General features: G+C 42.7%; 2 protein-coding genes and 1 pseudogene across 5 annotated transcripts; 2 read left to right on the forward strand and 1 right to left on the reverse strand.

Moving 5' to 3' along the window:
- Window positions 1–21,437: 21,437 nt before the first annotated feature.
- Window positions 21,438–85,505, reverse strand: RNF182 (ring finger protein 182). 4 transcript variants are annotated; one of them, XM_053904890.1, is made up of 3 exons: window positions 85,412–85,505; window positions 57,835–57,986; window positions 21,438–24,513 (listed from the first exon to the last, which is right to left on the reverse strand). In XM_053904890.1, exon 3 carries the CDS (start codon window positions 24,440–24,442, stop codon window positions 23,699–23,701), a length of 744 nt encoding a protein of 247 aa, XP_053760865.1. In that variant the 5' UTR covers window positions 24,443–24,513; window positions 57,835–57,986; window positions 85,412–85,505; the 3' UTR covers window positions 21,438–23,698. The 4 variants fall into 4 exon arrangements, with proteins under 4 accessions (XP_053760865.1, XP_053760861.1, XP_053760863.1 ...); XM_053904886.1 differs by having other exon boundaries at window positions 21,438–24,654; XM_053904888.1 differs by lacking the exon at window positions 57,835–57,986 and having other exon boundaries at window positions 21,438–24,654; window positions 85,412–85,477.
- Window positions 26,736–34,945, forward strand: LOC128777786 (uncharacterized). Its single transcript, XM_053905326.1, has 4 exons — window positions 26,736–26,832; window positions 26,894–26,974; window positions 28,956–29,277; window positions 34,695–34,945. Exons 1-4 carry the CDS (start codon window positions 26,736–26,738, stop codon window positions 34,840–34,842), a joined length of 648 nt encoding a protein of 215 aa, XP_053761301.1. The 3' UTR covers window positions 34,843–34,945.
- On the forward strand, window positions 35,379–41,836 carry LOC109249545 (rRNA-processing protein FCF1 homolog; annotated as a pseudogene).
- Window positions 85,506–143,497: the final 57,992 nt, after the last annotated feature.

A 143,497-nucleotide genomic window follows, 5' to 3' on the forward strand; every position in this document is an offset into this window, starting at 1 on the left:
AGCAGCCGCATTACCCCTAACAAGAGAGTCAGCCTGTGCTTTGAAGCCGGGCATTGACTTTTCCTCTCCAGGTATGAAAATCCCACGTGGCATCTTCTTCCAGTAGGCGGCTGCTTCATCTACATTAAAAATCTGTTGTTCCGTGTGGCCACCATCATCAGCTACCTTAGCCAGATCTTCTGGAGAACTTGCAGCTTCTACATCGGTGCTTCTTTGTTATGGAGATAACTTCATCTTGTGCTTCTTTGTTACGGAGATAAGATGGCTTCTTTCCTTAAACCTCATGTTCACTGGCTTCAAACTTTCCCGCAGTAGCTTCCTCACCTCTCTCAGCTTTCACAGAACTGAACAGAGTTAGGGCCTTACTCTGGAGTAAGGCTTTGGCTTAAGGGAACGTTGTGGCTGGTTCGATCTTCTGTCCAGACCACTAAAACCATCTCCATATCAACCATGAGGCTGTTTTTGCTTTCTTATCGTCTATGTGTTCACTGGAGTAGCACTTTTAATTTCCTTCATAGAACTTCCCCCCTTCGTGCACAACTTGACTAACTGGGCCAAAGAGGCCCGGCTTTCAGCCTATCCCAGTTTTCAATATGGCTTCCTCACTGAGCTTAATCATTTCTAGCTTTTGACTTAAAGTAAGAAACTTGCCACACTTCCTTTCACTTGAATACTTAGAGGCTATTGTAGGGTTATTAACTGGCCTCAGTTCAAGACTGTTGTGTCTCAGGGACTAGGGAAGCCCAAGGAGGGAGACAGAGGGAGGAAACAGTGAAGCAGTCTGAACACACACAACATTGATCAGTTACGTTTGCTGTCTCATATGGGTCCGTTTTGTGGTGCCCCGGAACACAATAGCAACACCAAGGATTATTGATCACAGATCATCATGACAAATATAATAACTTGAAATACTGCGAGATGAAACAATTTGAAACATTGCAAGAATTACCAAAAGGTGACACAGAGATGTGAAGTGAGCAAATGCCAATAGATTCACTCCATGCAGTGTTGGCACAAACTTTCAATTCATAAAAAAAACACAGTATCTGGGGCACCTGGGTGGTTCAACTGGTTAAGCCTCTGACTCTTGGTTCCGGCTCAGGTCATGATTTCACAGTTTGTGGGATCGAGCCCCTCCTCAGGCTCCGCACGGACAGTGAGAAGCCTGCTTGGGATTCTCTTTCTCCCTCTCTTTCTGCTCTTCCCCTGTTCATGCTCTCTCTCTCTCTCTCTCTCTCTCTCTCTCTCTCTCTCTCTCTCAAAATAAATAAATAAACTTAAACAGTATTTGAAAGCACAATAGAGCAGAGGGCAATAGAATGACGTATGCCTGTAACTTGACCTGGGGCGTGGCCTGGTGTTAAGAGCATTTAAAGCTTCTAGGTGATTCTAAGTGCAGCCAACGTGGAGAACAACTGCCTTAGGAGAAATGGTAGGAAGAGCTCAGGTTTTAGAATCTGTGAGGAAGAACCACAGATCCCCCACTGCTTTGTAATCTTGGGCAATTTCACTATCAAGCTCTCCATTGGAACAACAGTGATAATAACACTTATTTGGGGGCGGGGATTGTGAGAAGAATTAAAAAAAAGAATGATGGTTATACATTACCCAGTACAGTATCCAATATATGGTAGCAATAAGTAGTTTTTCTCCTTAAGATTGATGAATAAAATTCTGACGTATTTTAAGGAAGTGAAAACCGTTACCGTCCTGGATGATCTCACAAGAAATGAACACCAAGCAGATTACTCAGATCCTGGGACTGGGCTGAGCATCTTAACATCATTCTCCATCCTGTGCCCTCGTCCTTCCTCCTTCTCTCCTCCTCCATCCCACCGACTACACTGTGAAGCAGCCTATAACCCTGCTGTTCTCTCAGCCTATCTTATCCAAGTGTGCTTGGAATTTTGAAAAGTCTCAGTCGCACGTTTACACCCAAAATATAGCCCTTCAGCCAACAAGGAGGTCTGCTGGATTCTCAATATTTCTTCTTAACTGGTATCATTATCTCAATGCGTCAAACAACACCATCAAAGTGATAAATCGAAAATGCTTTTGCCTTCCTTCTTTTTTTTTTTTTTAAAGTCTTTTATAATAGTGGGTAAGATGCCATATTGCAAAGCCATAATCTTTTAAACTACCTTGCTCATGGATGAGACTTCTCTTGACTTAAGAAGACTGGTCTCTATTTTCAAGGCCTACGGTGACTCATTCTGCACATCATGTATTACGAAAACAATATTATATATTCATCATTTTCAAAACTACTTACTTTCGCAAATCCCTTCTTTTATGAATGTGAGAGGAGAGAAACAAGGAGTCTAGATATCTGAGCAATAAGGAACTGTACAGACGTAGCCTATCAGGTGATGCTGCTGACCAGACCACATTCCGTGACCCGAGCAAACGTTTAATGTGTCTACCATTTACTAGACGTGTTGGAGGTAAAGCAATGCGTAACACATAGCCTGTATTCACAAGACACTTGTAAGATATTTTTGAATATAGGCTTAAAAAGATAACTCATAATACCAGACACTGTAGCAATTGAACAATTAACAATTTAAAGTTAACCACCTGGAAAGACAATACATGTGAGAATTCTGTGGAAAAAGATATGAAGCTGCATGGGTTAGTGAGGAGATCATTTGGGGCAGGGAAGAGTGCCTGATCTGGACATTGAAGGATGGATGGTCTGGCAGCCCAGAGGTTTGCCTCCAAAGTCATTCTCCCCTTCCTCATTGCCTCTAGATCCCTGATTCTGTTTGGACAGCAACGTGCCCATTCTGAAAGAGAAGTCATGTCTTACAGGAATCCTGCTGTCTTTGCAGCTGGTGGATCTAGGGATGGGTTGAGGGTACAGTTTTGCTCAAATTCTGGGAAATATTATCTTGCTATTTGCCCCACTCCCTTTCTTGCTTGCTTGGATTGCTGTTCTATGAAGATATGATTCTGGAAGCTGAATCAGCCCTCTAAGGAACATTATGAGTGGCATCACCAAGACAATGAAAGTAGTAGAATACAGGGATGAACGAGTCTGAGTCACTGGTGATACTGCAGAGTCATTCTGTCAACTCTAGGACCCCTCACCTCCAAATTTTGTTATGTGAAGTAACTATGCCTTTACTATTGAAAATACTTTAGTTGGCCATTCCATTACCAACACAGGTGGCTCAGGCATTCCAACGGGAACAGCAAGAGCTATTAGCACGTTTGGGGGATGATGAACAGACAAATTTGACCAGGTAAACTAGAAGGCTTGATAAAAGCAATAACAACTGAAATCTAGCGAGAAAAAGCATGAGATTCAGAACCAGATAGACCTGGGATCCAATCCTGGCTTAGGCATTTATTATCTATGTGACCATAGCAATTTCTTCTACTTTTCTACAGCTAGAGTTCACATCTGTAAAACGGACATACATATATATACCTTGCAGTGAGTGTTTCTGTGTTAAACACTTATAAATAGCAGGTACTCTATACATAATAACATCATTATTATTAGAAGAAAAAGTGAAAAAGTTAGGTTGAAGACAAAACATGGAAGCCTTTGCCTGCCAGGCTAAAGGAAGCCCTTTACTGATAATAGGAAATCTTTGCAGGTTGGCATTTTGCAGCTTTTATACAGAAATTTATAAACTCCATATTTATTTCAACTCTTAATGTTAGCCATGTTAACATATCCTCACAGCAAAGGTCTATCTCCTTCAGCTCCTAGTACACAATACAAAATGTCCAGCTTTCAACAAAACTGCCAAAAGTTACATGCAGAGAAATAGATATTTGAATGACTATATATAGTAAAGAAATCTAATCAATAATGAATAACCTTCCAAAAAAAAGCAAGCACCAGGCTCATAGGGTTTTCTGGTTATTCTACCAAACATTTTAAAAAGAAATTATAGTGGGGCGCCTGGATGGCTCAGTCAGTTTAAGTGTCCGACTCTTGATTTCAGCTCAGGTCATGATCTCACAGTTCGTGAGACTGAGCCTCACGTTGGGCTCTATGCTGGCAGTGTGGAGTCTGCTTGGGATTCCCTCTCTCTCTCTTCCTCTCTGCCCTTCCCCCAACTCATGCTCCCTCCCCCCCCAAAATAAATAAATAAATAAATAGTCAAAAAAGAAATTATACCAAATTTCCACAGTCCCTTCCAGAAAATAGAAGCAGAAAGCATACTTCTTCACTCATTCTATGAGGCCAGGATTGGTCTAATATTAAAACCAGATAAAAGATATGACAAAAAAGAAAAACTACACACCAATATCTCTCATGGCATAGATGCAAAAACACTCAAGAAAAAATTAGTAAATCAAATCCAATGATGTATAAAAATTATATACCACAAGTAAATGGGATTTATTTTAAGCATGCAAGGTTGGTTCAACATTTGAAAAACCAATCAATGTAACCCACCATGACAATGAACTAAAAGAAAAAACGTACGATCATATCAATTGATTCTGAAAATGCATTTGACAAAGTCCAACACTCATTCATGATGAAAGCTCAGCAAAGTAAGGATAGAGGAAAATTACCTCAAGTTCAAGGAGAGCATCTACAAAACCCTAGATAGCAGCAGCATATCTAATGTTGAAAGACAGAATACCTTCTCCCAGAGATGGAGAACCACAAATATAGTCATCCCATCTTTGACAAAGGAGCAAAGGCATTTCAGTGGAGAACGTCTTCAATAAGTGGCTCTGGAGTAATTAAATGTCCACCTCGAAAACAAAAACAAAAACAAACAAACCTACCTAGAGACCTTAGATCTTTCACAAAAATTAACTTAAAAATGGATCATAGGCCTCAATGTAAACCACAAAAACTGTAAAATTTCTTGAAGATGGGGCACTTGGGTGGCTCAGTCAGTTAAGCATCTGACTTCGGCTCAGGTCATGATCTCATTGTTCGTGAGTTTGAGCCCCACATCAGAGCCTGCTTCAGATTCTGTGTCTCCCTCTCTCTCTGCCCCTCTCCCACTCATGCTCTGCCTTTTTCTCAAAAATAAATATTTTAAAAGTTTTAATAAAAAATAAATAAAATAACATTTCTTGAAGAAAACAAAGAAGAAAATCTAGGTGGTCATGGATTGGGTGGTAAATTTTTAGATCCAACACCAAAACCACAATCCATGGAAGAAACCATTGATAAACTTTAACTTTATTAAAATTAAAAACTTCTGCTCTGGAAAAGACATTGTCAAGGCAGTAAAGAGACAAGCCACAATCTGGAAGAAAATATTTGCAAAACACAGATCTGATAAAAGGCACGTGTCAAAAATATACAAGGCAGTTCAAGCCTGTGAAGCTCAAATCTATGTTGTTCAAGGGTCAACTGTGATATTATTGTATTATAAATATCTGAAACAGCCTCCCTGAAGAAAGTGGCGGGAAAGGTGGTGGCATAAGTCACTTCGGAAACAGAGTCAGTAAGAATAAAGTAAAAGGAACTGTGCAAACTCATGGTACATGGTAAACTGATAAAGTTGTACCCCATGGGGGTATGGCTAACAATTCTGATACTGATACACATGAATACTGGAACTGAACAATGATGTACAATGATGAACAATGACGGTGGGTGATGGCGGCCAGATTTCTAACCTTTGGGGTGGGATTTTACAGTTAAGCAAAGGGAGAAGGTTAGAATGACCCACACAGTAATGGGTTGGCATTGGAGAAAGTAGTATGAATTTTTAACTTAATTTACAGATGGTTACACATAGAATATTTACAGATTTGTGTATGTACAAAGGTTAGTATACTCACATATATTTCCTTGCTGTGTCAGCTGAGGGGGCCTAGAAACTAATGACACCCCAGTCACAATAGCATAGTTAGTGCCTGTAGCTTGGTTGCTAGTATTGGTCTCCAGTAAAAAGAACCAGGGTTCTCTGGAGAATGGCTGATTTTAGAACTGGGACAGGAAATATACAAGATGAGCCCGGAACATCCTGTAGTGCCAGGAAGTAAGGAAGTGCTCAAAAGTCAAACTAACCAACCAAAAATCAACATGAAGGGGCCAGGTCAAAGGGAAAGGAGCCAACTGAGAGAATGCCCAATGGCCCAAAATGGGGCATTTAGAAAAACTAAATAAAGTAGCACTCGATTATAACCCAAATTATAAAATACATAAATTTTAAAATTTAAAATACACTAAAATAAATAAGTGATTAAATAAATAAATGAAGGAGAAGAGACAAATCTCCCATAAAGAAAAATCTCAAATCATTGATGTAGACACTCCACCCTCAAGGTGATAGAGCATAATTCCTGCTCCTTAAGTATGGGCTACCCAGAGTAACCTCCTTCCAAACAGGATAATATGGAAAAAAGGAAAAAGAGTGACTTCACAGCTGAGAAATCTGACACAGAAATCTCAGGCATGGAATCAATGTCAATATCATCCATGATAAGCCATGTTGACATCATGAAAATGGCACTTATCTCTTCCATCTAAATGCCCATAACCCCAAGTCTAATCATGAGGAAAATGTCAGACAAATCCCAGTTGAGGGACATTGTACAAAATAGCTAAAACTCTTAAAACAGTCAAGGTCTCCTTAACACTACCATTGACCCTTGAACAAAGCGGGGGGTTAGGAATATCAATCCCCTGCACCAACAAAAATCTGCATATAGCTTTATAGCTTTGACTCCCACAAAGGCTTAACTACTAATAGCCCACTGTCGACCAGAAGCCCTACCAATAATATAAACAATTAACTACACATATTTTGTATGCTATATGTACTACATGCTATATTCTTACAATAAAATAACCTGGAGAAAAGAAAATGCTATTAAGAAAACCATAAGGAAGAGGGGCACCTGGCTGGAACAGGCGGGAGAGCATGAGACTCTTGATCTTGGGGTCATGAGTTCAAGCCCCATGTTGGTCTTGGAGCTTACTTAAAAAAAAAAAAAAAGGAGGAAAGAAGGGGGGGAGGGAGGGAGACAGAGAGAGAGAGAGAAAGAAAGAAAGAAAGAAAGAAAGAAAGAAAGAAAGAAAAAGAAAGAAGAAAGAAAAAAGAGAAAGAGAGAAAGAGAGGAGAAGGGAGGGAAGAAGAAAGAAAAGAAAACCATAAGGAAGAGAAAATACATGTAGAGGACAGTCCCATATTTCTCTAAAAAATAAAATCCATAGATAAGTGGATCTGCACAGTTCAAACCTGAATGACTTATTTGTTTAAGGGTCAACTACACTTGTCAATCTCCTTCAAATTGCCAAGGTCATCAAAAACAAAGAAATTCTGAGAGACTGCCATGGCCAACAGGCACCCACAGAAACATGACAACTGAATGTGCTAACTTGGATGGGATCCCAGAAGAGGAAAATGACATTGGGGCAAAAGTGAAAAAATCTGAACAAAGCATGGACTTTAGTTAATAATAATATATTTATGTTGGCTCGTTAATTGTAACAAGTCTACCATATTAATATTAGATACTAAGAGGGGAAACTGAGCATAGGGTATATGGGAATTCTCTCTACTGGAGAGAGATTCGGTGAAAGGGACTGTGAGTTAAATACTTCCCCTCTCAGAGAAGGGAATCAAGTACCATGTAAGGGTGATACTTAAAAAAAATTGTGTTTTTTTTTTTATTTTTAATGGTTATTTATTACTCTGAAAGAAGGCAGAGACAGAGCACAAGTCAGGGAGGGGCAGAGAGAGAGGAAGACACAGACTCCGAAGCAGGCTCCCGGCTCCGAGCTGTCAGCACAGAGCCCGACACGGGGCTCGAACCCACAAACCCCGAGATCATGACATCAGCCACAGTCGGACGCTTAACCGAATGAGCCACCCAGGTGCCGCCCCCCCCCCCCCAAATTTGTTTTCATAGTTAAAAGCGAATACTTATAGAGAGTAGAGCTGAGTTCGGGAAAAGAAAACGTTTGTTTTTCACATAGTAGCTGCCGCAGTTACCCGCCAGATGAGGATAACAGGGTTGCTGTGACAGCTGGCCGAAAGAACGCGCTTAAGGCCATTCGCCCAGACTGTGGCAAGTAGTAAGTGCTCAGTAAATCCCACACGGGATCATTACAGGGCTTCCAGAAATGTATCCTACAGGAGGAGGGAACAGGGCCTCAGATTCCACAGGGGCCTCAATTCATAAGCACGAGGTAGCTGAAAAAGCGCAGGAAACAACTTTATTGCTGGACAGAGCACATCTCTGCACTTTAAGAGCTGCGTAATGTATAGCATGCTATCCGCCTCCAGCCCGATGTGAGGCAATGACTGGCTGATGTCAGTGTCAATGTCAGATACTTTCGCAGGCAACAGACTCCAGTCTCACATTTACCTGCATACTTGAAAAGCAAATGATGCCTGACAAATGCTTAATTATTTCTGAATTTTCTGTTAGGACGATGTCAGCGTCACGCAAAATAGATCTTGACGAAGAACTTGGCCACGGTGAACCTTTTAAAAGAAAAATGCTGGCTTTGATGATCTGAGATTCTCAGATTATGAGGTCGTTCATCACTGCAAGTGTTAGGTCTCATTTCTGCTAGGGTTGTTTTACTAGGCCCCTTAGGGCCGTAGTATGTTTATTAGGCTGAAGTTAAAAAAGAAAATGATTTCTGTTCATAGCTATTCAGATTTTATTAAAAACAATTTCTAAACCAGGAATCATTTTTCCTTCTCTCCATTAAACATGGGGAATTGGGTGGCTCAGTCAGTTGAGCGTCCGACTTCGGCTCAGGTCATGATGTCACGGTTTGTGAGTTTGAGCCCCGCATCAGGCTCTGTGCTGACAGCTCGGGGCCTGGAGCCTGCTTCAGATTCTGTGTCTCCCTCTCTCTCTGCTCCTCCCCTGCTCACACTCTGTCTCTCTCTCAAAAATAAATAAAGATTTTTAAAAAATTAAAAAAAAAACATAGGAAAGAGTAGGCTTTAAAAAAAAAAAAGCAAACAGGGGCACCTGGGAGGCTCAGTTGGTTAAGTGTCAGATTTCAGCTCAGGTCACGATCTCACGGTTCGTGAGTTTGAGCCCCGCATGGGGCTCTGTGTTAACAGCTCAGAGCCTGGAGCCTGCTTCAGATTTTCTCTCTCTCCCTCTCTCTCTCTCTCTCTCTCTCTCTCTCTCTCTCTGCCCCTCCCCCACTTGTGCTCTCTCTCTCTCTCTCTCTCTCTCTCCCTCTCTCTCTCTCTCAAAAGTAAATAAACATTAAAAAGAAATTAAAACAAACAGCCAGGCCGTCCTGCCCATTTCCCACATTCTAACATAGAGACAGTAACACCCACTGATAAAGAATCTTTCTCTTTGACGAGATGGCTGGTGACCATGTGTGTCTCTTGCCATTCTGAATCCCATACGAGCCCACCCATGCTTCGGGGGGGGGAATCGGCACAGGGCACTGCGTGTGTTTTTGAAATTGTTTAACCCTCACTGTGTTGCGTATACACTTCAACCGCACAATAGGAGAAAGTTCTAAAATTTCTAGAACCCATGAAACTCATCTGGAATCACCTCAGCTAATAGATAGAGCGAGCATACACTTACCGAAAGATGCCCTTAAGCCTGCAGCAGGACCAAGTGGCAAAAGTGGCAAGGAGAAGGAATGGCAAAGAGAAGCAAGTTGATTCATTTAACAGAAGCTTGGGAAAGCTCGAGAATTGGAAGTACCAGCTGTTTCTGGAGATGGGGGTACAGAGTGGTGGAGAGTTGGCGCAGAGGGGATTAGTCTCGGGATTCTCTTGTCTCTCCCTCCGGCCCACCGAGGGCCAGAGGCTTACTTTCTAGAGGGGTTACGTCCACCAGAGAGGGCCTGTCCCCAGAGACAACCAGAGGATGTGTGGGCAGAGCTGGGGCGTCTACCGGACACAGAGGTATTAAATGACAGGTTCTATATTGGAAAGGGAGTCTGACATCCTCTCCCCATCGTTCAGCTTCCAAATCACGGGCAGCCACGATAGTCCTCTGGGAAGGGACTCATTAACATAAAAGACCCACAGAGAGTAAGAAGTGAACATTGGCCAGTAAAGCAGGAGGACCTTCCCCCGGGCCAGGTGACAAGCCCCAGCCACGCGTACAATTTCCAACTGGCCTGTCAAGCTCCTCACTAAACCAAAAAGGCAGATGGGGATCACATAGTTGAGGGGTGGTTCTCCATGAAAGACAGAGGCCAGAAAAAAACGACCAAATTAACTCGAAGGAAACAGACAATGCAGGGAGCAAAGGAATACACAGAAGCTCTAGAATGAAGATTCTCACTAAGAGAAGATCCTGTGTTCATGACGGGAGAAGAGAATATCATTTGAAAAACTAAAAACAAAACACTTTCAGAGAACAAGGAAGCACTCTAAGAAATTAAAAATGATGGCAGACACCATAACATTAAAGAGAAAGGTTGACAGAGAAGATTGAGGACAATTCTGGGGAATTAGATCAAAAATGAAAGAGATGAGAAATAGGAGGGAAAGAATAAGAAAATCGGAAGATCAACCAAGAAGGTTCAACTGGAGTTTCAGAAACCAGAAGAGAAACAAATGAAGGGGAAGATATTTCATTAAAAATTGGGGCACCTGGTGGCTCAGTTGGTTAAGCGTCCGACTGCGGCTCAGGTCATGATCTCACGGTTTGTGAGTTCGAGCCCCGCGTCGGGCTCTGTGCTGATGGCTCAGAGCCTGGAGCCTGCTTTGGATTCTGTGTCTCCCTCTCTCTCTGCCCCTTCTCTCCGCTCTCTCTCTCTCTCTCCCAAAAATAAACAGACATTAAAAAATAATTCAGGAGCATCTCTAGAACCAGAGGAATGAATTTCCACACTGAAATGGCCTGCTGAACACCTAGCACAATAAATGGAAAGAAACCGTATAACAGTTTTTCACTGTGAAATTTCAGAACAAAATGGGCAAAAAAGACCCTAACAGTTTACACAATGGAAAAAATAAAGATCACGGGCAAAGACTCGAAGATCAGAATGCTATAGAACTTCTCCACAGCAAGCTGGGGGTTGCAAGCCAAAGAGGCAATGAGAAAGAATGATCTCTAAACCAGTGGGGAATCAAGCCTAAGGCTAGAAGTAAGATGTTTTCAAACACACAAGGTCTGAAGATTTTTACTTCTTATGCCTCTTTTTTTTTTTTCCTCCTGCAAGCTGCTGGAGAATGTGCTCCACAAAAAAAATAAATAAATAAATAAATAAACCAAGAAAAAGATGGCATGCAATTCAGAAAGAGAGGATTCCCAGGATGAAAGGAAGTCCCTATAGGACAGCTGGGCGGAAAACAACGCATACACATCTCATCAAGGCAATGAAGGGCTCCAGGAGGGCAAACTGGCAGATTATCTATCATGTTTGATGTGAAGGAAGGGCTTTTTCCTGAGTCAGAGACTCTCGGGATGATTCAGTTGTAAGTACAGAGAAATCAAAGTAAGTTCTTAGATGAGGTAATTAATTCTAGGGAAAATGAACACTGTATAAGAAAGAAAATGGGGGTGGTTGGCCGGGGCTGAGGGGGGAGGGAAATAGGGAGTTGGTATCAGCATGAAGTTCCCGTTATGCAGGATGAATTAGCACTGGAGACCCGCTGTACAATATAGGGCCCATAGCTAACGGTTCGGTATTATTATGAGTAGATCTCACATTAAGTATGGAGGTGACAGATACGTTTATTACCTGGAGCACGGGGATGGTTTCACAGGTATACACACGTCGCCAAACTCATCAAATTGCATACATTAAGTAGGTCCAATTTTTTTGTAGATCAGTTATGCTTCAAGAAAAGCTGTTAAAAGAAGAAAATGTACTCACAATACACTATGACCGCAGCTACGAACAACACTCTATAGTCATTAACAGTCTAAGCACTCAATCTCTAACTTGCGCTGGAACTACATTGAGCTGTAAAGAGTGGAAGTGTGTGTGTGTGTGTGTGTGTGTGTGTGTGTGTGTGTGTGTGTTGGAAGGCAGACGGCAAGACACTAAATCCTCACGTTCCACAACAGAAAATAAATAATGACTAAAATTGGGGAAAAAAATAAGGAATTCTTTAAGCACAGTTTTCAGAAATATGGAAGTAAAGAGTTAAAAGGATTTTAGCGTAGAAGGTGTTTGCCCTTCGGGGACCAGAAAGAATAGGTCAGGGCACCTGCGTTTTATTACATGACCTTATACATTTAGCATTCATACATTCAGCTTTTGACACCATGAACATGTTTAACTGTGATAAAAATAGAATTTACTTTTTTTTTAAGTTACCAGTCCTTTTGAGAAAACAGTCTCATTACAGTTGTCGTGGTAAAAGCCAAACCTGCGTAATTCAACGTGAGCAAGAGGATGTGGGGGGTGGGGAGGGGGAACAGAACATGGGAGTTGAGATCCAGGCACTGCAGGACCAGGGCATTAGAGGAGCACCTCCCTGGATGTGAGGATGATTCCAGCTGCCGAGGACGTCAGAGCGCAGGGTATCCCCATACGCCCTGCAGGAAACTTGCCTCAAAGACTATTGCAACTATGCAGGTAAGGGTGTAAATGAGGATGATGCATATTCACAAAGACTGCCTCTCCACGGCCCATCTTTAACCTCTGAGCCCTCTGCTCAAATCTGCCCCACTTGGGCTTTCCTCTCTGTCTTTGCAGAATCCATTTTGAACAAGAAAATTCACCTACCCTTGGTGTCTGACCAGCCTTCGTATCTTCTCACTCTGGCCTCCTCTTACTAATTTTCTGTCTGCTGACCCCCCATCCTGCGCTATGGATATAAATCCCCATTGTCCTTGCTGGAACCAGAGTTGAATCCAGTGTCTGTCTCCAACTGTAAGACCCCATGAGAGCCTACCGATCCTGATGATTTGTCACGCATTTCCTGACCTCTTACCACAATACCCTCTTCCTTTGCCTAATGACTACAGCTGTCTGCTTGTGTGTGCTAAAGCTCTTAGTGTTTGTTTTCTGGATGAGTTGCTAGTACTCACTCAAATGTTTAATCTTATTTCTCCAGAACAAAGAAGGATGTTAAATAATTCCGATGACCATCTCGTGTCTTCATTACACATTTTTGCAGCTAGACACAACCTCGATGAATAAAACAATCTCATCCAGCTGCATATTTCATGGTCCACAATTTGATAATCTGTGTGGGAAAAAATAAGTTGACCGCTATGACTAAGCAGCAGGGAAGCGTGGGGTAAAAAGCAAACCTGGACCTCAAACACCTTGGTCGGAACTCGGCTCTGGCACTTGTCGTGTTGACTCCTTTGATCACTTCTCAGAGCACAGGTTTTACTTTCTGTACAATGAGGCCATGGGACCGTGCTCTCTAAAATCTTTCCAGCCCCAACATTCAAGGATCAAACATTTAAATCTGGTACCTGTTTTTCAAAATTTGGAACACTGGGTTCCGTCCTTTGCGAGTTAACTCTGCAAGTTTTGTAGGCTCAAAAAAAAAAAAAAAATAGCCACCAGTTCATTATTCTGCCAGGGACCTCCTTCTGCCTATATTTAGATATTTCCCCACGTGTAACATAATGACTGATGCCGACAGAGGGCTTAGAGCCATAGTTCCTGTGTCTCATTCCAATGAAAACCTCTGATCAGAAGAGAAATCGCTTAACTTGGAAACAAGTGGTATTGTCAACATTTTACTACCCCTGCTGCTGGAAAGCTGTTCCCTTCCTCCTGTGCATTTTGGCACTCTGCTTGCACCTACTGCCAAATTATGACTTTCTTCTCGACTGTCTTTTTAATTCACACCCTGGTTCCGTGATTTACATCTGCCGTCAGATTCCACACGACTGTTTTATCAATTCGGTAGCGAAAATGTCATCAAATGTGCCCCCACAGAACACTAATTCCACTAAATATTCATAGATGTTTTGAGAAAAACTTTCGTGGCTTCTTAAGTTTGAGAAAACACTGGATTAAATCACGAAACGGGTTTAACGGACTGTCTTCCCAGGCACTTTACCGTGTGGACACTCAGTGAGGATCTTTAAGGGGAAGATACAGCCTGCATAGCTACTTGGCCACACGGCCACAAAGCCCTCTCTTCTTGAGCCATCTCTTTGGACACATTCCACGTCACGTGGTTTGGAACAACTGCTTTAATGTGAGGCCCTTTTCAAACACTGTGATTGTCTTTCAATTCTTTCACCGCAGCAGGACATGCATGGATATCATGTCAAAGAGTCAAGGAATATTTGCCTAATACACGGCCAATGATATGGCCGAAATAATTAATCTAAATGTCTGATCCACAACCGGACAAGGTTTCCACTTGGGATATAAAGCTATAGATAAGGAAGAAGACTACGTAATCTACAGTGTGGTCTTCCTCCTTGGCTCCAAGAACAAAAGTTCGTGTTCTTGGCCTTCTGGTACCACTCCACTCTGCCCTCCACTCCAACAGCAGAAAAATGCCACAAAATTACAGTACGTCTTGCTCTCTTTCGACTGGGGGTTGGAGTTGGTCAAATGATAGGCTGGAAATAGCTCTATAACTTTAAAAACTCTAACCAAAGATAAAACCTGTAATGACAACAAACTTAACCATAGAAATACATAGCTCCAGCTGGAATATCGTGAAAAAAATTACATCCAAAGGAAGCAAGGTCACAACCAGCCCATCACATAGCTTGGGATAATCTCTGTTGCTTAGTAATGGTGAATACTGTAAAAGAGTAAACGATGACCTCTGAAACTAGGAGCTGGAATCCATTATTCTATGAGCAGTCAGAGATGTAGTTGTTAGAGGTCACAAAACTATTCCGAAATAGATCTTAAGTGGATAATTTACCAACTGGCAAAAGACTAGTGTGGTTCTCCTTTACAAATCTGTTTCACACAATGTGAAGATGTGGAGTGTGTGTGCACGCGTGTGTGTGCGTAGGAGGCACGTGCAGGATGTGTGAAGGAGGAGGACAGTGAGGAGAAGTAGGTTCTTCCACGAATGACATTAAAGAAATCAAAGAAAGTAGGCAACAGAGAGAGAGGGAGACGCAGAATCCCAAGCAGGCTCCAGGCTCTGAGCTGTCAGCACAGAGCCTGACGCGGGGCTCGAACTCACAAACCAGGAGATTGTGACCTGAGCCGAAGTCGGAGGCTTAACCGACTGAGCCACCCAGGCACCTCCTAAAGTGTAATTTTAATCCAATTAAAACTCCATGTTAGGAGGTAAGTTTTCTTACCTATAGCTATGGAACCATCGGAAACTTCATGTATTCTAAACTATCGGGGAAGGATTGGAGATGAAGCCAACTTTCAAAACTACCTCACTGCAGTTCGGTACACATTTATTAGCCAGGGTAATTCATGACTCATTCAACCAGATCGGAGTTGTATCGGCAAGAATGAAGGGGAGATGTTAAGTTTGGAATTACACAGCATACATTTTGCTTAAGAATAATGTTTATTAAAAACTTTATATTGTCTGTCAAAAAAAAAAAAAAAAACCTTTATTGGGTGCCCAGGTGGCTCAGTTCGTTGGGCAGCCGACTTCGGTTCAGGTCATGATCTCGCAGTCCGTGAGTTCGAGCCCCGCGTCGGGCTCTGTGCTGACAGCTCAGAGCCTGGAACCTGCTTCGGATTCTGTGTCTCCCTCTCTCTCTGCCCCTCCCCTGCTCATAGTCTGTCTGTCTCAAAAATAAATAAATATTAAAAAAAAATTTTTTTTAACTTTAAAAATAGGGCGCCTGGGTGATTCTGTAGGTTGGGCGTCCAACTCTTGATTTTGGTTCGGGTCATGATCTCAGGGTCATGGGATCGAGCCCCGCATTGGCATACATGCTGAGTGTGGAGCCAGCTTGAAATTCTCCCTCTCTCTCTCAAATCAAAAAATAAATAAAAATAAAATAAAATTTAAAAAAACCTTAAAACTGTATCTAAAGACTATAGAATTTATTATGTGAGCTGACAGGAGCTCTGCCTGAATTCCATTTGCCATTCAAGGGGCTGAAAAATCCAAAAACGGGAGGGCACATATAGAAAAGTTCCAGAATTACATCCAGACTGGAAACAGTGAACCTTCCTGAAGAATCCACTGCTTGGAAAGGACTTTAAGAAAGGGAAAAATGGGGGAGGGAGTCAAGATGGAGGAGAAGTCAGGGAACCGGAAATTCCCTGATCCCTCAAACGCTTGGAATTCTGGGAATCCAGGCAACAGGGTGACAGAAACATCTCCACGGGTGTACAGGGACAGCTTGGCAGGACAGAGGTGAGCGTTTTCCAACTGGGGGAGAGAAAACGGGCAGGGTAGGCAAGGAGGGGAGGGATCCCCTTCTGTGGAGACACAAAGGGGAGGGAAAGAGAGGCTGTGCAAGTGTGGGATTGTATTTGGACAGGAGAGAAACCTCTCCGGGCCACGGACTGGGGAAGGAACAATACGGAGAGAGTCCGTTTCTACCTTGCTGACATCCTTAGGAGCGAAGATTAGTCTTCGGGGTCGCAAAACTTTCTCCAGACCAGAGCCGCTGCCTATGCATGTGCCTGGGGGAAGGGGAACCAGTCCCCGGGCCTGGTAGCGAGACTGACACTTCTCTTAACCAGAGGGCCCCTCCTCCGGACCAGCACCGTCACCGGTCCCAGGCACCAACAGGGAACTGTCCAGGGGTTTTGCATTTTCTGATGTGATTTTTGGTCAATTCTTATTATATATAGATTTTTGTCTTTTTTTTTCTTCTTCCTTCTCCGTTCTGGTTGTTTGTTGAATCACGCATGTTTATTCTTTTTAGACCTCTTCTGTATCTCCTTCTTTATTTTCCCCTCTCTCTCTCTGGGTTAAGCCTTATAGTTTCTTTGATTCTCTGCCTGGTCTTTTTTTTTTTTCCCCGCCCCTGTCATTTCTCTCTTCGTACGGGATAAGGCGTCTTCCACGCCACCCCCCTTTTCCATTTTTTTCCAGGGTGGCTTCAACGAACAAATCAAAGCACACCTTTGGAAGGTCCAAACCACCACTACGAGTAGGGAGATAAAGCAACCCGAGATGCAACAACAGAATGCACTCAACACACTTCAAAAACGCTTCCTGAAGGGCCAGGCCCTGGACAGTGTCTGACCCCTTTTTCATAGAGTCGTACTCGCAGGTGCAGGGCACATAACAAGCTACTAAAACACGTAAAAGACAGAAAACAGCCAAAATGATGAAATGAGAGATTTCTCCTCAAAAGAAGGGAGAAAACGGTCAGACAATAAACAAGAGGTTCGGAAGATAAACCGAGGAGCGCACTAGTTACTAGGAAAACAAGAAAATAGAGCTGTCTGAAGTGGAATGTTCAAGAAGATCTGACAAAGACTGAGGCAAAGGAATGTGCAGTCTTAAGGGAAATGACAAGTAGCCCGAACACGGTTGAAGGATAACCAGGGAGTTGGTTAAGCTAAGCCAGAGGGTAATAATGTGTTCCGGATGGGTAGTTAAATATCCAGGTGGTATTTTGAAGGTTTGAGGCGAGTCAGGCACATTATTTACAAGCTGGAACAAATGTTACTTCACAGATTCGAGTTTCCTTCTTCTCTGAGATTACAGAAGGTACATCAGGAGACAAACGTGTGTTATCCTTTCCAGTCTATTCCTTCAATAATTGAACGACTGCGATGATACATTCCAACCTCAAGGTTCCCTGAAGCTTTAGACAGGCACGAGGCGTGGGAAATCCGTTCTCAGAGAATAACACATTCCAAATCTTGGGGAAATAAAATAACCGATTCAAGCCAGGATCATCATTGGATACTAAGATCATCTGGAACAAGTTCTCAAGGAAGATGAAATTTCCTGGTGCCCGAGCACCCCCCGACAGACGACCTGCTAACTGCACAGGGGAAATGGAAAGACCTAGATGTCACCACCTTAACTGAGGGATCAGACAGCACTTCAAATGGGGGAGCCAACTTGCAATCACGCCTCCCGGTGTGATGCAATAACAAGAACACCGCATCCCCTAAGAAGACTTCTTGCGCCAAATGTGAATGCAATCAAAATTCTATACCTAACTCTCAGTTTACCCGAAATACAAGCGACGGGAGGATTTCTGACGATTTCCTCACCACCACGAGGAAGCAGACATCCCGAAGGTGGGATAGTGTGCAAAATAACAGGCCTTCTTTCTTCAAGCAGTCAACGTCATGGGAAAACAGAGTGGGTCGACCGTTCCGGCATAAAAGAGAATAAAATACGTAGTAACCAAACGCAATGCGTGAATCTTGATTAGCTCCCGGCTTGTGTTTTGTGCTTTGAGCTATAAAAGATACTTTGGGAATAGAAAGATTTGATGAGACTGCATAAATGATTAGAGAAGTATTTTTAATTGTCTCAGAATGATGATATTTTAGTCAAATTAGAGGAAGTCTCTTATTTTTAGGGGAGAGAGAAAAAACAAATACAGCAAAAGGTCAAGTGTAGACTCTAACTGGTAAGCGTACCAGCGACAATCAGGCAATTCTCTGAACTTTTTCATCAGGAGAAAAACTTGACAAGCCTTTTGTTAATAAAGTCATCTCCATTGGGGCACCTGGGTGGCTCAGTCGGTTAAGCATCTGACTTCAGCTCAGGTCATGATCTCAGAGTTTGTGAGTTCAAGCCCCTCGTCTGGCTCTGTGCTGACAGCTCGGAGCCTGGAGCCTGCTTCAGATTCTGTGTCTCCCTCGCTCTCTGCCCCTTGCCCCTCCTTCATGCTCTCTCTCTCTCTCTCTCTCAAAAATAAACAAACATTAAAAAAAATTTTTTTAATCAAAATAAATCATCTTCATCTGCTTTCACGTGTGTTCATCTAATCATCCTAATTCCACCTCCTTTCTCTTGGCTCCTGTGACCGCACATCCCCCAGTGTCTGTACCTCTTTCCTCAGGCTCTGGCTGCACTAATGCAATTTCTTTGCACTTTGCAATTCCGCTACTGATCATTCAGTTAGAACTTCAGAGAGCTCAACCTTGACCCTCTGCTCTCTCCCGCTCTCCTTGTCTCTACTTTCTTAGCTTCAGTTGCCATCGAAATGCCAGAGACTCTCAAATGTGTGTCTTCGGGCCAGACCGCTGATCTGTGGTAAATGGATCTGAACTGCTGAAAAAAACTTAACTAAAGCACTGAACTTCATGGGAAACCTAAGATCCAAACTGACCTACTAAGTCAAAGCACGTTCTTTTCCCTTATAAAATTCCCACCATCTCAGCGTAAAGGGAAAATGTTAATAGGGTGCAAATCTAATAAACTCCTGGCTAATTAAAAATGGTTGTAGGGTAATTGTCCCAGGTAATGGAATGTTTTCATCAAATCAAGCTTCAGCCACTTTTAAAAATACATTACCACATATCCCTAGTTAGTATACACAATGCACAGGTCATAATTTTTTTTTTATTCCTAAATTTAAAGCATCCTCATGTCAAAACCCATAAATATCCGTGTTTTTTTGCGGGGGGGGGGGTAAAGTTTATTTAATTTGAGAGAGAGAGAGAGTGAGTGGAGGAGGGGCAGGGGAGAGAGAAAGAGAGAGAGAGAGAGAATGAATGAATCCCAAGCGGGCTCTGTGCTATCAGCTAGCTGGAAGCCTGATGCAGGGCTGAAACCCACGAACTGTGAGATCACGACCTGAGCTGAAGCCCAACGCTTAACCAGAAGAGCCACCCAGGCGCCCCTAAAAACCGTAAACATCTATATACTGAGTATACTTAGTTGAGATTTGAATTATACCACAAATTTACATGATATAAGCAACTGAGTCGAATCTGTATAGCCTCCAGGACTCACTTGGAATTTACACAAATTCCAACATCCAGCCGTGCACATTCTTCTTTAAAAAAAAAAAAAAACCAAAACACTCTTTTACACAAAAATAAACCTGTCAGGGAAGACCCAACATGAAGCCTCGAGGTCCTCACAGAAGAGCAAAAATTCATAAAGTGTTTGAGGCCATGAGAAGTAACATCTAACAGATGGGCAGAGATGGGGAAAATACACTGCACTCAAGCTTCCCCAGCAAATGGTGAACATCTCTCAGAGATCTTACCTGTAACCACGCCTCCCACTGGTTTTGAGGAAAGCTCTGGAATAGTCTGTGGTGTTTCTGCGGGTGTTGCAAAAGAATTAAGGCAAGTATTTGGGGCACCTGGGTGGCTCAGTCAGTTAAGCGTCCGACCTCGGCTCAGGTCATGATCTCGCGGTCTGGGAGTTCGAGCCCCGCGTCAGGCTCTGTGCTGACGGCTCAGAGCCTGAGCCTGCTTCGGATTCTGTGTCTCCCTCTCTCTGCTCCTCCCTTGCTCACACCCTCTCTCTCTCTCATAAATAAATAAAAATTAATAAAAAAGAATTAATGCTACTTGGCAATGAGAAAGAATGAAATCTGGCCTTTTGTAGCAACGTGGATGGAACTGGAGAGTGTTATGCTAAGTGAAATAAGTCATACAGAGAAAGATACCATATGTTTCCACTCTTATGTGGATCCTGAGAAACTTAACAGAAGACCATGGGGGAGGGGAAGAAAAAAAAAGGGGGTTAGAGAGGGAGAGAGCCAAACCATAAGAGACTCATAAAAACTGAAAATAAAATGAGGGTTGATGGGGGGTGGGAGGGAGGAGTGGGTGGGTGATGGGCATTGAGGAGGGCACCTGTTGGGATGAGCACTGGGTGCTGTATGGAAATCAATTTGACAATAAATTTCATATTTAAAAAAATAAAAATAAAAGTAAACAAATGCTAAAAAAAAAAAAAAAGAATTAACGCAAGTGGTTTTTTTTTTTTTTTTTTTTTTGCCAAAAAGAATGGGGAAAAAGAACAAGCCTCAAAAAAAAATGCAGAAACAGGGAGGATTATAGTTTGCCCCCATTACACTCAAGTTAACTCTTTCCCCCCATCTTCTGTGCTCCGGGACTCAAAGACATGGCATTGATACTTCGGTGTCAGTTTATCTATCAATACAGGATTCCTTCGGCATCTGCATCTACCTGGATGACATATCAGAACACTTCTTCAAAGTCAGGGTGTCCGTTCAAAACCAGGCAAACGCTCGTCACTTGCGGGCCTCTCAGCGTTAAGCATGACTCATCTAAGTCATGACTAGTGCAGGCAATGCCCTTCCTTAACCAGATTCCTTGCTCATCTGTGCAAAAATTTCAGAAGGAAACCGTCACTCTTGATGAACAGGTGGTGCCAACTCACTAATTATCGTAAACAGGGAATCATGACATATTCCCAAGTGATTTCTACTTTGCCTAACAACGGTCCCATTTAAAGATCGGGTAATTTAAAAAATTTGCCCAGATCACAGAAGGCTAGTGATTCCCCGACTAAAACGGACACTGTTCTGCTGAGTGGCAAGGCACATTCCGGAAAATGAGTCAAGCAAATTAAAACCAAAAATGTTATTTATCAAGGTAAAGATAATGGTTTCGTTTCATCTTCGTCCGTGTTTCCGAAAGCTCAGGTTTGCAATGATCTGACGTTAACAGAAGTCCAAAGTAATAACTGAATCTCAACCATGAGTCAAAGAAATCACACTTCTGGTGTGGAAACAATAACAATTTAATGGACAAACAAAATATTATCACAGTGGATAAAATAGTGAAGCATTGTCGTGTTTTCATTCAACAGCATGAAGAGTTTTTTGCTGTCTTCCATTTAAAACTCTTTAGAACCAAATGAAGTTACCAGCAACTTTTTAAAAAGGAGACTATCACAATATTCAAAGAAACACGAATTTAGCACTGCAGACATTACACAAATAAGCAAAATGCACAGTACCCACAACCAGAGCTTTCTAAAAATCTCATATTACTCACCAATTTATTTGATGTTACATTTCAGACAAAATGAACATTAAAAAAAAAAAACCTTATAAATATATAAATCCGAACCACAAAACACCTCCTAAACATTAGATTTACTCTAAGTACAAATGGGTTTTTGGAAACTGCATTCACAATGCTATCTAAACTAGATTTTATGAAATTATAAATGTATTGAGCTGTAACTTGGGGCTCCAATTCATTGGGCCACACCCCACGTATGCTTTCCCGTCATACTCCCCTTGGGTGGACATATTCTCAGAGTCAATAGTTATACGATTAAAATCAAACTACGACTATTCTAAAAATAAGCGTCAACTCTTCCCGAAAATTCGGAGATTGGACTGACCCACTGTAACGGTGCCACGCAACGAATGCTTCATCGCCAACAAGTTCAAGTAGTCTTAGTAACGCCCTTTTCTAAGAGAAATAAATATTTTAATGTTAATCATCAGTAACAGGTTTTAGGAACTGAAAACCGCTTTTTTTTTTTTTTTGGCCTAGTTTCTGTGGACATTCTATTCCCTCAAACCTAAAACCTGCTAGACAATTTCTTCTCATAAATATATATATTTGACTACCTCTCCGTCACAGAATCATTAACACGAGTCACACGGCTTACGCTTTTATTTGAAATCATTACGTAAGAACTTGAACCCGTTCTAAAACGGACTGCCAACGGGACCCGCGATATGTCAAGTTGTTCTCTGCCATTTCCTTTGTGTTTCCTGGGAGGGTCTTCTCGAGCAGCCCGCCGGCTCTGCTTCTGGCCCATCTCTTTGCCCGGCCTCCTGCAACACAGTTTTGCACACAGGCCTAAACCACTGTGTTTGGGTTACAATTCAGTACAGCACAGCAAAATACGTCGGTCCGCGGCACCTCAGACCGTGAGCTAGAACATCTCCACAATTGTTTCTGGGCTTCCACGGCCACAATTCATTCACCCCAAACCGTTAGAGGAGTAAGTTCCAGAAGTTCACCGTGGAATTTGAAATACAGTGGGGGGGGGGAACAAAGCCTCATGAGTGTCTAACAACTCATTCCAGGGGAACCTCATTCTGGGTAAGGGGTGGGGCTCGTTGAACAAGGTGGCTGACAAGACAAAACTCAACGAAAACGTTTTAGGGAGAGACGCCACGGAAGGTTTCCACGAACAATAACCGGGCTGTGAGAATTTCAGAGAAGACTGAGGCGAGAGGAAAATAAATACGGAGGGAAGGGTGTATCTCAAAGACAAGGGGCCATGTTCTGTCATGAAGGGCGCTGTGATGCAAAGTCCACGGTGGGTTTAATTTCTCTTCAGTGATGTGGCAAAACAGGTATTTAATTGAAACCGCACAAGGGCACGAGGCCGATTCGCTCTGGGCAAAGGGGCTTGTGCGCAGGGAACAAGCCCCTCGCTGGGGCAGCAGACCACAGACAGTGGCCTCAACTTCGAGAGAAAACACCTGAAGATTCCAGGGAACGTCAACAACCAGGTGTGGGAGGGGAGGCGGGGGGGGGGGGGGGGGCGCAGGGGGAGTCACACTTTTTAAGCGGCCGTGTCTCAGAACAGCTTTCCTCTCGTGTCTACCCTCCACCACAGATTCTCGAGGATTACGAGAGAAATCGTTCATCCCTAGCCGTCTACAAAGACTTTACTACAGCCTGACCCCTCGCCCCTGGGGCCTGTCTAGCAGGGCTGGGGGAGATCTTGGCCATTTCTGGGGGAAGACTCCCCGGAAGAGCTCTAGGAAGGCTTAGCTCCTACATTTCTGCGTCTTTGCCCACCCCCTAAGTAGAAATGAACGTCTTTATGTCCAGCACACAGGAAAACCGACGGAGTCCAGGTTTCGGTGGAAAAAGAGAGCACAGACATTTGGCCAACGGCTTTGTTAAGGTCACGGACGCTCCTCGCAGAGAAATACAAAATAAACAAATGATGGGTGACCTAACTTCAAAGGTGGCAACGGGTGTCAAATTTCCTAGTTTGCGCATCGGTTAAGAAGAAGGGGCCACGCAGTCTAGAAACTCGTGACAAACGCACTGGCAGAAACCGTACACCATGAGGATGACAAGGCTCGAAGGGACGAGGCTGACAAAGACGACCCCGAGGGTGACCTTCTTAGACACGAGTAAGTAGATCCCTAGGGGTAAGGAGCTGAAGTACAGCAAACCCAGCAGCCAAACCAGCACCCGGATGGACGTCTGAAACAGCAGGGACGTACAGTTCCACACGGTCCAGTTGTGGGACACGGTGGTGACAGAGTCGAAACTTGCAGGCCGGTAGAACTCGACCACAGGAGTGGAGCTCAGAGACGGGGAGCTCTCTCTCTGCACCTCCATGATGGTTATGACCAGGCAGTTGGAGGAAGCGTGAGAAGGGCTGACGAGAGACGCCAGCCTCTTGGGGGTCAGCAGCAGCTCGGTAGGGTTTTCCGGCAGGCACTTCTTGCCTTTGCCTCCGCAAGTCAAGTTTACCAGGATGTTGTTGTCATCCGGCAGGCTGCTGACTTCATCATCCGGCAGGCAGGTCTCAAACCTGCAGAAAGGGCAGACGATGACGCCTTGCGGGGAGTCCCCGAAGTCTATGATCTTGTAGAGGCATTTGGCACAGACCCTGTGACAGCACTCCAGCACTTTGGGTTTCCTCTGCTTCAGGTTGTACCGATTGTAACAGATCTTACACTCGAGCTCGTCGGAGACCTGAGAGTCTGCCCCATCTTCCGGCGGCTGACTGGCCATCCTGAATGGTGTGGACACGGTCTTTGGCCAGAAGTGTCTCTCTGAAGGATGACTTCGATTAAGGTGTCCCTCTGAATATCACATCATCCGAATCAGGCAGTGGGGCCAAAGGGCAGGAAAAGGAGGGACAGAAATCAGAAATCGTCCAGGCATTTTGAGCTTCTACATTCACTCTGTCTCAAACACATATTTAAAAAGGCCACATGCAGGGTCTGCAAAGGAAAAAAAGAGATTCTAATATAGTGAAGAGTTCACTGAAAAGGGCTTTCTGGAATTTTCTGCGCTCCGGTGGCTGAGAAGCCATAGATTTAAAGGTTAGAGCCCCTTCACCTCCTCACATTTCTGCGCCAGGACAGGAAAGTGTTGTCTCCATGCTTAGCTTTCTCAGTCCACAGATACGGTAGGAAAGAAGGAATCCAGATTCCTACTGGTCTAAGTACATTCTAGAGCATCGTGATTTTGACTAGATACAGAGATTCTCTCTCTGAAACTCGTAACATTTCTGGGCCCTTTGAAAACAGAACGGGACATGTATCAGAAACAGATACATTTGCAATCAAATTCCATTCAGTACAGACTGATTGATTCAGATCATCAATAGTGTAAATGCCAGTCTTCTAAATACCCTCAGCAGTGCTTAGGAATACACACAAAAGAAGGAAAGCCTTAAGGATAAATTCACTCCGGGAAGAATGGGGCAGATGACACGTGACACAAGCATTACAACCAGGCCAAGTCTAACTCTCAAAAAAGAGAAGTAAACACAAGGGCAGCTGGGTGGCTCAGTGGGTACGCATCTGACTCTTGATTTCAGCCCAGGTCATGATCTCACGGTTCTTGAGTTTGAGACCCACGTCGGGCTCTACGCTGACAGCACGGAGCCTGCTTGGGATTCTCTCTCTCCCTCTCTCTCTGCCCCTCCCCCACTCACACTCCTGCTCTATCGCTAGAAAAATAAGCAAACATTTAAAAGAGAAGTAAACAATACACGCACAGTTGCATCTCTAAGCGAGAAGAATCGTGCATGCACGGCTATGGGGACGAAGTCCTCAAAGTTCCCCTACTCGCCCAGTTTATTTCACGTAAACTCTGTCTCTGCAGTGAACAGAAAGCATAATAGAGTCAACAGTGCCTAACGTCGGCCCTCGGGTGCTGTTACTGGCTTTGGACAGAAGGCTGAGGCTTGATTTCGTGCGCCCAGTCAGTCCTCGATTATTAGCAGTCACAAAGGGGGCTGAAGTCTGGGCCGTCTCCACATCACCAGTATTTGGCTTTGACGTGTATGACTGTTTTGGTAAGAGATTGATCTTATGTTTTGCTGGGGAAAATATCGAAATGTACTTGAATTTCTGAGCACACTTCCAAGCCCAGTGGCGGAAGGCTGCTGGAGCAGCTCTAGAAAGCCCAGCACAACTCTTCGAGGATTAACTTCGCTGTGGGTCATCCCGCTTAACAGAGAAGAGGCAGCGGGTGCCTCGACTTGAAACATTTGGAATTATGAACAGCTGGCTTGTGAATATATATTATCTTCCTTTTTATGACTTCAGCTAATTTGTTAATTGATATCATATAATACAAAAAGGCATAATGGATGGCAGTTACGAGACATAATGTTGGGAAAAGGAAGTCACTCCATAAACAGAATCTCTAGAATGACCCAAAACACGGAGGTAGGGTTTTTTTTGTTTTTTTGGTTTTTTTTTAGTTTTTAGTTTTTACATTTATTTATCTTTGAGGGAAAGAGAGAGAGAGAGAGAGAGAGAGCGCGCGCGCGCGCACAAGTGGGGGAGGGGCAGAGAGAGACAGAGACCCAGAATCCGAAGCAGGTTCCAGGCTCCGAGCTGTCGGCACAGAGCCCAACGTGGGGCTTGAACTCACGAACCATGAGAGCATGACCTGAGCCGAAGTTGGGGGCTTAACCCACTGAGCCACCCAGGTGCCCCGCGTTTTTTTTTTTTAATAGAGTTTATTGTATACGAATGCATGTATTTCAAAACTGCCATCATAAGCCAATTTCTGTATATCTACTCTTATGCACAAAAAAAGGATATACAGACACACACATCCTCTCTTCTGTGCCCTTTCTTTCCATGTGCCCTCAATGTTTTCTTCATTCCTGGTCCTGAAGCATGTGCCCATGTGATCACGAAATGGGACTGTATCTTGCCCACAATTCTACAAAGCTGGCTTCTTGGTCTCCTGTGGGATGGACATCTATCTCCAGGAGGGGAGCCAAGGGCCACGAAGATGTTCTATCCCTGTCACTATACCCAGTCCTCGCCACCTTCACAGAATGGGGCCCGGCACCGGGCAGTTCCGCTTCCTGGACAGCTCCCCCTTGTCAGGCATCCCCTGTGGCCACGCACAGACCAAAGGCCCATCCCAAAGGAGTATGTTCTGTTCTCTGTGCAGCGGTCCTCCCACTCAGCCTTAATGCCTTCCAAAACCCAGGCGGGCTGAAACTAGTAATAGGGGTAGAATTCGCAGCAGTGACTGCCTCCATCGCCATCGAAAGGACCGATGTGTGTGAAGGTGTGTGAAAAAGTAAAAGACAAAATGTAAACATATACTCCAAGACATCTGGAAAAGAGCAAGTGAAATATTCAGTGAGGATAAGTTAGCAAAATCAGAGAAAGCTAGACTGTGCATCTAGTAACATCAGCAAGAAGCTTACATGGATGTGAAAATTCAGCATTTGATGAGCAGCTCGTCCCATTAATACTTTCTGTATCACGCTTTGAAACAAAGCTTTCCTTTTGTCACAGAAAACCACTCTATCGGACCTTCGAAGGTGGTGACACTGTGTTATGTGATAATGTTCCTCTTTATAAAACTTCACATCGGGGGCTTCTTGTAACATGCAAAGAAAATACCAGATGTTTGAATATCCAATCAAAGAGACATCTACTTCAGTCCTAAGGCCAACTGTAGCAAACCTGCTCTCACCAGCAGAAATACTTTAAGTCCTGCCTCTGAGAGAGGCCCCCCCCCGCTGGGCAGGGCTGGCTGACAGCCTTGAGTTGCATCCCTGGAAATGCGGCCAGGACAAGGGTTTCTTCCTGGGATGCCATAAAGCAGCATGGCGATCGTTCCTCTCGGGAAGGCAGGGTACCACCTGCTGGAGTTCTTAAGAGTAAATACTTCATCTGTCTCCTTGTGACTCGAGGGTCTCTCAAAGGACTCGACTAATAACCAAAAATCTGTAACTTCATTGGGCTGCCACGAGTCAGAGTTATTTGGTTCTCCAAAAGCTATGCGTTCACCCCTGACAAGAGCTGCGGGCAACAGTCACGATGCGGAGTGAAGGAAGTCAGACCCAAAAGAGCACATACCGCAGGGTTCCATTTTTAGAAAGCTCAAAACACACACACACACACACACACACACACACACACACACACACAGTCAAAACTAAGCTGTGCAGATGCAAGTTTAGGTGGTAAAGCTAAGACAGAAAGCCAAGAATTGATTAACGTCCAAGTCAGGATCTCGGATGCCTTTGAAGGGGTGGAGAAGCGGGGTCAGAGGGCACCGGCTGATAGGCTGATGGTCCTCTGGGTTCTCAGGAGTGCTCACTTGGTGACATGCCATCGGGCAATACGTTGTTTCTGTACTGGTGTTATCTTTCACGGTAAAAAGTAAGAAGTAAGAAGGGGAGAGGGGAGGGGAGAGGGCGGGGAGGGGTAGGAAGGGGAAGGGAGGGGAGGGAAGGGAAAGGAAATACCTACATATTTTTGGTATTTTTAATAGCCTGGATTTTTCTGTCAGTAGGTATTTCAGATCAACTTATCTTTCCCTCTATGATCTGTAATTCCATTTCTTTTCTTTTTTTTTTTCTTCCACAAAATTGAAATGTCACTTATTTATCACCTAAACATCCAGGCACTACTGTTAAGTCAATATTGAAATGAACGGAATCTTTAAGACACGCCGGTCTGGCGCGTTCCTTGAGGAGAACTACTGCTGAAAGTCTGTCTCAGCAGGCACAGGGGAGAGAGTCTGGCATGCTAAAACTGCCTCAAAAATAAATACACATAATTATGCAAGATGACAGATGTGTTACACCAATGTTATCGTGGTAAACATTTTGCAATAGGTACACGTATCGCATCACGGTTACACCTTAAATTTACACCATGGTGTATGTCAACTGCATTTCGATAAAGCTGGGAAAAGGTTTTCTTTATTTTTCCTGGAAAAATACATATTTAAATATATGAAGGTGATATTCCTTATCAACCACTTAATAGTCTTTAATCCTTTTATAAGTCATCTGGGGTAAGACCATCCACGTAAATAATTACCTACTGTGAATCTTGGTGCTATCAGACCAACGTTTAATTGCACTGCCCTAAATGTACGGTACTTATTGTTTGACTCAAACCCACTTCCTCCACTGCTCAATTCTTTTGATCTTAAAGATGCAAAATTTGCTTCTATTTGAGGCAAAGCCTCCAGCAGACATCTGTGGTTTCCGTCTACCTGGGATCTTCTGGTTTTCTCCTTTACACAGACCTGCACCCCCTTCTGCCACTGCCACCGCTTCTGCGGGGACGTGCTCCCCGCGCACTCAAACCACGTGACTTGTGTTTCTACCATCCACTGCCCGCACTGCCTCCGCCTCCCTTCTCTCCTGAGGTGTGGCTTTGTGACCCGGAAGGAAGGCCGAGGGAGGGCGCACAGACCAGAAAAAGATGTTTCAAGGAACTGTCCTGCCCTCCAGAGGGAGAAAAAGGGAGAAAAAGCCAAAGCCAAAGCCAAAACCAAAAGGAGAAATACAAGACAGCAGAAGGTGGAGATACAGACAGAGGCAAAAGGCAGACACCTGACGACAGGTGAACCGGACCTGAGTGGAGGCTCCTGTGAGCCAATGAATTCCCTTCTTTGCTTCTGCTGGTGTTTTGATTGGATTTCTGCTACTTACAACTCCAAGAGCCCTGGACACAATTACCATGCTGTATTTGATTTGAGAATGTATTATGTTTTTAGATCTAGGTTCCTCCTTGCTAGGGCAGAAATTATAAATGATTTGTAAAACTGGATACATGTACTTTTAAAATTTCACTTGTGTGCGCGAGCACACATGCACATATACATACAAATTTAAATTTACTAAACACGCAAAGGTCGTCATAAATATCATTGTTTATTAGTCGCGTGTGTGCGCGTGTCCGCACGCATGAGTGTGTGTGTTCTTGTGTATCTGGCTCATTTCTCCTCTTCGCTCCCTCCATCCACAATGCGACCTTCTTCCCCGCCCCCCCCCCCACCCCGGTCACACATATTAACTAGCTGGTATGTTTCTTCCGTATATAGTTCCATGTACATGTATTTATCCAGTACATATCATTATAATGGCACACACAAGCACCGTGTTTTCCATTGTCTTGACTATTTAATACCCACTTGTCCGCATCTTGCTTTTCCCATTCAATAACGGTTCATGAAAAGCTCTCAAGTCAACTGATGAAAACTTCCTTTTTTCATGCGTGCGTATTTCATTCATCATTTGGATACACCGTAATACAGCCAACCACCTCTCTCCTGGTAGACGTTCATCCATCTCCATTCTACCCCAACACATACATTTGGGCAGAACACAACCTCGTGATACGCATCCTTACGTCCGGGTGTTTTTATTTCTTTGAAAGAAAAGGAGTGGAGTTCCTGAGTCAAACAGCTGTTACCCCTAACAGATGTGGCCAGCCTGCTCTCCAACAGGAGTGTAACACGTACGTCAACCAGTGTTAATAAATGTACTTTGTCCCCCACCAGTGATAGATGCTATTGGACTTCAAATGTTTGCCCGTCTGAGGGGTGACACATCATGCTTTGGGTCTGAGTGCCTTCTCACCTGTTGGCTTTCTGTGTCCGCTCCTCTCTGAACTACACCTTCTCATTTTTTGCTTATTTTTCTATTGGATTGTTGGGCCTTTCTTGTCCATTTGTAAACATTCCTTGTCATGAGACACATGAAACTCTGTCCTCTGTATTGCAAACGCTTCCTCAAATTTTACTATATTGGCTTTGCTTCATATGTTTTGAAATGCAAAATATTTGACTCTTCGGACAGTCACGTGTTCGTCCTCTCTCTTGTAGCTTCTAGGTCTCCGATCTTAATGCTGCTCCTAATATTATACATGTGGCTATTTTCCTACAAAGTTTGTCTCGCTTTATTTTTAACTTGTTTTCAGTTTTACATACGGTATAAGATACAGTCCTAATTTTATTTTCTTCCAAATTTGGACATTTATATTTGGCAAGGAAATAACCTATCTCTTCTAGTTTTTCAAGTTCGTTGCCATAGCGTTGAATACCGTTCTCTTTGCTATCTTCTTTGATTCGTTCCTGCCTCTCTGATTACGTCTTTGCTCTCATTTCTGGTCTTGTACATTTTTTACTGTTTATTTCCTAATCAAACACATGAATCTTTGTATCTATTTTGCTGTTTCAAAGAACTATAAAATGCATTTGTCCTTTATGTTATTTTTTGTTTTATGAGCTTCAGCTTTCATCTTTATTATTCCCTCTTTCTAACTTGTTAGTTTGTTTTGTCATTCTTTTTTCTCACTTTATAATAAGGGTACAATTTGTCTTTATTCTCAAGTAATGAAAACATCTAAAGGCTGTAAAATTCCCACTAGCTACAGCTTTCACTCTATCCCAAGCCTTTTGGAATAAATTGTGCTCCTTTGACAGATATCTAGGTATCTTCTAAATTGACTTTTGTTTTCTCCTTTGATGCTAAGGTTTTAAAGAATGTTTTTAAATTTCCAAACAGTAAAGGGTCTTTTTACTACCTTCCATTATTTATTTCTAATATTACTGTGTTATGATCAGAGAACAAGATCTATAAAAATCCCTTGCCTTTGAATTTGCTAAGGTCTTCTTTGTGGTCAAGTATATGATCAAGTTTTGCATCTGATTCAGAAACGAATATTCTGTGTTAAGGGATGTGAGGTGTCCCATGCCCATCAAATCCAACTTTTTTATTTGTTCAATTTCTCCATCTTAGGGTTCTATACAAGGTTAACACAGGTTGAGACAAGCAAGAGATGTTTATGCAATTTCTCACCATAACTATATTTGCATTTGTAATAATTTTGCTTTACAGATTTAGTGGCTATGTTATTCTATACATACAGGTTTATTTACCTCCTTCATCAACTGTGCCTTTTAAAAATTATTATGTAATGTCTTTGCTTATCTTATTTACGCCTTTCCCTTAAATACTACCTGTCTAAACCTCATATTGCTAGTTTCTGACTGTCCGTATTTGCATGGGATCTTCGTCCATCCTTTTATTTTTCACCTTCTCTCACTTTGTCTCAAGTGTTTTTTTTATAAACACCAGATTACTGCATTTTGCTTATTAACTCAGTCTGACAGTATCAAACATTTAATGGGGAAATTTTAGTTCATTTTCATTGAATGTCAAGACTGCTATCTTCCAATTTATTCTTTCCTTCCCACTTGAGTTAACTGATTAATGTAGAAAAATTTCCTCTGCTAGTATCTCTCCTCACCTTGAGGTGTTTCTGTTGAACTTCTCATGTGGATACTTTTTGTTTGATACTGTTTCTGGAGTATTTTTGTCAGAAAACGGGTGATGGCATCTCTGCGTTTCTACAGAGCAGCAAATTTTCTTTTACTCTGATAGGGAAATGGCAGCTTGGGTATGTATGTGGCTTTTAGGCTGCTGGCTTTTTGTCTCTGGAAGTTACTCTACTGTCTCTAGAACTCTCTGTCATACATGAGAAATCTGGGGCTAGTCTGATACTTCTTCATGGTAGTTCATTTGTTTTCTCTGTCTGGAAGCTTCTAAGATTTTGCTTTTTATTCTCAAGAGTTCAAGCACTTTCCCAATATATACAGAGATGTGTTTTTTCATAAATCTTGCCTGGAACTTGATGAGCCATTTGAATTTATAGACTCCAGGGGCACCTGGGTGACTCAGTCGGTTAAGCGTCCCACTTTGGCTCAGGCAGGTCATGGTCTCGCAGTTGGTGAGTTCAAACCTCGCATTGGGCTCTGTGCTGACAGCTCAGAGCCTGGAGCCAGCTTCAGATTCTGTGTCTCCCTCTCTCTCTTCCCCCCCCCCCCCATCACGCTGTCTCTCAAAAATAAACATTACAATTTTTTTTTAATTTATAGACTCCAGTCTTGATATTAAAGCTCAGAAAAATCGTTTCTTATATTTATGTCATTATGGCCTTTCCTCCATCCGTTCCTTTGCCTCCTTCTGCCTTTCCTATTACTCACACATTGCATTTCCTGGATCTATTTTCTCTTGTGATTTCCGTCCTTTATATTTCTGTTCTGTGCTCTCGGGTTCTTCAGCCTGCCTGGCCAGGGTGCTAATTCAAGCCTCAGGAATAATCGTCGCCTCCTTTAATTCATTTGCTGAAATGTTTGATTGGAAATTCACGCATTTCATCTCTAGGAAGCCTTTTCGTGCTGCATTTAAATCTCCTTATACGCTCTTAACTACGTTTTGTCAGGTTGTCATCCGTCTCCAGCCGCTGCTCTATCGCATTAACCGTGTGTTCTATCTGTTCTCACGGACTGTCTTCTCGCTGGCTGTGGTGCCATTATTTCTCTTTGTTGTATCGCTGGGGTTCAGGTCGGATTGTTGGAGGACCCATGTGGCTGCACCTGCATCAGCAGTGGGAGCACAGTGGCCTCTGTTCCTGTAGAGCGACTCCTGGAGCAGTGCGACAGCAGGCAGGCACCAGGGCCCTGCCGAGGCACCAAGGGGGAGGGCTTTATGTTCTAGAATCTCCTCTCTCTCTCTCCCAGCCTCCGAAACAGGGAGGACTCAGCCCAAGGGTTCGTCTTCTCCTTGGTCTTTTGTGGGACACGTACCCACACAGTCACGCGCACACAGTGGGGCGAGGGAGGTTTTCAATTTTCCTCCCAAGACTCCCTCAACCTTTGTAGATCAGGCTCTATATAGTATCCGATGCATTCTGATCCTCTCCCAGGACTTATCAGATGCCCATCTTTATTGCCAGCCCCATCCAGCCCAGGAAGTAAGCCCCCACCCGCTCCCTCTCACCCTCAACTTCCACAGAGCTCAGGATTTCCCTGCAGTGCGGGTTCTGTTGGCTGCAGGGGTTGGTCTGGGCCAGGAGAGGCAGAGTAGAATGGAGAATGGCAGGATAGTGAACCACTTTACCTTGCCATCTTCCCAGAATCCTCACCAACTATAATTCCTGGGTTTATTTTTCAAATGTGTATCCAGATCAAAAACATGAGAATTTGTGATAAAAGTTTAATATGGGGGGGGGGGGGGGCCTGGGAGTCCTCATCATGTTCAGTGACTGTTATGTAAAGACACATGTCAAACTGATATACATCTCTAAGTTCATAAAGATTTTTGAAATTCACTTTTTAAAAAGGATTCTCCTTCCCGAATATTCTTTTGTGTTATTCCTTCTATAGCAAACTGTCTTACCCCAAGAATACATAAACTTGCCACCCACAAGTATCAGAATCCTCTTACTTTTTCCTTGGCTGTCTTGCTACCGCTCAAGTCCTGGTTTCTATTTCAGAAGCTGTATTAACACATATCAGTTATATCAAAAAACCACTAGATCAGAATTCTTCAGGGGCGCCTCAGTGGCTTAGTCGGTTAAACATCCGACTTCAGCTCAAGTCATGATCTCGCAGTTGGTGGGTTCGAGCCCCACATCGGGCTCTGTGCTGACCGCTCAGAGCCTGGAGCCTGCTTCTGATTCTGTGTCTCCCTCTCTCTCTCTGCCCCTCCCCCAATCACGCTCTGTCTCTCTCTCAAAAATAAGTAAACATCAAAAAAATTTAAAAAAAGAATTCTTCATATCATATTTTTATATTTCAAAAATATTCATGTATACTTTCAAAAACTTAGACTGTTCATGGTCTTTCCTGTTTGGATCTTAGGCTATCTTGGGGCTTCTCCCCCAGCTTTTCATGATATAATTCTTCTATTTCAATTTTAAATTTACTAGTAGACCATTTTACCTAACTATCCTTTGCCCTTCCCCCATGATGTGTAGTAGATTGTTTGCATGCAAATGGAGTTGTAATAATTCTCCACAGCCCTTTGCAATGTGACTTTCCATTGACCCATCAACAGGTGGAGGAAGCTGCTTCCCCATCCCTGAAATCGAGGCTGACCTTGTGACTTACTTTGAATAGCAAAGTGAAGTGACTTCCTAAGAGTTCTGACCCTTGACCTCAGGGTGCTTTGCGACTTCTGTTGGCCTCTTAGGACCCTGGGACAGCCATGTGGAGAAGCCCAGGCTACTCTCCCTGAAGACGAGAAGCCCAGACAAAAGCCAGTATCAACATCCACACCAACACCAGTCATGCGAGTGAGACCATCATGGCGCAACCAGCCTCTGCTGAACCACCAGTGATTATATCCATTGAATGAGTGACCCTAAGAGAGACCAGCCAAAGAATCATCCCTACAGAACCCAGTAGAAAATGCTGAGCCACAGAATCATGAGCAAATAAAATGGCTGTTATTTTAAACCACCATGTGTTCAAGTGGTTTGCTTTACAACAATAGATAACCAGCCTACCATGCTAAACTATCCCTTTCTGACAAAATCCAAAGCTAATCTCTGTCCAAAGAAATTATCTTCCTCATTTATCAACGGCCGCCATTCCTACCTAGAAGATTTAGACATTCTTACGTACTCCGAAGCTGCCTGACCCTGTAGTTCTTGCAATTTTTGTGTGAGAAAATTCTTGGTCAAAATCCAGTTGTTGTATTTTTGCTATATATAAACCTTTATGATCTTTATCATAACTTTCTGTTAATTATAAGCCTCTAAGAAGCTCAAAACTTTTAGAAATACTGCATAATCCTCCTAACGGTGAAAGGCAATTATAATTCCCTTTTAACAGATGTGTAAATGCCCATAGAAGGTAAGCATTTTTTTCCAAGATGCCGTAAGTTAGGACAAACGGAGCTCAGAAACAAACTGTCGCTGTGATCCTATTTTCTGCCTATCCGGGGCTCTGGCCTGTGTATTGCTCTGCCGTCCACGCAAGTTGATTTTCTATGCCTTGGGGTGACTTTAGGTTCTTCCAAGTGATTCTCACACAGGTTTCATTTAGCCTGAATCATGCTCCCAGAGTCCATCAACCATTTTAATTTGGCATCAACGGAACAGGTTCTATTTTTCCCCTTATTTCAGAGTAACAGCTGCCAAGTTCCAACTCTCATTTCCTGGATCCTCCTCCCATCCTGGAAAATAAACATGACTAGCATCGCTTTCTACATGATGAGTCGAGAGATCTTGAAGGGCTCTCTAACAACAACGACGACGACGACACAAAACTGATACAAACTAAGGGATTGTCATTTCCGTGATCTATGGTTTCTGTCTTGAGAGCCAGTGCTAACGATTTGCTTCTGTCTTTCAATTCCTTTTTTTTTTTTTTTTTTTTGCAAAAGGAGCCTCACTCCTACATGGTCACTTTGTGGGCATCAGTTTTTATGACAGCCTAAATTCTCTGACCAATGATTTGGGAAACATTAGCAATATTTGAACTTTCATATTACAGCATGACCGCCTCAGAGTTCAGGTTTCTGCTATTATGCCTTTTCGTTAAAAGCAATCTTTCTTGCTATTATAAACGGCTGTCACTTAGAAAACCCTAAAAGAATTGCCTTGACAGATGCCAAGCACTCATTCCTAACAGATCAGCAGCTGACTCTCAATGAATTTAATCTGCAACACCCATAATCCTTAATGGCTGCCTGACAGCACACACACCATTCCAGAAACTTCCCTCAAAGATTAAAACTCTTGCCCCTCCTCCAGGACCAAGCAATTTAATTTGATAGGGAACCATAATCTATTAGAATACAGCCAAGTTAATGATCTAGAATTCTAGGCTATTGATTTTGGACAAGAAGCCGCTATTTACACATGCGGAGGAGAGATTTATGATGCATTCTTTGCTAGGGTTTTAATCCAAATGAACGTCCAGCAACAAAGGAGAAAAACTAGGTACTCCTCGCCCTATGCATAGTGACCCACATCGGCAACCTCACGGCCCTGGATGTACAGCCGGGAACATGACCGTCACTTCTGGCAGTCTGAGATGGAAACACATAGGGATCTGGAATCAGGAGACCTAGATTTGCAGGCTAGCTCTGATAGTGACTGGTTACGGGATCTTGGGCTAAAAGATAATGAACCCTGTGCCTCATGAGGCAGTGATTCCATGAAATCACATAGGCATAAACATTTTTGCATAAATAAGCACCATATGGATGTACTGGAAATCTAGAAGTAACATAGCCATTGATATTTTTAAAGTACTCAGGGGAGCCTGGGTGGCTCAGTCGTGAAGCCTCTGACTTCTGCCCAGGTCATGACCTCACAGTTGGTGAGTTCGAGTCCCACATCGGGTGAGCGTGAGCCCCACTTCGTGTAAAAACATGAGCCCCAGGTGAGCCCTCCTTCTCACTCTCCCTTCTCTCCCCGCCACCACCCCCCCACTCCGCCTCTTTACCCCTTGTGGGATATTCTCTCTCTCTCCCTCCCTCCCTCGCTCACTTGGGCCTTCTCTAAAAAAAAATAAAGTCCTTCAGCGTTCCAATCTGGTATTAACAGAAGACTCGGCATTGAATACAGTACCGAAAGGTACACAGGTTTTCTGTCTATAGATAGAACCCGCTGCAAGTAAACTATACGCTACTAATTCTGCAATATCATACTAAGCTCCACTACCTGACGAGTTGCAAGAGATCTTTTATTATTTTTTCCTTAATCTATCTACAGGGGGTATTAACAGATCATGTAGAAGTCTTACAAGTTTCGATTGGTTGATTTGTACCTTCCTCTTCACTTGGAAGAGGCAGAGATAAGATTGAAGAAAATCAAGGGTTAACAGGGATACAGGCTGCACATGACATTATTAAAAGTGACTGACTCTTTCCCCATTAAACAAATCTCTTTGCTATTAATTCCTTCCTCCATCATTTCCCTTGGCCAAGGCTTACTAAAACTCTCTGACCATATCAAGAAAGAATAAGATGTCTAAAGACACTAATGTCTTTAGTGCAAAGCACCATTTCTGCAATTTCAATTTCAAACTTCGGTGGAAGGAGCTGAACTATTTTGATGCCAGTTTCACTAAATGAAACGAACATTACACGCGCACACATGCAAATATTCCCTCTTTTTCCAAACCAATGTAAGCACCTCTCTTTTGGAACAAAGATGGAATGTATCTACTTGTCCAAAAAGAATGCAGTCACGTTCCTGAAGTCACGCGGAAGATCAAAAACTTCTGGTATGTTTTTATCAGTTTATTAGCAATTGATAGTAACGTTGTCTCAATGGATTTAGAAACTCACTTAAAAGATCAACTGCTGAATTTAATTCTTGACTGACTCATTCATGATACAGCTCTCTTTTGAAACTCTCTTTCATTTAATCATTCGACAACTATTTTCCTCGTATCTATTATGTGTCCGGCTAGATGCTAGATGCCGGGGACGCAAAGACAAACAAGATAAGAGTTCTGAAAGCAGAAGCTGATTATAAAGGTACGTGGATCCTTTTCTGCCTTTATCTGGTTTTACCTCCCGACAGCTTTCTACCCAATGACGACCCCCTTCCTCCTGAAACCCTCTCTTCTCATTGCTTCCGCGATGGAACACTCTTCCGGTTCTCTTCCTGACTGCTCGTTCTCAACGTTCTCCGCCAGCTCTGCTTCGGTCAAATCTCTAAATGCTCGAGCATCCTCGCACTTGGCCTCGAGCCACATGCTCCTTCTCTATTTGCAATCTTTCCCTTGGATTGTCTCATTTACCCCAACAGCTTTAAATACCATCTGACAACTCCCCCAATTTTGTGTCTACAGCTCGTGCCTTTCTTCTCAGCTCCATACCGCCTACTGGACACCACCACCTGTCTCTTATAAATATGGCAAATTAACCTAAGTCTGAGACCGGCCTTAACCCTCCTCTGCAACTCCCACCCAACCAACGTCCCCATTAGAACAACCGGCACCACAGTTTCCTGTTTTTCGGGCCAAAACTAGGAGTCATCTTTGATTCTATGGTGTGTCTCATCCTCACGTCCAGCCCACGGGCAAGTCAAGTCAACTCTGCTTCCAGAGCGAGCCTCCAATCTTTCCACCTTCATCAGATCTTCGACCTCGTCCACGACAAAACTGCCTCCTAACTGATCTGCCTGCTTCTAAGCTTGCCCCACTGCAAACTATTTTCTTTGCAGAAGCCAAAAGTGCGCTTCTAAAAATACAAATTAGATCATACCTATTGCTTGTTCAATAGTTTTCCATTGCATAGAGATTAAAATCCAAACTCCATACAGCAAAGCACAACAGTGTGGCCCCTGCCTTCCCTCCAGTCCCCCCCCCAAACCGCTGTCCACACAGCCTTCCTATCACATAGGCCTTTGTTAAGTTGCATGGACAGTCCAGGCTCTTTCCTGCTTTAGGCGATGTCCTTGATGTGAGATGTCCTTACCAAGCTCATTCTCTCTTATGGATCTGAGCCTCCAGATAAAGTCTTCAGGGAGCACCTCCCTAATTACCTTCTTTTTAAAATTCTTTTACCATTTGTTTTCTATTATAGCACCTTTTTTTTTTTCAACAAACTTCCATAATCCAATTTAACTAATTAATTTGTCTGCTCTCAATCTCCACTACTAGAATGTAGTTTCTAAGAATACAAGTGCCATTGATACGTTGTTTCCCACTGTGGCACAAGCACCTATCGTAAGCCAGCACAGAGTAAATACTTGCCAAATAAATAAGTATATTGAATTATCTCCAAGATTCCTCCTCTCTCCATCAATCGGTGTTACCACATCACACATTGCTAAGTGTGGTGAAGTCAGCACTTTGTCTTGATAAATATTCTTGAACACTGTACATTTTTAATCTGGGTTTTTAAATTATAAATCTAATGTCCTATAATTATCGTAAAGAAATATTGAATCTGATAAGATGAATTTCAAAAAAAAATCTTTAACTCTAAAGTAAATATGTAAAAATATTCATAAATCACAGCATCTAGGAAGCCCTTCATATATGTTGAACAAATGAATGAATTCCTTCATCTTCATTACTGACAATCCCCAATTTTCATACATATTTGTCCACCATTAGCTTCAGGTTTAGGCTCATCAAAGATATGCATTAATAAAATGGATACAATACAATTCCTTTAAGATTGTTTCTCTGTAAATGTCCAGACATCAACCTAAGAAGCTATATGTTGCTTTAAGACCTTTTTTCATTTTCTCTAAATGTACCCTGATATACTAGGCAAAACTGTCATCACCACTATATCTAGACACAGCTTTCTCAAAATTATTATAGACACAGGAAAAGCTAGAAAGGTGTTATGTTTATAATATTACTCTAAAATAAAAACAAAGTGACAAAAATATTCTTCGTCTCCCCAAAGTGTTTTGTTCACTTCCCAAATTCTAAAGTACATATCATCTCTTCTCCAGCACTAATAAAAACATTTGCAACACCTCCTGAAATGTAGTATATTTACAGCTACCAAAGTCCAACTGTGCTCTGACTCAGCAAAATGAGAACAATCGAATTCATGAAATGCTTTAATAAGGGGCAAAAATGCTTTAATAATGGGCCAAAAAATGGGCAAGGGGAAACGGAAATCAAGTCAGATTTCATTGCATTTATTTGCCCTGAATGGCTTTTCTCAATAGGCTTTTCGGACTCAACCTTAATGAAGATGTCTCTTTGCAACACAGCTACAAAATGTGGCGTTACTGACTGGCACCAATTCAACCACAAAGATCAGGATAAAGCAAAACGCTACAACATTATTTTTGAGGAGATATAAATGATAGTTGTACGGGAAAAGCAGCACACTGTGAAGAAAGATACTTTTGTATTTATTACATATTAAGGTTAAGCGACTGTGTTGTGTGACAGACCCATTAAACACTCAGACCCTCAAAAGGCAAACCTAGAAGAGTGCTGCTGTCTTTCTTATCAGCCCAGAAAATAATTGGCTCAGGGAAGCTTCTAAGGTATGAAAAAAATTTCTCCCAATTTTATGGTTGAGAGAAAACTAGAGCTCAGATGCTAGTATCCTCAAAGGTGGTCAGAATTAGTCTAGAAAATCTTTGTGGAGGGGCGCCTGAGTGCTCAGTTAAGCGAGTCCTGATTTCTACTCACGTCACAGTCTCGTGGTTCATGAGATTGAGCCCCGCATTGGGCTCTGTGTTGACAGCATGGAGTCTGCTTGGGATTCTCTCTCTCCCTGCTTCTCTCTCTCTCTCTGTCTCTCTCCCTGTTTCTCTCCCTCTCTCTCAAAATAAACAAACATTAAAAAAAAAAAAAAGATGCTGCTTCCTCTTAAAAAAAGAAAAAAGAAAATCTTCATGGAAAGGAGGGAAACGTGTTGTGGGACAACATATATTAAATGGAGAAGTAATGTCATAGAAGCAATGTCATAGAGTCTAAAGCAAAGGATAGCCAGCCAAGATTGGGCCAATGCAGAAACAGGGTGTAGTGGAAAATTAAAATAAACAGTTATTGGGGCGCTTGAGTGACTCAGTCGGTTAAGCGTCTGACTTCGGCTCAGGTCACGATCTCATGGTTCGTGGGTTTGAGCCCCGCCTCTGGCTCTGTACTGACAGCTCAGAGCCTGGAGCCTGCTTCGGATTCTGTGTCTCCCTGTCTCTCTTCCTCTTCCCCCACTCACGCTCTATCTCTAGCTCTCAAAAATAAACATCGAAAATAATTCTTTTAATAAATAAATAGCTATTCACAACAACAGGGCAGAGTGAAATGGGGAAGCAAAAGAAGCAAGAAATACATGACCGTCAAGTGAAGGCCTAGTCTCAGAGATCAGAGACTTGAAGGGAAGAACAGGTTAAAACCTAAAAAGAAAGAAAAGCAAGATCCCAGTGCGCTCAAGGCCACAGAAGTCCCCCAACATCCTTCCTGCTTATTCTTCCAATATAACACACAGCTGGGCCCACCTTACCACATCCTGGCTGATACTAACGTTATCAACTTTTCCATTAAGGCCAAGTCGACGTAGGATAGTCAATGATGGGCTGTCTGTATGCCAAGTGTATCCCTTGTGTAACTGACTTTTTAAAGGCCGAAACTGAGAGACAGGGGCACAAGTATTAAGGGGCCCTAAGGACTGCCAAGGATCCAAGGCTGGAAGATGACCGTGCACACACCAAGGAACCTATGCAAATGACCGCTCAGTATAGATGGTAACTAAGCAGTGCCACGCCGTGGCCACAGCTGACCAGGACTTTTAGTGAAGGATGGAAAGATCCCTGGTGTTCCCATCATGCACGTTTCTACTACAGGTACAACACTGAACAGATGCCAGGTGATTATGGAGCCCCTTGGTTCTAATTCTTCAAAAAAGAGTTCCTCCGCCTGCCTTTACCAACTTGTTCTGTTGCCAGTTCCCGTAGCAATAGGCTATAACACGAATTATTATTCCACTTACTCATTCACTCTGTTACGAGCTGAGTATGGCTAAATACACTCGACTTTGGGGGCGCCTGGGTGGCTCAGTTGGTAAGCGTCCGACTTCAACTCAGGTCATGATCTTAGTGGTTCGTGACTTTGAGCCCCACGTCAGGCTCTGTGCTGACAGCTCGGAACCTGGAGCCTGCTTCAGATTCTGTGTGTGTGTGTCTCTCTCTCTCTACCCCTCCCCTGCTCGCACTCTCTCCTGCTCACACACACACACACACACACACACACACACACACACTCTCTCTCTCTCTCTCAAAAAAAAAAAAAATATGGGGCACCTGGGTGGCTCAGTTGGTTAAGTGTCCAACTTCAGCTCAGGTCATGATCTCACAGTTCGTGAGTTCAAGCCCCGCGTCGGGCTCTGTGCTGACAGCTCAGAGCCTGGAGCCTGCTTCAGATTCTGTGTCTCCCTCTCTCTGACCCTCCCCCGTTCATGCTCTGTCTGTCTTAAAAATAAATAAAACATTTAAAAAAATATTTAAAAAAAATAAAAAAATAAACATTAAAAAAGTGCACTCGCTTTCTGATGGTTTTTGAAACTGATATTTTGTATCATTTTAAAATTTGTTGTATCTTTTTATAAATCCGATGATTACTCGCCAAGTAAAATAAAACAAAATAAAGTAAGACAGCTACTGGGAGACAACTTTCAGAAGGCTTTAAACCCATCTTCAAAATCTTTTCATTGATCAACCAGCAGCCAGGGGCCCCATCAGTGACAGGAATACATTTAAAAGGCACCTCAAGAACACGGTGTACTCTTTCTCTTAGATTTTCTTTTTATTTGTTAGAAAAAAAGTCAAAGTTGAAAATCTTATACTCCACAATAAATACAGAGATAGAAACATCAGAGCTCAGAACGAGACACAGAGTTCTAAAAGTCATCCATCTATGGGGAGTAACTGAAATCATGAGAAGTAAGACTGGCAAACCGTGAGCCTTCCTAGGAAGTCAAAGTAAGGCAGAGAGAGAGAAAATGAGAAATGCTGAGGATGCATCAGCAAGATCTGGAAACATCGTTAATGAGCTGGGGAAAGAGAAGAGAGAAAAAGAATCATAAAGAAGACAGGAAGAAAGACAGGTGATCTGTAAATCCAAGGACAGAAACGAAGAGGGAAGTGTCAAAGCAGCACGCGGGCCAATGAGACAAACACCTAGAGAAGACAGCACGTAACCATAAGCATCTAAGGAAAAGGCGGACTGCACGGGGCTGGGGTGAAAGTTTGGCCGTAACAGAGAGAAAAGATAGACAATGACTTTGAAGAGCTGGAACAGAGAAAAGGAGCGAGAAAGAGCATTATCACAGCCAACTGATCTCAGTGAAATACCGACGATCAATCAGGAGACAGCCTCTTGGGACGTACTAAAATTTGAGCTCTTCGAGTATGTCCATTTTCCCCCCACTTGGCACTAATGAAAAAAACATATGGGATTGGATCAAATTTCACATCGTAGGCTAACTAAATGATGTTGCATTATGAACTATGAAACGTCAGTTTGGCTCATCAACAGTGACCTAGTCATGATAAAAAAGACGAGCATGGGGGCGCCTGGGTGGCTCGGTCGGTTGAGCATCCGACTTCAGCTCAGGTCACGATCTCGCACTCCGTGAGTTCGGGCCCCGCGTCAGGCTCTGGGCTGATGGCTCGGAGCCTGGAGCCTGTTTCCGATTCTGTGTCTCCCTCTCTCTCTGCCCCTCCCCTGTTCATGCTCTGTCTCTCTCTGTCTCAAAAATAAATAAACGTTAAAAAAAAAAAAAACTTAAAAAAAAAAAAAAAAGACGAGCATGTTAACCTAGATAAAAATATGTCAAACTGCAAGAAAGGGTCTAATTTTTGAATTTAAAAAACATCGTTCTCCTTACCCAATAGAACTGAAAAGCTGAAGCATCGTGGATTTTCCCACCGCAGAAAGAGACCACAGCTGTATTTTCTAAGAACCACAACTGAGGTCCTCGCCTGCACGGACAAAGCTGCGGACACACACAGACAGGAGATTTTTCCCACTGCGTTTCTGAAGCGAGTGTGCCTCACCCACTACAATCTCCAGCTGCCTCCCCGAGGCCAGCAGGCAGGTGCAATCCGCACGGGAGACACCCCCTGAGCACCTTGCCCTGGTGGCCAAAAGGCTGGTGTTCCAGAGCTCCACAGGAATGTAACAAATAGATGGACAGCTCCCGGCAAGGCCACCACCTCCAGGGTGCTACTACGCAGACAACAGAAGGAAACACAACCCCAATCTTCCTGGGGCGGTGGGGAGGGTGGGGGAGGCCTATTTAGGTAGCCTGGAGCTTCAGCTTGAGGGACAGGCTTCAGGCCTCCCACACATCTAGAGGCTAAGGAAGGAAGGTCAGAGAACGTAAGCAGACAGATACCGCCCTCACGCACCTCTCTGGCCCTGCTACGGGTATGGTTGTGGCCCCACAGGACAGTACATACTTGCATACTTTAAATGCTGCTGCCTGAGGGTCTGGCTTCCCACCAGCCTGAAACTAGGCGCTAAATAAGATTCCTCCCCTTGGATCACCCGACAGGTCTTGGCACATCCACATCAATGAGGGCAATTAGGTAGTTTAGACAGTCACGAAGGTTTGAGAGACAAGCAGGAGCTAGGGCAGGCTTGAACAAGAAGGATCACACCTACAGAAAGCAACTGCTTCAAGACTAAGAGAGGCAGGGGCGCCTGGGTGGCTCAGTCGGTTAAGCTTCCGACTCCGGCTCAGGTCTGGATCTCACAGGTCGTGAGTTCGAGCCCCGCGTCAGGCTCTGCGCCGACAGCTCCGAGCCTGGAGCCTGTTTCGGATTCTGTGTCTCCCTCTTTCTCTGCCCCTCCCCCACTCACACTCTCTTCCCCTCAAGAATGAATAAACAAACAAACAAACAAAAAGACTGAGAGGGGTAGTTGTTTCACCTAATACGTAGAAACAAACACAGGGAGAGTCAAGCAAAATGAGCAAGTAAGAGAAATATGTTCCAAACTAAAAAACAAGACAAAACCTCAGAAAAAGACCTTCATGCTACAGAGATAAGTAATCTACCTGATAATTCAAAATGATGGTCATAAAGATACTCACTGGACTTGGGAGAAGAATGGATGAACACAAAGAGAACTTCAACAAAAAAACATGTGGAAGTATCAAACCGAAGTCACAGAGCTGGAGAATATGCTACCTAAACTGGAGAATACACCAGAGGGGGACAACAGCAGGCTGGGAAAGCAGAAAAGTGCATCAGTGAGCTGGAGGATGAAACAGTGGAACTCACCCAGACAGAGCTAAAGGAGCTCACCGCTACTAAACCAGCCTTACACGAAACATGAAAGGGACTTCATGCTGAGAAGAAAGGACACTGATTAGTAACAAGAAAACATACAAAGGTAAAAATCTCACTGGAAAAGGTACATATATAAGAAAGTATATATATATACACACATATATATATACATATATATATATACATACATATATATATATATATATGTATATGTATATATATACATACATGAAAGTGATAGTAGATCCATCACTAATATAACACTACTATAAAGGTTAAAAGGCAAAAGCAGCAAAATTAGCTAAAACTACAATAATTGGTTAAGGGGTACATAAAATAAAAAGATGTACAAAATGACATCTAAAGCATAAAATGTGGTGGAGAGAGTAAAATGTAGAGTTGGAGGACGTGTTCCGATTTTAGTTGCTATCAACTCAAAACACACTATTCTATACGTGGGAAGTTACATGTGAACTTTATGGTAAGCCACAAAACAAAAAAATAGTAAATACACAAAAGAAAAAGTGAGAAAGAAATCTAAACATAACACTAAAGGAAGTCATCAAACCACAAGGGAAGAAAGAGAAGAAAAAAGGAACAAAGAGGAACTACAAAAACAGGCAGAAAACGATTAACAAAATGGCAACAAGTACATACCTATCAATAGTTACTTTAAATGAAAATGGACTAGGGGCACCTGGGTGGCTCAGTCGGTTAGGCATCCGACTTCGGCTCAGGTCATGATCTCGCGGTGCATGAGTTCGAGACCCGCGTCAGGCTCTGTGCTGACAGCTCGGAGCCTGGAGCCTGCTTCAGATTCTGTGTCTCCCTCTCTCTCTGACCCTCCCCTGTTCATGCTCTGTCTCTCTCTGTCTCAAAAATAAATAAACATTAAAAAAAAATTTTTTTTAATAAATAAATAAATAAATAAATAAATAAAAATGGACTAAATACTCCAATCAAAAAACAAAGTGGCTAAACGAACAATAAAACTAGATCCATCTATATTCTGCTTGTAGGAGACTCGCTTCAGAAGTAAGGACACATGGAGACTAAAAGTAAAGGCATAAAAAAATATATCCCATGCAAATGGGAATGAAAAGAAACCTGGTATAGCTATACTCATATCAGACAAAATAAACTTTAAAACAAAGACTGTAATAAAAGACAAAGAAGGGCATTATATAATGATAAAAGGGTCAATCCACCAAGAAGATATAATATTTACAAATATACATGCACCTAATATAGAAGCACCAAAACATATAAAATATACAAAGTAAATATTAACAGGTAATATAGCAACAGTAGGAAATTTTAACACCGTACTTACATCAAAGGTTGGATCATCCAGATAGAAAGTCTATAAGGAAACTATGGCTTCGAATGACACATTAGACCAGATGGACTCAACAGATATATAAAGAAGATTCATCCAAAAGCAGAAGAATACACATTCTTCTCAAGTGCACATGGGATATTCTGCAGGATAGCTACACATTAGGACACATAACAAATCTCAATAAATTCAAGAAGATTGAAATCAGATCAAGCATCTTTTCCAATCACAATGGTATGAACCTAGAAATCAATTATAAGAAGAAAACTTGAAAACTTGGAAAAACTACAAATATGTGGAGATTAAACAACATGTTATGAAACAACTACTGGGCCACAGAAGAAATCAAAGGGGAGATCAAAAAATAACTAGAGACAAATGCAAAAGAAATATGATGTACCAAAATTGATAGGATACAGCAAAAGTGGTTCTCAGGGGGAAATTCATAGCAATACAGGCTTACCTCAAGAAACAAAAGAAATCGTAAACAATTTACTTTTATACCTAAAATATACCTTAAAAAAGAAGAAAAAATAAAGCCCAGAGTTAGTAAAAGGGAGAAAATAAATAAATAAATAAATAAATAAATAAATAAATAAATAAATATCTGAACAGAAATAGATTAGAAACTAAAAAACACAATGGAAAAGGTCAATGAAGCTAAGAACCGGTTCTTTGAAAAGATTAACAAAATTAAGGAACCTTTAGCTACACTCACCAAGGGAAAAAGAGGGTTCAAATACAATCAGAAATGAAAAAGATGTTACAACTAATACCACAGAAATATAAAGGATCATAAGAGACCTGTGAACAATTATATGCGAGCAAATTGAACAGCCTTGACTAGATAAATTCCTAGAAATTTACAATTTCCCAAGACTAACTCATGAAGAAATAGAAAATCTGAATAGACTGATTGCTAATAAGGAGATTGAATCAGTAATCAACCCTAAAACAAAGGTCCAGGGCCAGATGGCTTCACTAGCGAATTCCACCACACATTCAGATTTAATACCTATCCTTTTCAAACTCTTCCAAAAACCTGATGAGGAGGGAAAGCTTCCAAACTCATTTTATGAGGTCAGCATACCAAAATCAGATAAGGACACCACACACACACACACACACACACACACACACACACACACACACAAATTATAAACCAACATCCCTGATACTGCATACGTCAAAAATTCTCAACAAAATACTAGCAAACTGAATTTAACAATACATTAATAGGATCATACACCATAATCAAGTGGGCTTTTTCCAGCAATGCAAGGATGGTTCAACATCTGCAAATCAATCAACATGATATGCCGCGTTAAGAAAGTTAAATATCATTTGATCATCTCAGTAGATATGGAAAAAGCACTTGACAAAATTCAACACTGAATTACGATAAAAACTCTCAACAAAGTGGGTATAGAAGGAACATACGTAAGGCCATATATGACAAACCCACAACTAACATCACACTCAACCATGAAAAGCTGAAAGCTTTTCCTCTAAGGTTAAGAAAAGACAAGGATACCCACTATCCTCAGCCTTACTCACCATGGCGTTGGAAGTCCTAGCGACAAGTTAGACAAGAAAAGAAATAACAGGCATGCAAATTGTAAAGGAGGAAGTAAAAGTGTCATTATTTGTAGATGACATGATACTATATGTAGAAAAATTTACAGGCTCCACCAAAAAACTGTTAGAATAAATGAATTCAGTAAAATTGCAGGTTTCAAAATGAATATACGAAAATCAGTTGTATTTCTATACACTAATCGTGAACTATCAGAAAGAGAAATCAAGAAAATGTTCCCATTTACAATCACATGAAAAAGAATAAAATACCTAGGAATAAACTTAACCTAGGAGGTGAAAGACTGAAAGACTTATACTGAAAACTGTAAGAAACTGAGGCAGAAATAAATAGAAATATAATCCATGCTCATGGATTGAAAGAAGTCATATTTTTTAACTTTTTAAAAATATTTATGTATTTATTTTGAGAGAGACTGAGACAGTGCGAGCAGGGGAGGGGCAGAGAGAAAGGGAGAATCCAAAGCAGGAAGACGAGGCTTTAACTCACGAAACTGTGCGATCATGACAAGAGCCAGACGCTTAATTAACAGAGCCACCCAGGTGCCTCTGAAAGCGGTAATATTGTTAAAATGTTCATACTGCCCAAAGCAATCTACAGATTCAAGGCAATCTGTACCCAAATTCCAATGACATTTTTCATAGAACTAGAACAAAGAATCCTAAAACCTGTATGGAACCGTAAAGACTCCAAATAGCCAAAACAATCTTGAGAAAGAATAACAAAGCTGGAGATACCACAGTCCCTGATTTCAAACTATACCACAAAGCTATACTGTCTAAACAATACGGCATTGGCATGGAAACAGACACACTGGTCACTGGAACAGAATAGAGAGTCCATAAATAAACCCATGCTTATATGGACAATTAAGTTATGACAAAGGAGGCAAGAATATGCAACATTTAAGGAACCATCTCTTTAATAAATGTCGGGAAAAACAGACAGCTACAGGCAAAAGAATAAAACCAGGCCACTATGTTATACCATATATAAAAATCAACTCAAAATGGATTAAAGACTTGAATGTGAAGCCAAAAACCATAAAATCCCTAGAAGAAAATCTAGACAGCAAGTTCCTTGACATTAGTCCTATGATTGTTTTTAAAGATCTGACTCCAAAGGCAAGAAAAAGGCAAGCAAACATAAATGGGATTACATCAAACTAAAAATCTTCTGCGCAGGGAAGGAAACACACACATCAACACAATGAGGGGAGCCTGGGTGGCTTGGTCGGTTAAGCGTCCGACTTCGGCTCAGGTCATGATCTCACGGTCCGTGAGTTCAAGCCCCGCTGAGCTGTCAGCACAGAGCCCAGAGCCTGTTTCAGATTCTGTGTCTCCCTCTCTCTCTGCCCCTCCCCTGTTCATGCTCTGTCTCTGTCTCAAAAATAAATAAACGTTTAAAAAAATTTTATAAAAAAAAACACAATGAAAAGGCAGCCTACTGAATGGGAGAAGATATTTGCAAATTATGCATCTGATAAGGGGTTAATATCCAAAATATATTTTATAAACTCATATGACCCAATAATAAACACAAAACAAAACACAGTCCAAAGAATCCAATTTAAAAATGGGCAGAAAATCTAGATAGACATTTTTCCAGAGACATACAGATGGATAACAGGCACATGAAAAAGATGCTCAATATCACCAATCATGAAGGAAATGCAAACCAAAACCACAATCAGGTATCACCTCACACCTGTCAGAATGGCTAGAATGAAAAAGACAAGAAATACCAAGTTGGTGGTGAGGATGGGGAGAAAATGGAATCCTTGTGCCCTGTTGGTGGAAACGTAAACAAGGGCAGCCACTCTGGAACACAGTATGGAGGATCTCTGAAAAATTAAAAATCCAGCTACCATATGATCCAGCAATTCCCCTCCTGAGTATCTATCTGAACAAAAATGAAAACACTGATTCGAAAAGATACATGCACCCCTATGTTCACTGTAGCATCATTTAGAACAGCTAAGATACGGCAACAACCTACGTGCCTATCCACGGATGAATGAATAAAGAAGATGTGTGTGTGTGTGTGTGTGTGTGTGTGTGTGTGTTTGCACACATACAATGGAATACTACTCAGCCATAAAAAAGAATGAAATGGTACCATTCGTGACAATGCGACGGATCTTAAGGGAATTATGCTAAGTGAAATAAGACAAATGCCACGTGACTTCACTTATATTGAAATCTAAAAAAAATAAACAAACAAAACAAAACCCAGACTCATAGATACAAAGATAGGTGGCTGCCAGAGGGCAAAGGTGTTGGGGATGGGAGTGAAATGGGTGAAGGGGATTAAGTACAAACTTTCATTTATAAAGTAAATAAGTCCCGGGGATGTAATGGGCAGCATGGGGAATATAGTCGATAACCCTGTGTTAACTCTGTAAGGTGACAGATGGTGACAAGACTCATCGCAGTGACCATCTTTGCAACGTATAGAAATGTCAAATCACTATGTTGTACACCTGAAACTAATATAATATTAGTTAGTAGTTAATTATTAATAGTTAATTAGTTAATGGCTAATATAATAACTAAATAATGCAATTTTTGCCAATTGTACCTCAATTTTTAAAAAAACTACAACTGAGACATTCCGCCAGGGAGCTCTCAGGGCCTCAGAAGTACCACACGGCTGCACTGTGACTCCTAACAGACACCAGCCATAGGGTTCTCCTGTGTATCTACAGGGCCTCAGTCTAGGAAGACTGAAATATCAAATATGTTTAATATCCATAATTTCATGATGACACTTAAAAGAACGAACTGGTCACCTTTGGAAGATGCTAAGAATCAATTGTTCTGAAAATAGATAATAAATAAAGGGAAAGACTCGTGCATTTATCTTCCCTTTCCTTTACAAACTGCTCCTTAATAATTGATGAGGCAAAATTCCTCTTTCTAGAAGCACTTCAATTAATAAACAGAGAATGATAGAATTATTATATTATTTTGCACACCCCTAATGAAATAACTGATGTAGGTCAGAAGAGTTGGCAAATAAGTTTGGCTAGCAGGCCAAATGGAATCTGGTAAATAAAGTTTTACAGGAACACAGCCACGTCCATCATTTACATATTGCCTACAGTCGCTGTCACACCAGAATGACAGTGACCATATGGTCTGCAAAGCTGAAAACACTCACTATTCAGCCCTTACGGAAAAAGTTTGCTAACCCCTGATAATCTTGACGATAATGATCAATGGTTGCTAACACCACTCGGCAAAAAGCAGATGAGAAAGCTTATAATGACAACACCTGTGCTCACTGGTGAAGCTTTAAGTCTCAAAGGCGGGGGACAAGGTATTATGTGCCCGGGAGGCCATGCATTAGAAAGTACATATACCCCACCTCTGAAGTCTTCTTGCCAAAAAATTAAAACTCTGATCAAACCTCTGGTTCTAATTAGCAGTTTACAGGAAAGACGGCAGATAGAAAAACAAATTAAACTACGCCATGGGGATACAATCAGTAAAAATCCACACTGTGGGAAATCCTACAGACAGAGGATCTGGCCTCTTCAATACATAAAATGCAAGGAAAAGGGAAAGGTGAATCTATAGATGAAAAAGTCCTAAGAGATTTGAACCCACAACCATATGGTCAATTAATCTTCGGCAAAGTAGGAAAGAATATCAACAAATAGTGCTGGGAAAACATGCAGAAGAACGAACCTGGACCCCTTTCTTATACCATAGACAAAAATAAATTCAAAATGGATGAAAGACCTAAATGTGAGACAAGGTTCTCCAGAGGAGAACACAGGCAGAAAGCTCTGACATCAGCCATAGCAACTTCTTTCTAGATGTGTCTCCTGAGGCAAGAGAAACAAAAGCAAAAATAAACTATTGGGACTTCATCAAAATAAAAAGTATTTGCACAGTGAAGGAAACAATCAACAAAACTCAAAGGTACCCTACAGAATGGGAGGAGGTATCTGTCAACGACATATCTGATAAAGGGTTAGCACCCAAAATCTATAAAGAACCTATAAAATTCGACACCCAAAAAACAAATAATCCAATTAAAATGGGGAGAAGACATGAATAGACATTTTTCCAAAGAAGACATACAGGTGGTCAACAGACCCATGAAAAGATGCTCAACATGACTGATCATCAGAGAAATACAAATCTACAATGAGATATCACCTCACATCTGTCAGAACGGCTAAAATCAACGCAAGAAACAAGAGGTGTTGGCAAGGATATGGAGGAAGGGGAACCCTCTTGCACTGTTGGTGGGAATATATATATATATATATATATATATATATATATATATATATATATAATTAAGCCATTAAAAAAGTGAAGTCTTGCCATTTACATCAACATGGACAGAGCTGGAGAGTATTAAGTGAAATCAGTCAGTCAGAGAAAGACAGATACCATATGATTTCACTCATATGTAGATTTTAAGAAACAAAACAAACAAGCAAAGGGGAAAAAAGAGAGTGAGAGAGAGGGAAACCAAGACACAGACTCTTTAACTCTAGAGAGCAAACCGATGGTTACCAGAGGCGAGGTGGGGGGAGGGGGGGGATCGGTTAAATAGATGATGGGGATTAAGGAGAGCACTTGTGATGAGCACCAATGATGTATGGAAGTGTCGAATCACTATACTATACACCTGAAACTAATATTACACTGTATGTTAACTAATGGGACGTTAAATAAAAAATGTACAAGAAGAAAGGTCCTAAGAGATTTGTCAACTGAACGCATGTATAGTCCTTATTTGGATTCTGATTCTAACATACCATCTGGACAAAAAATTTACAAGACAAATCAGGCAAATCTGAATACGAATCCAATATTTAACAGCAGTAAGGAATTACTGCACTGTGTCCTGGTGTATTAATAGTGTTGTGATTAGACTTTTTAAAAAGGCAAGTCTCTTGGCGCGCTTGGGTGGCTCAGTTGGTTGAGTGTCCAACTCTTGATTGTGGCTCAGGTCATTACCTTGCGGTGCACGAGATCGAGCCCCACATCAGACTCCGTGCTGACAGTGTGGAGCCTGCTTGGGATTCTCTCTCTCCCTCTGTCTCTGCCCCTTCCCCATAATCTCGGCTTTGTGCAGAATAATCCAATGGGGAAGGGGCAGATAAATGAAGCAAGATTGGCCATCTTTTTTTTTTAAGACAGTTTTTAACGTTTTTATCTATTATTTTTGAGAGACAGAGAGAGACAGAGCATGAGCGGGGGAGGGGCAGAAAGAGAAGGAAACACAGAATGGGAAGCAGGCTCCGGGCTCTGAGCTGTCAGCACAGGGCCAACGCGGGGCTCAAACTCTTGAACAGTGAGGTCATGACCTGAGCCCAAGTCAGACGTTTAACCAACTGAGCCACCCAGGCACCCCAAGATTGGCCATGTGTTGATCACTGTCAAAGGCTGAGTAGTAAAAAGGGATTCATTCTGCCATTTTCTCTACTTTTGCCTATGTTTAAACCTTTTCATAATAAAAAGATAAAAATTCATACAATTAGCAAAGCTTTTTGTCTCCACTTCCAACGTATGTGTTCGTGATTGTTTTGTTTCTCTTCTGTCCATCCACCACACGTATCTGTTCATAAACCGTATATGTATTGAATGCTTACTATAACATGGCCCATGTGCTAGGTGCTGGCAATGATCTTACCTTCAGGTGATCTATAATCTAGATGTGGAGCCCAGTAAGTAACTCAGCTATTACAGTACGGAGGGTAAACGCCACAGGACAAAGGCCCAAAGGATGCTCAGGGAACAATGCAAAGAAGGGGGAGCTGCACGTTTCTGTGTTCCTCATTCCTACCCCTTAATATCATTTGTGGTAGTGAGAGCATCCTGATTTTGCACTTTTCTCTCCTAGGTGAACTTGCTCAAGTGGCCCTGACTTCCACCATCTTTGGGGGTTTCCTATTGCCTATACCATGACTCCATGAAAGCAAAAGACTGGCATCTGCCTCCACCCCGGTCCCCACAGGCCCTTTACTTCTCTTGCGACCGACTCTCACAACCCCAAACTCCCATATCAGTTCAGTGCTCTCCTACTCACTCATGCTCACTGGTTATTAACAACCACACACACACTCACACCCAGTGCAGTGCTAACCCCTCTTTCCACATCTTCACTAGTAACTCACCTGTCCACTGTGTGGCTAAATGGTATGAAGAGTCACCCAAGGTTTCCATACCCAGGGATCCACTGGTATCACCAGAATGAAAGGGACACCAAAAAAGGCAGAGGAAAAAGTGGGACTACACGCACTGGAAAGCTTCTGCACAGCAAAGGAAACAATGAACAGAGTGAAAGGCAACCTACAGAATTGGAGAAAATGGCAAATCAGGTTTCCGATAAGGAGTTAATATCCAAAATATATTAGGAAATCCTACAACTCAACGGCAAAAAACTAACAATCTGATTAAAAAATAGGCTAACAGGGGCACCTAGGTGGCTCAATTGGTTAAGCACCTGACTCTTGGTTACGTCGATGTCTGCACTGGGGGTGGAGCCTGCTTGAGATTCTCTCTCCCTCACCCTCTGGCCCTCCCCTGCCCAGGTGTGCGCTCTCTCTCAAAAAAAAAAAAAAAAAAAAAAAAAAGCTGAGGACTTGAATGGACACATTCCCAAAGAAGACATGCAAACAGCCAACAGGTATATGAGAAAATATTCAATGCTACTAATCAAGGAAAAGCAAATCAAAACCCCACTGAGATATCACTTCATACCTGTCAGCATGGCTCGTATCAAAAAATCAGAAAATATCAACTGTTAAAAAAAGAAAAAAAACAACAAAATATCAAGCGTTGACAAGGATGTAAAGACATTGGAACCCCTTGCACACTGTTGGGAGGAATGCAAAATGGCGTGGCCACCATGAAAAACATCATGGAGGTCCCTCAGAGAGTTAAAAATAGAACTACCACATGATCCAGCAATCCCACTTCCGGGAATTCATCCAGAAGAACTGAAATCAAGATCTTGAAGAGATATGAGCACCTCATGTTCACCACAGTACTATTCACAACAGCCAAGATGTGGAAACAACCTATCGATGGATGAATGGATAAAGAAGTGGTATATATACATATACATGTACATACACGTATACATATACATACACAATGGAATACTATTCAGCCACAAAAAGAAGGAAATTCTACCATTTTCAGCAACATGGATTAAAGTGAAATAAACCAATCACAGAAAGGCAAATTCTGCATGATTTCACTTATAGGAAGTATCTACAGCAGTCAACTTCATAGAATCAGAGTGGAATAGTAGGGAGAGGGAAATCAGGAGTTACTGATCAACAGTCGCAAGTTAGTTAAGCAAGATGAGTAAGTTCTAGAAAACAACACTGAACCTAGAGTCAACAAATGTGGTGCTACAGACTTAAAAAGTCGTAAAAAGGGTGATCTCTTGTTAAGCATTCTTGCTACAGTTTTTTTAATGGTTATTTTAGCGTGCACGCACGCACACACGCGCAAGCTAAGGAAAACTGTCGAGATGAAATTCAGGCATGGCAATGATGGAAAAGAATAAGGGGAAAAAACCCGATTTACTATTTCACACCCAAAACAGCATCAATTAATGTTTCGACAGAAGAGACGTGGTATTATTTCAATCTTTAAAATTTTTAAAACACTGTAATGGACATATTTAGGCAAAAAGAAAAAAAATCAAGGTCTGCTTTTTTAGCTCTGTGTTGGTTGTTTTGTTATCATTATCCTATTACTTTATTTTTGCCTAAACTATAGTGTTGCGGGGCGGGGGGGGGAGGGGGGGGGAGGTGTCACTCAAAAGAGATTTAACAGATTCAGGCAGAAGTGTCTGACACAGAGATCTGCTAAGTCACCTGCTGGGGCTCCCCAGGACACGGCTGAGTCACTGTCACCTCCACCTACAGGCAATTTCACCTCTTAAGGTTATTTTCCAGAAGAATGCAGGGGCAACACTGTGGCAGTTTGCCATTGGATAAATACATTCAGCGATAATGACCTCTTAGGGTAAATCCCCAAATTGGGCCACGATAATTTCTGGTTAAACCAATTCCAGTTTTTTTTGTTTTTTTTTTTTCAATATATGAAATTTATTGTCAAATTGGTTTCCATACAACACCCAGTGCTCATCCCAAAAGGTGCCCTCCTCACTACGCATCACCCACCCTCCCCTCCCTCCCACCCCCCACCAGTTCCAGTTCTCTGAAGCAAGCTCTGGGATCCTGAGTAAATCACTTGGGGGAAATCACTTAACCTTTCTGGCTCATGGCTTTTTCATCTAAGAAGTTAAGAGTCTGGGCTTGATGGCCAGAGACCTTCCTGTTTCAAGCACTACTGGGAGTTGTGATCCAGAGCAGCTTTTCCATATGTATTGGGGTGTTGACAGTAGTTCCCGAGACAACTGAGAGCATTTATATCCCCACAAAGCACTATTAACACTCCTACTTTCTCACTGAATGTTTATTAAGCCTTGCTAAATTTTCTTCTTAGGGTTTGGCACACAGTAAACAGCTTATCGATGCTGTTATTAATGTAAATTATTTCTAAGAAAAGCATGTTGCTACATAATAAGATTAAAATACATGTTGAAAAGCACGTATTACGATGTATTGGCACTTTGAAGTCAAATGAATCTGGGTCTGAACTCCCAACTCCTGCAGTCACTAACTAGATGACCTTGATCACGTTACCTAAAATGTCTGAGCCTCATGATTTAACATGGAGACAGTATGGACCTCACAGCGTTATTAGAAGGATTAAGTAAAAATGACAGATGTCATGTGCCTGGTTAAACACACATTAGTTCCTTTTCCCCTAGCTAGAACTGGATATTAAACTCTAGGTATCCCTGATTTCTACCCCATTTTTGCTTTCACCTTCGATTTCCATTCATAAAGTACGCTGGTTGCCCTGTGTGTGATGGGACTCTCTCTTTGACCAAGCTTTGTTCAGGCTCCTCTGAGCCCTCTCCTCAATCAGGCCTCAACCTTGGCCTATGAGAACTGCAACTTTCAGCACAAATGATTTCATCCCCCGCCCTAAGAGACTTAATCACGAGAATAGTTTCTATTAGCTCCAGGCCTTGTTCCTAGAATGAGGACCCCAAGTCCCTAAACCATCTGCCTAAGAAAGCTCACGTCGCCAGAAGAATGGACTGTGTGCTCCAGCCAAAGCCTGGCAACGGGCTACGGATCTCCCTTCTGTTAGAGCACTTACTTTAAAAGGCTTACAATCTCGTCAGTCCTTGTGCTGCCCCCTATGAGAGGTTCATCTGCTACCACCCAGAAATGTCTCCTTAAGGACCTGGAAGCCAGCTCTTTGAAATGCAAATATCCCGGGAGGTAGCTCTCCTGACCCCCAGCTTCTGTGTGAGGGCAACAGCCTAACTGGGGTGGGCACCTCTCTCCCATCTGCAAAACTACCTCCTGTCCTAAAGATATGAGAAGGTGATTTCTCCTCCAGAGGATTGCCAGGCGATCCAGATAGCCTAACCCTACAGACGGACTCCTCTTAAAGACTTTTGAAACCTTTCCTTTGGCACATCCCAGGCTGGAAAAGGCCTCCTGCCTTTTGTTACAGTGCTGTTTGTTGGCTTCGGTTTACATTGAAGTCTTTCTCCTCTACTGCAGTAGTACTGACTAAAATCTGCTTTGGGGTACCTGGGTGGCTCAGTCAGTTAGGAGTCCAACTTCGGCTCAGCTCATGATCTCGCGGTCTGTGAGTTCGAGCCCCACGTCGGGCCCCGTGCTGACAGCTCACAGCTTGGAGCCTGCTTCGGATTCTGTGTCTCCCTCTGTCTCTGCCCCTGCCCCTGCCCAACAACAAAAACAACAAAATTTATTTTAAAATGTTTTAGCCTCAACTTTTGAGCCTCTGTTCGTTCAACATCAATGCCTATCAAAAACATGTACTTAAGATCATTACAGCTCATGGCAATATTGGTTGTTTACTACAGGGGTATATAGGAAAATGGCACCTAACGTATTTAGGTTGTTAATTTACACTTAATAATTCAAACGTTTATCCAGCACTGTATCTGGTATATCAGAGTAGGTAAATGTAATTTCTGGGAATCCAGTAATTTTCCTGAAAACTTTACTTTTTGTAATATTTATTTATTTTGGGGAGAGCACAAGCAGGGGAGGGGTAGAGAGGGGGGACAGAGGATGTGAAGCTGGCTCTGCGTTGACAGGCTGACAGCAGCGAGCCTGATGCAGGGCTTGACTCACAGACCATGAGATCATAACCTGAGCCGAAGTCAGACGCTCAACCGACTGAGCCATCCAGGCTCCCCAAAACCTATTTTTTTAGGGCAGTTTAAGGTTCATCGTGAAATTGAGAGGAAGGTACAGAGATTTCCCATCTACTCCCCGCCCCCACACAAGCACAGCCCCCACATCATCAACATCCCCCCACCAGAGTGGTATATTTGATACAATTAATCGCACCTAATAACTTTTAAAAGCTATTATCAAGATTGATTTTCATTTTTATAATACAAAGTATTAAATCCTAAAGATACCAGCATTAAAAATTAAGCATTCCGTGTCATTTCACTAAAAACTAGAAAAAAATAATAATAATAATTTGACATTAATGAGTCAGGATAAATACGTGTGTTTTCCTAACAATAAATTCAAATAAAATTGATCTTAATATTCCACAAATTGCAAATAAAGATCTACCCCAAAGTCATTATCAAATTTTTGTAAAGCTGATTTATATATTTCATTGATTTTACTGCAAGAAGTAATAAAGAATTAATTGGTTCAAGAGAAAGTATTCAAAAGACCAGTATTATAACAACATCGCAGGTCAGTTTGTCCTTTTATGCAAAACCGTGTAGTCTCTTAGCTATTGATTAAGATTGACTAGAAGTTCCCTGGTTCAAATTTTGCAAAATAAGTTTTTAACTTTCCCACCTAGTCTTTATCTTGGAGAGACACTCTGACGGTTCTAAGAAAAGACTCTGACCTAGAGAGCAAAATTACAACTCAACTTAGGTCAAGTAAAGCAATGATGCTGAAGAATGCTTTTGGAGATCCGCTTCCATAAAGAGGGAAATAGTTCATATCAGGTCAACCCTCCAGGAAGAAAAGCTGGATAAAACTTACAAAAGCAAAAAACTGTTCAAATTTTCAGAGAGCAACCAAAGCAACCAGGACTCGAAAGAGGGAGACCCCGGAGAGAAGAGAAATTCTGAAGTGAGTCTGACACTCCCTGCCGCTGTGGATGATCAAGGCATTTGCCAATTTCTTTGCACACTCAGGGGCCAGGAAGCCAAAGAGACAGCAGTGACTCAAAAATTCTAGCTTACTGAGCTATGCTCAAAAATTAGAGTTCAAGTTTACCAAAGCAGATGGGACTGGAAGAGCCGAGATCCACCAAAAAAGAAAAGTACAGAGGAGCAAGATCAACAGTCTACACAACGTCTCCCTTCAAGTTTCCAAAGCTGTGTGATATGAGAAGCCAGAAAAGCAAAGAGAAAGTGGCATGTGTGAAGCTAAAATACCAAGCAGAGTTTCTGGGAGATTTGTAGGGTCCAGGAAAAAGAAAGTAGAGCCCGGGGTTAGCAAAGAAGAAGGTCCCAGTAAACACCTCGGGTTTGTACTTGGAATCTAAAGGGCTATGTCCTAGGAATAGAGGAAAACCAAGAGCCAAATATCCTTCAAAGAGAATAAAACTGAGAATCAGATTCTTTCTTCAAGTCCTGACTAAATAAAAATAGGTTACCCCTACCCTGTCTTCCAAAGGAAAAACAACATCAAACAGGGCTTCCACAATTTCTTCAAATACACTGTCCTGACATTCTATCACAAAGATCACGCATGCTAGGGGATGAGACCAAATGCCTAAAACCCGGGGAGAGAGGAGACAAGAGAAAATGACCCACTGGTGATTCAAATACTGAAGTTATCAGATATGGACACTAGAAGCACAATGATTAATATGTTCAAGAAAATAGAGGACAATTGAAGAGTTTCACCAGAGAACTGCAAATCTGTGTCCAAAAGGAAAAAAAGCGGAGTGCCTGGGTGCTTCACTCGGGTACGTGTCTGACTCTTCATTTCAGCTCAGGTCATGATCTCATGACCGCGGGCCTGAATCCCACGTCAGACTCTACACTCAGCGTGGGATTCTCTGTCTCCTCTGTCTCCTCTCTCTCTCTCTCTCTCTCCCTCTCTCTCTCTGCCCCTACCCCGCTCACACGCACATGTGCCATCACTCTCAAATAAATAAAAACTTTAAAAAGGAAAAAGAAAGAATCAAGTAAATCTCACGTGCATGCATCTCTGAATAAATAAATAAATAAATACTTTAAAAAGGAAAAAGAATCAAGTAAATCTCACGTGCATGCATCTCTAAATAAATAAATAAATAAATAAATAAAAAGCTTAAAAAGGAAAAAGAAAGAATCAAGTAAATCTCACGTGCATGCATCTCTAAATAAATAAATAAATAAAAGCTTTAAAAAGGAAAAAGAAAGAATCAAGTAAATCTCACGTGTGTGCATCTCTAAATAAATAAATAAAAACTTGAAAAAGGAAAAAGAAAGAATCAAGTAAATCTCACGTGCGTGCATCTCTAAATAAATAAATAAATAAAAACTTTAAAAAGGAAAAAGAAAGAATCAAGTAAATCTCACGTGCGTGCATCTCTATATAAATAAATAAATAAATAAATAAATAAATAAATAAATAAATAAAAACTTTAAAAAGGAAAAAGAATCAAGTAAATCTCACGAGCGTGCATCTCTAAATAAATAAATAAAAACTTGAAAAAGGAAAAAGAAAGTAAAGATCAAATAGAGATTGTGAATCTCAAAGATACAGTAACCAGAACAGAATCACGTGGGCATGATGGAGTGAGGAGGCTGGTAAACCCTCTCCCCACCAAGCCACCATAAAGCGGCTCAAAACTGTCAAAAACAATCGTTCCAGCGCTCTGGAAATCTCCGCGTACAACCAAATGAGAAGCGTTTATCCGTGAAAACGAGCGACCTAAGGTGAAATTACCATACATGCCGTAGTGCTCTTGTCTGGGGCTGCTCCCTTCAACCTGTACCCCCCCTCAGCATGTCAAAGGCCTACCCAGCTAAGAGAAACAGTGGCTTCACCGCTCCTGTCAAGGAGGCTCACGTGATATGAAACTGCTGTTGAAAAGTGGTCATTTCGGTCACAAGCCAAGAGGGAGCAGCTTCACTACCCGAAAGTAACAATTCTGCTTAGGGCAAGCCATGCTCCGGCAGACTAGCCAGATACGGTGTTCAAGAGGCCAAAGGGAGGCGTGAAAAGCACTCCACGTGGCCTGGGTTGACCAGAGGCTGAGTACATCCATAGTAGAGACTAGAGTTTAACACGCTAAAACGTTCATGGTCGACAGGGCCTAGATCCACGCATACAGAAGACCTCAGAGCGCCCAGTGGGAGTAGCAGCGAGGGAAAACTTGAAAGCAGTCTGAACTGTGAACGGAGCCCCCCAGTCCACCTGCAGATTCACCTGGGCACAGTGGCAGCCTTCCAGACTGGAGATATTTGAGCACAACCTCTGACTAATCTTTGGCGGTAGCCCCAGCGAGGCAGACTCCGGAAAGGTCCCCAGGGAGCCAGGCTTTCAAAAACAGAAGATGAGAAAACGAACTGAATGGAGACATCAGCCACAGATCACGGGGAGACAGATTTCACAAATTTAGGCCAGTTAAGTTACTAATCACAAACAAAATAAAACCACCACCACCACCCTCAGGGAGAAATAAGTCACAATCCATAGTTGCCACGGTATGTTATTCAAAATGTCTAGTGTTCAAACAAAAATGTTTAAGATATGCAAAAAAAAAAAAAAAAAAAAAAAGACAAGAAAGTGTGACCTATAGTCAGGAGGGGAAAAAAAGGGAATCAATAAAAACTGTCTCTGAGTGAGCCCAAGTATTAGATTTAGCAAAGACCTCATGCTGCTATTAGAAACACACGTATAGAACTTTTTCTTAAAAGTTCAAAGAATCAAAGAAAAATATGACAACAGCGGCTAAACAAATGGAGACTCTCAACAAAGAGATATTACTTTAAAAGAGCCAAACAGAAACTCAGGAGTTGGCAATTATAATAACTGAAAGGAAAAATTCAGCTGAGGAGATCAAAGGGTACATTTGAGATAGCCACAAAACAAACAAAAAATCAGTAATACTAAGATAAAGAAATATTACCCAATATCAGACAACATCAAGTATGCCAATATACATGTAATGGGGGAGTCACACGGTAAGCAGAGAAAGGAACAAAAGAATATATTTGAAGATATACTGGCCCCCAAATTTTCCAAATCTGATGTAAAAAAAATTAACTTATAAATCTAAAAGCTCAATGAATCCCAACGAAGGTAAATACAGAGATCCACACAAGGGCACGTCTCAGTCAAATTGTTGAAAGACAAAATGATAAAATCTTGAAAACGGCAAGGGAAAAAAACATCCATCATGTACAAAGGAACAAAGAGATTAACAATTGACTTCCCAAGGCGCCTGGGTGGCTCAGTCAGGTAAGCAGTTGACTCTTGACTTCTGCTCAGGTCATGACCTCATGGTTATGAGACTTGAGTCCCAGGTCTGTCTCTGCACTAGGCAGGGAGCACGAAAGGGCATCTGGGTGGTTCAGTCGGAGGAGCGTGCGACTCATGATCTTGGAGTCGTGAGTTTAAGCCCCACAGTGAGTGTGGAGATTACTTAATAAATAAATAAAAACTTTTAATATTAAAAAAAAAGAAGATGAAAAATTTCTCAGAAGAAAGTCTGAATTTGTTCCTAGCAGAGACCTGTCTTACAAGAAACACTGAAGGAAATCCTTCAAGGTGGAAGAGAATGACATCAGACATCGACTTGAACTGGCCAGAAAAAATGAGAAGTGTTCCAAATGCTAAGTATGTAGGTAATACAAAATGTATAAAAACTATTTTTCCCATTTTTTCTCTTATTTTCTTTAAAATACATAAAATGGTATAAAGCAATAATTATAACATTGTTGAGTTTGAAATATTTAGAAATATAATTGTTTAGTTCTTAGTATATATAATTATATATATATGTGACATATATATATATATGACATATATATATATGACATAATATATATGACAATAAGAACCCCAAGGAAAGAGAGGAAAAAGAGAACTATTGGAACAAGGCTTCTATATTTTAATGGAATTAAGTTACTATTAATGTGAAGTACACATAAATTAAATTAGGACACATATTGCAATCCCACTAAGATCGTAACAACAGGAAAAAAAACAAGCATAATTTAAAAATCAACAGACAAACAGCCAACTAAAAAGCAAATAATGCAGGGGCGCCTGGGTGGCGCAGTCAGTTAAGCGTCCGACTTCAGCCAGGTCACGATCTCGCGGTCCGGTCCGTGAGTTCGAGCCCCGCGTCAGGCTCTGGGCTGATGGCTCGGAGCCTGGAGCCTGCTTCCGATTCTGTGTCTCCCTCTCTCTCTGCCCCTCCCCCGTTCATGCTCTGTCTCTCTCTGTCCCAAAAATAAATAAAAAACGTTGAAAAAAAAAAAAAAAAAGCAAATAATGCAAAAGGAAGTCAGGGGGAAGAGAGATATGAAACAGGAGATATATGGAACATAAGTAGAATGGCAGACATTAAACCGTAGCAATAATTACATTAAATATAAATGGACTAGACATTTCACTCAAAAAGCAGAGACTGACTAAATGGAAAAGCACAACTGAACTAGATGCTAGCTACAAGGGATACACCTCAGGTTCTAATGTACAAATAGATTGGAAATCAAAGCACAGAAAGATATACCATGTTAAAACCAAACACAAGTGAGCTGAAATGGCTATATTAATATAAAACAAAACGAACAGTAATGTAAGAAATATTACTAGAGACAAAGAGGGGCATTTTAAAACAATAAACCTGCTAGTACATCAGGGAGACATAACAATTATAAATGTACATACAAAGACATAATAATGATAAATGTATATACAACTAATAATAAAACCCCAAAACTCAGCACAATCTGACAGTCATGAGAGGAAAAATAGACAATTCAACAATAACAGTTGGAGATTTCAAAACCACAGTCTCACTAATTGATAGAACAGCTAAACCAAAAATCAGCAATGTTAGTCAACATATAAATAAAACTATCAACCAACTTAACCTAACTGATATTAGTAGAAAACTCTACTTTGTGAGTACAGAATACACATTCTTTTCAAACACACATGAAACATTCTCCAGGATAAAACACAGGCTGGCCACAAAACAAGTCTCAAGAAATAAAAAATTAAAATCATCAAAGTATATGCCCTGATCACAATGGAACTATATTTGAGATCTACAAAAAAAAAAAAAAAAAAAAAAAGGGAAAATCCCCAAAATCTGAAAATTAAACAAGACACTTGGATCAAAGAAATCAAAAGAGAACTTTAAAAATATTTTGAGCTAAATGAAAATGAAAGCACAACACATGAAACTGGGTGGGACCTACTGAAAGGAAGACTTATAGCTATAAATGTCTGTATCAGAGAAGAAGAAAGGTCTTAAAAACCTAAGCTTCCACCTTAAGAAACTAGATAAAAATAAACAACCCAAAGCAACTGGAAAGAAGGAAATAATAAAGATTAAAAACAAAATCAATGAACCAGAAAACAGAAAATAATAGTGAAAACCACTGAAACTAAATGTTGGTTTGTAACAAATAAAATTGGCAAGCCAACTAAGTTAATTAAACTTAAACTACTCCTAGTAAAACAGAAGATATAAATTATCAAATTATCAAAATAAATAGAGAACATCACTACTATATATAATTAAAAGACTTGTAAGGAATATTATAAACAACTATATGTTCATAGACTTATACATATGTTCATATACTTATGAACATATACTTATATGTATAAATTCATATATTTATACATATGTTCATAGACATATAAACAACTATATGTTCATAGACTTATACAAGGAAAAAAAATTGAATGGGTAAATAAAAATCCTCCCACAAAGGAAAGTCCAAGTCCAGATGGCTTCACTGGTGAATGATGTCAAAAATTTAAAGAAACAAAATCCACTCTTCACAAACTCATTCAAAAAATAAAGGAGAGAACACTTTCCAACTCATTCTATGAGGCCAGTAGTGCCTTGATCCCAAGGCCAGATAAGGATATCACAAGAAAGCTATAGCCATAACACTCGTTATTAATACAGACACAAAAATCCTCTTAAAAAGTACTAGCAGGCTGAATTGAGCGATACCAGAAAAGACAGCTGAGACAAGTGAGATTTAACCATGGAAGCAAAGTTCATTTAAAATTCAAAAACCAACTGGTGTAATAAACTAGATTTGTGAATATTAGTAAGAGGAAAATTAATAAATATTAATGAAGGGGAAAAACACACGATCATCTCAATACATGTAGCAAAATATTTAATAAAATCAAACACTTATTTATAATTTTTTAAAACTCTCAAACTAAGTATAGAAAGGGTCTTCCTCTGGGGCCCCTGGGTGGCTCAGTTGGTTAAGCGCCCGACTCGACATCGGCTCCAGTCTTGATCTCGTGGTTCATGACATGGAGCCCTGCGTGAGACCAAGCCCTGCGTCAGGCTCTGCACTGACAGCTTGGAGCCTACGTGGGATATTCTCTTTCCTCTCTCTCTGCCCCTCCCCCGACTCATGCTCGCTCTCTCTCTCTCTCTCTCTCTCAAAACAAGAAAGAAAGGGTCTTCTTCAACCTAACAAAAGGGTGTCTGTGAAAAAATTACAGCTAACATCATATATACTATCGAAAGAGTGATTGCTTTTACCCCTAAGTTTAAGAACAAAGTAAGGATGTCTGCTTTTACCACTAAATAAGGCAAGGTTGTCCGTTTTTTCCATTTGTATTCAACACTGTAGTGGAAGTTCTGGCTCCTACAATAAGAAAGGAAGTAGAGAAGGAAGGAAGGAAGGAAGGAAGGAAGGAAGGAAGGAAGGAAGGAAGGAAGGAAGGAAACAGGGACAAGGAGGAACTAGGGAGTAAGAGGATGAGGAAAGAAAGGCATTCTGATTTGAAAAGAAAAAAAACAGAACTTTTTTATTTGCAGATTATGTGGTCCTATATGTAGAATATGGAATCCACAAACAATTCCTAGAATAAATGAATTTGGCAAGATTGCAATACGAAGGAACAAACACAAGAATCAATTACATTTCTTCCTATCAGCTATAAACCAGCTAATATGTTACATCCTAGCAATAAACAATCTGAAAATGAAATCAACAAAACAATTTCATTCATAATAGCATCAAAAGGAATAAAATACTTAGGAATAATTTTAACAAAAGACATGCAAGACTTACCCACTGACAACCACATAAACATTACTGAAGGAAATTAGACATCTGAGTACATGGAGACATTCCATATTCATGAATTGAAAGACTCATTGCTGTTAAGATGGAAATCCTTCCCCAAAGTGAGCTATAGAGGCAACACAATCTCTAACAAAATTCCAGTAGGCTTTGTGTGTGTGTGTGTGTGTGTGTGTGTGTGTGTGTGTGTGTGTGTGTGGTAGAAAATGACAACCGTATCTTAAAATGTGTATAATAGGAATGCACAGGACTTCAAATAACCAAAACAATATTGCAAAAAAAAAAAAAAAAAAGGCACAAAGTTGGAAGATGACTATTTGATTTCAAAGTTCAATATATGTCTACAGTGTAATACGGGACAACCATAGAAGACAAATAGATGATAGATATAAATGGATCAGAATTAACAGTCCAGAAACAGGGGTGCCTGGGTGGCTCAGTCGGTTAAGCATCTGACTTCGGTTCAGGTCATGATCTCACAGTTTGTGAGTTCGAGCCCCGCGTTCTGAGCTCCTTCTCTCTCTGCCCCTCCTCACTTGTGCTCTCGCTGTCTCTCAAAAATAAATAAATGAAAAAAAAATTTTTTAAAGTCCAGAAATAAACCTTTACATTTACTATCAGTTGACTTTTGACAAAGATGCAAATTCAGTGAGGAAATTATAGTCTTTTCAACAAATGGTGCAGGTAAAAGATTGGACACCTACATGCAAACAAATCAATAAACAGATAAAGCGACCTTTACCTCACACAAAATACAAAAAAAAAAAAAAAATTCAAAATGGATCATAAACCTAAATGTAATAGAATCATAAATCTTCTGGGAAAAAAATATAGAAAAATCACTATCTCATAAAAATCTAGAGAATCTCAGATTAGCCAAAAAGTTCTTAGGTACAACAAAAGCGTGCCATAGAGGACAATATTAATAAACTGGACTTCATCAAAATTCAAATCTTTTTGCGCTTCAAAAGTAGGCACTTTGGGGGGAAAATATTTGCAGATCATATATCTGATAATGGGCCTGTACCTAGAATATATAAAATACTCTTGGGGCGCCTGGGTGGCTCAGTCGGTTGGGCGGCCGACTTCGGCTCAGGTCATGATCTCGCGGTCCGTGAGTTCGAGCCCCGCGTCAGGCTCTGTGCTGACAGCTCAGAGCCTGGAGCCTGTTTCAGATTCTGTGTCTCCCTCTCTCTGACCCTCCCCCGTTCAAGGTCTGTCTCTCTCTGTCTCAAAAATAAATGAACGTTAAAAAAAAAATTAAAAAAAAACTCTTATAAATCAATAAAACAACTCAATGTAAAAAATGGGCAAGATAACTAGACACTTCACCAAACAATACTTACAAGTGGCTAAGAAGCCCATAAAAAGTGTTCAATATCATTAATCCTTAGGAAAATGCAAATTAAATCACAAATTAAATTCAACACGCATACTCTAATGGCTATAATCAATAACCATTGGACAATGATGTGAAGAAACTGAAACCATCATACACTACTGGTGGGAATATAAAATGTTACAGTTACTTTGGAAAACAGCTCAGGAGTTTCCTAAAAAGTGAAACATACATGCACCATATGACCCAGAAATTCTACTCCACTTCTCTTCCTCAAGAGAAATGAAAACATAGTTTACACAAAGACTTATATGAATTTTCATGGCAGCATTCCCCAAAATTTGGGAAACAACCCAAATTTTCATTAACTGATGAATGGATAAACAAACCAAAGTGTATCCCTTCAACATAATACTATTCAGCAATAAAAAGGAATAAAATACCAATCAATGCATGTTACGATATGGACAAGACTTGTAAGTTTCTTCAAAAACATTATGCTAAGTGAAAGAAGCCAGATACAAAGACTACATTTGTATGATTCGGTTTATATTAAATTAGTAGAAGAGGGAAATTTATAGAATTTGCCTGGGGTTAGGGCTGGGAGCAGAGATTGCAAATGGGCTCAAGAGAATTTGGGGGATGGCTGCAGAACCCTATAAAACTCAATTTTGGTAATGTTTGCAGAACCCTATAAATTTAACTATCATCACTGAATTGTACACTTACAAAGAGTGAATTTTATGGCATGTAAATTATACCTCAATAAAGCTGTAACAAAAACTCAATACACGTTTTTGTTTTTTTTTTTTTAAGAGCAGACTGAACATTAAGAAGAAAGCATTAGTGTATTGGAAGATAGATCATTAGAAAATCTCCAAATTAAGGCAAAGAAGGAAAAATATACAATGGAAAATACAGAAAAGAGTTTGAATCAAACAGGACGTAGTGAAAAAGTCTACTATATGTAAAACTGTACTTTCAGGAATAGAGGAGAGAGATTGGACCAGAAGAAGTTAATATATAATGAGATAATTGTCAAAAATATTTCAAAACTGATTTAAGAGACTCTATGATCTCCAAGTACGATAAACAGTAAGAAAAAACTGCCTGGGCAGATTATAGTAAACCCCTCAATATCAAAGAAATAGAAAACAAAATTTAAAACGGAGGAAAAAGCACATCATCTTCAAAAGACCAACAATGAGACTGACGGCTCGGTTCTTAAACAAAAATAATAGAAGACAGAAGATGATTAAATTATGTATTTAAAGCACTGAAAAACAGTTGACAACCCAGAATTCTACATGCAACGGGAATTAGACAGATTTTTTGAAGTTTCAAATAAAAATACAAAGAAATACTAAAAAGAGGTCTTCAAGCAGCAAAGAAATAATCCCAGAGGGAAACAGACTTACACGAAGGAATGAAGAGAAATAGTAAATACAAACAGACATTAACAGCCCAAAACATCAATAACAATGTATTGTGTGGTTCTATTCATACGTGAAATTAAAATAAATGACAGCAACAGTACAAAAGGGAGCAGGGGCTTTTACAGAGGTAAAGTATTCTTAGAATTGTGCATGATGAGGAAAGTGGTTAAGCGCTGAGGGTAAATTCAAGTGAAAGACGGGTGATTGTACAGATAAACTATTAAGACTAGGAAGCCAATGTAGCAAAATCCTTGGAATCTAGGTCAGTACACCAAAATCTACTGTAGTCTATATTCACAGGCAACCTAAAGTTAGAAGGTGAAACTTTAAAGATTCATCTGCAACGGCAACAAAAAGAATCAACCCATGAAAGATGTACAAGAACGCCACAGAGAGAACTTGAAAACATTACTTTGAGAAATTAAAGACAACCTAATTAGATACAGAGCTATACTGTGTTCACTGACTCAATTATTATAGTCAACTCTCCCAAATTGATTTGCAGATTCAAGGCAATTCCAATCAAAAGCTCAGCCAGTGTTTTTGTGAAAATTGACAGGGTGATTCTGGAATTTATATGTAAATGCCAAACACCAAGAAAAGGCCAAAAGGAAATCAAGAAGAAAAACAAAATTGAAAGACTTACACTACCTGGTACCAGGTCTACAATAATTTAAGGTATTTTATTAAACAAACAGCCCCATAGGACAGAATACAGAGGGTCCAGAAAGAGGTTGGTGTACAGACACAATTTCTTGATTTAGGATAAATGTGCTATTGTAATTCAGTAGAGAGAGGATGATCTTTATCACAAGTAATGCTGGGTTAACAGGTTAATAACACAGATAAAAATCATCGTGACCCCTACCTCACACCACACGCAAAATTCAATTCCAAGAGGGTAATAAATCTAAATGTGAAAGGTAAAACAGTAAGACTTCTTAAGAGTACAAGTAAATATCTTTACGACCTTGAGGCAAGCAAAGGTTTCTTAAACAAGACACTAAAAGCACTAACATAAAGGAAAGATTTATAAGTCAGAATTCATTCCAATTAGAACCTTTGGTTCATCAAAGACACAACATTACGAGATTAAAAAGCAAGCCCATAGTGGGGCTCCTGGGCGGCTCAGTCAGTAAAGCGTCTGACTCTTGGTTTCGGCTCAGGTCATGATCTCACAGTTTCACGAGTTCGAGCCCCGCGTCGGGCTCTGCACTGACAGTGTGGAGCCTGCTTGGGATTCTCTCTCTCCTCTCTCTGCCCCTCCCCCACTCATGCTGTCTCTGTCTCAGTAATAAATAAATAAACTTTGGGGAAAAAAATCATTAAATAAAAAAAAAAGCAAGCACATAGTATCGGAGAACATCACTTATTGGCGAAGTACAAATAAAAACCACAGTGAGATATTACTTTTTGCCCTCTACTATGATTTACAATACCAAGTGTGAGCACAAATGAGAAACAGCTGGAACTTTGAGACATTCGTGCTGGGAATGTCAACTGGTACAACCTCTTCAGGCAAATGTTTGGCCATATCAGTGGTAACTCATACATGTAACCTATGATCCATTCCAATCCTACGTATATACTCAACAGAGATGCCCACGTATACATACATGTATGAGACTCTTCATGACAGCACCATTTGTAACAGAGAAAAATTAGAAATGATCCAAATATCTATGAACGACAAATGGATAGGAAAAAAATGTGGAATCATTGTACAATAACAAAATACCAAAGTGTGGGAGAAGACGAACCAAATACGATTACATCCAGCAGCTTGGGTGAATGTCACAAATATAACAAAGAAATGCTTAATGACCAAAAAAAAAAAAGGACACATTGCATGATTTCGCTTGTAGAACATTTTAAAATAGTTTGCAAAACTGATCCGTAGTAATAGCAGTCAGACCAATGGTCACTTTTTGGGTGCAGGTAAGGTCTGAAAGAAAGCGGTGAATGGTTTCGATAATATTTTACGTTATGTTTTGATGTAAGTTGGGGTTTCGAAAGTGGCTTACTTTTGGAAAATACAAACCGCTATAACCCTCTGACTTGTGCACTTTTCTGCATGCATGTTAACCTTCAATGACAATGCTTACTTAAAAATAAAAACGGCGTTTCCTTATATCTTTACATGATACATAGAACACAAAACAGGTAAAAGGATGCTATGATTTTGAAAAGTCTGCACGCGGTCCCAGAAAGACTTTCTAGAACTCAAATTGCATCATTTCCTTCCCTGCTGAAAAGAATTTAAGGTCCTCCCAATCTGGCCTTGCTGGGGCCATCAGCATAGGTACTAATTATTCCCAAATCTTACTTGGATGCCTCTCCCACCCCCTTCCACAAGCATCATATGCCTTTCGCATCACACTCTAGTGTAACGACCAAGCACGACACTGTCAGTGCTTTTGGGTCATCAGTGCCCAGCCCAGCGCCTTACACACAGTGGATATTCAATACGTACTTACTGGAAAAATTAAGTAGTAAAGTCAGCAAAAAGTCCTCCTTTCTACCATGAGAGAGTTTAACATGGGCTGTCTAAATTTTCTCTTTTTTTTAAGCTGACTTTCTCTGGCAGAAAAGTCTATCATTTTATAGACCAATCGACCATGACCCAGAGGTTAATAATCAAATCATTTAAATTTACTGCAGACCAAAGAATAATTGAATTTCAGTCCAGATATAAAATTGAACTCTAAAATGCTTTAAGCTCTTCCTAATTATGTGCCCCACTGTTTGAATAAAATTGTTTAAAGGTTTCAAACTCTTCCATCATTGTCTGTAAAAGAAGGAGAAGGGGAAACATTCAATCTGCTATGTTGCTAGTTCCATACCCAAACTACGTGAATCAGCATCCCGGTCCATTTCAAATGCCCCATTGTAGTAAGTGAGGTCTGTCTTAAAGGAATCCTACTGCTAGGTCTTATTGTTTTCATTAAAAGTTTTGAAGCAACTTATGTATACACTCAGTGTAAGATGCACATTGTAACTTTTCTACCCGTAAATTACCATGACCAAGTGAGGAGGACAACCTCAATAGTTTCAGCAACATCGTGTGCTTATAACCAACGTGGCTGTCATTTTTGACTACCTTCCGCTTGTGAAAATACCTTCCCCTCTCTAATACGTGCCTTGTGGCACTTCCACCATCAGAGTAAGAGTGAAGGACAGGCGACTCTAATCTGAAGATTTGAATAAAGACCTTGATATCAACGACTCTACGAATCTTTTTCCTGCTGGCTATAATAATTCCTTTGGCCATGATGCATACGACCATTTTCTATGTGTAATATCAGAAATACACTCACTTGATAGTTAAATCAACATATATGGACGAAATCTTATTCATGGTATCTCACAATCGTTATCCAGTCACTCGAGTACTAGGTCACCAAGAACCCACACGCTGCCAGGCTCTGGACTGCGCACTGGGGAATACGGCTTTAAAGAGAAAAAAATCGCCTCTTCCCTCGTGGGGCTTACAGTCCAGTGAGGGCAATATCAAATAAGCACAAAAAATAATATAAAGTTACAGTTGTAATAGGCACACCACATCTCACCTGGACTACTGCAAGAGGCTCCCGATAACCCGGCCTGCTACCACTCTTGCTTGCCCAAGAACCAACCTCTACGTGGAAGAACATTTCCAAAATGTAAACCAAAGTATTCCCATTTTCCCAACCACTACTTCTGCAACAAGCCCTCCAACGGTTTTCCCACTGCACACAGAATAAAACCCAAGTCCCTGCCGCGGACAAAACCTTGAGGAACGTGGCCATTCCTTCCTTCTCTGACATCATCTCTCGGCATTCTCCTGCCTTCTCTCTGCCTCAGGGCCTTTGCACTTGTTCCTTCAGTCTGAAATTGCTTTGCTCCTGATAAAGGCTCCCCTTGTCACTGAGATCTCAGCTTAAACGTGATCTTGCTTCCTAATCTAAGGTAGCATCTACTCACTTGCCATAGTTTAATTATCTGTGTGGGGTTTTTTTTTCCTTCAAATCGGTCGGTGTGAGTCACACAACTTTATTCTTTTCCACATTTGTTTTGGCTCTTCTGGGGTTTTTTGCATATTATCTGTGTTTCATTTGTCCCTGCTAGTTTTCTTTTTTATTTGGATTTCTGTGTGTGTGTGTGTGTGTGTGTGTGTGTGTGTGTCCACACATGTGCACATGTGTGCTTATCTCCTCACCCAAATGCAAGCACCACCGCAAAGGAACCTTGTCTGTTGATATTCCCAGAGTTGAGAGTCTCCCGGCACTCAGTCACATTTACTGAATGTCTGACCCCATCAAGAACGTCAGGGAAAATTGCCCTAAGGAAGTAACAAATGAACTGAAATCTGTAAAATGAGCAGGAGTTAGTGAGTGAAGAGAGAAGGGAAGAACATCTTCACAGAGGAATGACCAGTGCAAAGGCCCAGGGGCAGGAGGAAGCACCACACAAGGGAGGGATTCACAGAAGCCCCACGAGCTGAGTTCAGAATACACAAAGAAAGATAACAACGATGTCAGAACTGTTAGCTAATATAAAGAATACAAAGACAAGTATTGCACAGTGAAATTAATATGCTTGTCAGCTTGAGCAAAACAAGAGCCAAATGTAAAAAAGAGAAAAATCACTGAGGAATTATTTCATCATAATAAAACCAAATAAGATCTATAAAACAAGATAATAATGTATTAAATTAGTCATAATTTTAGAAAAGGAGCTACTATAACATATGTAACTAAATTTCACAACCTGATCATTATCTGTTCTTATTTTTGTCCTAATTGTATCTAAAAACAAAAAAAGCTGCTGCATGAAAAATGCTTTATAATGCTCATCAACTGATGAAAATTTATTTGTAGATTTCATTTAAAAAGAAATCCTCGGGGCGCCTGGGTGGCTCAGTCGGTTAAGTGGCCGACCTCGGCTCAGGTCATGATCTCGCGGTCCGTGAGTTCGAGCCCCGCGTCGGGCTCTGTGCTGACAGCTCAGAGCCTGGAGCCTGTTTCGGATTTTGTGACTCCCTCTCTCTGACCCTCCCCCGTTCATGCTCTGTCTCTCTCTGTCTCAAAAATAAATAAACGTTAAAAAATAAAAAATAAAAAATAAAAAGAAGTCCTCATTCTACTCATTCAGACATTATTGCTGCTGTATTGAGTGTGGTCTTACCCTTTCATAGGTTACACTACTAAATATCTTAAGTAGATTCGCAACGTCGTTTTAAAATTATAGAGGACTCTCTGTTGGAACACAGGTGTACAGAACTTTGTGGTCACAAACTAAACAGAGACCCTCGAGAAAAGACAAAGGTAAAATGCCAGAATTATTTTTTTTTTTTAAAGAAATGATTTCAAATGATCTTCAGACATTAGGGTTCATCTCGTAAGGAGAAGAGGCTGAGAGGAGAGGGCATGTGATGGAGGGAAAAGATGCCAAAGAGCTTTGGGCTGCCTTCATTAAGCGCTTTTCATCGGTCGGATGCGTGGTACACACCTTACGTGCATCCAGCCAGCCATCACGTGTCCTCACAACAGCCCTCCGCGGTGACGTACCGCGCCCAGGTCACAGCTCAGCGCCCCCCAGCTCCTGGCGTCTTCTTGTACCTGTGTCATTTATCTGACTTGTGCAAACGGGACGGGGCAAATGAACACGTTCTCTCACAAAAACCGAAAGCTCACGGGCTGAGTACAAGATTGACAGCTTCAGAATTACGCGTACAGAAGTTTTAACAGAAAAAGTTATTCACCCTGCTCTGTAAATTTCATTTCCTACCATCACCATCTGTCAGTAGGAAGAACTTCTTCCTGCCTTATCCCAGCAAATTTATTTGTTGCCCACACCCGCCAAGTTATTCAATCGCAGCCCTCTCTTTCAGAGGGAGAGTTAAATCTCATTACTTCCCACCCACAGACCAAAAGCAGTTGCAAGACCCTTAGTGCAAAGCCAGGATTCCGGCCCAGATCTGACTACCAGGAAGCCCGGATTCTTCGTATGAGCCAGCAAGTGACATCACACGCCAATGAATGCCTCTTGATTTCACTCCCATCTTTTAGAACCTGAGAGCTGACTTAATAATCTTCAATGAGTCTGTTCGCTTTCTGAGACACGGAGAGAAGCTCTGAAAAGAAAACGTTCGTAAGTGACAAAGACACATTGCATCCAATAAGTAGCAGAATTTTCTAAACCCCAGGGAATGGGGCTGTGTTTCGTTGTCTCTATAGTCCTGCTCCTATGGCACTGATGAAGAGATAACGAAAAGCTTTGCTTAGGCACAACTTTCCAACCTCCCCCCCTCAAGGGTAACACAGATTTTTTAAAAAATAGATAAATCAGCAAACTCTTAGGCTGATGGATTTTACAGCCTCTAGCTCTTGGGATGCAATGCTTTTTAAAATGCTTTTTATTAATTCTTGAACATCTAACAAGCAAATAGCTAATCCAAGCTCAGAGAGAAGTGGGCTGTATTGTTCTTTTATGTCTTAGCCCCACAATTGTACAATTGAAGAAATTCTAGTTCGTATTAACATTAGCAAGAGTTCAAAAATTATCTCTGAATGGTTTATATCCAGTTTTACAAAAGCCTTGAGAAGAGAAGGGAACTACATAGTACTTTTTTTTTTTTTTTTTTTTTAAGACTTGGACAGAACAGTTAGAATACAAAGGTATTATCAATCAAAAGCTCTCCACACATTTGAAAAAGTCTCTGCATGGAAATGTTCACATCTCAGTGATTACAGATGTCTCAAGTTTCACCAAATCACTAATTCTGACCTGTTTACCAGAACAGAGGATGGCATTTTTCTATACTCTTCTCGGGGACCACTTAATAAGCGGTAGGGACCGGGTGCCTAGGTGGCTCAGTTGGGTGAGCATCCAACTTCGGCTCAGGTCATGATCTCATAGCTCGTGAGTTCAAGCCCCACGTCGGGCTCTGTGCTGAGAGCTCAGAGCCTGGAGCCTGCTTCGGCTTCTGTGTCTCCTTCTCTCTCTGCCCCTCCCCCACTCACGCTCTGTCTCTCTCAAAAATAAACATTGAAAAAATAATAATTAAAAAAAAAAAAAGCTACAGGGACAGCCATCTGAGAACACCAAAGCAGACAGAGACTTGACTACAGAAATCTAAAACACTCCTATGATATTCCAGTGGTTTCCTAGGACTGGTCCCCTCTGCTGGAAATGGACATCATAAAAAATTTTTTGATTCATTCAAGAAGTATTTATTGAGCACTTACTAGGCATTGTCCTAGAAGCCGAGAACACAGTAGCAAAAAGAAAAAAACAAAACAGATCCACTGTCTTTATGGAATTGTACACAATAGCCGAGTAAGACAATTATATGTTTTTCGTTTGTTTACTTGATGTACCATGTGGTAACAGCACTGTGGAAAAGAACAGATGTGGAAGAGAGTATGGGAGACAGAAAGATCACAATTTTTAATTTTTTTTAACGTTTTAGTTTTTGAGAGACAGAGTGCAAGCAAGGGAGGAGAAGAGAGAAAGAGGGAGGCACAGAATCCAAAGTGGGATCCAGTCTCTGGGCTGTCAGCCCAGAGCCAGACACGGGGCTTGAACCCACAGACTGTGAGATCGTTACCTGAGCCGAAGTTGGACACTCAACTGACTGAGCCACCCCGGCACTCCAAAAGATCACGATTTTGTACAGAGAGCTTAGGAAGGCCACTCTGATAATATCAGAGTACAGACCTGAAAGAAACAAGGGGGTAAAGTCACACAAATGTTTAGAGAGAAAGCAGCCCCAGCAAAGTGGACGGAAGTGCTAAGGTCTAAAAACCGTAGGAGGCTTGGCATGTTCAAAGAACAAGGCTTCTCAACTTCATCCAGACCTCCAGCATCCTAGACAAGGACCTCCCCCCACGTAACAAAGAACACGCTGCTCTGACCCTCTGAGAAGCCTACCCAGAGGTATATGACACGACACATGCTGAGTTTTCATTTCTTTTCATCTAGATCATCTCACGGGGCCCTTTTCTGTGTTACATTCCCAATCCAGGGCACAGTGTAAAATAAAATGAAATAAATTCAGGAGACAGAAGACAGCGCGATTAATTTTGGTCTTAACTCTAAAAATAGATCGAGAGGAAACATTCTCCCCTCCTTCTACCCCAAAACCCCCACTGGTGTCTGCAGTGGTGAGCATAAACAAGGATGTATTCTTCTTGGTTTCCTCAACGGCCTCTCTTCCCAAAGTACTCACCAACAGAAGCATCTTCGATGCTGTAGGAAGCACTCGTTGCCAGGAATTAGCAGAGCAACCCTAGGCAGCTTCACATGGTGACTTACCCACACAAATCCTGGTTTTACATTTACCAACTCTGCGCAACCCTGGATAAGCTATTTATTAGTACTTTATTGAAGGGGAAACAAGGGTTACTATGAAGATCAAAAGAGACTGCTTGTGTAGCCTACTAATAAATTACCCGGCACCAAAGAAGTACTGAATAAATGGTAGCTATTAGAATATTTGTTAAGGGGCGCCTGGGTGGCGCAGTCGGTTAAGCGTCCGACTTCAGCCAGGTCACGATCTCGCGGTCTGTGAGTTCGAGCCCCGCGTCAGGCTCTGGGCTGATGGCTCGGAGCTTGGAGCCTGTTTCCGATTCTGTGTCTCCCTCTCTCTCTGCCCCTCCCCCGTTCATGCTCTGTCTCTCTCTGTCCCAAAAATAAATAAAAAATGTTGAAAAAAAAAAAAAAAAATTAAAAAAAAATTAAAAAAAAAAAAAGAACCCACAGAACTCTGCCTCGTGACTTGCTTTCATGGACACTTGTCCCTTACTTCATCTTATTTTTCACGTAGCTTAAATAAGAAAGGATCACTGAAGTTAATATGCTTAATCACTCTTAATCACTTTACATGGGGTGGAGGAGGGGCGATCGGAGGTAAAATACTGAAAGTATTGTAAAAACAAATGTAAATGATTTTCAAAGATTCCTTTTTTTTTTTGGCTCTTTGACTAGAATAATCAAAAGCTTGTTCATAATTGCTAGTATAAAATTATGCTAGCTACTTTTTTAATGTTTATTCATTTTTGAGAGAGAGAGAGAGAGAGAAAGCGCGGGAGCGTGCAAACGGGGGAGGGGCAGAGAGAGGGGGAGACACAGAATCCAAAGCAGGCTCCAGGCTCTGAGCTGTCAGTACAGAGCCCCACGTGGGGGCTCCAACCCTGAACCGCGAGATCACGACCTGAGCCGAAGTCAGACGCTTAACCGACTGAACCACCCAGGTGCCCCTGCTAGCTATTTTTTTAAGGTTGCATTTAAATTCCAGTTAACATACAGTGTAAGATCAATTTCAGGTGTACAATTTAGTGATCCAACACTCACATACAACACCCAGTGCTCATCACGACAAGCTAGCTACTATTTTTTTAAGCTTTTTATATATAACCTTTTAAGGCATGAATATCAGAAATCCAAGTAAGTTGAAACAGAATTGTGATGTGATTTCTAATGTTCTATTTCAAGTAACTAAAAGCTCAAATTAATTTTATAGTGCCCAAATGATACATTAAACTTGAGTCAGTTTCCTAAGGCCCTAAAATTGATTTTTTTTTAAGCTCTCACTACTGACTTTGGAACTAGAGTAAAACATAATAATTTTATGTCACAGAAAAAATGGTTTAAGTATTCAATTAAGAAAAGCATACTCGTACCTACCTGATCTTTGGAAATGAGTTAAGACATAGTTGTTGTTCTTAAGAAGCTTACAGTCTAGCACAAAAAAAAAAAAACAACAAAAAAAAACTAAGAAACAAAAAAAAAAACCAGACCTATGTATCTTTCAACACAACGTGCCAATTTTTTTTTTAAGGTATACACACAATTATCTTGGAAGAGAGTAAAAAAGGAGTATCACTTAGTCCTTGGGGCAGGAAGTCAGCTAAGGACAAAACAGGTGAGCCCAGATTGAGGACAGCGCACAAAAGGCAACGCAAAATAGACCAACACTCAAAAGATATATTTACAGGTATATTCCATGCCAACACCATAGAAAATATGTATTCTTTTAGTACAGAATACAAACCATAATGAAAGGACAACTACCTTCAGAAAGTATCTTTTCTGCAAATCAATCTCTGCCAGTTTCTATACACAGAAAAGAATCCTGATACATGTCACAATAAGCTACGAACAAAAGCTTCTTGTGACTTTAGGCTTTGTTTCTTTTCATTGAAAAGAAAGAAAAAAAGCCAGAGTGCCACAACGATTAGTGCCATCATTTCTACACTTTACACACACACAGACAGACACACACACACACCAGTGAACTGAAAAAAAAAGGCAAAGCTGCCTGTACTCCTTCCCATCAAAACACTGGGATTGGGGCACCTGGGTGGCTCAGTCGGTTAAGCCTCCAACTTTGACTCAGGTCATGATCTCACGGTCTGTGAGTTCAAGCCCCGCATCGGGCTCTGTGCTGACAGCTCAGACCCTGGAGCCTGTTTCAGATTCTGTGTCTGCCTCTCTCTCTGCCCCTCCCCTGTTCATGCTCTCTCTCTGTCTCAAAAATAAATAAGCGTTAAAAAAATAATAAAAAAATTGTTTAAAAAATGCTGGGATTCTGGTGTATTTTGTGTACCTTTAGGTGAATACATCAGAGAGCGGTCACATCAGTTTTCTCCATCTTAAACTGGGGACCACAAAAGTACCTACCGCATAGGGCTCCTGTGAGCATTAAAAATAAGCTAAGAGTTGTGCAGTGCTTTGCACAGGATCTGCCCCATCAGAAGCCCTAGTGAGGATGTGACTGATGGACAGAAAAAAGATGAAACGTCAATCATACTGAACGTGGTCTGAGAAAAACCGGATGCGACAGGATGAAATGCCAGACAAGACCACACAGAAACCTTTTATTGCAGATTTACAATTCAAGAGTTTGAGTAAGCATCTATTCGTCAATATAACCATGCCTGACATGTCACAGCGTGACAGAATTGTGTAAAATGCCATGTCTTCATTGAAGGACTATGGGTTATAAGAAAGGGAAGAAGGTTCCTAATGGACTGATACTCAGAAACACAGTTTCCCACTTAAATACATCAAATGTGTTAGACGAACACATAGTTTCATACTTCCAGTACTGTCTTGATTAATCTAACTGGTCTACTGGAACAATCAGATTACATAATACTCACACACACACACACACACACACACACACGCACACACACACACAAACCCTCTACTCTTGTACCTTTATTGGAGGCTTATAATATTCAAAGTGCACTTAGTCACAATTCACGGGAGTCGCTTTTTGGTTAGTCAGGGGAAAAGGTGGGGATCGGTGACCAGGACCCACATCTCTGGTGTAGAAGTGGCCAGCCTCTGAAAACCATGGAAACAGCCCTTCGGTAACTGCTTCAGGAGTTTGGACCATAAGCTGATAAAGAGATTATTAATGCCATCAAAGTCTTTTTTTCTTCCCATCCCCTTGACCATCATGCCCTGCAGGTTTTCAGTGTATATTACACTCCCTTTAAACATCTTTTAACTCATTGAAGACTCTACCTCATGGCCCTTTGGCTTTTACTTCTACTCATCATAAGGTAAAAATCTAACGTGAGACACTTAGGGACATGCACAATACATCACCCTACAGGATGCCAAATTTTCCCATTCACCACACAGCTCTGTAAACGTCCGATATGTCAGATTATAATATGGGTTGGGCTTTTTTTTTTTAATGTTTATTTATTTTTGAGACAGAGAGAGACAGAGCATGAACAGGGGAGGGGCAGAGAGAGAGGGAGACACAGAACCAGAAGCAGGCTCCAGGCTCTGAGCCATCAGCCCAGAGCCCAATGCGGGGCTCGAACTCACGGACCGCGAGACCGTGACCTGAGTCGAAGTCGGATACTTAACCGACTGAGCCACCCAGGCGCCCCTGGGCTTTTTTTTTTTTTTTTAATACCCACTACTATAAACTAAGCCTCTAAATATTCTTCTGGTTGAATAACAAATTAGCCAAATCATGTTTTTAAAGCTCTGGGGATATAAAATTATTTAAAAATCATCAAGGCATTAACTGGTGACTTTTCCCCATAAGACAAAGAAGGCTCGGGATGCCTGGGTGGTTCAGTCAGTTAAGTGTCTGGCTCTTGATTTCTGCTCGGGTTATCATCTCGCAGTTGTGGGATCGAGCCCCGCAGCAGGTTCTGCACTGAGCATGGAGCTTGCTTAGGAGTCTCTCTCTCCTTCTCCCTCTGCTCCTCGTGCTTTTGCACGCACGCTCTCTCTCTCTCAAAATAAATAAATACGCATTTTTTTTAATTTAAAATAAAAAGGAGGCTGAAAACTAGGCCAAAGGAGACCATTTGGTTATTGCACATAATGAGTTTGGAAATAAAAGAAATAATCATAATAGTTGGAAACAAGTAATTCCTCATCCATAAGGGTTCGGATGCCTTTGATCAAGCAACACAGAATATATAGAAGGAAACACCTGATAACCATTTGTTGACTGATGTCCAAAACTGTACTGCGTAATTGCTACCAATAACTGGCAGGTAAGGAAATCAATCATTGACCTAGAGCTGTATTTGTAACACTCCAAGTGGCAGACAGTAGAAACGTATATATTATCCCCAAGCTCTGTGGTTTACAAAGTGGTTTAACGAAGACGTGGGATCTTCATTTTAACGGGGAACACGAAAAGAGAGACCTACGCCCAACAAACATTTCTCAGTCTCCGTCAATCACTGGTGATAATCTATGCTACACTTCCACGGATTCCAGAACACTTCCATAACCCAGAACGCCACCTCCTGTCGCCACCACCATGCGTCTCCCATGCCGCTTCTCAGCACCACAGTTCCGATCACAGTTCCGATCAATACCCACCATGCACAGCAGGTCAGTGAACCTTATATTTATAGCACTCTTCCTCGAGCTAGTCTCAGGGACCACATTACTCACCCCCAGGCACAGATCTGAGCCTGAGTGTTTTGGTAACGAAGACACCATTCAAAACCTATCGGCCTTCACAAATGCGCTTTTATAAATGCTACAAACACTTTGTACTAGATGCCAAATTACGAACCAGTCAGCACACTGCTACTAGAAACTGCAAGAGAACGTTGACCCAGAAACAGGCAATAAAGGCCTCCGTGGCCTTCTGCTGCCCATGCAGGCTCACGTGGTTACAAAACAAACGGACTTTCAATGTCACGAGTATGTTCATCCTAACTTCAACAAGAACATTCCGCGGTTTGTCTCATAGCTGTGGACACGTTTGGTAAGTTAAGGTACAGAATCCCTCTTGTAGGACAAGGGCTGTGATTACAGTGATCAGACCCTATTTTACAACTTATACCAAAAATTAGGACCAGCCGTACTCCCTAAAATACAGAGTCTTCGGGCTAGAAATGCGCAAGAGTCACACCCCTATGAATAAGCGGGAGGGACAAGTAGGGTTTTTTGCACCTGAGGACGCGCTGGGCTGTTTTCTACGTCCACCAGGTGGCTAAGCTAAACCAAGGACATAAAGCACACTTTCCACGTGCATTTATTTCCTAAGGAGACCCTCAGGATCTCACAACTGCTTTTTTCTGTCATCATCTGGGGACGCACGTACCTCGGAATGCCAGCAACATACACGAGCACGCCAAGTTCTCTTTCACCGCCCCGACAACAGCTCCATCTCGTGCTTCAGACACTGGTGGAGACAAACCAGTACAAAGCGGTACGTGCAGTCCGTGACTGTTTATTCCTGATGTTTACGGACCTCACTTTTTGGCAGAAAGACAGACAGCTTTAGAAATGCCAGACTCCGTTGAATCTTGTGCCTTGTGTGACTTAGCAGCAAAGGCAAAACAGGAGTCCTCGTGGTGCTGAGCCAACAGTGGGTTGTATCTCCGTTCTTGAGAATACAAGCTAAGGGCCACCACGTTAACTACTGAGGCTAGAACCCACCGTGAGGGCTCCATCTGGCTGAAAAGCAGGTCCAGAAGCCTTGCACTAGAATGCTGGATTTGCTAGCAAGTATCCGGATAAAGCTATAATCTTGGTACCCCCGAACACGCAGGAGAAATCACGATTTTTACTACAAAGCAAGAAACTCCCTCCCGTGTCTATATCGTGTGTCTAGGCTTCAATATTCTGTTTGCCTTTCACGCCTCAATGAGAAAATACTGATTTTCTCTCCTGGTTACCTTCTCAAAACAGACCTCACGGGGTGCCTGGGTGGCTCAGTCGGTTAAGCGTCCGACTTCAGCTCAGGTCACGATCTCACGGTCCGTGGGTTCGAGCCCCGCATCGGGTTCTGGGCTGATGGCTCAGAGCCTGGAGCCTGCTTCCGATTCTATGTCTCCCTCTCTCTCTGCCCCTCCCCTGTTCATGCTCTGTCTCTCTCTGTCTCAAAAATAAATAAACGTTAAAAAAAAAAATTTAAAAAAAAAAAAAAAAAACAGACCTCACATCTCACTACCGACCCGTTGCCACCATCAGTGAGCGTTAAGCACGGCAGCTGTGAATCACTCTACAGGTAAAATCAGTTTCAAAAACCACCCCCGGTTGTGAAAGAACCTGCAAATTGTTGTGGCAACTTCGTCTTTCAGTCTTCGATACAATCTTCTAATGAAGTAACATCACTTACGATTGCTGGCAAACACAAACCGACTTGGAAACCTGGTAATCAGCAGGCTAACAGGTGTTGAAATCCCACGAGGAGGAAGAGGGGATATTATTAATCACTTCACGCCTCAAAGCTCAAGTAGCTTTAATAGCCATAATTCTAATCAACTTCACTGCAATGCAAAATGATCCGTGCCACCCGTTTCTTTTCACCAACTACCTTTTAAAAGAGCAAAGACACAATTTCCTGCACTCCGCAGAATGTTCTCTAACTCATCTACTCCAACTTGTGTATTATTTTACTAAGTTGGGAGCAACAACTTAAGTTGAAACATTTCCCAGTTCCCAGTCGACGTCGCTCCCCAATGAAGATAAACAATGTCAATATATTATTGCCTTCCGGATGGATCGGCGAGGTTTCTTTCCCAGTATCACACGTGTTGCCTAAGTAGCCCCAACGCCGTCTTTACAATCGTATCTTTAATTCCTTCCCTGTGTCTGCCACAAGCTAAGTATCACGAAATGATGGCAAGGCTTGGGGCCCTTGAGAAAGGACGCATGCACCCATCACCTGAGCAATTCCCCCGAGCGGTACCCTCACGCCCTTGGCAACCGCATCTTCACTCTCTCCCCGCCCTTAACGCCCGGGTGCAAACACCGGCCGCTACACCTGCCTCGGGAGCTGCTCCGAGCTGCTCCCTCACGCAGAGAAACGCGAGGCATTTTGCAGTCCCTTAAAGCGCGAACACAATACCTTCCAGAAACAGTAACAATGCCCCCCGCCCCCCAGGGGGCCAAGGATCTACCCCGCAAAGTACTGGTCCCGCCAGGAACTCGGGTACCGCCGGATGGGAAACCCGGGCTGCCCTTCCCGTTCGGTTGCAGGTTTAGCGACTACACCTTGCAAAGATAAAGGTCGTTATGTTCAAAACCCAAAGGAACTTCGGAAGCACCAAACCGGGCAGGGGCACCTAAGCACGGGCTCGCTTTCCAGAGACTGTTCAACAACAACAACAACAACACCGCCTGGCTTGCTCGCCCCTGCGAGCCTCCCATCCCGTCCTCGGAGAGGATCGGTTAGCAAGTCCACCGGGCGAGTCCAAAGGGAAACGGCGTCCCATCTTTTTTCCCCCAAAGCCTCGCGAACACGCCACACCGGCAAAACCGGGGGGCGCCCGCCCCCGCCCCGTCGCTCGGGAAGCCCCGCGCCGCGCACCCCGTCGGAGCCCCGGCGGCGCGCCCACCCGCGGAGGCTCTGCCCGCCTTGCCGGCCGCCGTCCGGGGCCGCGGGCGGCCGGGCTGGAGGCGCCGGCGCGGGGCGCGGGAGGCCGCGGCGTCGGGGGCGCAGCCGGCCGGAGCCCGGCGGGGGACGCGCCCCTCGGGGACCCGGGCGCGGCCGGGCCCGAGCCCGCTCCCCTCGGCGGGCGCCCCCCCCCCCACCCGCGGGCGCCCCGCCCCAGCCTCCCCTCCCCCACCGGCCGCGGGCGCGCTCGCTCGCTTACCTGGCCCGCGGCGACGGCGGCGGCGGGGCCGGGAGCCGCTCCGGCGGCGGCGGCGGCGGCGGCGGCGGGGCCAGAGGCGGGGGGCGGGGGGGAGGGAGGCGCCCGCGGAGGAGGAGCTCGGGCGAGGAGCGGGCGGGCCGCTTTGTTTCCACTGCGCCGAGCCGCCGACCCTGCGTCACCATGGCAACCGCCAGGGGGCCCCCGGGCCCGGTGGGGACCCCAGGGCAGCCGGGGTCCCGGGCGCGCGGGGCCGCCGCCTGGACCCCCGCCCTCCTCTTCCTCCTCCTCCTCCGCAGTCTGGGTGCTCCGAGGGGGCAAGGACCCCCCCCCCTCCCGCCTGGAACCGCCGCCACCCCAAACACGCCCCTCTCTCGTCTCCCTCGCCAAATCGTGTGTCTTGCCCGGGCCACAGGGGAAGGGGACCGAGGGGAGCGAGCCCACAGCCAATTCTTGTTTCCGTCCTAGCAGGCGGGCACCCCCCCCCCCAACCTTGATTTCCCGCACTGGACATCCCGAGCCACCCCCCCCCACCACCACCACCACCACCACACCTTTCCTCTATGGAGCTGTACCCTCAAAATGGAAAATCACTGAAGAGAGAAGGAGCAGTGCAAACTGATAAAGTGTTGAGCAACTGGTACCCGAGCTCCTGTTGCCACTGCCGCAGCCTGCGTGGAGCTGCCAAGGGACACCCAACGTCCTCCTCCTCCTCCTCCTCCCCCTCTTTCCCCAACATCGCCCCACCTGGGTCTGCTTTCACTCCAAACAGCGCCTCAGTCCTGTGGAGGGCTCCAGTGGGAGAGGCGGGAGGGGGGCCTTGTGTTTCATTATAAACACAGGATACACTTGTAACCTCACGAGCCAAAACTCAACTTTCAGGCTGCATCGTGAATCCCCGGCTGCTGCCACTGCTGGGCTACTGGCTGTGACTGCTGAGCATCTACCATGAGCGCCGGCTTACTCTGCGCCAACCACCGGCCATGCACTACGGACCGTGGCATGGTGCTCCGGGGAAGGGAACCGCGGCGAGGCTGACCTTGGCACCTGCTGGGCGTCCCTTCTTAAGGAAATTCTTGAAGAGGGAGGAAAAGTACTAGCAGACCCACAGGAAGGCTTCCTCTAAAGGACAGAGCTAGAGGACAGCTACGTGGGGTGAGTCATCGCCCCATACAATGTTTTCTTAAAAGATCATTTACTGAATCCAAAACCCACAGTATCTTCATTTAGGCCCCAGGGAGCATGGCATTTATTTTCTGGCATTTGTGAATCACCAAAGGAATGTCAATAACTTAAATAAAAAAAAAAAAAATCCAGGGTGGCTGATGTTTTCTGGGTTTGCTACCTGTCTGAGAAGCTGTAAAGCAGAACAATGTTATTACCAATTGAAACCACACATATTAATTAATGGAAATATAAGATCCATTTTATGGTGGAGAGTAGAAACAGCTTGTTCCTCGGGAAGGCTGGCCACTTTCCTGTAACAGGAACATTGGTGTTTCCAGATGAAGTCAGGAGACAAGGGCTTGTCATAGGCTGTCAGGCAGTTTTCCAGTATTCGTCAAAATTTAAGCTACCTGTAAATTTAATTTAAATTTAAGATACCTTTCACCCTGCTATCTCGATTCTTGGAAATCTGTCGTGCACAGATATACAAGCGTGCAATTGTAAAGGTACAAGAATGTGCCATGAAGCAGTTTTGTAATAGCAGAAATTTGAAGTAACTTGTACATCCACCGACAGTCATGTGGCTAAAGAAATTTGGCACATTCATAGCATATAATACTATGCAGTCATTGCAAATAATAAAATATGTAAGATACACGGAAAGATACTGATTTCTTATTTTAAAATCGGGGCACCTGGATGGCTCAGTCGGTTAAGCAGCCGACTCTTGGTTTCAGCTCAGGTCATGATCTCACAGTTCATGAGATTGAGCCCTGTGTCCGCCTCTGTGCTGACAGCACAGAACCTGCTTAGGACTCTCTCTCTCTCTCTTCCTCTCTCTCTCTCTCTCTCTCTCTCTGCGCCTCCCCTGCTCACGAGAGCTTTCACGTGCTCTCTCAAAATAAATAAACATAAAAAAAAAGAGGGACTACAGAACATGTGTGTGGGGTGATCCCATTTCTGCGCAAAAGAATTTCTAGATAGATAGGTGATAGATAGATAATAGACAGACAGACACATAGACACAGTCTCATAGATAAAGGTCTGGAAGAATACATACCAGTAGTTGTCTTTGAAACTATGGTAAGAACTGAAAGAACTCTCAGTTGTTACCACATACAACTCAGTATCGTTTGGTCTGTTTGATTTTTTTTTTTTTATCTCGTTTTCAATGAAGAATTTTTCAAAAAGTCCCTTACTAATGTATGTTGACATATACATTACTGCCTGGTTGAGAACTGAATACAGTGAAGGGCCAATTAGTTGGCCAGCCCCGCTCTCAGATGCTAAAAGCCTGGAAAAGTACACTTTTGGGTCCACAGTCAGTGAATTCCTTAGTGACCTGGTCCTGCCTTATTCTGTGAGGTATTCTTACAGACATTCACTTTCCCCAAGGAGATTTCGTTTTACCTTCAGGTCAGCTCCATTCTAGCTTTTAGACCAAATGACAAACTTGCAAGGAAACGGTCCTTCTAGAATATTCCACCGTACCTGCCAGGGGATGCCATTTGAACAGGTTAAGGGGTGGCCATTAATCCAATTAGTTAAGTTGGAAATGAAGGTGCTGAAGCTGAGAAATTTTTGTGTGGATGCATGACTAAGCCTTTCTTATCGTCACCGTTTTTGAGATACCTAAAATAGTGAATTTGCTTTCCTAAAAAGATTTTCCTGAGCTGCACTGTCCAATTTAGTAGCCACGACCAGCCACGTGAGACTGGTGAACCCTTGAAATGGGGCCAGTCCAAATTGGCATGTTCAGGAAGTGCAAAATACACACCAGATTTCAAAGACTGGGAACAATAACCCCCAAATACCTCATTAAGAATATTGATGTGTCGCAATGTTTTTAATATGTTCCGTTGAACAAAACATTAAAATTATTACATGGGTTTCTTTTCACTATAACGTGGCTACTAGAATGTTAAAAAGTACATATGCGGCATATTGGATAGCCTTGTTTTAGGAGTGTCTTCTTAAAGTATCATCAAGAAATCCAAAGTTATCTATTCTTCTTAATTTTTAGTTAAAATATAATTAATGCTTGGGGCGCCTGAGTGGCTCAGTCGGTTAAGCGTCCGACTTCAGCTCAGGTCATGATCTCACGGTTCGTGAGTTCAAGCCCCGCATCAGGCTCTGGGCTGACAGCTCGGAGCCTGGAGCCGGCTTCAGATTCTGTGTCTTCCTCTCTCTCTGCTTCTCCCCGGCTCATACTCTGTCTCTCTCTTTCTCTCAAAATAAATAAACATTAAACATATATATATATATATATATATATATATATATATATATATATTTAATGCCTCCCAATTCATAGATGTGCCATCATATAGCAACTTATGTTAAATAATGTCAACCGATTAGAAAAGATGTTATATACAAACATTAGCTCATTTGCTTATATTTTAGAAAGAATTTACCACAGACGCTGAAGCGGGAGAGGGGCAGAGAGAGGAAGATGCAGAATCCAAAGCGGGCTGCAGGCTCTCAGACCCAGGCCTGAATCCCAGCTTTCCTGTTTATTAGTTCCACGACATGGACAAACAGTTTAATGCAACTGGTCCTCAGTTTCCACATCTGTAAAATGGATGTAATAATGGTGCTTGCCTCGCTGAGTTGTAAGAATGAGACAAACAAATGAGTGAAAAACTCTGTAATACCTTGTCATATAAATGCTGAGTAAATTGTAGGCTTTTTTTTCCCTTATACTTTGTCAGCTCTGTCACTTAGTCTATTAACCCTCAGTTCAGGTGAGTCTATGTTTATAAGAAATCTTTCACCTTCCTTTAAATAAGCTGATTGCAACTGTGGCTGAGCCATCAAAATTTGATTCTCCTCAACTCTGAATTGGTTATAAAATTACTATCAAAATCAAAGAGATATTTTGGTCTATTTTAAGTTAGCAAAATAAATAAGAAGTTTCAAATTACCAGATCAGCGTTCATGATAATTTCGATAAATATTAAAATTTCCAGGTTTAACACAATGCAACAAGTATCCTTAAGTGGTTTATATTCTGCTTATTATCATCAGATCTCTACTATACAAAATAAATAAGATATTGCTCCGAAAGCCTTTGTATAAAAATGTTTCTGTTCTAATAGTTTGGAATATATCTCCCCAAATCCTTATTCTTTTCTCAATTATAAACTATAATAATAATTTATTATAATATTAATTATTATAATATTATTATATTAATATTATATAATAATATATAATATTGTATATTATATAATATATATATTAATAATAATAATTAGCTATAATAATAGCTAATATTCGTTTCATATTGGGTACAAGGTCATGTAGGTATTTATTAGCAGAATTACTAGACTCTTAACCACACACTAAGAAATATCTTTAAATCATTTGAGAGCTTGAACTCACATATGTTTCATTCCACTAAGCCACGAGTTTTGGAATAGGCAGAGAAAAAAAGCAAACATCAGTGTTTCCTCACTACAGGCTCATTAAGCAATAACTCCTCAAACCCTGCCTTCTGGTCATGTTCTGACGTTGTTTAATAAGGTGATATGAACACATTCAAAACAAATGAAAAACATACTTACTTCTGTTGTCTATGTCTTAAAATCTGTTTTCTTCCTGGATGTCTATCTATCTGTCTATCTATCTATTTATTTATTGAGAGAGAGAGCATGAGCAGGGGGTGGGGGGGAGAGAATCTTAAGCAGGCTCCACGCTTAGTGTGGAGCCTGATACGGGGCTCGATCCCATGACCTCGGGATCATGACCTCAGGATCATGACCTCAGCTGAAATCAAGAGTCAGATGCTCAATCCACTGAGCCACCCAGGCGCCCCTTTCTTGGATAGTTTCGAAACTTGATTAGGAACACTCAGCTCCAGCCATTCAGAAGGCTTGAAAAAGTGAAACAAACACGCTGCCGAATCGATAGAAGCTGAAAACTCAGAACTCACAAATTCCTCTCCTCCAATAGCCCCAGGAGGGCACCAGGCAAATCTGCTCTAAAAAGGCAAATATTGACGATCATATCCCCACAAGGAGAGAAAAATCACTCCTGTATACATGACTTCTAAGCAATATGGACATCCTTGCTCAAAGAAGGTGTGTGTGTGTGTGTGTGTGTGTGTGTGTGTGTGTGTGTATACTGGTGCCTTGAACTAAAAAACCTGTGGCCATAGAGGAGTGTCTAAGTCATATTTATTTCAAAGGCTCCAAGACATGCCCAACTAACATCTTCAATTCCTTCATCACATTGACTCTCTTAGGGAAACAAAAGATCCAACGAAATCACAAGAATTTCACCTAACTGGAAATGAGGTCTCTGTACGATGTGTTGGTTGAGAAAAGGCTACAGATTACCCTAATGGCTTTAGCAAGAAACAAAAAGACATCCAGCTTTCTTATCAATGCCAAACAGTTCCATAACTGCTTATATAACTGGAGGAGAGAAATTCTCACTGCAGTACATTCCATAAAGATAAGACAAATTTTGAAATTACATTGCTGCTTAACCAGGTATTGTGAAAAATGTCAATATCGGTAGTGGCGATATATTTAACCACTGAGCTGATGGCTTCTCGGCCTTTTGGCTAAGATCAAGTGTAGTATTTAACCACTGAGCTATCTGACGTATCAACATCAGCATGAGAAAAGTTGCTGCTAATTAGAGAAATGTATCCTTTAAGAATCTGGAAGAACACAGCCAAAAGTAGATGGGATTGAGAAGCATTTAGACATCATTTGTGATCCCCTTGGGTTTATTGTGCAGCCCACTCAAAAAAAAAAAAAAAAAAAAAAAAAAAAAAAAAAAAATATATATATATATATATATATATATATATATATATATATTATCTGCCAATGGGGAAAATGGCAGGTAAACAGAGAATTAGAGACACAAAGACATCACAGTTCTTTGCCAAGAGCTCCCTATGGAAACACCCAGCATAATATCTCAGCCAAAAGTATAACTTGATATTGATCAAATCCTATCACAGTAAACTTTTGATGTGCTTTAATCTGCTTTAAATAAATTTTTTCGGAAATAAATTAACTTTCGGCTTTGTTCAAATACGTATTCAATGTAAAGATGCTGCTTCCTCTCCTTGGGTCCTTAGATAGAGGTTCACATCTCTCTTCAGGGGTCTCTGGCATCAGACCTTCTCCACACTCACAGCTTACCTCATTTCGGTGGCACAAATGTGTCAGCATAAAAACCAAATTCAATATTATCTGTTTTAAATTCATAGTTCATTTACTTATTGATCCGTGACACAGCTGCAAAGCAGCTCTTAGCAGAATGGAAATGATTTGTTTCTAGTTTCCTCACCTATAAAACGTGGGTATTGAAGCCTGCCCTTATCCCCGGTAATGGATTTCATAAGTCTGAATTAGATCGTTTAGTAAAGCTCATTGATCAAAGGTTCTGTGTGATGCTCATGCCATAATACTATTGGAGTGAGAGCCTAGAAGAGGTATCAAAGGGAAAATGCGTGCTACACATATCATTCTAATAGTAAAATTATTTTAAAGGCCCTCTTTGTGACTGGACCTTTTGAGCATTATAAATGAAGAATCTGACCCCATCAAAGGCAAGCCAAGGGTGTTACAACCAGACAGGCTCTTCGTGGATGAGGTATGTCAAAGGAAGGATACGTGACACCATTTCCACTGACGCCTCACCACCGCTTTGAGAGCGTGCCTTGGCTAGATGGGCAGAGATCACGGAAAATGACCAGATGCAGGCTTGTTAACTGCAGCCAGATGTGGCAGAGGAGGCAGCGAAAGAGAGATCTGGAACGAGCTCTGCTCAGCGGGGTGGGGAGGACTGTTGGCAAAGGGCAGGTTAGAGTTGCCAGATAAAATACACATGTGCAGTGTTTGGGACGTGCAGATACTAAAACACGTATTCGTTGTGTTTTTCTGAAAGTCAGAGTGGACTGGACATCCTCTGGTTTGGGGTTGTTTGTTTTCTGGGTTTTGTTTGTTTTTTCTTGTTTTCGTTTGTTTGCTCTTGCCTTTGTTTTTGTGAAATCAGGCCACCCTATAGGCAAAGAGCACCGGGAGGGTTTCAGCAGGGGCAGATACAGCTCCTGGGAAGAACCTATTCTCATGGGAGAACTTTCCAAACCACCTAGCACTCAAGTGCTGTGTGCTGAGTGCTGAACTAGCACTCAGTTTCTCATGATCACATTGCCCTCTGCTATTGTCTTCCAAATACCATCTTCTGAAATGGTCCCTGGTTAACATGTATACTGGCCACCACCTCACCCTCTAGAACGCCAGCTCCCAGATCTCAGGGACTTGCTGTCCCTTTCATGCTGACTCCCCAGCTTCTAGAATAGCACCTGGCGTGGTAGGAACTCGGCAAACACTTAGTGAAAGGTCCCTCAGCCCGTGGCTTCCCAGTGCCGGGTTCTAGTTCACAGGCAGCCAGCTGTAGTCTGTTGTCTACTCTTGGATGTTGCAAAACAGCCTTGTCCTTACAATAACCCTTTCTTTTCCTCACCAACGAAAGGGCTGTACCAGGACACACGCAGAAGTCTAAATCAGGAGAGAGGCTGGAGGAAGGTTCGGGGATGAGCCAAATATGTCAACCTCTAATAAGGAGAAAAGCTACAGATTTTTTTTTTAATTTTTTTTTTTTAACGTTTATTTATTTTTGAGACAGAGAGAGACAGAGCATGAACAGGGGAGGAGCAGAGAGAGAGGGAGACACAGAATCCGAAACAGGCTCCAGGCTCTGAGCTGGCAGCACAGAGCCCGACACGGGGCTCGAACTCACGGACCGTGAGATCATGACCTGAGCCGAAGTCAGACGCTCAACCGACCAAGCCACCCAGGCGCCCCCAGATTTTTAAAGATTAGAACAGATAAGAGAAGAATAACCCACTAAGATATTAACCTACTACCTGTGGAGGAACAGTAGCTAACTCCAAGACTTTATTCTCTTGTGTTGTCTCCCTTCCATATGCTATCTCTGGGCAAGGCCAGAGATCTAGAGGTAAAGAAGGGGGCAGCCTAGCCAAGAGGGAAAGCAGGTACAGGGCAGATAAGTGTGACAGTCAGTGGCAGCACAGGTGGCGAGCCCTCCGTGACAATCTACAGATCAGGCTTTGGGCCACCAAGGAGGTAATTTTCCCACTGGCTCTCGAGGCAACAAAGGAAGGGAGGTCATTCCAGGTGGAGGAAACCACAGACGCAAGGCTCCGAGATGCTAGCCAGCGTATCGAGTTCCAAGACCTCGATTCGGTGTGGCCAGAACTCAGGGTGTTTGTGGGATCGTGGCAGGAAATGATATCGGGACAGTAGCAAAGAGCAGAGTGTATGGAGCTGTGTAAGGAAAAGTCATTTTCTTTAGTAACACGAAAACCCAGGCTGGTGAAACCTAGCTCTGGAAAAATCCTTTCCTGGTGAACAGGACCTCCCAGAGCCTAACTCTGCATCCTTCTGGATTTTCCTGCCCCCTCCACAATTTTTAACTCTCAATATTAACAGTCCTGGGGGACCTTTCTCCTTCCAGCTGAGGAGCTGGGACTTTATCCCCTAGGTGACCACCCACCCACCCCCCACCACACACACACACACACACACACACACACACACACACCCTTAAATGCTTTCTGACGTTCTCTATGAGACTGCCTTCCAAAGACCTTAGCAAATATTACAGCTGAATGCGATTAATAATGAAGTGTATTAGAAGTTAAGAGGCCTGCTGGTCCCAGGCCAGGTTCCCATGGATGGATATCTAGTGTCCCGAAGACCCGGCGCCATTGTTCGCCTCATCAATGACAGCTTGCCGGAGAAAGGCAGGGAGCCAGGAATCCTCTGAGGCAGCCTGCTGTGTGGGCTGTTGGAGACTGTGGAATCACAGGGGGCTTCAGTTAACTCATCTAACGGGAAAGACATTCATTAGAACAGTTTGATTTTAATAAAAACAAAACCCGTAGGCCGGGAGGGGTACTCGGTCCTTTCAGAACTATAGAGGAAAGCCTGAGTGGACTTTTTTCTCTCCCGTTTGTTCTGGCCACTTGCCACGTTCCATCAACTCAATCTTTAAAATATTTACGTTTCAACTCCCCCCCCCCCCACCCGGTCCTGCTCACTTTCCTTTCTATAACCCTAGTAAGGACTTTACTATATTGTATCTGAAATATCCCGATAGCGTCTTAACTGGTCACGTGACCTCAGCCTCCCCCACCTTTCGTCGTCTCCCCCAGTGTCGCTGGCCTGAGCTTCCCAACGCACTGCCGTGCTTTGCTCCTGAACATTCTGTAACTCCCGATTGCCTGTAGAATGACAGCCTTTCCCAACGCTTTTGCTCCCTATAAGCTGGCACTAACTTATTTTTCCCATGGTGATGCCTAACTAAATTGTTTTCATGCCACGGGTAAACTAAAATACAGTGTCTTTCTGCAGTGACGAGTTTATTCTGCTCGGCGTGCCCTTTTGTCCCAAACTCCCCAGGTTCAAGTATTACCCACCCTTCAAAGCCCACTTCAAATGCCCCCATCCCCATGAGGCAATCTCCCATCCTTTTGGTGGGATAGACTCTCCCGCCCGGGACCCCTCATAGCACGTGACCTTGTATCTCTCTTGTAGAACTTACTACCTAGCCTTTTGTTTTAGAGCGGTGTCTGCATTATGTCAGGAATAAAAACTCCCAAACCACAAAGTCTGGGGTCTCATCTTCGAATCCCATGGACTCCCTCGCGTGGCACCCTCCCTCCTGACATGGTGTCATGCCCGCCATTGACAGTTTGTTGAATTCGCCAAGTACGTCACCAGGGGTCCAATCTCCTGGTCCAGGTGGAACATCCACTGGGGTCATTGCTGAGGCATCACACTTAGCTGCCAAGTGACGGTGCACGGGAAGGGTGTGTCTACCCATTCTGCTTTATATGGGAGGTGGTGGTTGCTTGTTTGGGGGCTGGGGGTACAGGCAAACTGCAAAGCTGGCAATATGTGAACTGTGGCCTGGAAATGAACTCATCCCGTTGCTCTGACGGGGCCCTCGTTGGCACAAAAGCCCAGCTCTGGAGTTGCGATCTGAACCTCCTTTCCTGTGTCCCTAATTACTCACGTGGGCTTCTTTTGTTGGAGATTTTTTTTTCCTCTCTTGGACTTTTGCCCTGTTTAACGGCCCTGAGCACCCTTGCGCTAGAAACATGTTTGTTTCAGCAGCTTTTACGCCAAAAGGGTTTTATAGGATCACTTTGTTGAAGCATGCTTCTAATTTGGTTTTGTTTTCTCTTCAGGGACTTTATTTGTAACACCGGGATGCGTGGGCACAAAATCGGATGATTAAAATGATGACAGTCTCGGGGCGCCTGGGTGGCTCAGTCAGTTAAGCATCCGACTTCGGCTCAGGTCATGATCTCACGGTCCGTGAGTTCGAGCCCCGCGTCGGGCTCTGTGCTGCCAGCTCAGAGCCTGGAGCCTGTTTCAGATTCTGTGTTTCCCTCTTTCTCTGCCCCTCCCCTGTTCCTGCTCTGTCTCTCTCTGTCTCAAAAATAAACATTAAAAAAAAAATTTAAAAAAAAAATGATGGCAGTCCCGGGGAGCAGAAAGCTAGCTCTCCCTCGGGGGACACTGGGACACATTCACTGCATGTACCCCGGATGGTTGTCTTGACTGTTCTCACACGGGTGGCAGCAAAACGTTACATTATTCAAGCACCTGTGTCTTCAGCCATTTGGACAGCTATGACGGAAGGACCATAGACTGGATGGCACAAACAATAAATGTTCACTCCTCACTTCCTCACTCCCCTGGGAAGTCCAAGGTAGAGGTGGTAATGACTGCATCTTGGGGAGGGCCCGCTTCCTAGTGCATAGACGGCCGTCCTTTTGCTGTAACCTCAGATGGCAGAAGGGGAGATCTCTGCAGGGTCTCTTTTATAAGAGCACTAAATCCCATTCGGGCACCTGGGTGGCTCAGTCGGTTAAACATCTGACTTCAGCTCAGGCCATCCTCTCACGGTTCGTGGGTTCGAGCCCCTTCAGGGGAGCCCTGCTTCTCTCTCTCTCAGCCCCTCATGGGATTCTCCCTCTCTCTCTCAAAAAAAAGAGAGAGAGAGAGAGAGAGAGAGAGCACTTAATTCCATTCATCAAGGTTCCACTGTCATGACCTCACCACCTCCCAAAGGCCCCACCTCCCAATACCATCATACTGGGGATTAGGCTCCAATATATGAATTTTAGCGGGACACAAACGTTCAGACCAAAATACCTTATATCAGGTAGGCCGCTTTCCACTGCAAGGAAAGAAATAACTAAGCGTAGTCCAAATAACAGGTGTTTGTTTCATACGAGACATCTGCAGGAGGGCGGTTCTCCTAATATCAACAAGGGACGGGCTCTTGTCGTCTTTCTGCTCTCCCCTCCCAGTAAGCCGGCAATAGCCCCTCTAAGAGCCACAGAAGCCACAGAAAGGCTGCCGTGGCTGCAAACTTCGTATCTTCACACAACTGCCTGCAAACAGGAAGAAGGGGGATGGGACAAAAGGCCTTTCTCATCATCTTTCCCAGAATTCCTTAGCAGCTCAAGTCTTCGTGCGCTGAACTCCGTCCCATGCTCATCCCTGGGCCAATCACGGTTAGAGGGAAATTCTAAAGCCATCATTGATGTAGGCCAATGACCTCACGCCCTGCAGCCGGGCACATTGACAGGTGTACAAAGAAAGGGGGTTCTGGGAGGAAGAAAAGGGAGAGGTGGTGGTTAGGCTGACAAGCCACGGTCCCCGCCACAAGCTGCGGAATGCTCTCCGTCTGGCTCCATGCCCCTAAGATGCTTTATAGACGGAAATCAGTACCGATGGACGTGCATGAAGGCCTTTCCGCATAGATTAATCCAAACGCAATCAAATAATAGTAATAACCTGCTGTTACTGCTATTTTCACCATCACCATCGTCACCGTCGTCCTCAAAGGGACGAGGAAGGATAGCTGAATTGAAAAGAGCCAGACGGTCTCCCTGATTTAAGCTGTGGCTCGCTTTATTATCCTGGACGCTCTCATTACGCAGTTACTGAAAACATTTATCTTGTGTTGACTTCAATTAAGCTGAAAGGCTCTCACTGTGCATTCTTTTCGCGTGGTTCGCTAAGTCCATAGTGGCTTATGTATAATGACCTAGAGGCTTATCCTGAGTTGCGGGGAAATGCCTCTCCATCTGTCCATCACGGCGCGAGCTTTCATTCAAACGGAGTCACCCAACCTCTGTCACTTCCTGCTAGCCCGACGACAGCCGCCCTATATCTTTTATCATCGCTTCCTAGGAGGCTTCCTTGCATCCTTAACTTTTTTTGTTGTTCTTTCTCACCCCAAAGTCACCTCATCTACTTTTCCATGGATTGCTCTTCCCCTCATGTCTGGCATTCACACGTTCGCTTCCGTGTTCCTTTGCACATGCTGCGCTCTACCCCTGCCCGTGGATAATATAAGTTCCCCCGGGAGGCGGGACGGTGGGTGACCTTCAGGGTCACAAATCGAATGTCGGGCTACAAATATCAGAGTGCTCTTTGAAGCCGTGCTCCATTTTGACCCATTCAAGAGACAGCGGTGGGGATGAACGGAGCACCTGAGCACCGGAGTGCCGGGGAACAGACAAGACAGCTCAGGCTCAAAGTAAACTCAGAAGAGCATGGGCCAAACTGGCCACCAACACGGTAAAGAGGCAGGAGGGGCACAAAAGCTGTTGTAGGTCTGTTACAGGCGGCGGACTTAGGGAAGTAAGAGGGTGATGCCTGCAAGATAGCTACAAAGAGGAACCACGGTGGGGAATTGGATCATCCGCGAGTACAGAAAGCGTTCTTTCATATGCTAGGACTTTCAGTCACTTTAACAGAATGTCGGAGTCCGTCCCTGGTCCCCGTTGCCGGCCGCTAACGGCCCACTGCCTCCCTAGATTTAACAGAGAGGCAGAAGTGGAATCTGGAATACCTAATAGTTTCTCATATAAGAATCACTCTGGCTTCGGGCAAGATCTTTCTGTAGATGTAGTCCCCCTGAAATCTTGTAATACATAATGAAAAACGAAACAGGCACTATTTCGCGGGCACGCTGGCATATTATTTCGCTTTGCTTCTCATAAATTCCCAAATCCCCAACCAATTTCATCGCCTGTGCCTTCATTTTCTTCTTTCTAACACCCCTCCCCCACCGTCTATGTGTTCTGACCTACCTTTCCTTCCAGATCCCAAAACAATAAAGTTCGGGGAAAACTATCCTCCTGTGTTAGGGCCATGGCTCGGATACAGTCCTTGCTAGCCCTTTTGCACCTGGATGAGGCCATGGAAAGTCCCAGACAAGGGAGCAGTAGGCGGAGCGTCCAGGCCGGGTCCACTCTAAGTGTGCCCTTTTTCCCCCAAAATATAATATGGGGCAGGGTTTAACGAGGTGATCACACAAAAAGAGTTCCTCTCTCAAAGGCAGAATTCTCATAATTAAGAGCAGATTTGGGTCCCTCTTAGTTCTACCCTAGAGATTCTAGTGCAGCCTCCCAAGAGCTAAGCAACCTTGGCCAAGACCCTTGATCCCCGGTGTCTAAAGTTAGGTGTCCCTAACTCTAAAATAGGACAGATTAAAGTACCTACTTCATGAGGGTGTTGTGAGAATTAAAAGAATTAACACGTGCACAGTGCTTAGGAAAGTACCTGGCAAATACATTCTGCGTCATGAGAGGTAGCAGACTATGGGTTCTCCCTCTCTCTCTCTCTTTTTTTTTTTAATAGCCGTATTGAGATAGAATTTGTATACATACGATTCACCCATGTCAACTATATAATTCCATACAGTATTTACAGAGTTGTGCAACCTTCGCCACAATCAACCGTAGAACATTTTTATCACTCCATCCTCTTTAGCTATGACCTTTCTACCCCCCACATTTCACCCCAGCCCTAGGCAACCCCTAATCTACTTTCTGTGTCTATAGATTTGCCGTTTCTGTGCAGCTCACATACATGCAATCATACAACATGGCGGGGAGGGTGGTTTGTGACTAGCTTCTTTCACTTGGCATAGTGTCCCCAAGATTTATCTACGTTGTAACACGTATCAGTACTTCATTCCTTATAATTGCTGAATGATATTCCATGGTATGAATAGATCTACTCATCAGTTGGTGGACATTTGGGTTGTTCCCACACCAGGGCTATTATGAACACCGCTGCTCTAAACACCCATGTACAACTTGTTGTGTGAACAAACATTGTCATTTCCCGTGGACGTAAATCTAGGACCCATCATCACTCTGTGGCTAATTACTCAAGGAACCACCAGACTGTTTTCCAAAGCAGCTGCACATTTTTCATTCCCACCGGTGGTGTGAACGAAGCACGACCTCACCAACGTGTGTTGTTTTCTGCCTTTTTGATTCTAGCCATCCTTCCGGGTGTGAAGCGTCATCTCGGTGTGCTTTATGATCCGTATCTCCCTAAGAGCTAATGATGTTGAGCATCGTTGCCATTGATTCTTAACAAAATATCTCGTGTTGGTGTTTCAGGAGACCTCACGCCTCCAGAGATGTTCTGAGAGCAGATCTGTATCGTAGGTTCCCGTGAGAGTTTGAGAAGATCCAGGTCATCCAACCTGGCCCTTGCAAGATGACGGCACTGTCATGCTCTTAATGTTTTACGAATCAAGGGAAACTAGGAAAATAGGACAGTACATCTTGAGCTCACCAGGTTCCTATTTAGGTCCCGTTTTCGACCCAGCTCTCTTATATGTCTTCTTTTTTTCTTTCTTTTTTTTTAATGTTTATTTACTTATTTTGAGAGAAAGACAGAGGTGGGGGGAGGGACAGAGAGAAAGAGAGAGAGAGAGAGAGAGAATCCCAAGCAGGCTCCACGTGGAGCTCAACTCGGGGCTCGATCACACAACCATAGCATCGTGACCTGAGCCAAAATCAAGAGGCGGCAGCTTAACCGACTAAACCGCCCAGGCGCCCCAGGCCTCTTTTATTGCTATGAAAACTTTTACTCCAGTGTCTTCCAAAGGCCCCAGTTACCATAATTTGGGCTTTCGCTAATTCTGCTAACTTGGTGTCTTTTTCCTGTGTCTAAGCCTTCCCATTTTATAAAGTCTTCAAGGATATGGAACAATTATATCTTTCATAATGCACATGGAAGTAACCTATACATACTGAGCAAGGTCAAAGTCTTACCACTTCTCAAGAAGGAGTCTTCTTAGGGGCACCGCTGTGGCTCACTCGGTTGAGCATCCGACTCTTAGTTTCTGCTCAAGTCATAATCTCACAGTTCATGGGTTCAAGCCCTCCAGTGGACTCTGGGCTGGCAGCCAGCACAGGGTCTGCTTAGGATTCTCTCTCTCCCTCTGTCTGCCCCTCCCCCACGCTCTCTCACTCTCAAAATAAATAAATAAAACATTTAAAAAAAAAAAAAAAAAAAAGGAGCCTTCTTAAACTAGCCAAAGCGGTGTAAACCAGATTTGTAAACTTGAACAAGTTAATTCACTTCCATTTCCTCATTGATCAGATGAGATTCATAATCTCCATTTCCTTTTTTTTTTTTTTTTTTTGAGAGAGAGACAGAGAGAGCACAAAAGCACAAGCAGGTAAGGAGCAGGTGGGGAGGAGCGGAGAGAGAATCCCAAGCAAGCTCCATGCTGTCAGCACGGATCCCAATGCAGGGCTTGAACTCAGGAATGGTGAGACTATGACCTGAGCCAAAACCAAGAGTCAGACGCCCCTCATAATCTCTAATTTATGGAGTGCTTGTGAGTATTATATGAGATATTATCTGTAAAGTATTTGTGCTAGACAGATAAATAAGCACAGAATAGAAGAAAAAAATATATATATATACATACCTATCAATCAGTTTATGCCTATTTTAAGTTATTCTGTCTAAAATCATCTGCAGGTAGGGGCACCTGGGTGGCTCAGTCGATTGGGCGACTGACTTCACTCAGGTCATGATCTCACAGATTGTGAGTTCGAGCCCCATGTCAGGCTCTGGGCTGACAGCTCAGAGCCTGGAGTCTGCTTCGGATTCTTCGTCTCCCTCTCTCTGCCCCTCTCCCGCTCACGTTCTGTCTCTCTCCTTCAAAAATAAACGTTAAAAAAAAAATTCTTTTTTTAATCATTTGCAGGCTGACTCTCCAGCCTCGCGGGGCCCCTGGCATATATCAGAACTTGCGGGCTGCCCTGGAATACAATTTGCAGGGAGGTTGGGAAAGAAGAGAGAGAGAGAGAGAGAGAGAGAGAGAGAGAGATGCCAGACCCATAGAGACCAAATGAACAAGACTGAATTGCCAGAGGAACTTCCGTTTCACAACACTTGAGTTGAACGAGCTGAGTTGAAGGAGAAGGCAGGATCAGGGAAACCCCGACTACTGCCCTCCCCGCGTGGCCTTGACAGTTCCTTCGGGGCTACTGGGATTCTTCCCTGAAGCCTCAGAAGAAGAATCAAAGCGGAACAAAGTTCTCTAGGTCTGAAGGGATGGACCGCATCTCAGACAAGTAAATGAAGCGTCCTCCAGAGATGTGATCTGGAATGGGCTTCCACGTTTCTCCCTTCACTGTGGTTTGACAACACGTGGGCCTACCGGGGACTGGCTAGGGCTGGCGCGTTAGCAAAATGATCACTTGCTGCCATCTATGGGTAGGACATTAAAAGTGACCGAAGGGGGGGGGCGGCGCCTGGGTGACTCAGTTAAGCGTCCAACTTCAGCTCAGCTCATGATCTCCTAGTTCCTGGGTTTGAGCCCCACATGGGGCTCTGTGCCGACAGCTCAGAGCCTGGAGCCTGCTTCAGATTCTGTGTCTCCCTCTCTCTCTGCCCCTCCCCCACTCATTCTCTCTCTCTCTCTCTCTCTCTCTCTCTCTCTCTCTCAAAAATAAACATTAAAAAAAAGAGTATGCATTCAAATGTCGTTCTACAGAAAGTAGCAAAGAAGGGTTTTTTTGCTTATTCACTGATTTTCCTAAATGCAGAAATATAAGAGAAAAAAAAAAGATGTAGGATTTCTAACAACCCTACCACAAATATCTGCAAATCTGCCTAAGAACAGTGGTTCACAGATGATGCTATTGGTTTGAAAAATGAATTGATTCTGATTTGTCTGGCCCACCCCAGCCTTTAACTGGGAGCAAATTAAAAAAAAACAGAGATCAAGTTAGGTTAAGGGATTTTTTTTAACAGCAAAAACTGTCTCTGTTCTAACTAAAAAGAAGCCCATCAAAACCTATCATAGCAAAGGTCTATTTGTCATGGTAACCATGCAATTAGGCTTTTGACAACCATTTTAAAATAGTACTTTCTCTCTAGAGCTAGAAACTTCTGCATACAGAGACAAGAAAACAGGTTTTAATGAGAAAAACTCAACTGTGTCCTGAAATATTTATACCAGCTTTGCCATTAGGTATAAAACATTTACCAGTTCTGCCTCCAAACACATCCTTGAAAAAGATAGACACTGTCATCTCTGATTCACCCAAAAACAGAAACAAAAAAAATAAGTTGTTTGGACTTACTTACCTGGTCTGCTAATTTTAGGCAAATTAAAAGCCCAGGGTAGGTGAACAGAACAGGAGAATAAGAAATGGCAACTTTAGTTGAAGAGATTGAGGCAGACACACTGAGCACACCGTTCTTTTTTTTTTATTTTTTTTTAACATTTATTTATTTTTGAAAGACAGAGCACGAGTTGAGGAAGGGCAGGGAGAGAGAGGGAGACACAGAATCCGAAGCAGGCTCCAGGCTCTGAACTGTCAGCATAAAGCCCGACACGGGGCTCGAACTCGTGAGCCGTGAGATCATGACCTGAGCCAAAGTTGGAGGCTTAACCCACTGAGCCACCCAGGTGCCCCGCTGTGCACACGATTCTTAAAGCATAGTCATATTTCTGGTTGATATTCCTATCTCCTAACTAGATGTGAGATCTTTCGAAGCAGAAATAGTATTTTATTTGTCCTTGCATATTCCAAAGCTATTCCTAGTGCCTGGAGTTAAGACAAAAAATATTTATGGATATCTAGTCAACAAAAATTCATTTTGCAACTACCATGTACCAATCACTGTTCTAGATACTTATTAGATACTGGGTGTCTGGGTGGCTCAGTCAGTTAAGCGTCTGACTTCGGCTCAGTTCATGATCTTATGGTTCGTGAGTTCGAGCCCCACCTCGAGCTCTGTGCTGACAGCTCAGAGCCTGGAGCCTGCTTTGGATTCGGTGTCTCCCTCTCTCTGCCCCTCCCCTGCTCGCACTCTGTCTCTATCTCTCTCAAGAATAAATAAACATTAAAAAATATTTTTAAAAAAAAGAGAGAGAGAGGAACAGATACTCATTAGATACTTACTCGAGGCACTATCACAGGTAAAAGGAAACAAGGATGGATGGATTGTAGTGTGTGTTAAAAACTGGATGTTAACTTTAGCAATGCAAACAGTAGCTAAGGCAGGAGAAATAGTATCTTGCTGAATGAGTAAGTTCAGACAAGATCGTTTAATTTGTTAATATGTTTACCATAGCGTAGCATGCATTACTAAGATGTAACGCATAAAGGCTAAATTTTGGTAGGGTTTATTGACTACGTTTGAGTAGATCAAGTGACTGCTTCCAGCTGAGGAAGGTAACATCACCTTCGGAGGAATGGGAATCAATTCTCATCTATTTTGTTTACAGCTGTATCTCTAGCACTTGGAACATTTCTCAGCACAGAAGTCTCAATAAATATCTATGAATGAATATGATTATCGTACCCTTCTACTAGAGGCATTGTGTGGCATACTTGTGAAAACGAGAGATGGAATGATCCTCCCGAGGTTATTTAACAGGAAACTATTTGAATTCCAACTGGGATCCAAATGCGTGATTTGGATCCCAAGATCTGTCTTTAGACCAGACTGTGTTATGTGCACAGATCTCGGATTCCAGCCTTCTTGACACTAACAAATAAATACACACAAAGAAGCAAATATAGTGAACCCTCAGCCTCTTCACCTCTGAGACCATCTGAAGGGTTCCATGATAATCGCTGAATTGCATGACCATCCAAACGAGATTGCTCTTCCCTCTGCGAAGGGCCGTCAGAGCCCCCCGTGCAATGAATTTCAATTTAAGAAGCTTTATGTCCCGTCTGGAGCAAGAGGATTCACTCCTATATAAGAGAAAAAGATCACTGTGATTTTAACCTGGTTTTAATGGGAATGACTCAATCCAAATTTTAAAATTTAAATGATGGTTAAATACTGCAAGTCTCAGCACACTGAGAGAGAAGGATCTTGGCAACAATTATTTTCCAAGTCACATTTTCCCAGCAGTCAATGCTCATTAAAAAGAAACCATGTATACGAGAGCTCTCACTGCTGCATTGTTTGCAAGTGGAGACAACTTGAAACTAACCCAAATGTCTATCAAAGGAGATGACATAAAGAGATTGGGCTGTGTTCAGACCACGCAGCTATTAGAAAGAATGAAGGAAATGTGCATGTGTCAATGGCACGATATTTAACATCTATGAATAAATGAAGAAAAGCAAGTTGCAAAATGTCATGCATGTTTCCAATACTAACGGTAACAGCACCGGCTCAGCACAGAGTCCGACTCGGGGCTCGATCTCCCAGCTGGGAGATCAGGACCTGAGCCGGAATCAGGAGTTGAACGCTTAACCCACTGAGCCACCCAGGCACCTTGGTATTCTGTTATTTGTGGCCCAAACTATTCCTAACAGTTTTGTGCCCCCCCCCAAAAAAGGACCCATTATTATCAAAAGGAGCAATTCTGAATCTCTGTAAATTGATTTAAAAAAAAAAAAAAGAGTCCAATGGTCCTGAACTATACCTAAATCCTTTTGCCTTCAAAATATAAATGGATTAATGATTTTGGTATACGCATACCCAAAAAATCTGGAAGTATATGGAACAAAACATAGACAGTAATTATCCTAGGAAATAACATGATAGGATAATTTCATGTTCAACCTGATTTATCTCTGCATCGTGTAAAGTGTTTACAATCATCACATATTACTTCTCCAATTTACAAGGACTTCTGTGTCATTTTAAATATGAGCCGGTATAATAAATAAATTGCACATTAATAACCTGAAAGTTTCAAACGAAAGTTTGTGTGTCAGCTGAATGTGGTCCTTTAAGACAGTTCCTGTGTGCTATAAGTATTGTGTCATTTATATTCTTTAATCCACTAATAGTTAATATAGAAAGTCTTTATTCGCAAAGAGAATTCTATTGTAATAGCAGAAAAGTGGAAACACCCAAGTGGTTAACAGGAATAGTTAAATAAACCGCCACTCTCAATAAAATATTACACAGCCATTTAATGAGAAGCATTAAGACCACGAAATAACATGAAATGCTCACGGTAATGATAATGGTGCTAATATTAAGGGTAAGTGGCAAGACACAGAAGTATATATTCAAATGTGTGCAACAGAGCTCTGAATGAATGGAAAATAAAACAAATTTACCATCGCTAAGAATAACGTCGTTTCGATCGTGGCAGTCTCATTTATGTTTCTTCCTTATACCTTTTCGTATTTTCCAATTTTCTAGTTAACCACTTACATTTTTTTAAATTTTTTTTAAGCTTATTTATTTATTTTGAGAGAGAGCAGACGAGCACAAGTAGGGGAGGGGCAGAGAGAGGGGGAGAGAATCCCAAGCAGGCCCTGAACCGTCAGCACAGAGCCCAATGCGGGGCTCTAACCCATGAACCGTGAGATCATGACCTGAGCCAAGATCAACAGACGCTTAACTGACTGAGCCACCCAGCCCACCCCCCCCACAACCACTTACATTTATAATGGAAAATCATGCAATCTCTCCTGTCGATGGAATGTAGTAGAGAGCAACATTCTCATTACCGACCTGGTGTAGAAATTTATTCACATTTTTCTTTCACTCCACCCTCGGGTTCATTTTAAGGAAAAGAGAGTTCTAATCCTGCAGCTGCCCCTAACTTTCCCTGTGCTGTAGTGCGAACCACCAACCTCTTCACTCAACAGCTGTAAAATTAGTCTACTTCACTAGGCTAAATGAGAAATCAAACAATTGATGAAAAATGAAATGCCCACAAAAGGAGGTCCATTCTTCTCATGGTTAAGCTTGGCATCACAAGTGGTCACCAGGGATTGATAACAGGGATCCACAGGTCCACATCAGAAGAGTTGAGTTCGTCACGATTCAGACGCTTACGCAGTGAATATTCTTTCTGCCAGTGACTTCATTTCTCCATTTTGCAGCGTTCTCACTTGTCAAACTAGTGTGTTGAACTAGAGTCTAGATTTCAGTCTCACGATTTTCCTAAAATAAAGGGAATAGAAAGTACCTACTGTGCGCCAGGAACGTATTAGATAGTTACTATTATCCTTATCGGACATGTAAAGAAACAACGTACAAAGGGGGTGAGAAAGTTGACCAAGGTGGTGACTGGGCTAAGGTTCGGTCCAGGTTGTTTGAATCCTTCTCTCGAAGATTTCGTAGGGCAGGGAAAAGCGAGGCTCCAGAGGGCTGAATGATTTGCCCAAGGTACTGGGCAGTTTAGCAAGGCAGACCCAGATCTCTTGACGCCGATTAAGAAATTTGCTCTGCCAATCTACCTTGCAGCCAAGGTAGCTTGACAAACCAATTCTGGCCAAAGCTTTGTAAGAGACATCTCTCTGGGGGAGTAGGGATTATAAACCCAATGGTGGGCGATCCGTAAGAATGCCCTTCCCCCGCTTCCCCTTGCTTCCTGCCTTCAGATAGTCACAACATCTGGAGCTGTTGTATTATCTGGCAAGCAGCAAGAAAAAGTAACAGGCTAGGGAGAGCAGAGCAGAATGATAGTACCAAGTGTCCTTGAAGACACTCTTGAGCCGTTTCACCAAACTTGGAAATGCTTGCCCCACAAACTTCTTGTTAAGTAAGATAATTACATGTATCACAGCTTGAGCAACTATTTGTTAGTATTATATGTGTGTGTGTGTGTGTGTGTGTGTGTGTGTGTGTATTTGAGAGTGGGAGAGACAGAGAGAGAGAGAGAGAGCATGAACTGAGGAGGGGCAGAGGGAGAGAGAGAATCTTAAGCAGGTTCCAGGCTCAGAGCAGAGCCCCAGTCGGGGCTCGATCTCGCAACTGGGAGATCTGGACCTGAGCCAGAATCAGGAGTTGGACTCTTGACCCACTGAGCCACCCAGGCACCTCAGTCTTATGTTATTTGTGGCCCAAACTATTCCTAACAGTTTTGTGCCCCCCAAAAGGGACCCGTTATTATCAAAAGGAGCACTTCTGAACCTCTGTAAATTGATAAAAAGGAGTCCAACGGTCCTGAACTGTACCTAAGTCCTTTCGCCTTGAAAACATAAAGGGATTAATGATTTGGACTTTTCCAGGGTCAACAAGCCAGGTACTGTGCTAGACCCTTCATGTGGATTACCTCCCTACAGTTCCCTTTTGTTGTTCACACAGCAACACTGAAGAGCCTCTTATGCAGAGAGCGACAAAAGCCTAGTGAGAAGAAATTTGCTCTGCGAAGCAATATATTTTAATGGTGCCTCTAGTGAAATACAATGTGAAGAGAGAACAGCCAAGAGTCTATGTAGTATAGTGACTAAGAATGCAACGGGCTATTCAAGTCTTTTCCTGTCGATCCTGCATTGACAATCAGCACCCAAAATAGGACAAAGAGCTGTCAGCACAGAGCCCGAAGTGGGGCCCGAACCCACGAACCGCGAGATCGTGACCTGAGCTGCAGTGGGACGCTCAACTGACTGAGCCAGGACTTCCACTTTCTAAAGACACCTGCCCACAATTACGTGTCTCTCTGACCTCCTGAGGACACAGAACTGGTCCCTGCCACTCTCCACCACCCAGTGTCCCTCCCAAGAGGACAGGGAATCTCTGAGTAGTCGGAAAGCAGTTTCATGGGGAGGAAGCTTTCTTCTTCGCCATCATCCTGAAGCAAAGGGAGAAGTTCCTCAAAAGACTCACTGGGATTGAGGGTACCTGCGAGAAAGGGTAGTAAAGAGCATCCCACTTTGGGGTCCAACATCTACATAGAGAAAGAATTTGTTGGTTAAAAATAATTGGGGAGGGGAGGGCACCCGGGTGGCCCAGTCGGTTAAGTGTCCCACTCTTGATTTCAGCTCGGGTCACGATCTCGCCATTCGCGAGATCGAGCCCCAAGTCTGGCTCTGTGCTGACAGCATGTAGCCTGCTTGGGATTCTCTCTCTCCTTCTCCCTCTGCCCTTCCCCCACCCGTGCTCGCTCTCGTGCTCTCTCTCTCTCAAAATAAACAAAACTTTAAACATAAACTTTATTTTTTTAAAACAAATAAATAAAACAAAAATAAACTTAAAAAAATCATTGGAATCCATAGGGGCAACAGAAAGGATATTTTAATATCAAACCTTCTTAAGACAGTTATTAAATGATGCGCACTATGAGATGAGAACCGTATCCAATCTACTCTACGGTTAATTTAACCGTTGTTATATATCACAAGTGGGAGTAACAGAGCAGTGCCTGACTGTAAGCACAGATCCCTCCCTTTAGCAATTGGTAAAATGCACAGGAAGGCATTTCTTTGTTTATCCTCAACCCCTTTTTATTGGCACACTGGTTCTTACACTGTCCCCAGTGGTCTTAGATCATGGCCCTTGTTACAAGTGGCAGAAAATTATCAAACTCCTGGTAAAATTGGTAACTATTCAGACAGGATTGAAAATTTTCCCTCGCTTATAAAAGCACATATATTTATTATGGATAATTGGAGGAAATAAAACCAAACCAAAAAAAAAAAAAAAACCTATAATACAGAATATGACAGGGAGCTTGGGTGGCTCAGTCCGTTAAGCATCTGACTTCAGCTCAGGTCATGACCTCATGGTTTGTGAGCTGGAGTGCCCCATCGGGTGACATGAGCCCCACTTCAGGTGAGCCCCACTTCTCTCTCTCTCTCCCTCTCTCTCTCTGCCCCTTGATCACTTGTGCCCTCTCTCTCTCAAAAAAAAAAAAGAAAAAAAAAGAGAATATGAGGTCACATATAATCCTGCCACCCAGGTGAGACCATTATTAACATTGTCTTATATTTCCTGCAGGATTGCTTAGTGTGAGTGTGTGTGTGTGTGTGTGTGTGTGTGCACATGTGTGTGTCTTAAGTAAAATTGGGATTTACTGTAAACAATTAACTATTTTTTCTGTTATTGTTATATTATGAACATTTTCTCAGGCAATGAACTATTCCTTAAAAATGTGACTCTTAATGACTATAAAGGATTTCACTGTAAAATTGGATTACATTTCTTTTAACCTTTTCCCTATCATTGAGACTTGATCCATTTCCAATCCTTGGATATTCTAAATAAAGCTCCAACTGCATAGTGCTAAATTAAGATAATTGCAATAATGAGAGTGAGAAGGTAACGTGGAGAAAGACAGAAGCAGTGGGCCAGCCTGCCTCCCACCATTTGGCACAGCAAGGACACAGGAGTGCCCTTCCCCAGAAAGAAGTCAGCCATGAGCCATTTTCTTATCGGGATCCACTAAACAAAAGAATCCAAACAGCAAAAAGCCTGGCCGTTCAGGCGGTGGCAGGAGCTAAGCAGAGGTGCAAACAATCCGACCGGAGCCAACTCTCCAATGTCAGAGAATTGTTCAGTGGAAAGCCCCCCGCCCCCGCTCCACCAGCTCTCAAAAACAAACAAATCGTTTTTAAAATCCTTGAAGCCCAAGACAGCCAGCATTTGGATACAGCCATTCAGCTGGCCTCAAAGGCCAGTCCAGGGGGGAGTCAGAAAAGCAGGGACCACGTTCTTTTGGTGCAATCTTTAGGATTTTTCTATATACAAGATCATGTCATTTTCAAACAGAGACACTTTTACTTCTTCCTTTCTGATCTGAACGACTTTTACCTCTATTTCTTGCCTGACTGCCCTGGCTAGGACTTCCAGAACCACGTTGAATAGGAGCATTGAGAGCGGACATCCTTGTCTTGTTTTTTATCTTAGAGTAAGAGTTCCGAACCTTTCGCCATTAAATGCCATGTTGGCTATGAGCTTTTCATATACAGCCTTTATTATGTTGAGGTGTATTTCTTCTAGATCCAATTTGTTGAGCTTTTTTTTTTATTCGTGAAAGAATATGGAATACCGTCAAAGGTTTTTTCTGTATCTGTTGAGATAACTGTATGATTTTTATTGTTCGTTCTCTTAAGTTGATGAATCACAATTATTGATTTGCATGTGTTAAACCATCCTTGAACTGTAGGGATGAATCCCACTTGATAATGGCGCATGATCCTTTTCATATGCTATTGGATTTAGTTTGCTAGTATTTTGTTGAGAATCCTTGCATCTGTTTTCTTCAGGGATATGGCCTGCAGGTTTCTTTTCTTGTAGTGTCCTTATCTGGCTTTGTTATCATCATAATGCTGGCCCCATAAGAAGAGTTTGAGAGTATTCCCTCCTTTTCAATATTTTGGAAGAGTTTGAGAAGGATTGCTGTTCATTTTTCTTTAAATGTTTGGTAGAATTCACCAGTGAAACAAGCTGGCCTGAGATCTTTTCCACTGGGAGGAGGATGGCTCTATCATTTAGATGCTAGGTGATTAAGTGATTCAGGGTACTTTAGCTCGAACAACTGCTAAGCTTCACAATTTTTACTTCAATGAGTACACTTTGGCTAAAGTCTTATTTAGCACAGTTTGTCAATCCAAAGTTGAATTCAGAATTTAAATGTCTCCAGGGCTACACAAATTCCTGGCACAGCGCGGACAGGAGCAGCTGTGACTGGCTAACAATTCATCACAAAATAGCTAACAGCCCTCCAAAATCCAAATATTCACCTGCAAGGCAAGCAGGAGGGCAGGTGCTAGAGATGCTAGAAGCTTCCGTGATGACCCAAACAAACACTGGATCCAGAGTCCTCCTGGGCACGTAGTAAGAATTGTAATGTTTTCAAAGTTATGGATCGCTACGTTCTTCCAGGAACACTTGTCAGGAAAGTCCTCAAAGAGGGGCATCAATGTCGGTTTTGAATTCACAACGCCGCTTCCGAAGCACTCTGAGCTTTTCTGCCATCTACAATGCAAGTGCTAGTCAGAGACGATCCCTCTTGTCATGAAAGAGTTGCCAAATTACCTGGGATTTCACACTCTGAGACCTAAAGGCACACCAGCAGAAACATACATGTGCTGGGGCATCTGGGTGGCTCAGCTAGTGAACTGTCCGACTCGATTTTGGCTCAGGTCCGTGATCTCATGGTTTGTGAGCGCAGCGCAGAGCCTGCTTGGGATGCTCTCTCTCCCTCCCTGCCCTTCCCTGCTTGTATTTTCTCTCAAAAATAAATAAACTTTATTTAAAAAAAAGAAATATACACATGCAATGGTAAGTACAGCAAAACCTTGGTTTGCGAGCATAATTCATTCTGGAAACATGCTCGTAATCCAAAGCGCTCATATATCAAAACGAATTTCAAGAACCATTGGCTTAGTTGTGACCGTGTGATGTTCAGCATCATGTGCGACTCGTATGGCAAGACATGGCTCGTTTATCAAGTTAACATTTATTAGAAATGTTTGTTCGTGGGGCGCCTGGGTGGCTCAGTCGGTTAAGCGTCCGACTTCAGCTCAGGTCACGATCTCGAGGTCCGTGAGTTCGAGCCCCGCGTCAGGCTCTGGGCTGACGGCTCAGAGCCTGGAGCCTGCTTCCGATTCTGTGTCTCCCTCTCTCTCTGCCCCTCCCCCATTCATGCTCTGTCTCTCTCTGTCCCAAAAATAAATAAATGTTAAAAAAATTAAAAAAAAAAAAAAAGAAATGTTTGTTCGTCTTGTGGAACACTCGCAGAACAAGTTCCTCGCAGTCTAAGGTTTTCCTGTATTTGTATTTTCATTGGGTGAATAGGTCGGTAGTTAAAGAGTCAGTAAAATAGGTGGTCTGTCTGAAAGGAAGCTCAAAAGTTAAAATGGGTCCCACATATTGTGAGCAACGTTATAACTCGAAAATAAACCTAAAGAAATAGAAAGTGCGTTTGTAAAATAGGTCAGAGCGGTTGAAGCATCATCTTATATTCTTTGTTCTACAGTTTTTCTAAGGATTACACAAGTATTATTCTTCAGACTGGTAATACTATCACATCTTTTTTTTTTTAATGTTTATTTATTTTTGAAGAAGAGAGACAGAGTGAGAGTGGGGGAGGGGCAGAGAGAGAGGGAGACACAGAATCGGAAGCAGGCTCCCGGTTCGGAGCCGTCAGCCCAGAGCGCGACACGGGGCTCGAAATCACGAACCGCGAGATCCTGACCTGAGCCGAAGTCGGACGCGTAACCGACTGAGCCACCCCGGTGCCTTGTTTTTTGTTTTTTCGGGGTTTTTTTTGTTTTTTTACATCTTTCTTTATCAGTGGTGCGTATCGTCAGGAGATAAGTTTTGCAAGCGCACTTAGTTTGAGCAATGCCTAAGCAGAGATGTGAATTTGCGGTATATGCGGGCAGAATAAGTGTCCTGTAACTTGAGGGTCACAGAAATTAGTATGTTGAAGTCCTAACTGCCAGTACCTTAGAATGTGACTGTGATTGGAGATGGGGCTTTAAAGAGGTGTTTCGCGTTAAATGAGGTCAGATATGAATGGGTTCTAATCCAAAAGGCCTGGTGTCCTTATCAGAAGAGGCAGAGATACCAGAAATACACACACACACACACAGAAGAAAGGCCGGGTGAGGACACAGCTCTGAGAAGGCAGTCATCAACAAGCCAAGAAAAGATACTTGGGAGAAACCGAACCTTCTAACACCTTGATCTTGAACTTTGAGCTTAAAGAACTGCGAGCAAATACATTTCTGCTGTTTAAGATACCCGGTCTGTAGTATTTTCTTAGGGCAGCCCAAGCTAGCCAATACAGAAAGCCAGACTTCTTTCTGCCAAACAGCATCTCCATTCTGCCTGAAATTCCGTCATCATAAATTCCTTTATACGAGCGGCAACTTATTTCATTTATTCACCAATCGTCATCACCATCATCACCATCATCATCATCACCATCGTCACCATCATCATCATCACCATCACCTTGTCTCTGTTAGGCACAATGCTATGCACTAACAATACGATGGGCAGCACGTAAGACACGGCTCCTGCCCTCTTGAAGGATAATAGACAAAAGGGTGATTATAATAACGTGGTAAGTACAACGATATAGGATGAACACGATCACGGAAGTGCGGATGTGGGGCACTTCGTTAGACTGGGGTGGTCCGGAAGGGCTTCTAGAGGAGTAGGAGACATCATGCTGAGTGGGGGAAGGAATAATCCAGGAATAAAGGTCAGGAAATGAGAACTGATGGTGTATCATTGCACAGCAAGAGGGTGGGAGGGGACACAGTGGTAAGAGAGGAAGCTGAGGGGTGGGGGTAGAGAGTGATTGGGTCATCCAAGGAGTTTTCTGTGTGTGGGTTTTAAAATGCTTATTTATTTATTTTGAGAGAGAGAGCAGGGGAGGGGCAGAGCAAGGGGAAGAGAGAGAACCCGAAGCAGGCTCTGAGCTGTCAGCGCAGAGCCCATCACCCGGCTCGATCTCATGAATCCTGAGATCATCTCAGATCAGATCGTATCAATCCTGAGCCAAAATCAGATCTCATGAATCGTGGGATTGTGACCTGAGCCAAAATCAAGAGTCAGATGCTTACCCGACTGAGCCACCCAGGCGCCCCATCCAAGGAGTTTTGACCTTCTACAAAGAGCAATGGGGAGCCATCGCAGGATCTAAAGCAAATGCATAAAAAAAAAAAAAAAAAAAAAAAAAAAAAAAAAAAAATTGTTTGCACAGAACTATCTGGCTGTAGAGTAGATTCGATGGAAGACAGGTTGCAGATGGAGAATCAGTTAGAGATGATGTGGTGACGCGAGGAGACCAAACCCAGGGCGCTTTCGGGAAATAGGGTGCAGAAGCGCGGTGGCCTCTCAGAGGGAAACCATTGTGAGGACATAGAGGACCTTCCCAGCGTGAGCCACAGTTGACGGGCGGAAAGCAAGAAGACTTTGCCGTCAGTGGTGAAGCAAATGGAAGGGTCATTTGGGAGACTGGGTGGAGGGTGGTCCCCTTCCCGGAGAAAGGAGTAAAGCCCCGAACGGCTGGATTCAGAACAAGGTAAGCACTTGCTCAGTGATGAAGCCAGTTAGCGTAGCTCCAAGCTAGGGAAAGAAATACGGCTGTGTTTTTGGCACCTTTTAATTGGAGATAAATGTTAACATTTTGGAGAAGATTCAGAGAGCCGTTAAGAAGAGAACTAGCAAAATTATAAAACCAGTAAGTATTGTTTCCAGAAGCTGAAACAATACTCTGCTCCATAATGACAGGGAGGAAAAACAAAGTGTCCAAGGGGAGATTTACAAAGGCCAAAAGAAACGCTCAGGAGAGGAGAAAGGCATTTCTTTCGGTCACCAAGTATAAGCGTCTTGTTTTAATCAGCTAAAGTCTGAAGTTACAAGAGAGGTAAATATTGATATCAGTCATGAAAATATAATCTGTAAAGTGGAAACGTAACTATTGTGTTTAAGGAGACTACTTGTACATTATTCTGTGGAATAGGTGTGTCTTTGGAAAGATGTTGTGCCAAACTCCAAAACAGAGAGGAAGAGACCGGAAGTGAGGGCACAGAACACCTTTCTAAAGAGGCAGAAACTGAAGGAAACAACAGAGGGAAGAGAAGGAGGAGGAGAAGGAGGAGGAGGGGGGGAGGAAGTAGGAGGGGGAGGGGGAGGAGGGCAGGAGGGAGGGGAGGAGGGGGATCTGCACACTCACCCACATACGCAGACTCCTACACAAACTCCCCATAGGTGCACACAGACGCCTCACATGCACACACAGCCGCTGTCACACACACATCCTCCCTGCTCACGAACAGACATGCTCATACACACACACGCACACACACACACATGCTCGGACGGCCACACAAGTATCCTCACATGCACACTCAGCCAGAAGGAGGAATTTCAAGGGCTTGCGAGCCAGAAGTAGCTGGACCGCTCAGAGCCTCAAAATCAGTTTGTTACTGTTTTCCGTAACTACTATGAATTCAAGTGGGAAGCCAAGGAAACACCTGTTACTATATAAACTATACTTGGAGAGAAAAAAAATTAGTGACCCAATCAGAATTAGTGACCATCTCAATTTTTTTGAAAGAGAGAGAGAGAGAGAGAGAGAGAGAGAGCGCACAAGTGGGGAAGGGTCAGAGAGAGAGAATCTCAAGCAGGCTTCACAATGAGCACAGAGCCTGACACGGGGCTGGATCCTGTGACTCTGGGATCATGACGTGAGCTGAAATCAGGAGTCGGACACACAATGGACTGAGCCACCCAGGCGCCCTGCATCATCTTAATTTTAATTTCCAACTAGCAAGGGTCCTGAACCTTTCTCTTTAAAAGTCTCTCCCATGACTAGCCAAACCACCGGCTCTCCCTAGCGGAGAACACATGATAATGCCATTTGTGCCGGGGTGAGGGGGGTGGGGTGGATCCTTCTGGGGCTCTGCTTAAAGGAGCAGTGAGCCAGAGCAATGAGCCAGCATTGCCCAGGAATCAGACCCAGTCTGCTCACTAGGGAGCTGATCCTGTAATACCTTTGGATAACAGGAAAAGTTTTTGAAAACAACATATTTTTATTTTATCACTGTAAATTTCTTCTTTGAAGTTAAGATCCTTTTTATGGTATAAGTAACTCTGTCGCCCCCAGAAATATTTATTGAGGGACTCTACATATTGTTCCCTGGGACTTTCTTCCATTCTGGAGCTTATATCCCATTGGAGGGGAGAAGGGGGAGGAGACAAAAATAAAATGAATATGAAAAATATGCAGTAGGTCAGATGGTGGTAAGTCCATGATAAAAACTTAGAAGAAAGGGTACAGATAAGTATCTCAGTTCTTCCTTCTGAGGTGGTTCTCCATCTTCTTGAGGTATATCTTTTAGAAATTCCCTTAACAAGGATCTGTTGGTGATAAATTCTCAGTGTTTATCAGAATTGTCTATATTTCAGCCTTCTTATTAAAGAACGGCTTTGCAGAGTATGTAGCTCTAGGTTGATAATTATTTTCCTCTAACACTTTCTTTATATTGTTTCCTTCTCCTCTGGCTAAACCCCTCCCCCCTTCCCTCCTCCCCCCTCCCCCCCTCCCCACTCTTGGTTCCTCCCCTACCAGTCTAAATTTGTTCTTTGTTGTGTAATCCATGGTTTCTCTCTGGCTACTTTAAGAATTTTGTGTTGTCTTGGATGCTTTACAACTTTATTACCATGTCTAGTTGCAGATTTCCTTTTATTTACCATTCCCAGAAATGTGTCTTTTCAATGATCCCGTTTTCAACTTTGTTAATGTATTCCTTTATTGTTTCTTCATTTTCCGTGTCATTATTTTCCTCTTCTGAGTTTTGCTTCCTGAATTTTCAGCTTTTCTTTTTAAGACTAAAAATCTCTCATGAAATACCTCTTTAGTTATAGGCTTTCAGCTTAGTATTATTATTATCATTCCATGGTTAATATTTTTAGAATTTCCATTGTGCTTTCTTCATTAATTCATGAGGTGTTTAGAAATGTATTATTTAACTTTCTAAATGTATGGGATTTTTAGTTGTTCTTGTTGATTTCTAACTTAATTTCACTGTGGTCAGAAAACGTGACCTTTAGGCGCCTGGGTGGCTCAGTCGGTTAAACTCTGGCTTTGGCTCAGGTCATGATTTCACTGTTTGTGGGTTTGAGCCCCAAGTAGGGCTCTGTGCTGACCGCTCAGAGCCTGGAGCCTGCTTCGGATTCTGTGTCTCCCTCTCTCTCTGGCCCTCCCCCGTTCATGCCCTGTCTCTCTGTGTCTCAAAAATAAATAAACATTAAAAAAAAAAAAAAGAAAGAAAGAAAATGTGATCTTTGAAATTTGTCAAGATGGCCTTTATGGCCCCTTCATGGCCAATTTCTGTGTAAGTGTTCTTGTAAAAACTATTTCTATTCTCCATTTCATGGATGCAAGACTTTCTAATGTGTCATAATATTGTTCGTAGTATTTTTGAAATCTTCCGTCCGTATTGATTTACTCTCTTTTGGTCTCCCAGAAGTGAAAAGGGTACATTAATATCGCTCCGTAGGCAGGCGGATTTGTCCATTTCTCCTAATGGCTTTTTCCTTTGGGTATCAAAGGAAATGAAGCGCACACAACACGAGTATTGTTATTTCTTTCCGGTAAATGTTTTATCATGATGGAGAGACCCTCTTTCGGTCTCGTAACCCTTTCTGCCTTAAAGTCTGGTTTTTCGACCAGCTGGCTACGGCAGCTTTCCTTGCGTGAGTCCTGGAACCCAGCCTCTCCAAGTGCTGATTATCCAATAGTTACTGTCCAACGGGGGTCCTTGAACTGACTCTTTAAGGATTCTCGGGACGCAGGGTTCTTGGTGGAGTGTTTCTTCTCGGTAACTGATCATGACTTTGCTCCCAGGAGCTCCGCCCAATTCCCCCCCCCCCCCCCCCCAGCCTTAGGGGCGGGCGGGCAAACAATTGAAAGCTAGTGGTTGTCGACAATGTTTCAGACCCTTCCGGGGATTTCAGATGCGTAAATCGTAGTTTCATCTATCCTTGAACTTGTGCCGCTTGGGCCTCCAGCCGTCCGGGTGTCTGCGCCCCGCCCCCACCGCCACGCCGCGGCACCTGCTCCTGTCCTCACCTGGTCCCGCCACCGTGAGCTGTGAGCCGCTGCGGCCATGGCCCTGGGAGCCGTGGGTGGGCCTCCAGTGCCCAGTGGCCTGTGCTCCGGGGACCACCAAGGGGTGGGACTCCGCAGGGCAGTGCGGGCGACCTCCGTTGCCTCGGCGCTCAGAGCTCCCGCTCCAGGAGAGCAGTGCGGAGAGTTCCTCCGTGGTGGTCGCTTCTCCTCGACAGTCCTTGCCCTTCCCGGTCGTTGGTGGTCCAGCCACCTAGTTCACAGCCTCTTCATTCTCCTGGGACCCCAGAGCCTGGGGGGGGGGGGGGGGGTAGATAATTAACCCTTGCCTGAGATGTGACAGGCAGGTGAGCGCCCCCCTCCTCACCAGAAGGGCAGGGCAGGGGGAAGGGATTATTGCCATCAACTCGGATCCCCCGGGAAGAAAAGCCACCTGCCCTCTCCTCCACCTCTTTATCTCTCTCTCTCTCTCTCTCTCACACACACACACACACCCAAGAAAAGAAGATGAACCAGTTTTCCTCTTTTTTCTCGACTTTGCCCCATCAGGACAAAGTCTCTGCCCACAGCTCTAGAGGCTGGAAGTCCCAGATCAAGGGGTCAATGGGTTCTTCTCCTTGCCGGTAAGTGGCCGCTTTCTCCCTGTGTCCTCTCAACGTCTGTCCTCTGTACACAAGCACCCCTTAGGCTGTGGCCACACTAAATACGTGCCAACCATCCGTTGCCCATATTTAAGCCCCCTTCTCCCCCCCCCCACCACAAATATTGGTGTGAAGTTCCTTAACTGCTTCAAATGGGTTCCATAAACCCCTTTCCAGTGGATGAGCGCTGGTAAATAACATGTGGGAGTTGGGGCTGGGGGGAGGGAGATAAACCCTTCTCTTACAACAGGAGTAGCTCCACTCATGCAAAGAGAGTGACCCACAAGTAGACACCCGAGACTAAAATGTCCCTGGGGTCACCCTCACCGGAAGTAAAGGGAAACAATGAAAGCAGGAGCCTGGGTGCCGGAGTTGGCTGAGCCCCAAGACCTCACCTTGGATTACGCGGGCTCACTGCACATTTTTCTGCCTGATAAGCATTAATGAGAGTTATCTCAGGAAGCATTTCACCAAAGTAAAACTCATAGCAGTTTTGCCCCCAGCGCGATTCCTCCTGGACATTTCTTCCCTACTTTTTGCTTCTTGCTGATCTTCGAGAGCAAAACAAAAGCTTGCCTGTCACGCCCATCCCAACACCGTAGCTGAATAGGGTTTGTTTTCCGTGTATCCTCGTGGAGTCTCGTAAAGCACAATGAACGGCTGTGGTGCCAATTCACTTCTGCACGGCGATGCATTTTCTGGCTCAATCCGTCTCGTGCTGTTTCTTTCACCACTGCCAAGAGCTACTGGCTTCTTTTACGCACAGCCTCTCTCAGGCAACCGATCCCAAGTTGATTGGAATCCGCACACCCTCGTGCCAGTTAAAAGGGAAGGGATGCCTCACATCTGTTAGGATGGCTACCACCAAAAAAACTTGGAAAACAACTGGTGTTGGCGAGGCTGTGGAGACATTGGAACTGTTCCACGTTGTTGGTGGGAGCGCAAAATGGCACAAGCGCTACGGAAAACAGTACGGCGGTTCCTCAAAAAATGAAAAATGGAATTACAATACGATGCAGCGATGCCACTTCTGGGTATATACGCAAAAGAATTGAAAGCCGGATCACCAAGAGATCATCGTGCACCCACATTCGCAGCAGCATTCTTCACAACAGCCAAGATTAAAGCAACCCAAGTGCCCAGCAATGGAACTGACCAGCCAAATGTGACGTATACATGTAACGGAATGTGATTCAGCCCTAAATGGAAGGAAACTCGGATATATGCCAGTATGTGGATGAATCTTAAGGATGTTATGCGGAGTGAAATGAGCCAGTTACTAGAGGCCAAATCCTGTGATTTCACCACTATACTGAGGTGCCGAGAACAGTCAAATTCATCGACACAGAAAGGAGAATAGTGGCTGCTGGGGGCTGAAGGAAGAGAGGAGAGGGGCTGAGTCGGTTAAACGTCCGACTTCGGCTCAGGTCACGATCTTGCGGTCCGTGAGTTCGAGCCCCGCGTCAGGCTCTGTGCTGGTGGCTCAGAGCCTGGAGCCTGTTTCCGATTCTGTGTCTCCCTCTCTCTCTGACCCTCCCCCGTTCATGCTCTGTCTCTCTCTGTCTCAAAAATAAACAGACGTTAAAAAAAAATTAAAAAAAAAAAAAAGAAGAGAGGAGAAAATGGGGAGTTATTTTTCAATGGTTACAGAGGGTCAATTTTGCAAGATGGGTAAGAGTGCTGGAAAGGGATGGTCATGATGGCTGCAGGACAACGTTAATGTACTTAATGTCACTGAATCGCACACTGAAACATGGTCACGGTGGCAGATTTTATGTTATGTGTGTTTTTATCATAATGTTTCCACTGAGGGGAAAAAAATCAATAATCGAAGATATAAATTTTCAAATGGAATATCTTTTAAAAGAGAAGGAATGAAGTCAAGGATGGGATGGGGGCCAGGAGAGGCAGCAGTATCTGTCAAGCTTTGTTACGTGGCTACAGTCAGAGGTTGCAAGTCAAATGACTTTTTTAGCATGCAACAAATTACCGTTGTCGAAAGGGTTGTATCAAAACATCAATCACCCCCTTCACGGTTCCAAGGACGATACATCACCCAAGTTTGTCTCTCCTTTTCCTTTGCCTCTTTAAGCACACACATCAGCATAAATCTTACCTTATCCAAACCCACTCACGTTCCAATTCATTTACATCCCCCTGGATGGCAGGTGCATGTAAACTGGTCAGAACAGGCCATTGTAACACGGAGAGTGAGAGGAAGATGTTTGCCCAGCCATTTGTCAATTGGGTCAAAACATTGCCTTAGAATTAAGAAACATGATTTTTATGGCTTAGGAATATTTTCTTTTATTTTTTAATTTTTTTAAGGTTTATTTATGTTTGAGAGAAGGAGACAGAGTGTGAGGCGGGAGAGGGGCAGAGAGAGAGGGAGACACAGACTCTGATACGGGCTCCAGGCTCTGAGCGGTCAGCCCAGAGCCCGACGCGGGGCTCGAACCCACGGACCGTGAGGTCATGACCTGAGCTGACGTTGGACGCTTCACCGACTGAGCCACCCAGGCGCCCGGACTTCTTTTCTTTCTGTCACGGTGCTCACCTGAACAAAGCCAACAGCAAATCTGTTTGCTTCCAGTGACAAAATGCACCCCAAATCTGACCACTTCTCACTACACCCACCGTCGCCTGATGGGCTCTTAGACACCATCATCTCTCCCCTGGATTCCTGTATGTCCTCCAAGGTGGTCTCCCTGCTTTCCCGCTACAGTCTCCTCACCACACAGCAGATAGGGGGCTACTTTTAAAGGTGAGTCAGATCGTGTCATTCGGCTCGAAACCATCCAGGGACGTCCCCTCTCACTCAGATACAAGCCTAAGGGCTTTGTAAGAGTCCACACAGGCCTCTCTAAATCTCCTCTTCTGCTAACTCTCCCCATTACTCTGTTCCATTCACCCTGGCCTCCTTGCTGTTCCTCACACAAACAAAGCAAACTCCTACCTCAGGGCCTTTGCACTTGATGTCCTCACAACTTGAAATTCTTTTTTTTTTTTTTTTTAATTTTTTTTAACATTTATTTATTTTCGAGAGAGACAGTGTGTGTGATCAGGGGAGGAGCAGAGAGAGGGAGACACAGAATCCAAAGCAGGCTCCAGGCTCTGAGCTGTCAGCACAGAGCTCCATGCAGGGCTTGAGCTCACAAACCATGAGATCGTGACCTGAGCTTGAAGACAACTTTCTGAGAAACTCATTAAACTCATTCTAAAGTCATCCAAAAATTCATGGGCTATAAGAATGGTATAATACACAGCAATGAAAAGTAATAAATTAGGACAATATATATTGATCTGAAGGTCTATCCAAGGTATAATGCTAAGTGGGAAAAGAAAATCAAACTACAAAGTAATAAGACTAGTATGATTCCATTTTTGGAAAAGTCTCAATGAATATGGTATATAAATTATAATTTTTGACCATAGACAACATAGGGAATCTCAAACCTGAATTATAAACCCCTCTATAGCTAACTTCATTAAAGTAATTAATATTGTCGTAACTTTTTTAACCAATAAGAATTTTTTTTTAAGTTTTAATGTGGAAAAGTTTTCCGTGGAATATAACGTAGGCATCAAGCAACTTTTGGACTTATGACATAATATTAAGATGCAAAATTAAGTTACTAAATGCTTGAGCCAATTAGGAAAATAATTAAGTAGATAAATTAAAGAACCTCTATATTTTCCTTGCCTTGCTTATACAACTCAAAATATTTTCAAAGAGTTCAACTAAATTTAATGTGTAAATACAGCCAAATTTTCCAAAGATCCATTTTTTGGAGAGGGAAAAAAAAAAAAAAAAACCAGATACCAAGGAACCATTTCTTGATTTTATTGTTTTGGAGGATGGTTCAACTTACTAGAATTATATTAATTTTGGATACTGTGAGTTTTAGCGGTCTGGAGCATTCAAAATGTCCTACCATAGGCAGGACTATGGCAGAATGAATACAATAAATGAAGTATATTAATAAATGAATAAAATAATTGAAGTAGAAGCAGACATAAGAGAATCTCAATTTCTTTACTAACAAGACAGTAAGCAAGGATCAGAAGTATGTAATTATTTTGGAATTATTCAAAATGCACGTGTTTTTTACCCACTTTGTCAATTCTTGAGATTTGCCTCAAATTTTTAAAAAGTTTTTATTTATTTATTTTTGAGAGAGAGCTGGCATGCACGATGGGGGGAGGGGCAGAGTGAGGGGGAGAGAGGATCTGAAGCAGGCTGTGTGTGGGACAACAGAGAGCCCCATGTGGGGTTTGAACTCACAAACCGTGAGATCATGACCTGAGCTGAAGGCAGACATGTAACCAACTGAGCCACCCAGATGCCCTGAGATTTGCCTCAAATTTTGAGCAAATTAGGCTCTGTACTAAAAAAATTAAATTCTGAACAAATTGGTGGTCCTATTACATCTGTAATTGCTATATAATCATTTTTTAAAAAATCTCTGAATCAATAAAAGACTGAAAGTTCTCATGTTGTTTGGATTAACAGTAATACTTAAAATTTTTTTATTATATTGGCACAAGAACAGACACTCAGATCAATGGAACAGAATAGAGAACCCAGAAATGGACCCACAAACATATGGCCAACTAATCTTGGACAAAGCAGGAAAGAATATCCGATGGAAATAGACAGTCTCTTCAGCAAACAGTGCTGGGAAAACTGGACAGCGACATGCAGAAGAATGAACCTGGACCACTTTCTTACATCATACACAAAAATAAACTCAAAATGGATGAAAGACCTCAATGTAAGACAGGAAGCCATCAAAATCCTCGAGGAGAAAGCAAGCAAAACCTCTTTGATCTTGGCCACAGCAATTTCTTACTCAACACATCTCTGGAGGTAAGGGAAACAAAAGCAAAAATGGAACTACTGGGACCTCATCCAAATAAAAAGCTTCTGCACAGCAAAGGAAACAATCAGCAAAACTAAAAGGCAACTGACAGAATGGGAGAAAATATTTGCAAATGACATACCAGGTAAAGGGTTAGTATCCAAAATCTACAAAGAACTTATCAAACTCAACACCCAAAAAATAAATAATCCAGTGATGAAATGGGCGAAAGACATGAATAGACACTTCTCCAAAGAAGACATCCAGATGGCCAACCGACACATGAAAAAATGCTCCACATCACTCATCATTGGGGAAATACAAATCAAAACCACAATGAGATAATACCTTACACCTGTCAGAATGGCTCACATGAACAACTCAGGCAACGACAGATGTTGGCGAGGATGTGGAGAGAGAAGATCTCTTTTGCTTTGCTGGTGGGAATGCAAGCTGGTGCAGCCACTCTGGAAAACAGTATAGAGGTTCCTCAAAAAACTAAAAATAGAACTACCCTACAACTCAGCCATTGCACTACTAGGCATTTATCCATGGGATACAGGTGTGCTGTTTCGAAGGGACACATGCACCCCCATGTTTATAGCAGCACTATCGACAATAGCCAAAGTATGGAAAGAGCCCAAATGTCCATCGATGGATGAACAGATAAAGAAGATGTGGTATATATATATATATATGTAAGACACAAAAAATTATATATATATATAATGGAGTATATATATATATATATATATATATGTATATATATATGTATATATATATGTGTAAGACACAAAAAATTATATATATATATAATGGAGTATTACTCAGCAATCAAAAAGAATGAAATCTTGCCATTTGCAACTACGTGGATGGAACTGGAGGGTATTATGCTAAGTGAAATTAGTCAATCAGAGAAAGACAAAAATCATATGACTTCACTCATATGAGGACTTTAAGAGACAAAACAGATGAACATAAGAGAAGGGCAACAAAAATAATATAAAAACAGGGAGGGGGACAAAACAAAAGAGACTCATAAATATGGAGAACAAACTGAAGGTTGCTGGAGGGGTTGTGGGAGGGGGGAATGGGTTAAATGGGTAAGGGTCATTAAGGAATCTACTGAAATCATTGTTTCACTATATGCTAACTAATTTGGATGTAAATTTTAAAAAATAAAAAATAAAGTTAAATTTAAAAAAAATTTATTATTTATTTTATAAATTATTTCTTATTACTTACAATACTAATGGGAAAATCTTACTGAGCATTAATGTAATAGCAATAATTTTACCTCAAAAGTTATAATTAGTGGGGTTTTTTAATGTTTATTTATTTATTTTGAGAGAGAGAGAGAGATAGACCATGTGTGGGAGAGGGACAGAAAGAGAGAGGGAGAGACAGAATCTCACCTGACAACACAGAGCCCTGACACAGGACTTAATCTCACAAACCATGAGATCAACAGCTGAGCCAAAATCAAGAGTTGGACACTTAATCAACCGAGCCACCCAGGCACCCCGATAACTGATGCTTAATAAACTTTATGCTACCTAGAGATATCATATAATCAATTTTTTAAAATAAATGAATTTTATAATAACTATTTTTTTCCACTTTTTTTTTTTTTTTTTTTTTTTTGAGACAGAGACAGAGCATGAACAGGGGAGGGGCAGAGAGAGAGCGAGACACAGAATCGGAAGCAGGCTCCAGGCTCTGAGCCATCAGCCCAGAGCCCAACGCGGGGCTCGAACTCGCGGACCACGAGATCGTGACCTGAGCCGAAGTCGGACGCTCAACCGACTGAGCCACCCAGGCGCCCCTATAATAACTGTTAAGAAAGCAACATCTTCTGCCTAGAAATGGGGCATAAAACGTCAGTTTTTAAATAAACAAGGAACAGTTCTAAATCCTCCTTTGACAAGCTAGTGGTGCAGAAATGTGTATTAAAGTTAACATTATCCATAATTCCCTAAACCATACTCAAGATAGTGCTGATGACATATATATATATATATATATATATATATATATATATATATATATATCTACTCCAAGAAAATGCGTGGCAAGTCCAATGTGAGGACTTTAGATCAATACAAATGAAAAATCTTATAACTTAATAATTACCAATATCATTGCACCTTCATGTAACATTAATCAAAAGCAATATTTTCAGGGGCGCCTGGCTGGTCAGTCAAAAGAACATGTGACTCTCAGGGCGCCTGGGTGGCTCAGTTGGTTAGGCGTCTGACTTGGGCTCAGGTCATGATTTCATGGTGTGTGAGTTCAAGCCCCACGTCAGGCTCTGTGCTGACAGCCTGGAGCCTGCTTCAGATTTTGTCTCCCTCTCTCTCTGCTCCTCCCCCACCCCCTCTCTCTCCCTCCCTCCCTCTCAAAAATTAACATAAGAGCATGTGACTCTTGATCTTGGAGTCATGAGTTTGAGCCCCACGTTGGAAATAGCGATTACGTAAACATTTTTTTAAAGAATATAAATTAGTGTGCTGTTAAGCTCTCCCAATTGCTTCAGTTTTAGGTAAAAAGTTATCAAAACCCATCTACAAGTAAAGAAAACGGAATACCCTAGAGCAGCACTTCTCACTCGGGAACTTGTTAAAAACACAAGTTCCACCCACCCCCTCCCTTGACCTGCCGAATCAGAGGGGAGTCGGGTCTGGCGATCTGTTTTTTTAACAAGCTCTCCAGTGATTCGGATGCACGCTACAATTGGGGAACCACTGGGCTAAATAAAAACAATCCAAAATTATTTATTAAAAAACTACCCCATAGGACAATAGCCAAAAACAGCACTTCTCAGCATGGAAACCCGATGGTTGAAAAAAAATGAATAAATTGTTGGTATTTTCCTAACGCCACACGATACCAAAAGCCGTTGTTGCGGTAGCAGACTACTGTCTTTAGTTTGTTGTTTTCAGATTTGAAGTTGCAGAATTTGATCATGTAATAATGTATCCCATCAAATAATGCTATTTGTTTATTAGTAAAGTGATGTGCATATATTCAGTCAACCTAAGCTTGCTCAGCTGTGCAAGGGGTTATGGGAGAATATTAGTCAGCAATTGGAAATTACTTTGACTGAGGACCCATTTAGCTAATCATGCTACTGACCAACTCTTCATCTCCTTTAAACCAATGGTCACAACTCTCATACCCCAAGTGGAGGGATACCTCTTTTATGATTAGTTGTAACAGCTAGCTGATGACCTCCTACAGCCAGGATTCTTTCATTCTCCCCAAATTTACCCTCATTTGTTCAAGTTAGAGGTCCCTTCATGTGTTTTCTTTTTTTAGCGTTTATTTATTTTTGAGAGAGAGAGAGAGAGAGAGAGAGATCGAGCTTGATCGGGGGTGGGGCAGAGAGAGAGGGAGACACAGAATCCGAAGCAGGCTCCAGGCTCTGAGCTGTCAGCACAGAGCCCGACTGTCAGCACAGAGCCCGACGCGGGGCTCGAACTCACAAACCATGAGATCATGACCTGAGCCGAAGTCGGACACTTAATGGACTCAGCCACCCAGGCACCCCTACAGATCTCTTGATTTGGACCAGAAAGACACCAGTAAAGTAGTGTCTCCAAAGTTGGAAGAAAATACTAGAACGTGAATAATTGTGAAGAATAAGAACTGAAACCTTACTAATGTTTAGCATATGGCTTTGCTCTGCCCCAACTGGGCCCACAGGCAGTAAGATCACGTGCTGTATGTATGTAGTAGGTGAGGGATCATGTAGGAAAAGTAGGATTTCTACCACAACAAGGATTTGTAATAGCCTCATTCACTTTCAGAGAATTGCGTGAATTACAGTTTACCCGTGCTAGGTAAGTCAAGTCAAGAATTATCTTATTCGAGGCGCCTGAGTGGCTCAGTCAATTAAGCCTCCGACTCTTGGTGTCAGCTTGGGTCGTGCTATCACAGTTCGTGAGTTCAAGCCCTGCATTGGGTTCTGCACTGACAGTGTGGAGCCTACTTGGAATTCTCCCTCTCTCCCTCTTTCTCTGCTCCTCCCCTGCTCTCATTCTCTCAAAATAAATCAACTTAAGAAAATTATAGTAAGTAAACTGATCTTTACTTAAGAAGACATCTTTTGTTATGGATAGAATTTGTCATTCCCAAAATCCATGTGTGGGAAGTCCTAACCCCCCATCTCTCAGGATGTCACCTTACTTGGAGATAGGGTCTTTACAGAGGTAGCCAAGTCGAAGCAAGGCTAATGGTGTGGGCTATAATCCAACATCGACTGGCATTTGTATTACAAGAACTTTGGACATAGACAAACTCGGAGGGAAGACCATGTAAAGAAGGAGAAGGGAGAAACAGTCCTCTGCCAGCCAAGAAGAAAGGCATAGAACGGATTCTCCCTTACAGCCCCCAGAAGGAACCAACCCTACGGACATCTTGGTTTTAGCTCCAGCCTCCAGACTGTGAGACAACCAATTTCTTTTATTTAAGCCACTCTGTCCGTAGTATTTTGCTACAGAAGCTTTAGCAAGCTAAAACACCCGCCCACGAGTAAACTTCAGATGAAGGATGCTACTCATGGGGCGCCTGGGGGGCTCAGTCGATCAAAGTGTTGGACTCTTGATTTCAGCTCAGGTCATGATCCCACGGCTCCTGAGTTCGAACCCCGAGTCAGGCTCTGCACTGACAGCACGGAGCTTGCTTGGGATTCTCTCTCTCCCTCTCTCTCTCTGCCCTTCCTCTACTCACTCACGTGTGCACGCACACGTGCACGTGCACTCTCTCTCTCTTTCTCTCAAAATAAATAAATAAACTTTAAAAATTAAAAAAAAAATGCTTTTTAAGACATTAGACCGGGGGCATAACAAGAAAATGACAGAGCTGTTGCTTCCCTTGCACACGGTCTTTATTAGTCATAATTTAAGGTAAAAATAATAATCTTCTAATCAGACACGACCCCAAAAATGGCCCCTCAAAAAATCAGAATTACCAAAACAATAACAAGAAAGACTTAAACTATGGTTGTTGAAAATTTGGATGATGCTGAGTACTTAAAACTCCAAAACTTCTGAGTCTCCCTCTCCAGCAGAAACAACCATCCTCCCCGCGTAATGAGGTTGACCCTACCTTGCCTGCTCTTCTGGCAACTGCCCTCCTGCCCCACTCCTCTATCGCACCCCCAAACCCACATGGAGTCGGGGCCCCCCGTGCCCCTCGGGAGCCAATTAAGAAGACAGTTCCAGGAAAAACTGAGTCTCACAGCAAAAGGAAAGCCTGGTTTGTGGAGGTTCTGAACCCTTGGGGAGTGAGTGTGGACACAGATCCCCAAGAGACTTATCCCGAAAGGGAAGAGCTCAGCGCTGACGTCATCTATATGGTGACAATCCTTACCTGCGATTCCTACGCGTGGTGCCTACAGTCTCTGCCTCTAGGAGGGACTCTCACTGCCTGCCCACTGGCCTAACTAAAACCTGAAGCCAGGGGCAGACTTGACCCAATGAAGCTGAGATGCCAGAAATTCCTCCCTGGAACCCGGAAGGAACCCGAGGACCCAAGGAGATAGGAATTGCAATGGATTTGTGCTCACCCATCCCTGCTGGTGGCCCTCAGTGGGCTCAGAGGATGTGACTTTCATCAGAGCTTTGAGACATAGAAGAGTGAGAGATAGAGAGAGAGAGAGAGAGAGGGCCTATCTCTGTGGGAACCTTGATGGAGGCTGTCCTCTGTGTAACACACATAAATTGAGAGAAGGCTCTGGATTTGGATTCCAGTTCCACACCTCACCAGCTTAGCAGACACTAAACGGCTCCAAGTCTCGGTTTGCTCATCTTTGTTTTTTTTATTTTTTATTTTCTTGAGAGAGACGGAGAGAGAAAGCAGGGGAGGTGCAGAGAGAGAGGGAGAGAGAGAGAAAATCCCAAGCAGGCTCTACGCCCGGCACAAAGCCCCATCTCAGGACCCCGGGATCACGACTGAGCCCGAATCAAGAGTCTGACGCTCAACTGACTGAGTCACGCAGCCTTACGCATCTTTCAATGGGGATAGTGAAACCCTTTGAGGGGGTGTGTTGACAAATACTCTCATTTGTTTTCATCAGATACGGTAAGAGATGCAGACACAGAGATTATTGTAATGAAGAAAGAAGTTTATACTCACAGAGCCCTAGGAACAGGAGGTATGTCATGCAGGGACACATGGAGAAGCACCAGGGACAGTCAGGGGACAGAAGAGGGGTGAGAAGGGAGAGCATAGCTTAGGGCCTCTGTTGGGGTTTTCACAGGAAGGAGTGGGCAAGGCAGGGTACATATGCTGAGTAAGTTTGGGGCTGGGTAGTTTTTGGTTTTTTCCAAGTAAAACCAATACAATATTTTTAATTTATTTTTTAATATGATTTATTGTCAAGTTGGTTTCCATACAACACCCAGTGCTCATCCCAACAGGTGCCCTCCTCCATGCCCATCACCCGCTTTCCCCTCTCCCCCACCCCCATCCGCCCTCAGTTTATTCTCAGTATCCAAGAGTTTCTTGTGATTTGCCTCCCTCCCTCTTCGTAACTTTTCTTTTTCCCCCTTCCCTTCCCACATGGTGGGACTGGATAGTTTGAATAACTTCAGCAGGCTCTGGGCTTTAGGAGTGGTCCTTAGTTGTCCCATATCTATCTAGCCCTGGAGTGATTTAGGGCAGGGAAAAATTGGCTTGGTGTTTGAGAATTTGAAAAAGGAGATGGTTAGAGTGTTGTGGCACTGGTTGGTTTTTATATCCAAGGCAAGCTCGCAGGGGACTTATTTGCTACCTCTAGGAATTAGCTAGCCCTGGGAGGCCCAGGTTGGAGGCCCCACATGCCAGAGCATCAAGAACACGAAAACATAAAAACAAAAAAACATGTAGTCAATACACAGGGCTACCGTGAGATGGAAATGATGCAATCTTTGTAATGTCAAAGAAGAATATATTTTCTTTAAGACAACTAGAGACCAAAGCCTGAGCTCGGATGAGTCCCGTGTTTCTGTCTGGTCTCTGATCCTTGAACCACACAGGTTACTCTTACACTCAGAGGACGTGGCCTCCCTGCAGGCCCTTCTCAGCTCTTTCTTGGCTCTCTGAGGGGGACTTGGGACATTTCCCCATGCCTCTCGCTCAGAAAGTCTTCCCTGGCCCTGTGCCGCATCCACTCCGTCCCTGTCACAGCTCATTGTCGGGAGAACCGGCAAGGCCGGCATGCGGAGGGCACACAGGTGTCCTTCCTGCCCTTTAGAGACTGAATGGACAAACAGACAATGACCAGACCATTTACAACATTCAGACTCTGACCCACAACCTGCAGCACCTGCCCATGAAACCAACCCCGTATTTACAGTGACCAGCCCCGGAAGTCGGCCTGCTCAAAAGCAGACCTTCCGGAAGTCGGACCACAACCTGGGGCAACAATCCGGGAAACCTAACAGCCCCAAATGGCCAGGACTCGTCTGATAACTGACGGCTTCGCGAAGGTTTGTCCCTGCTTCCAACTCAGGACCAATCAGAGATAACCAAATAGGTATCCCTTTCCAGCCACACAGGAAGCCCCCCCTTGTAGTTACCCTGCCTCCAGCCTCCCGGGGCCAACAGCTTCTGATGAGGACACACCTGAAGCAGATCCTTTTTCTTCCTCTCAAGCTTTCTCATGTCCCTGCCTGCCTTTGAGTGTCTTTCAAAATGCAAGTCAGCAAGGCCGACTCTTTCACTACAGCAAGCCCTGAATAAATCACCTCTAATTTCCTCATGAGGTTGGTCTTTTCCGTACCTCTGATCCCTAAACACATTCAGCTGTATTTCTACACAGCCTCCACCGGCAGGCACGGCAGAGCGGACCAGGAACGGGCTCGGAGCCCGCTCATCCACCTTTGGCTCTTCTTCTAGCTTCCAGACATCTTCAGTTCCTCTGGGGAGGGAAAAACAACATGGCACAGCCAACATTCCTCCACGTCTGCTGTTTTTAGGGTGAATACTATGCTCTGAATGCTTAAACGACAGGGCATTCAAAAGCCCAAGACACTTTCAACGACTAACTCTGAGGCAATACTTAAAGGCTACTGTGAAACTCATAAAGCTGAAACTTGACTCGTCTTTATATCGTGACTGTAACACCCCTAAGGAAGACAATTTAGAATTAACAGACTTAAGTGATAGAGCAATCAAGGACGACGTTTGAGCCTTAACTGTATCCTAGCATGAGCCAACAAACTTTGAAAAATGTGGTCAGGTAACTGAGGACATATAAATGCTAACTGGATAATTGATGACAGCAAAGAATTCATGCTATTTTTATCACGTATGGTAAGAGTGTTATGTGCGGGTTTTTAAAAAAGGATTATTTTCTTTTAGAAAACAGTGAAATAGGGACGCCTGGGTGGCTCGGTTAGTTAAGTGTCCCACTTCGGCTCAGGTCACGATCTCACAGTTGGTGAGTTTGAGCCCCACGTCGGGCTCTGTGCTGACAGCTCAAAGCCTAGAGCCTGCTTCAGATCCTGTGTCTCCTTCTCTCTGTCCCTCCCCTTTCCCACTCTGTTTCTCTCTCTCAAAAATAAACAAACATTAAAAAAAATTATATGTTAATCATGCCGTTTTAACCTTGGGGCCTTGCTAACCCAGAGGGACTGCCCCTCCCAGGATTAGCCAAAACCTAGAGACAGTAAATGACTTGCCTGGGAGAGTGCCTTTCAAGTGCAAAGCAGCAATCCAGAGCTCACACATCCCACTACTTTCTTTATCAGACTCACTCCCTCAGGACCAATATTCCCCTGTGGTAATCGCCCCAGGGCAGGTGCAGACAACTCAGGACAACCCTACCCCCAAAGCCCACTGAAGTGATTCCAGGGAGCCAACCCTAAGCCTGCTTACCCTGCCTTCCTGTTCCTCCCCCATAGAAACCACCATAAAGGCTCTGGCCTACATCTTCCCCTCATTCCCTGCTTCCCCTGAATGGCATACCCTACTCTCTTGGAATCTGTGAATAGAATGAATTATCTTTTCAATGGCGGGCATCTCCTTATCAGGATGAACTCACCATACTTGAATAATAATAAAACCTCCATTTTAAAACAGAAGTCTATTTTGAAACTCAGAAGCTAAGATCTACTTTTATTTTTCTTTATATTGTGACTGTAACAAGTCTTCCCTAAGGGACTGAATTCGGAATGTCCTGTAGCCCGAACTGGGTGACGCAAGTTGGGTAGAAAAAAAACCCCATATCAGCAATTATCCCATGATAATGATAATAATGATAATTATCTTAAGTGCAGAGTAAGCATCCAGGAAATATTTTTGATTAACCAATTTTGCTTATTACCCAAGTACCTTAAGTAAGCTTTTCTTCGTTAATAGATAAAAATCAGTATGCTTTTATTTTCCTCTCCTCCCTGCCACTGATCAAGTGCCCCTAAGTATTTTTGACAGATTGAAATCCATTTTGATCTACTTACTGTTATATTTGTGGGATTCTTCTTCCATCCTCTATCCATGGCTTCACTGATGTCTCAGAAGAGAAAATATTTATACTACGCTTTTGTGAAAATACATTTATCGAATTTGTATCGTGCCATTTCTTCCAAAGGAGAAATATTCAAATAAGGAATATTTAAGTTCAAAATAGCTATTCAGATAGATTCATGCGAGATTATTGGTTTTGGTAATTTTTTTTAGCTCCAGAGCTGGCTGAAGAAAGCCATCTAGACATGTTCATTTAGAAATAAGACTTGTATGCTGGAATAAAGGCCTATGTTTACAGATTTAAATATGTACATTTATGTATAATTATGTGAAGTTATAAAGACAACATATAAAAGTTGTACTGCTGTGATTAAGGAATCTTGCCAATTCCCTAGAAGTGAAAAAGAAAAAAAAGAATGTAAGCATCTTCATTACATAAAATTTAAAGGGTGCATTAGTTTTCTAGGGCTGTTATAACAAGTACTGCTAAAGCCACAGAAATTAATTCTCTCACAGGTCCAGAGGCTAGAAGTTCAAAATCAAGGTGTTGGCAATGTTGGTAGCTCCCAGAAGCCTTGAGTAAGATCTGTTGCGTGCATCTCTCCTAACTTCTAGTGGTTGCCCACAATCCTAAGTGTTCCTTGACTTACAGAGATGTCGCTTCAATCTCTGACTTCCCTCCCTGGATGTGTCTTTATTAACATCACCTTCTCTGTGTCTCTCTGTGTCTCTGTGCATTGTTTTTTATAAAGACCCCAGTGATTGGATAAGGACCCACCCTAATCCAGTATGACCCCCTCTTAACCAATTATACCTGCCACGACCCTATTTCCAAATAAGGTCACATTCCAAGGTTCTGGGAAAACATGAATTTTGGGGAGACACTATTCAACCCAACATCAGGCAGAAATATAGATAAGTGAAAATACCTAGAATCACATTCCATAGCACGGAGATAGGGGCTAGGTCAATACCTGGAATACGATATAAGATGTGACATTTATCTGTATGATCTAAAATGAAATCAAATCTGGACTCAGATCCATAGCATCCACTTTTCCACAATTCACCTGCTAAGGACCTCTTCCTCCCACCCTGTTTATCCTAATTTCCAGAAAAAGTAATGAATCATCATTTATGTGGTAGGAATGATACCCAAGCGCCAACGATAGAATGACGAACACAACATGGCCCCTGACCTCATGGACCTTGCCCTCTAACGCAAGGATGGATGTTAAATTGTTACATATATGGTGGAGGTAACAAAATTGTTGATAAATTGTTATCACTCTGCATAGAGGAGATCCCCAAGACCACCTTCACTAGGAAGACTCATAGAACTCAGCACATGGTTGTATTCATGGCTGGTTTATTACATCAGAATGAATACCAAGTGCAATCAGCAGAGGAAAAAGGCACACGGGGTGAAGTACAGAGGAAACCAGGCTTCCAAGGAATCTCTTTGGAATTACACAGGATACGCTTCATTCCCCTAGCGACAGGCTGTGACCACGGATGTGAAGTCTTGTCTACTGGGGAAGCTCGTTAGAGACTCTGTGCCCAGGGTCTTTTTTTTTTTTTTTTTTTTAATGTGTATTTATGTATTTGGGGGAGAGAGTGCGTGAGCGAGGCAGGGACTGAGAGAGGGAGACAGAGAGAATCCCAAACAGACTCCGAGCCATTAAGCGCACAGCCCCTGATGTGGGGCTCGATCCCACAAACCGTGAGATCATGATCTGAGCCGAGATCAAGAGTGAGTTACTCAACCAATTGAGCCACCCAGGAACCTCGCCCGGGTCTTTTTAGGGACTGATCATGTAGACAGACTCTGCTTGACATGTGCCAAAATTCCGGACACCCAGAAAGAAAGCAGGTGTTCAGCATAAGCCATATTGTTTATACAAACAGCTTAGGCACAGTGAGCTAGTCTTGTCACTTAGCAGTGAGACCCCTCCTGAGATCTAAGTTCCCAGACACCACCCAAGTACCAACCTAGTAAGCAGGACTTTCCAGGGACTATGGTTTAAGCTTGCTCTATTAACTCTTTTCTGCATACCCTGAGACACAGTGGGTCGTGTCCAGGGTCAGCCAAGCTCCCTAAAAGATCAGGATGCCACAGCCCATGGGATCTAAGAGGTCGTTGCCCTGAAGTCCCATCTATCCCACTATGCAGTCACCTTTATCCCTGACAGATTCCCTATTCTTACCTGGAAAAGGCGGCAATGAAGAAGGACAAAATGGAGTAGAAATAGGGAGCAAGGGACTCCTTGCTCTGAGTCCAGCCCAGTGTAGAGGAGCTGATGAATTAAGCAGAAAAGGTAATTGGGAGTGGGGCTGGGGGTGCTCTGGTAAGCCTGCTGGGTCTCTCCTGGGCCTTGCCATGGAGTTGATTTAGTGCACATGTCTCAGACAGGTAATCACGAGCTAGATGAGATGTATTGGTGGTTGTGTGATGATTGATTGTTTTCCTAATACATCATCTTTGAAACAACGTAGCAACATGGTGCCGATGGCATTATGAGAAATTACACCTGGGACCTAACTATTAGATCCAAATGGGGTTTGCCATCCTTGAATGTTATTTTGCCTGAGTTTCCAGATAGATGGCAGTTGGGGCTATAGAAGAATTGGTAAATCCCTATGATTTAAAGGACTTGGCCCTGGCTAGGCAGGATTGTATGACCATCAGCCTAGGGCATCTCTGATGAGAAAACTGGGCACTGGGAAAGCCATGCTCACAAAATACGGTGCATCCTGATGTCCTCTGACCTCTTCACTAATATGGATTTTGTGCTTGCCACACTCCCCTTAACATTTATACGGTGTATTTCTGGGTCTCATTCTTTCCAGAACTCAAACCCCATAGGTGGTGACACCAGGGAAGTCAGGATCTAGGTAAGCTCCTGGTTACAACTGGCGGAACCTGGAAACGAATCAATACGCAGAGGCATTGAAATGACATTGATAAGCACTTGGAGGCAGCACCGAGATTTCCAAGCTTGGTTTTTGTCAATTATCAGAATGAAAAGAAGTAGATTGTAGTATTATTCACTAAGGAATCAAATGTGTGTGTGTGTGTGTATTTTCTTCCTCTGGCAATGTAAAGAAATCTCTCTTCCACTTGTAGAAGAACTGTGAGTTTCCTTCCAGCATTCATTCTCCCTTTCTTTCTGATAGTACTATAACCCCCAGGTTCTAGTGAGGTTAAGGCCACTCCAAATAAAGACTATATTTCCCAGACTCTCTTTCAGCTAAGGTTGGCGCTTTAACGATGGTTTGGCCAATGGGATGTAGGCAGAAGTAATGTGTCCAACTTCCAGATCACATCCTTAAACGGAAGAGGCACACTCTCTCCTTCTTTTTCTGCCTACTTAGAATGCCAGAATGTTGGTCGTTTATCTTGGCAGATGAGAGCAACGCTCTAGGAGGAGTCAACCAGTTCAACACCACAGAGACACAGAACCCTATACTATTCAATCCCGTTTGTGGGTTTCTGTTTTACATTTATTTATTTTTGAGGGGGGGTGCAGAGAGAGAAGGAGACACAGAATGCAAAGCAGGCTCCAGGTTCTGAGCTGTCAGCACAGAGCCCGATGCGGGGCTCAAACTCATGGACCACGAGATCATGACCTGAGCCGAAGTCAGACGCCTAAGTGACTGAGCCACTCCGGCGCCCCATGTGGGTTTCTGTTTTAGATACGGAACCTATACCCTAATAAACCAATATAGCTAGTGTATGGGGCTTCTCAGGATGCCTTGTTAACAAAATGCCATCGATGGAGTGGCTTAAAGAACAGAAAACGATTGCTTATACACGTGTTTTATATTTTGTTGGTAAGAAAGTGGTTTGTCAAGTGTAAGGGAGGAAAAACTATTTTCTCTTCACCCATCTTCTTTTTTTAGGTCTATTTATTTATTTTGAGAGAGAGACAGTGCGTGTGAGCACACACACACACACACACACACACACGGATGAGGGGAAGAGAGAATGGAGAGAGGAACCCAAGCAGGCTCCACACCATCAGCACAGAGCCTGATGTGGGGCTTGAACTCAAACCATCAGATCATGACCTGAATCAGAGTGGGATGCTTAACCGACTGAGCCACCCAGGCACCCCTAAATTAATACTTTTAATTTAATTTAATTTAATTTAATTTAATTTAATTTAATTTAATTTATTGTTCATTTATTTTTGAGAGAGAGACAGCATTCAAGTGGGGGAGGGACAAAGAGAGAGATGGGCGGACACAGAATCCAAAGCAGGCTCCAGATTCCGAGCTGTCAACACAGAGTCCCACAGCGGGGCTCAAACTCACAAACCACGAGGTCATAACCTGAGCTGAAGTCGGACACTTGGTCAACTGAGCCACCCAGGTGCCCCCATCTTAAGTTCTTTGGTTGGAGTCCATCAATTCAACTGCTAAAAGAAAAGATCTACAAGCGAAAACAGACAAGTTCATTCACAAGTACAGAGGGCACACACAGGAGTGGTCAGAGATGAGGAACACATAGGAGTGGTAGAACTTGGGCTTGTACAGCATCTTAGCAAAGAACAATTATTTTGTGGAGAAGTGGTAAGACAAGCAAAAAAGCGCTTTGAGCTTCTAGGGGTAGCAAATTGTGAGAAGGCAAATCTAAGGGGCAGTAATGATTGATAAGGGTAGAAAAGGTTTATTATGTAGATTCCTCTGATTCTACTTCTTGGCTGTTACTGATCTAGAGTTCCCTCTGGGGATTAACTTCTTTCTGGTAGAGAAAGGGGAGGGGACACCTTTACAGATCTATGTCCTATGTGTAGGCAAATAGGGGAAAAGCAGAGAACTTTTCTCGTATCGACTTCCTCTCAATTGCCTTCAGTTCGAAACAGTCCTTAAGCCAACGTGGCATATTTTGGGGTGGCATTTATTCTACTATAGCCCTCACAAAAAAGGAGGTTGGAACATGTTTTATTTAACAGGGTCTTAGCTTGAGTTATAACTTCTCAATATCTGGATATAGGGGTAATGGGTCTTCATTTGTTCTCTTGCTCTGGTCTCTACAAATGTCCGAGGCAGACTACTTATAAAAGTAAGGAAGAGAATGGGTATAGCAAAGACTTAAATGATTCCCAAAGAAGAAGGCTTGAGGTCATACAAGTAAATGCAGGAGGAGTAAAAACAGTAACAGTTATTCAAAAGAACAAAATAGATATGGAAAACAAAAGTGATTCAAAATATGGATAGTTGTCCCTGAAATAGAAACTCAGCCGGGCACCTGGGTGGCTCAGTCAGTTGAGTGCCTGACTTTGGCTCAGGTCATGATCTTGCGGTCTGTGAGTTCAAGCCCCGAGTTGGGATCTGTGCTGACAGCTCAGAGCCTAGAACTTCCTTCAGATTCTGTATCTCCTTCTCTCTCTGCCCCCACCCCTCCACTCTCTGTCTTTCTCTCTCTCAAAAATAAACATTAAAAAAAATTTTTTTTTAAATAGAAACTCAGCCAAAGGATAGGAAAATTATCAAAAATATAGGGGAGAAAAAAGAGAAACTGGTTATGTCTCAACCTTTCCTTCAGTCCTCTTATCATCATATTGTTCAAAGGCAATTGTACTGTCACATACCTTTCTTTTTTTTTAAGGTTTTATTTTATTTTATCAAAAAAAAATTTTTTTTAACATTTATTTATTTTTGAGAGACAGAGTGAGACAGAGTGCTAGCCGGGGAGAGGCAGAGAGGGTGGACACAGAACCCGAAGCAGGCTCTGGGCTGTGGGCCTTCAGCACAGAACCTGACGTAGGTCTCAAACTCACGAACGGCCAAATTAAGATCTGAGCCAAAGTGGGACGCTCAGCCGACTGAGCCACCCAGGGGCCCCTAAGGTCTTATTTGATTAGTAATCTCTACACCCAGTGTGAGCCTCGAACCTACAACCTCAAGATGGAGAGTCATATGGTCTACCCTCTCAGCCACCCAGGCCCCCCTGTCATATACCTTTCTTACGCTACCTTACACATTAGTTTCTTATTTCTCCTCCCTCTTAATTTACTGTTTCCTACCTGATAATATTGTGAGAAGGGCTAATGTAGTTAATATTCTATGTAAAATAAGAACAAATGGGCACAGAATGAGTGTCCAAAGGCCTCTGCATGGCATAAAGGGCTCAGGTTTGATGGGGGTAACTGACGATACTCAGAGTCACCCTCTGCTTTCGGTTTCAGGGCTATATGCTTCCACTCCGAAATTGCCAGAAATCTGGCTTCCCTAGAAGGGAAGAGGAAGGAAATAGCAAGGAGAACCCCTCTATTTCTGTCAAGTCCCTATCTCAGCACACATTAGAAGCTTCTTTCACTGGGGTTTTTGCCTCTTAGGGAAGCACTAAGGAGAAGCATCTTCCCCTTTCCCCACCCCTGCAACCTACTCACACCCTTCTAACTGAAATGAGTTTCTTGTTAACTATGTAAAGTTAGGTCATTGTTTTGGGGCACCTGGGTGGCTCATTCAGTTAAGCGTCCGACTCTTGATCTCAGCCCAGGTGGTGACCTCACAGCTTGTGTCAACAAGCCCTGTGTTGGACTCTGCACTAACAGCACAAAGTCTGCTTGGGATTCTCTCGCTCCCTCTCTCTCTCTCTGCCCCTCCCCCCCACATTCTCCCTCTCTCTCTCTCTCTCTCTCTCTCTCTCTCAAAAAAATATTTTTTGTTTATTTAAAAATAAAAGAGGGCAATTAGGTGGCACCATCAGTGAAGCATCCAACGCTTGATATCAGTTCAGGTCATGATCTCACCCGCACGTCATGAGATCAAGACCCGCACGGGGCTCTGCACTGACAGTGAGGAGCCTGCTTGAGATTCAATCTCTCTGCCTCTCTCTCTCTCTCTCTCTCAAAATAAATAAACATTTAAAAAAATAGTTAGGTCATCGTTTTTTTCTTTTACTTTTTAATCCATCCAAAAATGTCTGTCCTTTAATGGGTGTTCTTAGGCCACAGGCTGGCAAACAATGGCCCCTGGGCCACGTCCAGCCCAGCACCTGTTTTTGAAGAAGAAGAACATGTGATAGAGATTGTATGTGGCCCATAAAGTAAAAAATATTTACTATCTGGCGGTCCTGCGGGTGGCTCAGTTGGTTAAGCGTCCGACTGGCTCAGGTCACGATCTCGAAGTTCGTGAGTTCGAGCCCCACGTAGGACTGCACTGACAGCTCAGAGCCTGGAGCCTGCTTCGGATTCTGTGTCTCCCTCTCTCTCTGCTCTTCCCCCACTCACACCCTGTCTCTGTCTCTGTCTCAAAAATAAATAAACATTAAAAAAAATTTTTTTTAACTGAAGAGAAAAAAACTTTGTTGACCCCTGGTTTAGATCACTTACATTTAATGTGATTATTGATATGTTTAGACTTAGGTCTACCATTGTATTATTTGTGTTTAGTTTGTTCCCTTTGTTTTTTTTTTTTTTTTAAATCTTCTCTTTCCCCTTTCCTGTCTCTTTTTGAGTTATTTGAACACTTTTTATTATGGCATTTTATCTATCGTGTATTTTAACTCTATCTCTTTGGATAATATATTTATGGGTTGCACTAGGCATTATAATATACATATTAACTTTTCTAAGTCTGTTTAGAATCTATTTAGAATTAATATTTAGCACTTGAACTGCAATATAGAAAACTTACCATCATATAAATACATCATACATTACATATATTATATACATTACATCATATATGTATAATAATGTACATATACGATATATAATGGATATCCATACCCATAACCATTAACCATAAACACTGAAAACCCCACCAGACACTCATAATTTTTGCTTTCAACCATTAAACACATGTTAAAGAATAGAGGAGAAGAATAGTCGATTACATTTACCTGAATATTTACTATTTCTATTGCCCTTCTTCCATTCCTGATGTTACAAGCTTCCTTTTGGCATCATTTCCCTTCTACCTAATGAACTTCCTTTAGCAATTCTTTTAGAACAAATCTGCTGGCTAAAAAAAAAAAAGAAAAGAAAAGAAAAGAAAGAAAAAAATTGTCTTCGTTCTCTTTCATCTAAGAAGAGGTTTATTTCAACTTCATTCCTGATGGAATTTTTGCTGGATATAGAATTCTGGGTTGACAGGATAGGCTGGAAGGATGCCAAAGGGGGAAAAAAAATATCCGTGAACTCAGCATCGGCTTGGTGGCACTTTGAATTTTTGCCTTCACGGACCCGTTTGCTACTATTTATTTTTCAGAGTCCTCAAATACCTGCCCTGTGCTTTGTGTCCAGATTTTATAGCTGTACTGAGTTGAAGAGATAGGGTGGGGTGTGCTAACTACATCCCACCTGGAACCAGAATCCTCTCCTCGCCCTTTGTTATTCTTCCATGAGGGAGAAGAGCTAATCTGAGTAGTGGACGCTGATCTCCCCTGGTCAATGTTTACTGGTAAATGAGGTCATTACGGTAAAGGTCACACTTAACATGCTCCGGCCTCTTTGTTTTCTCTTTGGCCTGCCATTCATGAGGCTCCTATTATTAGTCAGGATAGGAGACACAAACCCCGCCGTAGCTGGTTTAAACAAAAGCAGTTTGTCAGTTTTTAGAAATAAAATTTTCAGTTTCAGGTTAAGCTAGAACAAGACATTTCTCTTCATCTTGCCGGGCTGTTTTCTCCATAAAGGCTTCAGTCACAGGCCACGTGGCAACCCCAAGAGCTCAAGGTTTAAAACATCCTACACCTAGATATCATCAGCAAATGAGATCTTCTCCTTCCCAATAACTCTTAGAGAAATTCTAGTATCAAAGCTCATTAACTCTTAACTGGTGACATGGCCACGCCTATGGCCTGGAGAGAGGTTGGCCTACCCAAACCACATGGACTGAGCAGGGACCAGCGTCACCCCATGGAAAGCTGAGGTGCTGACACCAAACACAAGAAGGTGCTTTGGAAAGCAAGTAACATGTCCTGCTTTATCTAAGGAAAAGTCGTATCCAACTGTAATTGGTACTGACATTTGCTAGGCTTCAACCCTATACCAGGCACTGTGCTAGGCACTTTACATATACCACTGCATTTAATACTGACAATAACCATTTTTAAAACAACATGGAAAGGTACTCTCAGGGGCGCCTGGGTGGTTCAGTGAGTTAAGCGTCAGACTCTTGCTTTCCGGCTCAGGTCATGATGTCATAGTCATGAGATCGAGCCCTGTGTCAGGCTCTGCACTGAGTGTGGAGCCTGCTTGGGATTCTCTCCCTCCCTCTCCCTCTGCTTCTCTCCCCCCACTCACTTGCATTTTCTCTCTCTCTCTGTCTCTCTCTCACTCAAATAATTTTTTTTTAAAAGGTACTCTGGATATCATTATTCATCAGGAAAATGCACATTAAAATCACAATAAGATAGCATTCCATTAAGGACTGAAAATATGAAAAGTTGGCAAGGATATGGAACAACTGAAACTCATCTATTGCTGGTGAGAGTGTAAAGGGGTCTGATTACTCTGGAAAACACTTTGGCATTTTCTGTACAGTTAAATTACACTGAACGTATGAATCATCAGTTTGACTCCTAGGTTCTTTCCCAAGAGGATGACGAAGATTTTGTCATTAACCAAACCCTACTCAGGTTCCACAGAACTGCTTTCCAACTAGGCCTGACTTTCAGACTTCCCTGTTCCTCTCTGTATGATCCAATTTTCGCAAAACTCCCGATAAATCAATTCAACCAGGACCTTCCATCCTCCATATCTGATCACCCTGAAGGGCTGCCGGCAAGAATCCTGTTAGGTTGGTTTAGCCAGAATCCATCTTAATTCTGATGTTTCCTTATCCGCACCCTGTTCTGTGGCTGTGAATTCCCGTCTGTCCCTGCTGTGTTTGAAGTTGACCCCAATCTCTCTCCCCCACTGCAAAATTCCACAGTAGTGCTCCCTAGACCTATCAAGATAGCTCCCCACCCTTGAATAAAGTTTTCCTTACTGTGCATTAACAAGTGTCATTGAATAACTTTTTTCCTTTAACAAGGGATAAATGCACATATCCACACAAAGATGTATATAAGGATGTTTATAACAGCCGTATTCATAAGAGCCAAAAACTGGAAACAAACCACCACATGCTGTCAATTTATGAACATAAAGGCTGTTGATACACTTTGCTAAATTGCTTTCCCTACCAGTTCTACAAATGTGTAACTCCTACTAACTTCTTATGAAAGTGTCAATTGCACCTTAACATTTTTAGTTATTTGTATTTTGATAGCTACTTAAACCTTCCTTCCACCTCTTTCAACGCCATATGCACTCTCTTCTCTCTTACCAGCACTTTGTAGCTCTTAAGGCTCATAAAACATG

This window comes from Panthera pardus, unplaced genomic scaffold (genome assembly GCF_024362965.1).
Source record: "Panthera pardus isolate Hobbes unplaced genomic scaffold, ASM2436296v1 HiC_scaffold_17, whole genome shotgun sequence".
Taxonomy (NCBI): Eukaryota; Metazoa; Chordata; class Mammalia; order Carnivora; family Felidae; genus Panthera; species Panthera pardus.

Bases quoted from the DNA above. Each gene is read 5' to 3' on its own strand.
- RNF182 (XM_053904890.1), bottom strand. From the start codon at position 24,442: ATGGCCAGTCAGCCGCCGGAAGATGGGGCAGACTCTCAGGTCTCCGAC.
- LOC128777786 (XM_053905326.1), top strand. From the start codon at position 26,736: ATGGGGCCCGGCACCGGGCAGTTCCGCTTCCTGGACAGCTCCCCCTTG. The intron at 26,833-26,893 runs GTATGTTCTGTT...TCCAAAACCCAG, and splicing joins CAAAGGCCCATCCCAAAGGA to GCGGGCTGAAACTAGTAATA. The intron at 29,278-34,694 runs GTGAACCGGACC...TTGGCCTCTTAG, and splicing joins AGGCAGACACCTGACGACAG to GACCCTGGGACAGCCATGTG.